The 144,179-nt window shown below is 36.2% G+C and overlaps 1 protein-coding gene across 5 annotated transcripts; it reads left to right on the plus strand.

Moving 5' to 3' along the window:
• The first annotated feature begins 43,805 nt into the window (after window positions 1–43,805).
• GABRG2 (gamma-aminobutyric acid type A receptor subunit gamma2) lies at window positions 43,806–105,012 on the plus strand. 5 transcript variants are annotated; one of them, XM_062002203.1, is made up of 10 exons: window positions 43,806–43,912; window positions 66,914–67,062; window positions 68,628–68,695; window positions 69,611–69,831; window positions 71,050–71,132; window positions 71,652–71,789; window positions 100,374–100,526; window positions 101,300–101,505; window positions 103,306–103,329; window positions 104,737–105,012. In XM_062002203.1, the coding sequence occupies exons 1-10, from the start codon at window positions 43,806–43,808 to the stop codon at window positions 105,010–105,012; spliced, it is 1,425 nt and encodes a 474-aa protein (XP_061858187.1). The 5 variants fall into 5 exon arrangements, with proteins under 5 accessions (XP_061858187.1, XP_061858188.1, XP_061858190.1 ...); XM_062002204.1 differs by lacking the exon at window positions 43,806–43,912 and adding an exon at window positions 84,658–84,679 and having other exon boundaries at window positions 66,909–67,062; window positions 100,342–100,526; XM_062002206.1 differs by lacking the exon at window positions 43,806–43,912 and having other exon boundaries at window positions 66,909–67,062; window positions 100,377–100,526.
• Window positions 105,013–144,179: the final 39,167 nt, after the last annotated feature.

The raw sequence follows: 144,179 nt of genomic DNA on the forward strand, positions 1-144,179 counted from the left end.
ATAAAAAAGTATCTTTCCCTATTCAAACACAACTACATGTAAACATATTTGGGGTTAGATCAGTTAGATTAGAAACTAGGTAGAGCTCAAGTGATTTCAGCATGTTTATGGGATTTTTTTAGAAATCCACAATTCTTTCTTTTTTTTAGAGTAAATTCTATCACAGTTTTATCTGAGCCCAACTGAGGTACTAGGGATGGGTTCGACACTGTGTGAGAGACCCAAATGACCCAGTGAGGTGGCCAATAGTGAGATCTTGAAAGTCACATAAGTGTATTAATCCACAAGCTAAACTCCAGCCATTCGCTTAAGCCCCAAAGCCTCATGTGGTTTGCTGGGAAAACACACATATTATCTGCCTCCCTCAAATTATAAAATACTTCAGTAACATTCACATAGGAGGAAAAAAAATCCCATTTGTGTGCTTTCACCGACTTTAAGAAATCTAAACTCATTTACCTACTGAAGTCCACTCCACTACTGCATACTAAATCGTGACAGGACTGTTACAAGAGAGGCACAAGTGGCATGATGGCACTCATTAGTTAGGACAAGCATGGCTGTTGTCAACATTGCATTTACAACTAATACTGTCCTTTAAAGTTCCTCCAACATATGTAATTATAGAAACACCATTTTTCTATTACTATTAAGGAAGAACCTTGAGAAACAAAACAAAGACCCTGCTGTCAACAGAAAATGTCTCTGCAGCTCTTCACTCCTTGATGTAAAGGCTGGTATTGAAAAATGAAAACAGTAGCCTGGGGGCTGAGAACATCATCTGTCTTCATTAACCACCATCTCCAGTGCTACGGACTCAGAGATAGCCTGAGGGGAAACCAAGTGCCATGGAAAAAATCTCTTCCAAATAAATCAAGTTTTTAAAGAAACAAGTCAAGCACTGAAACAAATGGCAGCCAGCTGCTGGTGTTAAAAAAAGAAATCCTGACTTTACTTTATATATGCACTTTTCAAAGCTTTCCAGCTTGTAATAGGAAGGAAAAAAACCCACCAGCAATAGTAACCTATTATGTCACAAATTACAATTTTTGGGGACAGATATAAAGCTTACTACTCTCATCCTGGACCAGTCAAAACATCCTAGGCATAATCATAGGTGTGTGTGATTAAAGAATTTTAGTATTGCACAGTTTGATGGCTGCTTTCTGTTGATCTGTGTTCCTAGTGAATTTAAACGGTGATGTTTGGTTAGCAAATGTTTCCCCTTAGAAATCTTCTATATTTCAATTGTAGGAGAGCCAAATGAATGTGCAATGCTAGATAATTTCTCAGAGTTCAATAGGACCACCATAACATTCAAATTGGACTTATGCAAAACATGAGAGGGCCTCACTGAAATATTTTTGCCTCAAGCATATATTTTGTTTAGAAATTCTGTGGTTTTTTTCTTCAAAATCTCCAGGTATTGATTTCTGATTAAAAGAACACCCAAAACCTAAGATATAGAGAATCAGTTAGGTTCTCTAGAGGTTAACTATCTACCCTATTAAAGCATTATCCCTGATTTGCATCCTAGGTTTACACAGTTATGTTCTCCCTATATACTTCTAGTTTTCAGTCCCCTAGTTTTCAGGGTTTTTTATACAGTTTCTTAATGTTTGCAGCATGACTATTTCAATCTACCTTCTATTTGCAGAAGTGACTCATAGCTTCCCTAACTCTTTTATCTCAAAAAACTCCCCCCAAAACCATGGAGCTTTTCAATGTATAAAAAGAAGAATCCTCAAAAGTTCTAATAAAATGTGTTGAATGAGATTTAACAGACGAATAAATATTGAAAATATGTTTCAAGATATACTTATTCCATTAAAAAACCCCAGCATTGTTTCTCTTAGATTTATTTTCCCTATTTTTTTTAGTAAAACCCCTTTTCTAGCTGATATAAATCTTGGTATGGTAACCATATCTTTTCCATTTCAATATTAGCTATCTAACCCCATTTAGCTGCCAAATCAAATGCCAGACAATTCTGTCTAATCATGACACCGAGTATATCTTTAGGATTCTTTTATATGAGTTCACTGATCTGTTGTGTTTCAGCTTCAAGTGAGTGTGTGGTTTCCTCACCATGAAAGTCACAGCAAGGATCAGAAAGGTATCTGAGCTACAGCTCCCTCATTTAGAGAGAGGTGTTGGCATGTTGCTCATGATGAAAAATTGTTATTCTTAGAACACGTTCTTCAGTGGCATCCACCAGAAACATGACTTGTCTCTAATAACAAACAGCCATCGTCTCACACTGAGAAGAGTGAGCTGTGCTGAAATAAATAAAGAAATAATGACTAATCCTTATTTTGTGGGGTTTAGCTGACTTGATAGTCACCTCCCTATGACTGTGTTTCAGTGCTCTGCACAGACACACCACCTGCTCCCACACCTAACGTGTGGCTGTGGACATGGTTGCCCACTAGCTCAAACATTGCCTGTTGCAGAATTGTCCCTTAACATTTTCTAATTTTCCAAAAAACCTTCACTGTACTGCAATTGGGTTAGTAACTATCACCATCTTCAGACACTCAGCAAAGACACACCACCCTTGCTGTACTTCTAATTTGTCAGCTCAAAGTATTTGCAACACCAAAACCCAGCAGTTTGTTTTGCTGAATGCAGTCTCGAATTTAATTTTTAAAATAAGTCTGAGAAGCCTCCCTCAGCTTAATGAAATGCAAGCAGGATCTGATAAAAATACAGACTTTGGCAGGGAAAGTAAGGTCTTACTTTGTGGAGGGAAAAAAAAAAAAGTAGTATTTTCTGACATTATGACAAACTGCCAAGGAACAGATGAGCTTTTAAAATACAGTCTTTTTTGGATCATATTCCCCCAAACCAGGAATCTTAGTGTAGCACTCCACAATTAGCTATTGCTATAGTTTGCCAAAAACTTTTGAGAGACGTACTTATCTGTATGTATGCCTCATTCTTTCCTAAGTTTGTTGTTTCTAAAATTAAGGAAGCTGGTCTGAGAAGTAACTAATCTGTCTTGCTAAATCATGTGTGAGCTGCTAACTGACATCAGTATCACAAACAGGTTTGCCCTGGCCAGTGGCATTGCATAGGGACTGTTGGGAGTGCCTGAGAGCAGGGTCAAGGCACAAACAAATATGATTTATTCCAAAATGACATTTCATATTTTAATCTAAGGTTCAGTCATACTTTAAAACCTTGCTTTGCAATTTATAGTTTTCCTTTCTTCTCAGATTGCTTTTAAAAATTCTTCCCAACATCTAAACAAACAGCAAAACAGGATTTTGTATGAACTAGCCCCAAGCTTTGTGCATAATGCTGAGGAGACCAGACATTGCATTACTCTGGCTATACTTGTTCTTCAGTCACGAATTCCTGCTGCATTTATGAAAAACTGGCAGCATCATGATCTGTTTCCAGCCAAGCTGTAGGATGCATGCAGAACTGGCTCTATGTCAGCTAACTTCCTGATACATGTCTGAGCTCTCAAGGCTTAGGAGAAAAGTTCAGCAAGCAAAAAAGCCCATAGTGTTCGACAGAATAGAGCAGGCATGCAAACCTGTCTTTTAGATGGTTACAGTTTCCTCAGGGACTCCAAAGGAGACAGATAGCACTTGCTTTAACCAAGTGACCAACTTAGCAGTTTATCTGTTTCAGACTCATAAGATATAATGGATGGTTATACTGGAAAAGATATGCCTCCTATGTTTTACATCTCACTCTTTCCAAAAAGCTCTCCTTTTCCAAAAGCTTTTAGTACTCTGATCAAAGTCAGTTTTGAGGTCTACACACCTTTTCGGTCATTACGAATTGCTCATTATAAATGATTAAGTCTAGGGACTCTCACCCAGAGCTCTGCCCAAGTTGAGTCTTGGCACAGACACTTTATCATTAAACCACGATAATCTTGTAAAACTCAGCACTGAGTTTTGTGCTATGGGGTAACTGAGATATACATCTCAAAATGTGAAGACAAGACATGCTCATGAAAGCACATCACAAACATTTACAGAATAAAACAACTCCTCACAACTAAAGCAAACCAGAATGACGTGCTACTTGCTCAACTAACATACTGTTAAAGAGTTCCAGCTTTACACTGTCTAAATAAACAGAATCCAAGAGTAGTGTGTGACTAGATGAACAGAAAGCTCAGTGATCTGTACAGGCCTCAGTAAAAAAGTGAAAAATGAGAAGTCAGTAGTCAGTATCAGTCCCTTTATCCCCATTCACTGCACTTTAAACTAGATGGCCTTTTACACTATACACAAAAAACAATAAAACCAAGAAGCTTCACACTATGATTCAAGCAATAAGTTCAGCAGCTTTGCAGTACACTTTCAGTTCTTTATTTCTGTCACTATCTGCTATGAATAGATGCAAAAATATTTAGTGGACAGTTACGTCAAAAATTTCTGTCCAGTACATCCCACATCTAGACAATTTAGACACAAGCAGGATCTCTTTGAAGGGAAGTGGGATGCAAGGGGGAATCATCTGTAAAAGTCACAAAAGTAGAACAAAAATGACATGAAAGTGCAAATCTAGTCACAAGACTAGACTGGTAAACTGCAGACCTGTGAAAAGAGTCATTGATGCAGGCATAGAGTCTTTAAAGGTTTCACTGCATCAAGCCAATGCCACAATTATTTTAAGTAAAAGTGTTTGCATTAATCAATTCATACTTTTTGGACAATCAATCATATTATCTGATCTTTGTTCATATCTCTAAACGAAAGTGTACTGCACTGCCTTTCAGGGACCAAGTCCCCTTCATCTTTTTCTTACAGACATTTCTACTACATTAAATGAGGAAGAAAAGAAGTTGAGTAGGAATCACGTTGAATGAAACACTCTTTCAGCAAAAGGTTTTATCTAAAGTAGTGCAAGATAAAGTTTGTAGCTTTTTTCCTACCACATTAAAAACAGAAACAGCCAGTCTGATTCAGGCCACTATTTACACAATGATACAGTAGTGACATTTAGTCCTTAAATGTTGTTTATTGTCATGCAGGAAGTGATTATACAGCAAACACTTTGTCTTGACATTGCTTGTGGGAATTAGAAGATTTTGCTTGTCTCAGCTCCTTTCCATTTGAGTTCTGTTCCTCCTAGACCAGAAAATCCTAAAGACAGTTTCTCTGCAGTCAGGACTCTAGTTGAGGAAAGACATCAGGAACAAGGGTACACTGGAAAGGATAATTTTATTTACAGGACCTTAGCTGATGTTGGAACAATTAAAGTCATGTTTTCTCATGATTTTGCAGTTCTAAATGCAAAGTCTAGAGTGATGTTTGTTGAAAAATAAAAGGCTTTCTCAGACTATTCTGCAAGGTTCTAAGAATCATTTGTACAAGTGCTTTGAAAGGGGGATAGAACTAATTGATGCTTGATGAAGAGGAAGGTGACAAAGAGAGAACAAAGACAGACTACCAAGTCAAAAGGGCAGACTAGAAAAAGGTCCTTTGTCCAAGTGGAGAATGGAACAGCAAAAAGGAAACTATTCTATTAAAAATTATTTAAAAAACCACATTCTTTCATTTTCATGCTGTTCAGTAGAAGATACAAAGATAGTTGTAGGATGAACTGACAAGTGAGAAGTAGGTGGTAATTATTGATGGAAGTTTGTAATTAGCAAGTCCCATTCTATATGATTAGTTCTGATACGAAAGTAAGTCATCTACTGCTTCGTTCTAGAATTAGTTGAAGTGACCCATTTCAGTACTAGAATTGGACAAGTTAATTGTAGCAAATATTAGTTTAATTCATTCTTTCAAATTAATTTAATAGATGAATTAATTGAACTTCCATCTAAGCTATACAAATTTGCTCATTTTAAATCATTTAGCAAATGGTTTATGTACCATAATTACACTGAATAAAAGGTAAATGTTTAAGTTCACCTAGACATCTTGGACACATTTACTGTATAAACAGAGTGACCCAAGTGTACCCTGCTTCTGTTGGAAGTGGCCTGCTAAAATGACTAGAGAGAAAGCTTATGTGCCTTTCAAATTGAGATAATGAAAATTAAACAAACGAATCTTACTGTAAGTCATTCTCTCCATGAACAGAGCGCCTTTCTCTTTGGGAGATCTAACAAGCTGTAAGGTGCAAAACTTGGATATGCCTGAAACACAACCTTGTTCAGAGCTATAAAAATTATATTTCATGACTATCCTTTACTGCATTTCTAACACAAATTGTGAAGAATGTTTTATCACTGCTTCTCAAAGACCCAGAATTGTGGATGTTGAAAAGCCATGTACTGATGGAATGGTGCAACCTGCCTGGTCTGGATTTAGTCCTTCCTTCACCCTGTCCTCTGATTTGTTTATTGAAATAGTAGACAATTATAGAGGCAACCAGGCTCTCATACACTGCTGTAGCTCAGTCAGTTCTCTGGATTTCAAAGGAAAGTGAAAATAGAATTGGGCCTACTGTGTTTTAGCTGAAAATCACCAGCTGTCTTCAAGCTCTGACGTTAGCAACATACGCCATTTTTATTTATCACAGCCACCCTTCTGGAATATGCAAGAACCAAACACATGTACACATTTCGGCCATGGAATAAAAAAACAACCCATGGAAATAGTTAGTTGACAGATTTGGCTTGAGTTAAATCTGCTTTTTATCTTACATAGTTCTCACTATGCAAATTAGATAGTGATTATCTAAATAATGATATACATCATAGGACTACAAAAGGGGTGGAGGATCTCAATATAAAGCCTTACACATTTCTTTTGACAGCCTTCATCAGAGAGACATCAGGTATGAGCAGCTTTGTGAGGATGTCCATCTGTTAAAATATGCCCTCAGAGATTATCACAGCTGGATGTGAAACGGCAGTCCCCAGGGAGCTCTTATTTACACCTGTGATTGAAGTGCCCAGCAGTTACATTGTGATAGAAAACTGCTTTTGCCATAGCTGCCATCTGTTTCTTTGCCAAGTATAGTTCCCTTGATTCCAATAGCCCCTAAACCTTACTATACTTCTTTTGTACACAATATGAGTCTTTAGTCACAGTTTGTAGAAATCACTTAATGATAATTCATTAGATTACAGTAACTATTTATTTTAATAAGCTGTGGCTATTTCAAATTTGTTTCAAGGTGACTTTCTTTCTTTTCATATAGAGCAAAGAAACAGAATACAAACCTAACAGTTTCTCCCTGTCAACCTGCTACAGGCTGCTCTACCAAGACAGCCCATTCTTTTATTGGTGACAGCTCAAATTAAAACATGTTCATCTGTTTGTTGAGAACATTTTGTCATCTTAGATTAAGATTCTGTTTTGTCATCCTTACCCAGATCAGTGAGTTGAGACATGCATTCAGCTGAAGAGGCGAAATAGGACTGGAATCTATAGAACAAGAATCCATAAGACTTTATTATAAGCCAAATATTGAATTTAGCCTAGCCATCTTTTCATTGTCTAAGTGCTCACTGCATACAGATTTGACTTTGCAAAAAGAGTAGCTTTGCACTTAAGTAATTGCATGCTAATGTAGTTGGAAAGAGGATGCATTTGTGATCAGTTTAGTATGTCACTCAGTCTTTCCATCATGATACTCACTCAAAGAAAAATTGCATCAGCTTTTGCACGCACCTGAAAGGCATTACAACACCTTTTTTTTCCTCCAGCTATCCAAGTATGGATTTCATTCTATATAATCCTTTGCAGAAGAAATCTGTACCTTTCTGAAACATTTCAAAGTCCATTCAAATTAGTAAACACAGTAACAAATGCAGAGAAATTTCCCCATATCCCCTTTCCACTGTTCTTTAATTTCCTTACTCTCTTTCTCTTAGCTCCATTAGGAGGAGCTCTTGCAGTATTTGGCCTAGATGGGATTCTAGTTTATCTAGTAACTAATCATTACCCAGTAGAAAGGGACATAATCATCTTTAAAAGTCAGAGGGAATACATTGCAAGAGGTGTGACTTCAACAATATAGTTTTCCTTAAGATTATTCACAGACAATAGTTTGACTAATCAAAAACCCACAAAAAGAGATTGCTGCTTATATTATTGTGTTTCAGGGCATATGAACATCTTCAGACATTCTCATAACATACTAGTCTTAAAGAATCATCATATATATATGTGTGTGTGTATATATATATATGGGAACATAAAGAAATGCTACTTTATGAAATATAGGCAGAATCATTCACAAGCTAGATCCTTTGTGTGACCACAGGGGAAATTATCTTCACAAAACAGTAATGACCCTTCCTGGTATTGCAACAAATACTATGCTATTACATGGTCCAATCTGTTTGCTAACTCTAATTTATTCCTTGATGGCATCAAATTGTCAAAGTTCAATGGCAAACAATATTTAGAGGGTTCTGAGATCCAGCTCTTACCAAGCAAAGTATAGGAACCCAAGTGTGAAGTCTAATTCCTGCACACAGTAACCACAGCACATGGGATCACTTCACACTGTATGTAATAAGACAACATTCAGTACCAGAACTGACTGTTTCAATATTACTGATTTCAGTAAACTATTAAGTAATGGGTACTGCTACCCAGCATGTCTTCTTGGTTTTAGTTGACTCAAAATCTGATACTTCATGAGGAGTAAAACCCTCCTAAAATGTTAAGCTTCAGAGCATCTGCTGCAAGTTGCTTCAGATGCTCTACTCTAAATCAAAGGACAGAAACTAGAAGCCTCAAGTTCCTTTAATACTCAACTGAGTTATGTAAATCAGTGCTATTAAATGACTTAAGTTACCTAAGGAAGGAAGCACGTGTGAACCTCCTCTTGAGTCTAAACTACCAAATCACAAGCCAAAAAGTTATTTAATAAATTTAATGTTTTTAAATAATTTTCATAAATATTTCAGCTTTGGCAGTGGTTATGTTCAAAGACATACTTATCTCCATGGTGGTTCTCTTTATGTAAACTCCTCTTGACAGTCATGCACCATTAGCTTTTTCAGGAAAATTACATTCACTGTTCTATTTGGAGAAAAACTGGATACAGTGTATACTAAACCTGTCCAGTCTGATGAAAATGTCTAATAAGATGACATTTCAGCTAGTGCTTGGGTTTTCAGACTTCCTCATTTGAAGAAGCTTACATAAAAAGTTTGTCAGAACAAGGATCAATAGGTAAGGAAAAACAGTGTGAAAAAAATGTTTTCCAGTTCTAGAAGCTGATATAAATTTAACTTCAAGTTTTCAGTTTTCTTTCTTCTAAAGATGATACTGTATCTAAGCCTGTAGAAAATTTTCAAGGCAATAGTTTAATTTCAGTCTCAGGATCAGAATTCTCTTTCTACATCATAGATACTGAAACACAAACCTGAGCTAGATTAGCAGAATGTTGACTAAGTGGAGAAAATTGCAGGTGAAATTTGATTTAGCAGTTCAGTAGCCTTAATGTGTGTGCTTTCCATAGTTATATCCAATTCATTTGCACAACCCAACTTTCTTTTTGGCTTCTAGAGGAAAGAAATCCTAACATCATTCTTACCTTTCCCTGATTGCAAAAGTGTAATTTGATAAATAATCGACAACTTATAAATGGACAAATACCTCACAGGCTCCTGGGCTAGACACGTTGTTCTTAGAAATTATTTGCCTACAAATCGTAAAATATCCCCTTGGGACACAGAAATCCTCAGTGTGCAATACAGCAAGGTCTACTGTCTGTTAATTCTTGCCAACACTCCTTCCACACCACCTCAAATCATGCCTCACACTGTTCCTGGGAAATAACTACAGGCTAAGAAGGAAAAATTAGATCAAGTATCTTCTCGGCACTTTTCACCCTCTTCAGCTCCTACCATCTGCTGTATTTTACTAAATCTCCACCAATTTCACAAATTTCAATGATTTAATCAGAAAAATAAAATGTGGTGGAGGGCAAAATGTGTGTCAACAGCTTGTCACGATTTCTGATGATGTTGTTCTTTTTTCTCTTAGATATATTGGTACACAGTAAGTTGTGAGACTTCAATAGATATCCTTTTCAAGAGGCATTTTAAACCCATTTCTTTGTCTTCTACAGACTAAAGGTGAAGTGACATTTACAGCAAGGAAATCCTAAAAACCAAGTATCTCATACTGAAAATTTCATTCCAAAGACAAGAACATTCACATTTTATCTGAAATATCTATAATCAATCCTGAAAAAATATCTATAAAAAGTTCTTAAATCAAGAAAAGTAAACTTTTTTTAAAGAGCTTAAGTTATTAGGCCAGTAAGGACAAATAAGGAATGAATTCAATTCTAGCCTTCCTACTAAATTAATCTACTCTTGCTGGTTCACAGCAAATTTTAAATGAAGTTCTAACATAAGGTTTTGTTGTCCAATGTATATCAGTAACAACAACATTAATTTCTTTCAAATTATAGAATCATAGAATGGTAAGGGTTGGAAGGGACCTTTAGAGATCATCTAGTCCAATCTCCCTGCAGAAGCAGGTTCACGGAGATCAGGTAGCATAGGATGTCCCATTCACTTTAAAAACTCCAAATACATTGCCTAAACAGAAATTATTCATGTAATTCAATCATCTGGATATCATTTCTTGCACAACAAGTTCTGAAGAATGTAAATTGCCCAGGTGCTATTTTTTTTCCTTGACTCAGTACTACTCCTTTGAAAGTCCTGGGTAATTTGATTGCTAGATAATATTTTTCAGAGCCATCATTTTCATTAATTAAATAAATATTTCACAAAGATAAGTCTAATGAGAGACTGTATCTTGTGAGACAAGTTAAAAGGATAGCCCTTTCATTTCTGTAATCAGAGATCTTCTCTAATGAGATTTATATACAGTAGATGTGGTGCCATTATCAAACATCAAGTGCTATGGAAGTTAAAGGTCCAGTCACAGAACCATTAGAATAATTATCATGTTTTGGTTTATCAAAGAGCTTCCAAAAGCAAGAGGACAGTGATACACTGCTGCTTCTTGACAATGAAAAGCTTTTACCAGATAATGCTCTAATGTAGTACCCCAAGAACCTCCAGGGAGTCTTATAATTAATCAGTGTCTTGGAAGCTTATTGGAGATATTAGGAGAATTCAAAGCAAAGGTGAAGGCAGTGAGATATGATCTTTTAAAAATTAGTTCAAAATATTTCAACAGTTTTGAGTCTGAAACTCTTGAAGACCAACAGTGGGATGACATTACTCTGCAAGTTCATCAGTAGTCATGGCATTTTAGGAAACCACCCTTGTGTTCTTGTTAGTCATTTTGCAAAGTAAATTGAGGATGGTTAGCCATCAGATTTTTCACTACAAGAGTTTTCATACCTTTCAGTTGATTTGGTAAAATTATAAAATGAACATTTGACAGATAAATCTGTCTCCAAGTATGAAAGAACTTGAGTTTAGACAGAGGCGTGATTTCCAACAAGTGATCTACCTGAAGAAGTAATTCTGCAAAAGCAATCACATCATGAGGTTCAACAAGGACAAGTGCAGAGTCCTGAATCTGGGAAGGAACAACTGCCTGCACCAGGACAGGCTGGGGGTTGAACTGCTGAAGAGCAGCTCTGCAGAGAGAGACCTGGGAGTCCTGATTGATAATAAGCTAAATATGAGCCAGCAATGTGCCCTCGTGGCCAACGAGGCCAATGGCAGTCTGGGATGCATCAAGAAGAGTGTGGCCAGCAGGTCGAGGGAGGTTCTTCTCCCTTTCTACTCTGCCCTGGTGAGGCCTCATCTGGAGTCCTGTGTCCAGTTCAGGGCTCCTCAGCTCAAGAGGGACAGAGAACTGCTGGAGAGAGTCCAGAGCAGGGCCACCAAGATGATCAGGGGAATGAAGCATCTTTCATATGAGGAAAGGCTGCAGGAACTGGGGCTGTTTAGTCTAGAGAAGAGGAGACTGATGGGGGATCTTATTAACATTGATAAATATCTAAAGAGTGGGTGTCAGGAGGCTGGGACATCCCTTTTCTTTATAGTAGCTAGTAACAGGACAAGGGGTAATGGGATGAAGCTGGAACACAAAAAGTTCCACTTAAACATAAGAAAAAACTATTTCACTGTTGAGGTGAGGGAGCCCTGGCACAGGCTGCCCAGAGGAGGCTCCTTCCTTGGAGGTCTTCAAGACTTGCCTGGATATGTTCCTTTGTGACTTGATCTAGGTGACCCTGCTTTTGGATGGGGGGTTGAACTAGATGATCTCTAAAGGTCTCTTCCAACCCCTACCATTCTATGATTCTATGAAGGTAACGATAGAAGTGCACCAGTAATTTGTATTCATATAATTTATTACTGAAAGATTCCCCTCCCAAGACAATGATAGTGATAAATACAGCACTTGTTCACTTCAACATGTAGATTAGAGGCTGACATCACAGTGCAGGAAGTGTGACTGATGTCTTTGTTCTGACTGACAGATTATGGGAAAGGTGACTGAAAAGTGAAAACAGAGACAAGTAGCTTTTATTTGGTGAAACTGGGAAGAAAATGATGATCAAGAAAGGTACAAGGTAATGAAAGTAATTTGTGAGGCAAATTACTTTTTACAGTGCTTCTCTGGATGATTCAACTAAGTGCTTTAGACCAAAGAAAAAATAGATTACAGCAACCAGATGACAGAGGAAGAGCAGAGAAGAAACCTACTGAATGCACAGATAAGATAAGGCTATCTTATATATATCTTTTTGTGATAACCAACATAACCTAGATACAAAGGGCTAGATACAAGTCTGAACAAAAAAAGCAATGCACAGGAGAAAAATGACAACTGTAGTCTCTCAGAATGGAGATAGCAAAAGGAAAATCATGTATGTTTTTGTCTAAAGAGATGAGTTCATCTGTGAGGATAAGTCAGAAAAACATGTCATGATTTTACACTAAGCAGGTGGAATCATGTCACACTGTTATTCTAGAGGTGGGCTGAAATGTTTGTGCTTGCAAATAGGAACCTCCAGAAATCTGGCATGAAACTTGAAAAATAAAATAGAAAAGATCTGGGGAAATAAGAAAAAGGTGCTAAGGAAATGAATGACAGCAGACTGAAAGCCAAGAGAAGATGACAATGACAAATAACACAATAAGTTATCACAAGGAAACAGAATTAAATAAAAGTTTTATTCTGTCACACTCCTATACTAATCCAATAGGATGCTTACTTTTGCTGACTATAAGAGAAGTTGCTTCCCACTAACTAGCTTACCTTTTTAATGCTCTTGGTAATTACTGAATGACACTAATTCCTTGTGAAGTGGGATGTGTAAAAATCTAATCAAAGGCTTTGATTGGAAGTTTTTTTGTATTACCAAAAATCTAACACTTTTAAAGTTAACAGGGATGTAAAAGGTATCCCTGTGGCACTGGCAGCATTGATATTTATTCTGGTAGACATATTAAGCTACTCACATCTATATAAATTGACCAGACTGAAACCTTCAAAACAACTGAAAAAATATTTCATTAATCATAAACATTTATAAGAAATAACTGATCTAGGTGAACCTGCTTCTGCAGGGGGGTGAACTAGGTGATCTCTGGAGGTCCCTTCCAACCATACCATTCAATGATTCTATCAGGTGTTTGTGAAAAACAAGAGAAGGGACGCTGCCCATGGGATGTTCATTGCAAATGAAGTTGTAAGGGCTTGCAGTGGTAGGCCAGGTCTGCAAAAAAAACACCCCAAAGGTTTAAAAATCTGTAATTCCATGATGCTGGCCAGCTTCTACAAGCAGTAGGTTTAAAACACAACAGAAAGTGAATTGGCCTGTTAAAAAAACACTGAAGAGTTCAGTAATGACTATATGCATCCAGAGAAAGAACGAATTATGGCACAAGCAGAAAGTAGTCAAAAAGGAAAACAGACACAGATCTACAAAATATGAAGACCACCATGATTAAATCATGTTGTTTTCTATTGTGTCCTTTTCCCCCCCCAGATTCTTTTAAAAGGATTGTCTGTTTGTTCTGTACAGTCAATAATTTTTAATTTCTTAACTATTAAAGCTATGATGAAGATACCATGTACTTATCAGAAATTAAAAACAGAAAAATGATTTTAAAGCAGTTAGTAGAAATAAGCCATTTTATTTACATGAATACAGAAAAAGGCCTAAGATTTTATCAACTATTCCTATGACTATTTGCAATTGGAATACTCCAGTTCTGTTTGTTTTCAAATATCATTTCCATAGATGCATTATTAAATTCTGAAGTTTCTTTTTTCTCTCTTGCCAAGTTACAAGCCACTTGGATACAGCATTTCCTTCACATGGAATTTAATTATTGTAGCCTTGCTGAGTAATTCTGCTGTTGGACAGCCTGATAACAATTTTAAAGATTTAAATATTCATGAGGTCTCAGAAACCCCTGGTAATATGGATATTATCATCTCCACTTTACAGATGACTAAACAAAAGCAGAAGTAGCTCACTGTTTTATTAAAGCTAACCAATGAATTCAAATCAGAACTAAACCTTAACTCAGTGATCTTAATCCCACACCTCCACTATCAACCACCCTTCCAGGAAATGCCTAACAGTAATGCAGGTCAACATATTTTGGAGTGCTGTTTCATGCACTGGAATGCAATCTCATACACATCCTTCAAACATTCTACTTCAGTGTTTGTTGCAATTAAAAGTTAGACCATTAAACATATCTTGGTGAGATACATGCTCTCAATTAAGCTATACTTGAAAGTGAGTGCAAGAATAGGAATGGGAGCAGAAAGGGTGTTGATTTAAACGGAAGTTTCATCCTTGGTGTTTACATATATAGTGACAGCAAAATTACTGAGTGACTTCCATGTTCATAGCTTCAGGGTAGACAGTATAACAGAAACAGTGCTTGTGCTAGACAGTTGCTATACAGATATTAGAGTTCAAGTGATTCCTAAAGCAACTGCAGATCTACTTTTTTTCTGTATTTATTTTAATTAGAGGAAAATAGATTTACGATATAATACATTTTCCAAGAGTCAGGAAAGGTTAATAAAACTACAAACCACTGTTCCTGTGGTCAGATCATAATATATTTCAAACCACAGTAAATCTGTCACCTAAGAAATTCAGAAGTAACGTTTCCCTTTTTGGCCCTTGTCTCACAAGAGCAAGAAACATTAAGTTTTCAAATACACTTTTGAGTTCCTCCATACAAATTCTGAAAAGCAAGAAAAGTCATGGTAAATTAGAGATAGTAACCTAAAAGAAATTAGAGATATTTGAAACAGCATTCAGGGACATTTTTCATGGATCTTAAGCAGATGAAACAAGGCTGATTTAGCTTTATATTAGGTTTCACCATAAAAACACATTAAGACATATACCAAGATAACAAGCACAGAATTACCTCTGAAAGCATGTAATGAAGTTGTTTAATTTATTAAAGGTGAGAATACACTTATGACTTCTATTAATTTAATCATTACATTTTTTCCCTGCCTGTAATAGCAGCCTCAAGGAAATATTTTTTCATATAATTTTAAATTGATAATATAGTTTTCCAAAGGGCAGATATTAACTACCTTCCATATTCTGTCTATATTTAAAAACAAAACAAGAGAATCCCTTTTGCCACAAAGGACACAAAATAAATTCATAAGAACTTTTAAGAGCTACAGTCAAACTTAACATAGAACATTTAACATAGAACTGATTGGTTTAAACTATCTGTATGTTCTTCAACTAATACCTGAACTATAATGTCCATACACTTCCTGAATGTATATTGTATCAGGTTTTTTAAAATGCAAGTATACTGCTGTAATGACCATTTCTGGCCAACAGACCGACTGCTGCTCAAGTATCTCTGAGTAGCCTCAGATCCATAAAAAAGTGTTACTTGCTCCCACTGTGCTAGTTCCTCAAAATAACAATTCAAAAAGCTACTAATACTGTACTTTGCAAACTAATGCCAAAGAAATAGTAATTCTGCTGCTCTGTTTTTCCAGAGCTACTACTAAACTTTTTTTCACTAAAAAGTCACAGTAAAATCACCAATTCTCTTCAGAAAGAAAATCAAAGACAGAATTTTGAGACATCAGGGAAGATTAACAAATCACTTTCTGAATAAAGCACATGAATATAGCTGCATTCTATATGAAAGAAGAATAGACCTGAACACTACCTAAAGAGTAATAAAATACTAGTAAAACACACCAACAAAAACTTTTTCCACTACACTCTTACCAAGAAATATCATAGAACGACAAGTGAACTCTGAAAACTTGCTTTCTTTTAACAACCTTTAGCCAAGTTCCCCAAAGCCCCACATTCCATTGACAGCACTTACATTGCTCTTCATCCTCTTCACAACAAAACCCAGATGTTCATTTACTAATCAAACTGTGGTGGAACCAGTCTTTTATAGACTGATAATTTACCAAAGTGTCTACACATGAGCACAGTTTTTTTCACTGAGGACAGACAACCAATTACAGACATGATCTCCTGATTACAGACTACAACTTAGCAGCCAACCTCTGTGTTTCCCACAAATGTTTCTATTAACCAGAACTCTACAGAAATTAGTTCCATTGCAAATGTCCAAAGGCTGAATTTTAAAGGTATTTAGGAGTCTAAACACAGACATCTGTGATATATTTAGTGTGCTTTCCCTTACCTGCTACATCATCAATTAAGTTATCAGCAAAATCAAGGACTGATGTGTAGCTAACTGCAAACAAGTTATACTAATGAAAGGTCCTTTTCAAGACCTTAGAATCATATTTATTTTACAGCAACCTTATCACCCAACAAGAAGAAGCAGATACTCTGTGACCTGAAAAATTCAATTAATGAGACATTGAAAGGAAAGCAATAGTTACTATATAAGTGAAAAGGTGGCAATTTCTTGTTTTTTCCTCTTGGTGAATTTTGGTTTGAATCCAATTATCCCTATCACCTCTACTAATAGGTTGTCTATGGAACTTTGTTTTCCTTCTTTAATCATATCCATGTTCTAGACATTGAAAAGAATCTCTGTTGGTCTAATTCAAGCTAGCTTTAAATGTAGGAAAAAAGAATCCTACTGATTTCATCACAGGTTTCTTATCACTTATAACACTACAGTGCTTGGCTTGCAGTATTTTTGGGGGGTGAAGTACACATTGAGAAAAGTCAAATTATTCACCGCCAAAGTCAAAATCTATGTCTTCTCTGATTTAAGGTGGAATACCCTTTCAGTGGACTCAGATGCATAAGAGTCCACTCTAAGAAAGTTATGCCCAATGTATTTGTGTCCAGAATAAGGTTTCTTCCTTCTATATTTCTAGCATTATAATAATAACTAAACAATGAAGTTGCCCCATGCTGTTCCTGATTGAAATCAAAAATGAATTGAAATTTTGCTACAAGCTAGAACATAAGATAAACAAATAAACATAAGGAAATATTTCCCAGTTCAGGTGAGGGAGCACTGGAACAGGCTGCCCAGATGGGGTGTGGAGTCTTCTTCTCTGGAGGCATTCGTTTTGAATGAGTTCCTGTGTGATCTACTCTAAGTGGTCCTGCTGTGACAGGGGGGTTGGACTAGCTGATCCTTTGAGGTCCATTCCAACCCTTAAGATTTTGTGATACTGTGGTTTTAGACTTTAAAGAATAAATTTTCAATAGAAAATATTTACTTCCTGTAATACTTAATCATTACCCCTCCTTGAAGTTTTTTTAAATTTAAATGGTATGTCTTATATCTAATCTTTAATCATAAAAATGGTTAAAGACTTGACTGTTACTCAACTTTATTGAACTTTTCCCTATATTTAGGTCACTTCCATGTTAAGTGGCAGAAAAGAGGTTTGGTTTTTTTCCGACACAAGACTTGTAATTAAGTTCAGTGAATAATTTAATCCAAAGTATCCTAGTGTAGGGCTTAACCAAGATCTCTTATAAATATGTGCTATATAGTTACTAATATTTGTAACTTTTAGTCTATATATTATAAGAATTATTTGGAAAAGAGAAAAATTCCAAAGCACAGTCACTGGACAAAAACAATTCATCAGGAAGTGACCTTTAACATCTAGTGACAATCCCTCCTCAAAGGAAGCTAAACTTCAATTTAAAAGTTATAGAAAAATGGATTAACATTCAAAGAGTTGTCTCATTGCATGCATGGCTTTCTTCTACCAAGAACGAGTTTAGCCAAAGGAATGAATAAATCAGGCAGACACAGAAATCAAAATAATCTTTTGAATGTCTATTATTTAACCCTGTGGAATGCTCTCTCGTCAAGGTCACCTAACTGTTGTATATCATTGCTGAAGGGAAACATTAATTAAAGTCACTGATGATGAATACTGCGTCTTTAGATGTTAATAACTGAAACTAAATGCTTGTTAGATTTTCCACAAGTCAATCACAGCTTTAAATTAAATATCACACTAAATACCCCAAACTGGCACACAGTGCTTTACTAAGACCGGTACTAGAATACAAATTCATCAGAATGGTAGATTAATACATCATTCTGAGTAGAAATTGTTCACTTATTTTTCTCTCTTCATTTGGATAACTATATTTTTCCCTTTTATATGACAGATTTATCAGCATTACTGTTTCCCATTAAACACAAATCTAATGAATGGTACGTCTCTGTTACCCTTGGGCACAATACTGCCCTGTGAGTTGTGATACTGCTACAGAGCACCATACAGTTTCCATTTATGCCCCCTGCCCTTAGAAAAATTGATTTTAGAGCCAGTACATATTTTCCTCTTATGTCTTTTTGTTACAGTCAAGGCTGTTGGACTCTTCTACTGCTTACTCCTTTTTTGCTAAGATATGAGACATTCAATGGAATTTGCCTAATTCAACTATTCCCCTTTTCGTTCCATACTCTACTAAGGTAAGTACAGGATTTAATTTTCTAGAGGATAAGCAGCTTCCTTGTACTTAACTGCCATATGTGCAAGCCCAACAACAGTATCAGGGAGTGACAATGACGATAAACCAAGCAACATGCTCTAACATGAATAAAATCACCAGACCTGAAACCTACAAAGATTTAGAGGTTGCATCTATTCCCCACTAATAACATGTAGTGTCTTTCTCTCGCACTACACCTGCTTCTTTAGACTTCAGAGGAAAAGGCTAGCAGTTAGGTTATTAGATGATGTATTGAGAAACCTGATTTCAGTTACATTCTCTGATGCTGACTTCCTGGTGAATGAAGGCAAGACATTGGTCCCAAATACCTAGTATTAATTTTCCAGCTCCTATAGACTCCAATAGATTTATAGACTATACTATCGTAGTGAATATGGAACAAAGCTTTAAAATGTCCTGGTTTTTTCTTCTGATAGGCAGTACATCCCATCTACACATGCAATTTACTAGAGTACTGGAGCCCCAGTGAATATTGCAAGTGGTAATTTTCCCAGTTCGTTGGGTTTTTTCCATGTTATGTTAGTACCTGAAATCTAAACTAAAATCTTAATCCCAAATCCCAAACAGTGAAAGACAGATCCTGCCTTAACTAGGAATTATCATGCCCTGAAATGCTTTTAGTAAACTTTCAGAGCTTTAAGTGCCTCAAGTTCTTAGATTTCCTAAGTAACTTCCTGTGCATCACTGTTCATTTAGGTTATTATGCAATTAAAGAAAAATAGGGTCTATTTCTAATTCCCCTTCCTCCCTAGTCCTAAATACTAGCTCTAAATCATTCAAGTTCACCTTCTCCATTAAGTGCCTCGTCTCTTGGCTATTCAGTCTCTCTTGTTATTTCTTTTTGTTTATATTATCCTGATGATATCATTTCAGTCTTTAGAAAAAGAAGTATCATTTACCTAATGGTAACAAAGAGCAAATGGTTAAGAGGAATTATCTGCAATTTAAAAAACAGAGTCATCAATTACCTAATTTGCCTGCCTTATACATCACCTCCCAGGTTTAAACAAGGTCAAAGATCATGACTGCAGTACAGCTGGGCAAGTACTGAGGCAACAACCGCACTGTGAGACTGAGAACAGCTATACAGGATATGATGAAATTATACTTTCTGTAGGCTGGACTTGTTTCAGAGCATTCTGAAAATGTTTTTTAAATTCTGTTTCAAAACCCCTAGTTCAAGAAAATCTCAACTAGAAAAACTATTTCAATTTTCAACTACTTAGACTTTCCAAACTTTCCATCTTTTACTACACCACTGTATCAGAACTCTGCTGTCTGTGGCAAGTCTGCTTGTCTCATACTTCTTAGAAATTAAAAAAACTCTACTTTTTCAACAGCAAGAGCTGAGAAATTTAAGAAAAAAAGGGGAAAATGAAGTGAAGTAAAAATAAGGTCAGTTTTAAGAGCCTTTCTTCCCTTCATTCTTCACTTGTATCCCTGTTTGAGATAATACTGTAAGTGTCATTGCACAGAAGCCTATTTTCCTCAGCGAACTGCAAACTTCTGATCTTGTCAATGTTGATTTTTGTACCAGCTGGACCCAGCTCAACTCTTTTCTTACTCTCAGCTAAAGGTCTCCTAACAACTCAGAACTGGAAAGTCATTGTGCATTCATCATCTCCTGTCTTCCCATCTATGAGAAGCTCAAATTAACCTCATGAATTCCTGCCCAAGGACAGAGCAAAACAACAAGGATATGTCAAACCTCTTCATTTACTCTCTCATTGCATAGGAAGACAGATCCTAAGACAGAAAGACCTCAGATTGTTCATAAACAGAAATTTGATAGAAATGAATGAATGTGATTTTCAATAAATTACCTAAGCCCTCAGATAGGTCACTGATCATCTGGCCCCTGGCAACATAATAACTCATGAAGCTACTTCTGTGAAGCCATGGATTGAAATATTACATTCTTTCTCTTTTACTTTTAACAGATTCATGAAGCTGAACAGCTTACAAATTCCGTCACAACAAATGTAATAATGACTCCTATCCTCTTCACCGTCTTATATCCATTTTTTCAATAGTACTTTTCAGCAATCCACAGTGACATGTTGTAGGTGGGCTAGTAGCTCAGAATAACTTTTACATATCTCCTGATTTCATGAGGCTTTTGAAATAGAAGTCTGTAGGAAGGAAAACCCTGTGCTGATACATTACTTGCAGGTCATGATGTATATGCCCCTGTATAATTGCAAGATGATAATGTTAACAGTGCTAAAATTAGAGATAACATTTAGAAAAAAAGAAAATCTGCATAAGAGTTTCAGCAGTTTCAGCTTTCCAGAATATCATGTGCTTGGCAGTTGATACCAAGAATATAGCAGATAATTTTAAACATAATCTAAAATTGAATTTGAGCTACAAAAAGAACAATCAAGTAACATACTGCTGCAGACATTTGAACAATAATACTATGCTCCCAGCCAACAGAACATCAATTTTAATATGTATATATTTATTTAATTTTTAAATTAACTGATGAAGTTAGATATTGACTAGACAGTTTTGAAGACACAGACTTAATAAAGCACTTAGAACTGATAGATATTTTCTTTGATGAGTATGACAGTACTTGTCGTTTTGGAAATTCCTTCTATGATTTTTGGAGTTTTGTAAGAGCTTATGAAAAATCAAATAATCTTTAAGGAAAAAAGCAACAAAGGTTAAGTAAGCAACAGAAAACAAAATGTCCTGTAATTGAAATGCATAAACACAAGTGAAGCTGTGCAGACTAATAGATTATTTAAGTTTATGTAATGTAAAAGAAAAAACTGATTTGAATACATTGCTTCTTTTCTTACATTCATCAATTTATAGCATTTTATACCCCACTCAATTCTTAATCAGGCTGGCTGAATTGCTCTCTAGTGAGCAAGACTTTAACCTAGTAAAGCTTCAATTCTCCCCTACTGTACTTCTGGGCTAGGAGGGTTTCACTCATACACTGCTGGTCCTTTGTCTGCCTGCTTGACAGTTTGACTACTGCCTCTTAATGCCCAAGCGTTTGATTCATTTTCCCTGAAAGAGGCACAGTCTGATACTTTATTGGCTCTTTGGCCAGCACCAGCAGATACTGGGAATTATCACTGCTGTCATGATGACAGTGGTCTTTGTAAATGTTCATGTAAAATGTGGTTGCTATGTTAGATATCTAGAAAAGGGGTCACAAATAATATCATAGTCAAACTTCTACTAGACCAAACAAGGCCAGAATGTTACTCCACATGTTCCACTGTGTTTTTTTCTTTTTAGTAGGAAGTAGGCTATTATTTCAATATAAATACTGAATGACAGAAATAAACCTAAATTCACAAGTGTTGCAAATGTTTTTGCTACAGGTACAAACACTTAGGATTTAGAGTTCTGAAAATCTAGTTCAAACAGCTTCCTAGCATTTTCATAGGTAGGTTACTCTCACATGATAGCAATCAGTTATCAAACTGACTTGAGGATTCGAAACAAATTCCTGGTATGAAACCAGAAATTCTAGCCTTTCCAGTGAAGCACAAAATAAAACTACAGAACAGGAATATAATGCTCAAAGATCATAGAATGTATACAGATGAACCTATGAGTGTGGTTCCCTGCTAAAAAAATATGTCTGGTTTCCTTCCATCTATGATTAAGTCTCACCTGTCAAAATAATTAATAGAATCAATGACTGTAGCAGCTAAAGCCCTTTTTTTGCAGAAAGTAAAATTCAGCACTTGTGCACCAAAGGAAAGCAAATAAATCCGTGCTTGAAAAGTCCTTCATAAACCGAGTTGCTGCCATTTCTAAACATACCTGTTATGAGGCTTAAGAGACCATATATTTTGTGTTTAATGAAAACTAGTTATGCAATGATTTATTTAAGATGTCACCATATCAAACAATTCTTAAGTTTTCTTAATATCTTCAATCACATTGAACAAAAAGGGTAACAAAACAGATGTTTCTTACACTGAATGGCATTTAGGTATAGTGTGACTAACACTTGAGTGGGAGGCCTAAATGAAAAGAATAACGCTTCCAATTAAAAATTGAGATACCACATGATGTCACAATGATGGCTGGCTACTCCAAAAGAAGCCAATAAGACCAACTGAATCAACTTATTCACCTTCCTTTTCTTCCCATTTTGATAGTAAAAATATTCACACTTATTGTCAGAATTATCTCTGGGAGCAAAATAATTCCTCACTATCAAATAAAAACCACAAAGATACTCTACAAGTGATGGAAACATTTAAGAAGATAAAGAAAGAAGTAAAACTCCGGGTCAATTTTCTTACACCTGGCATAGAGTTGCCAAGTACAGAACTTCTGTCATTATGGCTTGATTTATATTCTTCACAGAAAACAGAAAACTACGTGCTTGTTGTGACGAACAGCTCATTTAATCATCAAGATTACTTGTAAGTGTCACTTAATAATGCTCCCAAACTGATAGAGGAAATGATGATTTGATTATAAGTGGCAAATCTGCATACAGTAACTCCTGTGATGATGTCATAGTTTTATTAAGAGGATCCAGCTTGATTTTGAGTTGAAGAGAGAGCCATTATGACTCTATGCACAAGAGGAAAAGCAAATTATTGACTAAGATTTATCTAGCACTCCGAAAACTAATCTGATTTAAATTCTTATTAGTTAATTTATTTGTATTACAAGAGCGCTCACAGCTGAGAACAGATCTGGCACATGTAGTTCATGGATACATCAAGAACTGGTTATTTCTTCTGAGACCTTACAATATACATTGACAAAAAATAAAGACAAACACGTTGAGATGCCCTTATGCAGTGAAAGGAATGGAACCTAAGTGTTAAACAATGCTGGATAAATCACAGTTGCAAACATCTCTTCTGTTGATTTTTTTGTTTGGTTTGGTTTGATTTTATTCTTCCCTGAAGACAGGAGAGGTCTTTCCTGTTCATTTGGCAGTTTGTGAATCTGTAACTCCTCTTTGCCTTTGCCATTGCTTCAAGTATTTCATAATTTTGTAAAAAAGGAAACAGATGAAGTTTTTACTAATTTTTTTACTAATTTTACTAATTCAAATGTTCTTTTCTGTTAGATAGCTGAACTGAAAGCATGACTTATAGATACAGTTTTAGTCATAAAAGCTGTACAAAAGGCACATTCCATTCATCGCTGCAAAAAGTGAACAAATTCAAAACTGTAGAAGTATCATCTGCAAGCAGGATAAACAGGAAAAAACTACAATGTAAATGATTTAATATGAATGTTTAATATTGACTCACATGTTCCTTTGTATTCATTGTGAATGTTTCCCGTTAATAGTGATTTAATGTCTTATAAAGTATATTGATGACTAGAACTCTTACCAATAGTTTGGTTTTCTTTTTGAAGCATTTGACTTGTCATGAAAATTGCTGTGGCCAATTTCTATTCCCAATGCACATCAACTACAAGCTTATTTGTGTTAGTAAAATTTTTTAAATGTGATTCACGCAGGGTACTTTGAGATGTTTTGAAACTTTCTATTCTTACCCTCCTGCACAATATCAGCTATTTGCATCATAATTTCTAATGGAACTCATGTGAGAAGAGTAAGTAATGATGGGGAAAATCATTGCTTAGCCCCATTATACTAGCCCAAAAAGAAAATCCCTTGCAGTTAATTCATGTGTCGCTTGTTCTCATTACTGAATTTTATTCTCAAAATAGTGAACTTATTTTTAATAAAACTGAAATAACACCAAGGGAAAATAAAAAAAGATGACAGTGAAAATGCAGGTAGGACTTCAAAACGAACCAGAGAAGCAAAACATTACCAGTGTTATGCTATCGATATCCAAGAATATGCAAAGACTCAGTACATTACACTCATTTTTCTTGCTCGTAGTAGACAACCAAATCATACAGAGCTATGCATATTTACTGACATTGTGTTTACAAACCCTTTAACCCATGACAAATATATGTATGATTTGACTCAGTGTAAGTGTAGAAGAGAAGAAATTCCTGACTGTAGCAGTTACTTAGTATATATGCACAGAGTAAAAAGCTTGAAAAGTTTCCAGAAACACACAAATAGAAAATAATCAGTACAGAAAACACTTATGGCATGTTTTTTACCTATGTTTATTTCACGAGGTTTCTTGAAATATGTGCTCTGTCAACTTCATTAAAATTAAAGAACAGAGTATATGGTTCCTAAATTATAAGACAATTTATAAAAGATCATTGGATATTGGTTTTATATCATGATATGAATAAGTCACTCAAGTAGCAAGATACAACTACAATCACTAAAGCAATTTAGATAGTTCTGTATGGATGATAACTGACCATTTAAAGGCCTTTTTTCACTCAGGCCCACCTTTAGGTTCAGTAATATAATTGTAGTCTCTTCATTTTGCCTTGTTTCTTGTATTTCAACAAGAGTTTCTTTCCCGCTGATAGAATTAATATATATTGATTTCTTGGAAGAAGTTTACAGGAACATTTCTATCAAAACTATTTATATTGTTATTTACAGGTATTGTTATTTACAGTTGGTTGGGAAAATTATCAATTGAGTGTTGATTTTTTTCCTCTCTATCAGTAGCTTAAATAAGAATTATTTTCTAGCAATATACAATTCTTCTCCCTGGACATGTAATTTACAGTACTGCAGCCTTCTAGGAGGTGAGCAACTGTGCGTAAAAGAATAAATATATACATTTGTCTTAATTATGATAGATTTCTCCTTCTGTCCAAAAAGCTCCAGACACAAAAATAATACCCACTTTGGCTGAGTATAGGCAGTAAGTTATGTACTTTTGAAGGTTCATTTCCTGAGGTCTTTCTTCGTATTATACCTCTGATGCAACAATAATCACCCCAGATTTAAGGGCATGCTTGATTTTTTTGTGGATAGCTACTTTTTTTTTACAGTTTTCTGCCTGTTTTTTAAACAACAGAACACCTACTGGAAGGTTTAGGAATAAATTTAGAATTTATTGCTGGAATACAATCCAGTAAGGCTAGAAAATCACTGAGTGCACGTGGAAGTATAGCTCTATACACTGAAATTATCAGCAGTACTCCGTCAGCCAGAGGCAAGTAGGTCAATGAAATTGTCTACAAGAAAGATTATGAAGACTGTGAAAGACATCTAAAAGCTGGTTGAAAAGCTGAAAAATCCTTCCATCGTGGTGTTAAAGCTTATGAACACCAGAGGTTCAGCAGAAGTGAGGATCTGACTACAGTTTGGTCTTCTGATCTGAGTACAGCACAGTTGTAGTTTATGTACTTTAATTCTTAATTTATCTATTAAATGAACCAATGAACTATATTTTGTCTTGATCAAACCCTTATGTCTGTCTTTTCTCTCTTATCAATGTTTGCTTACAGTATTAAACAAATATTGCTGGCATAAATGGAAGTAAATCCAGAAGAAACAATTTTTGAGGTGTTTTTTTTCTGGTATAGAACGAACTTCTAAAAGTAGAGAGAGTTTCTTTAATGATGAGCCTCATTCACAGCACTGTATAAACTCATGTTAAGAAATTATGTAATTTAATTACACATTATCTATTTGAAAACACTTCTTTGAAGATATAGAATGTGATATTAAACATAATTACAAAAATAAGATATAAAATGACATAAATAAATCATTTATGCATTCATTCTCATTGCACAGATCAACATGACCCACCATAGCTTCTCACAAAACTTTGATTCCAATGACATTTTGACTAGTATATTGTAAATGACATTCTTTGAATGGTAAAGACATTAAAAGGAAAAAGAAAATGGCTATTTATATTGTAAGGGAGCATTACTCTCTTCAAAGCTGTGAATATAATCAAATGATCTGATTTTCCATATGGAATAGGCACAGTCATAAAGAAGTTTATGACTATATTGTGAACAGCTGCTCAGGTCTTATCTAATCAGAAAGATGCATTGTAGCCAAACTAAATGGCTCAGTGAAACGTGTTTAATACTTGTATTAAAAATTGCTTTAGACAGAAATAGAGAGATAACATGTCTTACATGACTAAGTAAGAAAAGTTTTTTAGCTAATAAATTAGTGAGGAATCTATGAATTCAATATTAAATTTTAGAATATAAAGATGTAACTCACATTGTGTTTTGGGCCTTAATGGATTCACTAAAATGCCCAATCTTTTGTAGCTAAATGCATTTAGAAAATCCTTTTCATTTCACACTTTTCTTCATCCTCTGTTCTTATTTATATCTTCAGTGTGTTGGTCCAGATTCAGAAAAGCATTCAAGGACCTAAAGGGAACTTTCAGTTTAGGCATTGGCATTTATATATTGGTTTGTGACTTTTTGACACCAGTTTTTCAGCTTCTGTGTGACCTTGCTGAGGCCGATGCTGCCAGTGAGTGACTCCTAATGCTCCTGGTTCTGCTTTTACCCCAGTATCTCTTTTGAACATGCTGATCAGTTCTGTATATAGTCTTCCTGAACACTTCAGTGTGTGTACTTTGACAAATTTCAGAAAGGGCTGATTTTTCCATTAAACTCAGCATGCCTCCATTTTACATGAAAGAAAAAGTTATAAAACATTAATTTTTTACAGGTTCAAGGCCCTCTTCTGCTTAAATAAATTCAAATCTACACTGCATATTCCCAAAGGGCATTTTCTAACCTAAAAGTGAAGGACTTCACAATACTTCTCTGTTTTGGTTTGCAACTGTCTGAGGCATGATATAATGTCTAACCACTATCTCAGACCATTTTTGGAATCATTGCATCTCTGGTACCACTCTCTCCATTTTAATCATGACCTATATTCTTTAAACTTAGATGTTTAACTGTATTTCAGTATGAAGCCAGTGAAAAATTAACAATCACCTGAGGATCTGTTCAGTTTCCACTTTACATAATGACACTCAAAACCCCCTTTTGTCTAGACTCAGACACCATGTTGAATAACCTTTCATTGTGCAAAGTACGTGAGTGAGTCTGCTGTTTTCCTTTTTAAACAATAAAATAAGAAGTGCTGCCTGAATTTAACTGGAAGTTTCTTGGCAATGTTACAAAATTTTGAGTAGTAACTGAGCTCCTAAATAGATATTGGTGAAATCAAGCATGAAGTGTGGTAGACAGCTTCAAGCCAAAAACTGGAGACACTTTTCTTTCCTTTGCAAACAGTGTTGCAGAGTGTCTCTGATGGATATTGCTGTGAATGTAATTTGCAAATGACTTGTGCAGATCTGATCAAGTAAACTAATAAATAGTTTCTTTCAAATGAATGCAAAAGCCTTAGAAAGCCTCAAAGGTTGGATAGTCATAATTCTTTTGATATCCTTGCAACTGCAGTTTAACTAATTAACCAGTTTCATATTGAAATTGGTACTATTTAGCAGTGTCACTTTTAGTTTTCATCTCCATACGAGGCAGAGAGAATAACTACCATTTATTAAAGCTATCTACTTATTTCATTACTGTAAATAAGCTTGGATAAGAGCGGATCAACAGAACATTTCTACTGTTTAAAAGGTTGCTATTTACCTTTAAAGTTTCCCTCCTACCACTTTATGTAATATCTAAAAATGCAAACTTTGGCCATCTGTTCTTATTCCTATTTCTAGCACACTTCTTCCTTTTTTTTTTTCTGTTTGGTCTCCCTAGTTTAACTCATTTTAGTAGTACTGGAGCTCATTCCGTGACATTTGGCTACAGGGAAAATCCATGTTTATTTCCATACAATTTAATAGATCCAATGAAAAAATGAATATGCAAGTCCTGGAAATAGCAAGACTTTTGAAAGAGAGAGCTGTGAAAAAAAAAATCTCTCTACTTACAAATACAGAATCAGAGAGCGTCTGTAATGAATGTTATGACACAGAACAAGTATAATTAGCCTCTACATACTATAAAGGAATATACAAGAATGCTCAGATCAACAGAGTAAAGAAAATATGGTTTAAATACATTTAAAAAAATGAATGGAGACAGAGCTAGAACTGTGTGAAGTTTTACAGGTTAATAGTTTATTCACTGCCAAAAGGAGAACAAAAGGGATGAGAAATATTTGCATATATGGATGGCATTTCAAGCCAAAAAAATAGAAGAAATTTCTATTTCAATATTTTGCTTTCTGTGATGGTGAGAAGGACAGGAATGAGTGACAAAAATCATGGCCTCAACTTGTCTGCCTTTAATTTGGTATTGTGATGCCAGCAGCTTAAGCAAATTGCTGTCCATACCTTGAAGCAGTGCAAAAGAACCATAGTTGGGAACCTGATCTGACAGAATACATCTGAAAATTCAGTTTAACCATCCATAAGCAAAATGGAAGGAAGTAACTAAGCAAACATGTTCTGTGTGAACAACTCTGGGTCATTTTGCAGTCATTTCTCTGTTTAAAAGAGCCTAATTTGTTTTTTTTCCCCAGGATTTCCTTTCACAGATGCTGCAAAGATATTTTTTCTTTCTGCAGGATTGTGACTGCAATGTCCATTAGGGAGGATTATTTTGAGAAATAATCTGCCCATCTGTTGTGTCTGCCTGGAAAAAACTGTCCACATATTCCATCACCACAGTGAAGCAGCAGCTTGAAATGAACACCTAGGAAATGCAACTGCCTGGAGTAGACTTAAAGAACAAGGTTTAACTGAAAGTAAGAATGGTCTACATTAAGACAGAAAATTATACTCATAAAAACAAGGAGTGCATCTATTAATGCACTGCAACTTGTGGCATAAATCCCTTCATATCGCAACTTCTGCCTGCAAGAAATGCCATTTTTTGTTCCCCTGTCTGGTAAAGCCTTAATGGAGAAGAGTGGGAACTGGCAGCATAGAGGCACAGCAGTACTTTTTCTCACCCTTCAATGAGAAATTGTCCAAGAAATGGGGTAGCTCTGTATTTCCCTGCCTGCGTACTTCAAAGCCAAACTCTGGGCAGTAGAGTCAGTTTGTATCCATTTCATGGAAAGAAATGTCATATGTAAAAAAGCATTTCAGCATCAGTAGGACAATCTGCTCTAAAGCAAGTTAAAAGTTCTGGTTTTTTTATTTCCCATATCTCCACTAAGATCTGTGCAACTTTGGATTTTAATCTAAACTTGTGAGCTTTTCCACACCCTTCTGTGTTTTTCTTAGTATCTCTTTCATAAACCCTGATAAATAATGCAAATAAATAATCATGTTGCTGGTGGTTATGCACACATGCTACTTCAGAGGCAGAAATAGTTGTTTCTGTTATTCCTCAATATTTCTCTGAGATGATATAAAACTTAGTTAAGAAGCTTCTCTGAAAAAAACTCAACCATTTCATTTCCTTTTGAATTCTAGTTTAGATAATGGTGCAGGTGCTTATTGTTAAACACTCAGATGTGAAAGAAGCAGGTTATCCATTTTTTTCCTGGATTCACTCTGACATCACTGTTCTTGATACCAGTTGACAAAGATGAAAGTGTACAGTCCAGTAATTCCTTGGCTTATTCTTTGGAAAAAGTATGAAAAATTAAATCAATATTTTCTAAACAAAAAAGATCAAAAGGAAAATAAATGTTTACAGCTTCTGAGCCACTGTTCTAAAGAAAGAGGAGTGTGAAACATTAAACTCAATTAAAAAGTGCTTGAAAGCCCCTTTCTAATGGTTTCTTGCAGTATCAATTCACCAGTGGATTCGCTACAGTGTCAGAAAGTCCACTTCATTTTCATGGGGATAAATGTTTGGATTCTCACATTTTAATTTTTACTTGGTTCTGTGTATCCAACAGTGAAAGTATTTACAGAGGTATTCAAAATGAAGCCTTCTCCTAGTGGTTTAATAATATTTTACTTGTTTTGGTTTATATTTTATTAATATATGAACATTAATTTTAGTCTATGCCTCTGCAATAATAGCATACACATCTCAAGGCCTTCAGATATCAAATTAGGCAATTCTTCCTAATCACGATTATCATATCATCAGTTGTAATAATAACAGCATTTTTTAATCATTACCATTACTAATAATAATCAGCATCCTAACCTGACTAGATTTTATAGTGTTTTGCATGTTTAAATTTATGTTAACTTATTTTTTTTCATTATTTTTGCTTAAAAATGTAGTTTAACTTACTGAAATTCTAACGGAGCTGTGTTGAAGCAGGAACTCATTAGTTGTAACAATCCCTCTGATGTTGTCTTCACTGTAAGAGAACTGGCAAACTAAACTAACCTCCTCCTTTGAAAATCATAGAATCACAGAATGGTAGGGGTTGGAAGAGACCTTTAGAGATCATCCAGTCCAACTCCCCTGCCCGTCTGGATCAGGTCACACAGTAACGTGTCCAGGAAGGTTTTGAACACCTCCAAGGAAGGAGAGTCCACACCCTCCCTGGGCAGCCTGTGCCAGGGCTCCCTCAGAATGAAACAGTTTTTCCCTTATGTTTAAAGGGAACTTTTTGTGTTCCAGTCTTTTCCATTATCCCTTGTCCTATCATAGATACAACAAAAAAAGTGCTGCCCCAACCTCCTGACATCCAGCATTTAGATATTTTTAAATGTCAATAAGATCCCCCCTGCAGTCTCCTCTTCTCCAGACTAAACAGCCCCAGTTCCTGCAGCCTTTCCTCATAAGGAAGATGCTCCAGCCCCTGATCATCTTGCTGGCCCTGGGCTGGCCTCTCTCCAGCAGTTCCCTGTCCCTCTTGAGCTGGGGAGCTCAGAACTGGACACAGGACTCCAGATGAGGCCTCACCAGGGCAGAGTAGAGTGGGACAAGAACCTCTCTTGACCTGCTGGCTACACACTTCTTGATTTCCCTTGGTTAAAAACTTTGTTAGAGAATTGTCTCAATTTAACAGGTAGAACTGTGAAGTTTTTCCTTGTTCAAAAAAGGAAAGAGAGTGGGGAGAACCTCTTTCAACCTGCTAGGCAGTTTTGGTTTGTTGGGTTTTTTTTCCATTAGTTGTACAAAACACCTAGCAAACAAAGAAGGCACCAAAAAGCCCTAAAAAAAAAAGTCCTAGAAAACTACCAGTGATGGCATATTACAATTACCTTATTTTAGAATGACAACGATTCTCAGTGTGGTTTAGCTAGCAGTTTTACATTTTACATCTTCTTGTTAATAAAATTCTATACTAGGAGAGTGGACACACCAAACAAAAGTAAATGACAGCAAACTAGGGCATACTGATAATGTGCTTGAGGACAGAGCTTTCAAAGGGGCTTTAGTAGGCTGAAGGAACAGGCCAACAGGAATACTATGAAATTCAGCAAGAATAAAGTACTGCATATGGGATGGACTAATCCTCCATCAAGGTACGAGCTGGGGATTGACTTTCAGGGAAGCAGGAAGAAAAGATAGTACTATGCCCTGGCAGTGATGAAGGCAAACAGTAAGGATGACGTCATTCACCTTTACCTGGCCCTCATCAGACCACATCTGGAGCATTGTGTCCTTTTTGTAGACCCCAGAAAGTACTGACAAACATGAGTGAGTCCCCAGAGGGCTATGAAAGTGGCTGCACACAGAGCAGTTCCCCAGGACCCCCAGGGAGGTGACTCAGAAGACAGTGCCAGAGAAAAGGGTCATTAATCAAAGCAGGGTAAAAAATAATTCATTGTGAACATAATTAAGGATTGGAATGATTTGCACTGAGAGGTTGTGAAATATCTACACTTGAAGCTTTTCTCGATGTGGCCAGGCAAACCCTGGTTTAAATTCATTGAGTACTGACGCTGCTTTTGAGTAGGAGGCTGAATGAGAGACTTCACACAGCCCCTTCCTGCTGGTCGTCTGATCCTATGAGTACATCCCAACAATGGACCCAAGCCTCAGGTTTCTGCCTGATGATAAGTCACATTTTTCTATGACAGTTTTTTAGAAAGCTTTTGTGTTCTCACTCCCAGTTCTGAGAGCTTTATAGCGCAGGAAAGGCTAAAATACTAAATTCCTACAATTTCTGTACTTCCTGGTACTGCATGACCTCAAAGCAGCTCCTGAAGCCTCATTTCATCTGAGAAAATAAACTGTGCTAGCCAGTTAAGGACAAGTTGTGAATATAAGCCTTCACAGTAGGGGAGATGTTTCTTTTAGTATACACTTGACTTAGTAAGTAGCATATATGGATGACAGGGAGAAGTACATCACTTCATGTTCCCTTGATGAGTCAATGTTTAAAATATACTGGTAAGTTTATGTTTGGGGGCATCAGGATTCTTGAAAACTTCAAAGCATGGAGAAACATTGAAACAGAAATCTCTTAATATAAGTAAAAGATAGGATCTAGTCTGCAAGTAAGATCATCACACAGTCTGCATTTCAGCAGAGAAGGGATGATTCAGATCTCATTTTTTGTTATTATACAGTCCATGTCATTTACAGGTGCAAAACTGGGCACTGTAAGAGAATGATGCTACTCTTTGTTTACAAAATGAACACACAAAAATGACACTCAGACAAATAAACAGGAAAGAGGAATAAAAGCCTTTCAGGTCTCTTTCAGTTCCAGCAATTTGAAGACATTTTCAGTGCAGTTACAGTTTTGAAGTATAAGTAATTCAAGACCAAATAACACAAAAAGCAATAAGGTTCAGCTTTTGTTAGGAATATTTCCCTGAAAGTCTTTCCTTAGCAGTGAAATTTTCATGTCAGAAAACTGAACTTGAGAGATATAGATGAAAAGAGGATATAAACTTTATGTAATGTCCCTGGAAGTAGCTTTTTTCCCCCTTTTCTTTTAATCTTGTAAACAATGCTCCTAAATTCCTATTATGTTTTCTCCATTTCATTTTTAACTCACATGTGTTACCTCTAATGCATTACCTCTAATACATATGGTTTTCTTCCTTACTTTTTTCTCACCTAAATCATGAAAAATGCATCATGGATTTCATTGCCCTTTAACCTACTAAATGGATGAATATCAATACTTACAGATAAAAAGATATGCAGGACACCACCTTTTTACTTTTGTTTTTTAACTGAACAATTCTGTTTCATTTCAGCATATTATTTATATGTACACATAGCACTTATCTATCAGTCACAGAAAGTAAAACTGAAAGGACCTCATATACATATTTGACCACAATAACCTGTTTGAGTGCTCTGGAATACCTACTATAGGAAGTTTTTTCAAATTATCCAAAGATAATCGATCTAAGAGGCTGTGATAAGTCTCTGTCATCCCACAAAACAGAAATACCAGCTATTCCCTTCTTAATTCCACACGTTTGAAAACTTGGCATAATTACTCTCAAATTAAACTGCATTTACTGCGTTTTTTCACTTGTCCTTTGAAACATTTTTCAAGGCTTCTGGCCATTATTTCTTAATGTTCTGAAATTAATCTTATTTTTCAGATCCACTTTTATGTTTTGAAGGTCTAACCCTATTCTCTGACATGCACAACCTCCTCCTGGCTCTGGCTAGGTATCCTTACTGAATACAGTAAGGATATTACTTCTGCTTTCATTCAGATCATTAATTAAGATATTTAGTAGTAAAAATACCTGAAGAATCCTACTCAGCACTCACCTGCATTTTAAAAGCAAAGCATTGAAAATAACTTGGAATACATTTCTAGAACTAGGTCATATATCCCTAGTTTGCTCATGAGAGTATCATGCACAATATCAAAAGTCCAGAGTCAAAATGTGTACTCCTTGCCTGCCAGCATAGGTAGACTGCTATCAGATATTATTTCCAGTGTGTATTAACATTCACAGTTATAAAGCCAACTTTATAACTCAAATGTAGACATAGAAAACAGAGGTCAAATTCCGTATTTACAATTATTTATACTGTTGTGTATCCTTCCACTTGCTTAATAAATATTAAACTTCAGCACAGATTTTTTCTGAGTTTTTTTCTTTCTTAAAAAGACAGAATGGACTCCTTCCTTTCTGTCAGAACAAAAACATTCTTTCTGGCTTACTACTTCCATTAATGTTTTGGAGGAAGATATCCAAATCCATTTGTAATGATTATACAGAACGGTCATAATTTTCTCTTGGCAAGGCTCTGCCTGTAAGTCTTTCACTGTATAGGCTGCAAAGATCTCAGCATTCTGGATGTGTTGCTGATGTAGGCCTTCCTGCTCCACTCAGCCTGCACTTTTAAAAGCATCTTTGTGCCCAAATGTGTTCCTACACAAATGGCAGGAAATTTTTCCTCACATTTACTTGGGGAGGAGACACTGCCTTGCTGATGGAAATAGACTTTGAATATTGCAGTCACAGGAAATAATGACACATCAAAACAGATCTTAACATTATGTAAACCGTCTGAAGGAAATACTGAATCTGCCATGGAAATACAGAGCTTTTTGCTCTGTGTAAGCGAACACTAAGTAAAATGTCAAACCTACATTGTATGTCAAATCAGATTTTCTATACAAAAGATATGACAATCACAGAAAAAGTCAATGAGGCTGGGTCTGACTGAGAGAGTGGCATGCTCTGAATGTTTGCTATAACACAGACCTCAGAGACCAGTGTCTAAAAATACTCACTGATGAACCGAGTCAGGTTTTGTATTTAATCTCACCTTTTTACTTTTAGATCTCACTTTCTTGGTACGGGAGAAAATCAGAAACAGAAAAAATACCTTTACTGAGACAACAGTGATTACAGTTTTGAAAACTGACATCCTGAGGTTGAACAGTTATCAGTCAAGTAATGGCCTGTTCTTGCATTAACAAAACACCCCTGCACCTCCTTGTGCAAAGTAAGACCTGGACTTAGGTTACCATGATGTTACACACAGTAGTTAAACACACTCTTAATTCTCATCAAAGTTTGAGAGACTTGAGCTTTGGTTTTATTGTAAGCATGCACTTCAAGACAGTTTCTGAAAGAAGTAATAACTTTTAAGATGGCTTAGGTCTTTTTTGGGTGCAGAAACAGAGTATCTTGTGTTGATATTACTCATATTGCATTAACATTGAGGAAAGCTAAGAAATGAATGAATCCTGTTTTCCTGGTCCATGAAAATTTTCTTTCTTCATCTGGAATAAATATTGTAGATGTGTACAGCTTAAATGAACAGACTTAGCATCCTCGAGAGTGACTTCTTGTTGTTGTTGTTAGAGCAAATTAGAAACATTCTTACATTTTTAGTTTTCCAAAATCATAAAATATCCCACTCTATAAATAAAACTAAAGGATTGAATAACTCAACCAAAAATGCAGGACTCTGTTCCCAACTTTATTACTCTCATATACCTTAATATAAAATAGAGTGATAGTGAATGCTTTTAATATAACGGCCATTAGCAGTATGAAATAACTGGGTGTTGATGGCTCCCTTTTATACATACAGTGCTTTAGAACATTTAACAAATCATTTACAGAACACATAAATCTGGCCTATTGTGAGTATATGAAAATGAAAATATATTTGCAAGCATATTGGTCCATGAAATGTGCTATTTCTTAAATGATTTCAAGAATATCTGTTTGATTTCATTCCAATTTATTCCCACTCACATATATTCAAGCATCAGAACACAGTTATTGATAAGTGCCCTTTTGTTGTGGAAAAGCAATTTAGATTTTAGGTCATTTAGAGAAAACATCACCAAAGGTATTAGCAAAAGTGATTTTAAGTTGGATTTGTATAAGGCGACTTAACAGTTCAATGGCAAGGATCACTCTGCTACTTGAGACAGGAGAGAAATTGTGTTTGGGTTGTTATAAAGAGACTTGTAAAGAGATTTGAGACAAAATGAAAGATTAAAGGAGACTTTCCTGTTGAATCGTGACGTTCAGAATGGACCCCCTTGCTTTCTACACTCCTTCAGAGAGAAGTCTAGGTGTGACTGTATCCAAACCTATTCTAAGACATGGTCAACAGAGTTTACAGCTAATGGAATTAAAACAGAGTAAAGAGAACCTCTTTAACAATACTTCATAATCAATTAATTATCCAAGTGATTAAATAGTATCTGCTATAATCAACACAATGATTTGATAATGAGGTTCTCACAAAACTTCTAATATAGCTTCTAAATCAAATCATGCACACACATGCATACTGATATAGAGATTAACCTAAGTTTCTCTCCTTTTCACCAATTGTAGAATCAAATAACCTTTAAATTCTGAATCCTTACTCACACTTAATCACACAATAGTAGGGGTTAGAAGAGACCTCTAAAGATTATCTAGTCCAAATCCCTGCTACAGCAGATTCACCTAGATCAGGCTGCACAAAACTCAACTGTAGTTGAGTTATTCTGTTTTCCATGGTCAGCATTTGTCAGTAGATAACAATTAGCCCTTTGTCAGCATTCTACAGGCAGATGGTTTGGAAGTTGAGAGATGATTTGGAAGTTACTTTGAGAGGCATCCCAACTTAAAGGGAGTATCAAGGGTGTAGCCTGCCGTGGTTCTAGAGAGCTCAAAGGGTCTCATATTAAGACCACTATTTATAGGGTCAGAAGATGATTGACTTCATTCAATGATTTTTATTTTGGCCACAGTGCTTGTCATGTAAGTCTTACATCCTCCAGAACGGGCTATGACCCAGACAGCTGAAGTCAGTGGTATGCTTTCGAGGCAGGAGAAGTTCAGATACAATTAGGGAGTACCAATTATTCTAACTCATTGTATTTGCAACTAGACAGCAGAGTACAAGATAGTCTCGACTCACTGAATTGGTAGCTGGGATGTGAGAGTACCAGACCGTCTCAGTTCACCACATGGCTGATTAAGACAAGAACCTGATGTTGGCTGACTCCAACATAGCAATGTGGCCTAGGAAAGGGAGTTTATATCACTACATCTTTCAAAATTTCTTTTCAAACTTCCTTTAATTTCTAATGTGATTTCTGCTTTGGTTTTTGTACATATCGTATTTCTTCCTCTCTTATTGCTAAATGGAGAGCATGTGCAGTTACAAGTTTACTTATGTCATGCAGATACTGAAAGATATCTTCTAAAAGAAGTATGCAAGTAGGCTGAATGACCACTGGTCATAAATATCCTTGAAACAATCACCTAAACTCATCACACCAAAAGTACATATTTTATAAATAGGGTTCTGTGTAAAGATTCTGGCATCATCCCAGAAGTGACAACACTGCCTGTCTGCTGTCCTTCACATTTACTCACAGGAGTGAGAGGAGGATAGCTCCAGCATTTTCTGTTCCCTTTCATTTTAGTGTTTGACTACAGGAGGCAGAGTCTGCCTTCCTAGGATGGTTTCAAAAGCCATAGGTCTTAAACAGATTTAGGACAAGGTATGAGGAGAAAGCTATAGTTTAGACACAAGATTTTGACCTGAGATCTTTGTACAGTATAAACACACTCCAAATACTGTCCATAAGAAACTCTGCTAAAGACATATTAATGTATGAATAAATACCAATACACACCTCCTGAAAGTCGTGCTTTTTTAAAACTTTTGTGGAGCAGTGCTTCTTTTAGACATTATTTTGTTGCTCAGAAATTATCTTAGTATGGTGATTTCTTTACAAAAGAATTCGTTGTAATGGAACTGGGTCCTCTAGGTTATATTACAGGATAAGAAAGCTTTCTCAGGTCAGAGGCAGGGAGATGGAGAACACAGTTTGCTGAAAGAGTTTCATGATAAGAGAATCTCAGATGTTTACAGCACAGAACAGCATTTGTTAAGTCAGTTGCTGTCAGAAGCTTGTAAATCTAAGTACAGTTTGAAAGCTTTGCCAAAAACTTGTTTTCTTTACTGTTTTAACACAAGATCAAAGCATATAAACAAACACAGTAGTTTGGGTTTGTGTTTTGGTTGTTTTTAGGCTACCAGCATTTTTTTTCTTGTAAGTCAGATACTCAGAAAGTGATTTCTTGGACTAGAAGCCTGATGAAAAAGTGTAAATTAAAATATTTCTTTACAAATATTCACTTTGCATAAAAGCCTGAAATCCCACTGTATACATATTTTCTGAGAGAAAATAATAATTCTTTTAAAGATCATTTCCCAAGCAGCACAAGATTGTGTGGGTTTCTTAAAAAATGCAATAAGTTGAATTCTCTAAGAAGTTAGTTTCAGCTTGATAACTTCTTTGAAAGAATTATTCTTTTTGCATTTTAGTCTTGTTTTTCTTTTATTCTGACAGCTCAAGTGAATCATCTTGATTCTAATAAATAGCACTGAAACAATGCTGCTATTTTTCCAGTTAAATATTAAATCTATCTGGAGTCCTACTTTGGCAGCCTAGAACAATTATATTCTACACAATGATATGCAATTTGTCTGACTCCATCCAATATTTACCAGGAAAAAGGAGGAGTCAGTTTCAGTATTAAGAAGTGATTATTTTTTTAGTTATATAATAATAAATAATTAGATTTAAGTTTACATTTACCAATTTAGACAGAACTATATTTGCATACAAGATACAGTATATTTTTTAGCTCATCTACTTAGTACTGATATGAATGTATAAATTCATACGGTCACAATAATGTTCAGTGAGACTTGATTAAAAGAACTTTTTGAAAGGGCCAGATTTCACATCTATTATGAAGTCAATAATTATCTCTAAACTATTATTTTAGTCTAGCACTAAAGAGTGTTGTTTCTATTCAGTCCACCTTCATACCACTTCTTCACAAAACACCTGTATTTTGTGCATATGAATCAAAAGAGAATAAGTCATCTAGGTCATCTAAATGAAATGTCTGCACATAGTCCACTGACTTGGTGGTAGGTTGGCAGTAAGTTGGCAGTTCCTGCTCTAGTAGAGTATTTTTGTATCAGTGAAGTATAATAAAGTAATAAAATCACACACATACCTCCCCCAACCACAAAAACATGAGGCACTTTTCTTCTAGGAATTTTTTACAAAATTCCCTTTGAGTTGTTTCAATGTTTAAATATATATTGATATTGATATATATTGATATTGGTATTGGTATTGGTATTGCTGTTGATATTGCTATTGATATTGATATTGATATTGCTATTGATTTTGATATTGATGGGCAGAAAGTGTATTAGAAGATAGACCACAGGAAAAGTGAGAGGTTGTATCGAGTCCTAGAATTCTATCTAAGAAATGTTTTATATTGAATGCTACTTTCTTCAGGAATTAAGCATTAATATATTTCCCCAGGATTAGAATATTCTAGGAGAATCTTGGAGGAAGCTAAAACATTATTAATGTTACTACTGCTAGAAAATAGATGTTTATATATAGCTTTAAACAAGCTGTTTAAAATATTTATGTAGTTCAAAGGCTTTTGGTTTTTAATAACTAGGAAATTCCATTTCTGGATAGAAATAATTTAAAAAATTTAAAGTAGTTTTTCAAGTATGAAAATATTACTTGATATGAAATTATCAGTCTCCTACATCAATTTAACTACTTGAATATTTCTCTTCTTGCCTTTAAGGAACCATCCTTAATATGACTCATAAAAAAACAGTTAACCTCTTACTCAACTCTTATGCCATTTGAGACTGAAATAAGCATTTTATTTTTGTTGTTTTTTTGTCTAAAGCAACAAAAGGAATTACAGCTGAAACAGAAAGGACTTCCAGAGATGAACATGTGCTAAAATAAACAAATGATAATATTTTTTTGTGGATAACTTGGCAGTATATTGACATGAAAAGAGTCCTTTCAATTACTTTTTCTATCTTTCATAATCTTTTTTCTGTCTCTCACAATACTTTTATTTTTGCTTTTTCTTTTCTTTCACATATAGCTTTTGTCTTTTTTGATAATGTACCATGTGATATTTGATACACAGGAAAAAGTAATTTTAGAGTAAGAAAGAACCATGTTTTCTCTGGGCTTAAAGATACAGATACCTAGGGAAATCAATGGGATAAACAGGCAAGCTGTCTGCCAACATATAGCAAGATACTCTTCCAAATATTCTGATCTGATGCAGAATGCATGGCTTTGGGACAATCCCTTCTATGTTTAATTATTCTTCATAAGATATTTTTTCCATAAAAAACCCAAGTCATTCGTTGGGAAGATACCACTTTTGTGCTCAAGGGCAAATTGCTACGTGGGATTGGTTTATCACACAAAAGGTGTCAGGAAAACATTTCACACCAGGCAGCATCCTCATGTAAATTTGTTCCTTGGCGATAATTTATTATGATGGCATTCTAAAACTTCACTGTCTGATCCAAGCTTGTGGGCACAAAAAGCAGAACTCTGTGCTTCAAAGACATCATGTGTTCAAATAAAAACCAGCCTATTAGATTTTTTGTTTTCTGTAGCAGTTACATCTGCTACAGATAAACTTTTTCTTTATTCCCAGCAAAGGTTATTGTGATGACTAGAGATTATAATATTGAAAGTCCTTAAGCATAACACCTGCTTTTACTTCCTCTTCCTTCAAGTCAAAGATGCAAAGAACTGCAAGGATGACTTTGCATTTGAAATTAATTACAGCCAAATGTCCTACTGCTTGATTACTGGTGGATAAGCTTTATGTATTGTAGTCAAGTATTTTGATATGGAATTGACGTCAGGTCTGATATCTACTATGAATATATCAGAAAGTACCTGAAAAGCCTGGATTGGCTTTTGTGTGGTCCATTGACTGTATTAGGCTGAAGATCCCACTACCTAAGTTGGTGTCAGATCAGCTGCACACATCTGAAAATAAAATGAGACAGATCTGAGATGAAAAAATGATCATAAAATGATGATGCAAGTTTAAATATACAGAACGATGTACACAATCTTCAGTACATGCTTGTCTATCAAAAACCAGTGATATCCAATGAACAACGTGAATAGAAGATACAGCCAATAAAATACCTACAGGAATAATATTATCAATGGGCTCTGTACATCTTAATGAATTCTAGGCAGTCAAGGATTAGTATTGCAGTATCTACTTCCTTTTGACATACTCTATGTGATGAGAAATCTGGAAAAAACCCTCTTTTAACACCAAGTTTTTTACTGTTGCAGCCCCCTTGCCTCTCTGAAAATAATAAGGACATGAACCTCTGGAGTGACACTGCATATAGTGGTAAAAAGTCCAGGAACTATTTTCAGACAAGAAGGATGTGAAACATTTTGCTACAGAACAAATTTCAGTAAATTAAGTGCAGTGTACAGCTCATATTCCCTCTTACAGCATAGTTGCTTTAGTTAAGACAATAGCTATTTACACAGTTCATATTCTTATCTAGCAACAATTTTGATTCCCTCACCAAGTATACACAGCATTGTTAATCTTCAAAGGAATGTTTCATAAGTAATGAGAGAGATTACAGCAATAAAATGACAAAAGTATCATTTTCCCAGGTAATGATTTGAATGGTTTATAATATATATTTTTAAGATATATATATATACCTCTATATATAGATAGAAATAGATAGGTAGATAGATAGATAGATAGATAGATAGATAGATAGATATACTGAGAGCCCAGGAGACCATTGGGAATATTTTATATCTCTTAAACTCTGAAGTGACTGTACTTCCCAAGTTGTTGAAAAGAGTTGATTAAGAATCAAACCATTGACTGGAAGAATTAAGAATTAAATAACCTAACTTGTACCTTTGTTTGGAAACACTGATGAAACCACAGCCTTAGATATGGATTCAAACTATCACAGAACTATCCAGGGACAAGATGCATTTCATTCAACTAGTAACACTGATCTGCTTAATACATTTTTCTTTATAAACTAGGACACCACTACTGTAACTATTTATCTCTGATGGATAAATTTCATTCTGCATTTGGACTTTGGGAACTACCACATTGGCACGGATATTGGCAGCTTTGAGCAAGATCCAAGTGTCAGATTTGGTTCAGACTATTCTCAGTCCAGAGGGAAATTTTGCCGCCTTTATTTATTTATTTATTTACAGTTTCTTTATTCCCAATTGATAAACACCATTGGGGAGTCTTGGTGCTGTCTATATTTGCTTTGCTTTTAGGCAGAAAAAATTGGGAAGCCAAAATTTTGATATTGTAGGTCATGGCCCAAGTATCTATTTTAGACTGAGGTGCTCTGACTTTGGGAAATCATCAGATTCCCTGAATTTCTTACTTCACTAGTAGGTGCTAAATTGCCTTTTTAGACAATGGATCTCGGGACTCTGGTTCCAAGATTTGGCAAGGTCCAGTTTATACAGCCAGATAGTGTTTCCCCTCTGGCCAGGAAGCAATTCCTGTGTCTGTGTAGTCTGATTTCATCAGGGGGAGGGGAGATAAAAACCTTGCATATTCCCCCTAATCCTATCACACACTAAAAAACCTCATTCATACCGACTCCACCAATGCTGCTTTCCCCACTTCCTGAGTTACTTAGCAACAACTATCCCTCCCTTTTCCACTCCCCCATCCATCCTTTCATTTTTTTTCCCTTTGCAATCACGATTTCCAGGCTGTTTAGAAAAATGAGGATGCTCAGCAGCATAGGGCAAGCTTTTCCTTCCAGCCTCCCTTTTTATGCCTGCCAAATCCTTCTCGCCTCCAAAATGAAAATCCAGGCTGCCTGCATATGTGTAATCAAAGGTTAAAAAGCACCCTGGCTGACACCACGCATGTGTTAATCTGTGCTGCAGCAGAGTGCATCATTTCCACTTTGACCTCAGAGTTAATCTGCATTCAGGCAGAAGCTCCATTGCTTTATTCTTTCTTTTTTTTTTTCTTTTGCCTCGTTTACTCTTTCTGTTGCTTTATTGGATTTTGTTGCATGTGTGTGAGTGGTTCTTTAAATGTGTGCATGTGTATGTGTTTCTTCTTCCCTTGACTGCTTTTATTCCTTGAGTGTCTGTGGTGGTGGGGTTTTTTTTTTTCCTTTTCTCCCAATTATATTATTCCCCTAGATCTGGAAGCTGCTGCCTGCTGCCTGAGCTGACGTTTTCTGATTATATCTGCAAAGGGCTTGTGCAGATCTAATTTCTGTCCCCCTGCATATTAATTCCTGCAGCTGGGTGCAATGTATCTTCCCACTGACGGGACCTGGTAGGGAGAAGGGGAGAGCCACTACCAAAAAAAAAAATTAAAGAAGGGGACGGATCCATCTGCAACCAAGAGGGAAGGGGAAAAAACTGGGGGGGTGGGGGGGGGGAAGAAAAAGAGATGATTCCTCCAAATCCAACAAGCCTGGGGAGCACTGCATTCTTGAATCCTGCATTTTCTCTCAAAATGATGGTGTGGGCACTTCTGTTCCTCTCTCTCATCCAGTGGTAAGATGTGCTTTCTTATTCTGTTTGTTGGGGGGGGTGGGGGGGGGTGGGGGGGAGGGTTGGGGGGGTGAAGAATCTGTTTGCAAATTTGTCGAGCTGTGGTGAGAATGCCGGAGGTTTGGATAGTGGCATTACATTCATCTATCTCCTAGCAGCTGAGATGTTAGAATGTTTTATTTCTCTTGCAATTGTTGTGGCTCTAAAATGCACAGGGAGGGTAAGCGGCGGGTGTGTATGATGGTGGTACATGCCAGGGCTTGCTTACAATTTGATGCCATGTTAATGAAGCCTTTTATCTCTGAATTATTGTTTGCTACAGTGCAAGGAGTTATAATACAGCTGTGTTTTGTGAGCAGAACGTGGGTGCATTTAGGCTTGTTTTCACCTAAGCAGCCACATCATGGCTGTGCCTGGGCTATGGGCTCTGAAGAGCCGTACGGCTGTTCGGTAAGGAGCCAGTGGAAGGGTTTAGGAGCAAGGACAGAGCTGCATCTCTCGGCACAGCCCTCCAAAGGCAGGCAGAGAGGTGCTGCCTGCATTTCCCAGTCACTGAAACGCTTTTAATGCTGATGGAACAAGCAGTGGGATGAATAGTGCTCGCTGATCATCTGAGATGACTTTTAACAATATTTACCCCCACCATGACACACGTACTCTTTGAAGACAACCTGTGCATGCTACATATGTCTATTGGATGCATAAATGTAAAGAAGTGAAAATCCTAACAGCAGAGGAAGAAGGAGTTTAGATGTGGATGAGTAGAAAGTGGAGGGAGGGAGGAAGTATTGCTGCAGTGCCAAGCATTACGCTGAACCAGACATTCTTGCAAAAATTTGTGGACTGTGCATTTAACAGGTTAGAGGAGAAAGTGGCACTGCATTGCAAAGTGCCTGGCCTCTCAGGTGGTAATAGACTTTTCTTCACAGCTGCATAAGCCATATTGTCACTGGTACATTACAGAAGTTAGTGTCCACTCTTGTTTTTACTACTGATGTATTCATACAGGTTCCTCATTCAAATTTACCTTCTGCCTTCTCCCCTCCTTTTACCTGGACACTGTCATTGTAAAAAGTGGGCTCTTTCTCTTTGCTTTTCTATTTGTTTGTTTAGGAAAAATCAGGCTTTGTAGCTGCAGTGGGGGGATTTTAGCTGTAAGCAAAATAAAAGGCCAAAATTATTGACCACAGAAATTAAAAGTTGCTGGGATTTACGGTAACTTTCTTCAACAACAAAAAAGATTTCATGAAGAATTTCTATGAAAAGAAACTTAAAAGGGTTGAAAATGGAAATAAAGTGACATAAAACTTGGTCAACCTACCACGAAGGACACTTTAATACTGAGAATAAGACAGGTGCAAGGTGTCTCTGATTCTTATAGAATTAGTTATGATTACTGTGTGAATACAGCAATGGAAAATGAGCTTTTACAACACTTCAGGAATACAGGGTGTCAGATTATTTTAACATAAAAACTTCCACTAAAATAATCCCAGATATTTATTTTAACACACTTCCTTCTTTTCACTCATCTTTCACAATAACATAGCCTGAGAGGAATTTTGCCAACATTATTTCATAAGCTTTAGAAGAAGCTCTTCATAATGCAAACTGAAGTTTTATTTCAGCAAAAGGTTCTGTTTTCTGTTCCTAGCCATCTGATAGCCAAGATGGTTTCCTCTGACAGCTTCCTGACCTCATCATTTTAAAGAATAAATACTAGACAGAGAAACAATATAAAAAAAGCCACAAGTAAAAGGGAAAACTATCCTTAGTCCCTTATGAAAATAATTTAAATGAGCCAACCTGCAAATATGATTTTAATTCTAATAAACAGCACACTTCTCCTGTTGTGGAAGAAAGCTTTATTATTAGTTTTGGAAACTCATGGAGTAAGACAGAGTTACAAAAGTTAAACTTACATACCATTTATTTATAGTCAAGATGAAAGTTTTTCGATGTTAAAAACTCTTCAAGTACCTTAGAAGGAGGGGAATACTATTATATTATGTGTGGCTTGCCTTGGACACTGAAATTCTGAAAGGCCCATGCAACAGAACGCTAATGTATGTGCTCCATGTTATGCATATGAAGAAATGTGCTGACATCAATCAGAATAAACACAAAAATTTAAGTATTTTCAGAACCTGATCATAGCAATTCAACACATAAAAATAGATTACTAATATTTTGTACAAGTGTTTCCCCTATTAATACAAAAAATCACTATATAGATAAATTAATTGTTGTGCAATTGTTGATATTTAGAACATTAGGGAAAGAAGAGAGGTCCTGCTCTGGCAGAGGGATTGGACTAGATGATCTTTCCAGGTCCCTTCCAACCCTTAAGATTCTGTGAAAGTTAAGACATCATTCAGGCATTAGTGAAAGTGGCTAAAATTCTGGCTTTGACTTCAGCAAACCACAGTTTGAATGAATTCAGAACAAATGTCATATTACAGTGTTGCAATATTTTACCTTTACAATAAATTTATGTATTAGCTTTATGACATTCACAGACCACAACTGTACACACTGAACTACAGGAAATGCTGCCTTCCAATTTGTTTCTTGACATTCCTAACTGTCCTGCAAACTTCTTGCATAAAGTGCCTACATCATCTTACCAGTCAGACCAGTGTAACAGCACTGTGCAGTCTATCATACTGACTGAAGCTGTGTTTCAGCAAAAAGGAGTCAAACCAAACTCCAAATGTGTGAAAATTGTGCATCAAAATCTTGGGGTTTAGAAACACTTCAAAAAATGTTAAAAAAGAAAAAGTTTCACATTTGCACACCTCAACATGGAGTTTAATTGGAAGTAATGGTTTGATTACACTCATTGCATATATAGGTAATGAACATTACATGTAATAGAGCTCATTCACCATTTAAAGCTATACTCTGCACACTATTTATATATAAACTAATTAGTTATTTTTGCATAGTCTTTAGCTTTAACAATTTGTCAGCAAAAATCACATGAACACATAAAATCACATGAGCTCAAAGCAATGTCCAGATGTGAAAAGTTGGACACTAGCTACTTCTATTTTTTCACTTGTTAGGGCCCAAGTCATGCCATGGCAATGTTTCTATCCTGCAGCTAGATGCCTAAAACTAAAAAAAAATCAAGATTGATCAGAAAAAAAGCATAAATAATCATTTTTAGCACCAAAATAGTTTGGGGGGTGTGTGCTAATATGTATGCTTTTAGTAGTAAATTACTGAACACAGGAGTAAATAAAACTGTTTTGTTCTTGCAAAGCACTAGCAGTGTAAGCTGGGTTCTTGCACTGTTTGATAAGTGATATAAAACAGATTAAAAGGGGCATGAATATACCTGAGTTTAACAGTCACTTAGAATTACTGTGAAGTTTGCTAACATCAGCTTGGTATTAATCCTGCAGCTGTAGTTATTTATATAACTTTCACGTAGTCTATAGCACTACTGTTAAGTCAGAGGTCCCACTGAAGTCACTCGGAGCATCAGTAGAATAAGACGTCTCACAGCCAGAGACAATTTTTCAACTAACAAGGAATGATCCCTTTTTAAAGAAGTGCCATGACAGAAGATGTGAATCTAGTTGCTCAAGACTTTCTCCTTGTCTATGATACTATGAAACTGAATATCTAGTTGCTGACTGGCCTATATACCACATTGTTTGAGCAGAGCTGAAGCTGTATGGGCAAAGGATCTGCCCTGTACTTAAAGATTTCAGGGGTAGCAAGAAGAGAGAGACTGTCTTTGAGCTTTTCATAGCCATGCTGCATTCCTGGCTGCTCTCAGCTGTAATGCTGGGATACAAACTTGGAACAACTTATTATTGTAATAAAAAACTGCTGAACCCACTGATCTAAAGTAGATTCGAACAATTTAAGTAAAATTCTCAGTATCTCATTATCAATAACTTCATGAGGTAAAAGACATTACAGAGACTGTTTCCCTACTGGCAAGTTTATAATGATTTGGAGAGGTAGATTAAGACCTCTAACTAATTTCTGGTTTAGTGAGCATACCTCCTGCATGCCAAAACTCATGTATTCCGAAATAATGAATATGCAAAGTGATGTTAGGAAGTCTTTGAGAAAGTTTGTATGCTTGAAAAGGTGAGAATCAGATTTTGTTAATAAAAATTCTAGAAACTAACTGCAGTAAAAATAATTTAGGAAATGATTCTATTATTTTAAGGTAGTATTTCCCATATAAGTCACATTACATGTTTTCTTCATGGCCATCTGAACTACACTTTTGTGTCTTAAGTTTAAATTGTTCTAGATTAGTGCTGGTATCTTGTTGATTTAGATTTTGGTCATATTGCTTTCCTCTTTATGCTGCATTTTCTTTGTTGGCACATATTAAGATATTCTGTAGTAGTTGCATAAAAATTTAAACAGGAGGAAGACTCTGATAGGGAGTGAGCAGATGAAGTGAAGAGCAAATGCTTGGTCAAAGGAAATTCGTTTTCTCAGTCCCAGTATAATCCAATTAAATTAAACAGGTTTGTTAGAAGTAGGAGGTAAGCAAGCTGAAGGTGTCCACTAGATGTGTACAGTACCCTTTAATCAATTTGTTGGGCACTTAGCTATGTTATCATTTCCACAGCACCATGGTCAAGTGATGTTTGGAGCTCTGCTGGCAGTTGGGACTCTTACTGCTGACTAGTAAGACTAAAGTAAGACCAGTAAGACTAATGGGACTAAAAACATTAACTAGGAAAGGGTATTTAAAGCAAGTAATTCTTCCCTCTCTTTTAGATTCTGTGTAATGACCACTACTTTCTCCATGTTCTCAATTGTGAATTGAAAGCACAAATTATTAAAGGATTAGATATGCGACCTGAGCTAGGTGAATCTGCTTCTGCAGGGGGGTTGGACTAGATGATCTCTAAAGGTCCCTTCCAACCCCTACCATTCTATAATTATGACTCTATGTTTAGATTGAGGTGAGCAATAAAAATTATAGGAAGGTTTGGGATTTTTTCATATTCTGCCTCTTGTGTCTGCTTAGAGTATATTTGTACTGATCAGTATAGTACCATGCAGAAGACATTCAAGTAAGTTCCAAAGCAGAGGCACTTTTAAGGCCAATACCTCTGACAGGGACTGTCCTGCAATGTGGTGATGCACTAGCTCCTTTGAAGTTAGCTCAGTACCCTGTAGCCTTTCCCTTTTAACGTTTAGCCACTCTAGATATAAAGGTCCTATATGTTCCTAGATATAAAGATTTTATTCATGTGATAACTTTATTTTCAACAATCAGCAGAATACCTTGAGTGTACTGTGGTTCTCTGCCTCATTGGTACAGTCTGAATTGCTACTTTACAAACTACAGTACCTGCAACCCCACTCAGTCATACAGAGAGGGGCAGAAAAAGTGAGAATGGCAGTGAAGAATTCAGTCCTAGCTAGGTGCTTGCTTAATATGAACATGGGCTTTTAGAAAATAAAACACATTGAAAAAAAGATTGACATAGGGATGTCAGAACTGAAGGTTTTCTTTAATTTTCACGCTTCATAGCCTAGTACTTTGTAAATTGACACTTATTGGAATATAAATTTCCTCTAACAGAGATGGTAAGGTTTGATTCTCCATCTTCCCAGTTAGGCCTGCTAAGACATCAACACTCTATCCTACATCTAATGCTGAAAATCTCAGCAATTTTAGGAATCTCCTCACATAGTAGGCCTAGTTTTATCCTCTCAGTAATCCCTGACCCACTGAAGTCAGACTGTTGCTGAAGGAAAAGCCAGGACCTACATGATATAAATTCTTACAGGTAGTTATGTGTTTAAAAGTAAGAACTAGGGAATAACCCAAAGTTAAATTATAACTCTGTAAGAATCTTCAAGAAGTGTTTCTTACACTGCATAATGCTCTCACTTTTTGCAGAAAGCTCTCAACCCACATCCCAGCTAAATGATTTACAATACCTCTAAAAACTTTTTTTCTTCATTCTTCTCTTTTATTCTGCATAGAAGATCAGCATAAACTTTACAGTCCAGTTCAGCCCAGAGACTGTAATGCAAATTGACCATTAGTGGCACACAGGTCTTGTTCTGGCCCTCTGGACATAATGGAATTTCTCCATTCAAGAACAGAGCTTGTTTTCTATGAATGGAAGTTCTGAACAAGAGACTTTGTGGCAGTAAAAGAGAAAGAGACATGTTTATTTATCTATTTTTAGAAAATGTGACAACTGATGATAGAAATAGATGTCCAGGTAACTTCACTGGAAGTAGAAGTATACTTCTGGGTTCAAAGGTGGAGGCGTCTACTTAGAGCAAGAACCCTTCGTGACGTGATGAATAAAAGACTGCAGAAAGCACCATGAAAGAGCCATAAATCACAGAAAAAAAGAGTCCATCAGCACAGTCAGATAGCTCTCATTATTAGGTAAGGAGCAGCCTATTTCATAGAATGCAGTGTCCATTCTAAATACACTGATTTTTTAGATATTAGACTCAATATAATGAGTGATTTCTGATTACTGAAAACTTAATATTCATTACATGCTTCTTTTTGATGCTGGGTTCTGGACGAAACTGTCAGGATGTTATTACAAAGCACACGATGAGAGTCTGAATTCACCTCCTGTGTACACCTATGGAAGTGTTATTTTCTTTACAGGCATTTTATTTAGGTGTCTCTGAGGAGCTCTGGTGCAGTATGCATGAGCTTTGTTGTCATTTGAATTGGGTTCAGTTTTCTGTTTGTGATGTTGAGAAATAACTTACCTGTTTGATTCTTCCAATTAAAAAGAAGCCAGAAGATGGAGATAACAGTATTTATCTTTGGAAATAAGAAACTATTACTTGCTTTTAAATTTCTTACATGAAGTAGTCAGAAATTCATTTATATCAGAATGTGTAATCATCTCCTTCAATGTGAGAAATTTACATAAAACTATCTCCTTTTTTTTCATCCACATGAAAAAAGAGTGGGAAGAGAGAGATAGTGGGCACATATTTTCACAAGTCCCAGCACCTGCCAACTGGCTGAGACAAACCGAGGTAAAAGAGGGGCGAAGGTGGTAGGTTGAAGAAAGCTATTGAGAGAACATTACAGGATTACATTTAGTGTGATTCTGGGTTATTTGTATAGTTGTGACAGGAAATTAATATGCCAGTCTTGTCAGACTGAATATTGGGTATTCAGTCTGACACACGGTTGATATTCTTATTTATATAACTTGGAAATATTTTTAACACAACTACTGTTGAAAAAAAGGAGGTTTTGATACTGCTGAAAACAACCAGTGACTGCATAAGCAGAAGAGAAAAGCAGCAAACACCTTCCCATGTAAATGACTACCTCAGCTGCATAATGTTTTTTCATGTGACATACTAAGTAACATGGAAGAAGTTGGCCTATGGAAGCATTACTTGTTTCCTCTTATATAAAGGACATAGAGTACTCAATGATATTATCTCTGACTGCCTGAAAACTTACAAAAATGGTTTTACTTCTCATCAGTGAGGTAATGCAAAGCCCACAGGTTTATACAGATTCAAAGTGAAGAATACTTCCAAGTCCATTAACATCAGTGGGAATATTTTGTTACAGGTAACCTCTACTTGCATGTTTCTGGAAGTAGAGAGATTTTTATCAGGAAAGCATCATTATTTTCTTGCCCCAATCTTTTGCTCTTTAGCTTCTTATGCAGACATAACATACAGCTGATGTGACCCAGATTAATCCTTACATTATGATTATTGCAAAGTGATAGAAGTTAATCGAATTTCATTAATTTAGACAAGAATCTCAATGCAACAAATGATTACAATGAAGGGAGAAAAACACTAATGTCTAAGTCAGATTTTCTTGTCTACAGGATCAGTTCTATTTTTTGTGATTTAGTGAAGGACATTTTCACACATATTCAGTAAAGCACAACACAACGTGTAGGCATAGCTGTGAAATCTGGCCATTGTATATGAAACTAAATATTACTCTTTACAAGACAGAACTTTCATCTCTTTGCAGCCATCCAGTAAAGCATTAAAGAGCATTTTCACAAAACCTAAGCCAACATATACAGATTATTACCAGAAACAAAAAATCAATATATGATTAAAAAAACCCTGTTTAAAAAGAATGAAGGACAATAATGAACATTGGGATGGAATGGAACAAGAAAAAAATATCTACTTTTTATGCTTGCATTAGCTCTTTCCAAATCATGCAGGTAGTCATGTATGAAATTGTATTTTTTTCTGAATGTCATCATGGACTTTGGTATGAACCCTTGAGATTAAAAGATACCCTTTTTTTCTGAGTTATTTATCATCTGAAAGCTTTTTGTATGCTCCACGTTCCATAGAAAAAATGCCTATCATTCCATATACTGATGAGAAATGAATCTTAAAGAAGATCTCATGCATACCCAAAATAATCTGAAAAAATTCCCTGGAAAACAGTGGGTGAAATGAGAAAATGAATGTTTTCCTTCAATAGTGATTCAATGTTATATTGTGTAACACAAATAGCATGTTCTGGACATACAAAGCTTTTGTTAATCTGTAGTAAGATATCTTCAGATCTAAACAGAAAGCTGCCTGCTGCAACAGATTGAGGATTATCTGCTGAATTCAATTTTCATTTAATTCCCTTAAATTATTTTTCAAGAGAGAAAGAAAAAGACAGAAGGAGAAAGAATGAGAAAGAGTACAATTAAGAATAATTATTTTTAATGAGGTAATGCTAGGAAGCCTTACTGAATGAATCAATATATTATTCAATATATTATTAAGTGATAATGCACTTATAGGACCTACTGATCCATGTATATGTTTGACAAAGCTGGAGAAAGTGTGTTGCCAAACCAAAATGAATTCTACTCATAATGTCAAGAAGATAAAGAGATCAGATATCTCTTGGCCATTTTGTGTTCATCCTGTGATTGGGCGCTATAGGATATACTCTGCTTTTACTCTCCAAAACCTGACAAAGACACAGAAGACTTTATACTGTAGATTAACACTAAAAAGGCTTCAATCAGGTGTACAGCAGATTCTGCTGCAGGCAAGGCAGAATAATTCATAAAGGAGTCCACAATCATCTTTCCCCTTCTTCTACTCTGAACATCATCTCTGGTTTCTACTTTTATAGCTCTTAGAGCCATTCTTGCAAAATTTAGGCACCGGAACTGCTTCTGAGTACAGAAAAGTAATCAACTGAGCTAAAAAATATCAATAACATAATTCCATATGCTGGTCATTAGCTCATGCTTACTTCTGGTAATGGCCAATACTTTCAAAACAATTGCAAAAACATTGCCCAAATAGGTACCACACCAAAAACAAACGTGGACTCAAACGTCAGTGAATGAAGAATGCCACTAAATAATTGATATATAATTAAAATTAAAGTCAATTTGACCTTCTACAGATGAATCATGGATAAGTCTTAGCGTAGCAATACAGAGAGGAGGGTCTTTTATCTATGAGCTCAGAAAGGTTGTAGACTTACTGTTTATAAGAGGCAGAAGGGAAGGAGATATGGAAGTGAAATATGAAATTATATAGCATTTTTAACATAGTGACAAGAAGCCTATTATTACTTCAAACAGAAAACCACTGCAAGGATTCAGGTAGATGAATTATTACAATCAAATTAACAAAGGAGGCAAATGCAGAGAAAGCTTTTACATGAACTGAAGACAGCCTATGTATATGTTGTGGAAGTTAGAGGCCAGGGAAATGTCACAATCAAATAATAAGTCAAGAAAGCTGGTTTTAGCTCTCAGATATGCAGTAAAAGGAGAGAGAAGCAGAGAAATTAACTCCCTTTGTATAATATGTAACTGGTTGGGGGAGCAGTCATGCTGTAAAATGCCTTGGAAAAGAGGATGAGGTATATAATCCATGTAATAATATCTACACTGTTGTGAACTGTCTTAGCAACTGTACTTAAACACTGAAAAGACACCTTCTGGCTTCTGTATGCATAACTGAAATGATGTGTTTTCCTTCTACAGCCTATGAGGGCTGGGAAACCAAATATGTTTGAGTACTACATTTTTGCTTCATAACATGGTAAAAGAATCAGTATTTTCTTGGGAGGAAAGGATTTGGAAAGGGGGAAGGTTACAAGTAGTAAAACACTTGCAGGACTTTAGAATAAGGTCACAAATCTTGACACTTTTAAATAGGATCAAAATAACTACCTAGTTTCCAAATTGCATGGTATTGAATAAACATACGTGATATTTGTAAGCTCTATGGGACAAGGACAATCAACATTACATCAATAATGCCTTTTAAAATTTTATTTCCCTGGTTTCTAATAGAAATTGTAAAAAAACTCACTAAACTGCTTTAGACAAAGCATGCACTTAAAATGACTTAAAACCTTAATAAAGCTCTAATGCAGCACATGACATTAAAGTTACTACAAATCTTTAGGGCTGAATCCTTAACTTTCAAGTACAGCATACCTAACGAGGCTCTGGACACCATATTTAAGAGGCAATAGTGTGCCACATGAAAGCATTGTTCTCTGCCACTGGTTATTGTGATACAGATCCACAACTGCCTTTTTGATGCCAAAAGGTTGTAAAACTAGGATAGCTCTATTTCACCCAGGTGAGGACAGTACTTCTTTCCTCTCACAACATGCCACCGCTGCCTCTAGAGAGACTTCATCTCTCAGAAATTAAATTAAGCAATTCCAAATTATTTGCTAAATATATCCAACCATTTTAACCACTTTTATAGTCAGTTAATACACTTTAACCACTTAACATCCAATCACTTTTACTCTGGGTGTACTTGTTAATAAGAATTATTTCTATAATGAGTTCCAGAATTTACTATTCAGTCATCTAAGGATTATATGTGTGAAAACAATCTCTACATAGATTTAATTTTAAAAGGGAATAGGTATAATTTTAGCCTTACACATTTCAAAAAGTGGTTTTTACTTTAAGCTTTTAAACAAAATTAATCTTTGGCTAGAAACCACGAATTTTAGCTCACATGGTAACTTTGAAAAAGTTCTGATTCTGTGAAGACTTTTGGAGAGTATTAGAAAATTGTTTGCAGCATTAATTATATAATTTGCTAAGGGAAAAAAAAAGGAAACAGATTATTATTATCTCCCAACTATCTCTTTTAATCTCTATACAACAGATAAACAACAGAGGTGATTAAATGCAATGCAATATATATTCAGATTAAAAAATGAGCAACATTTGTTGTTTGCCACTATTACATGGCTATGCAATGTCCTGAACTCCTCACTAAAACAGTAAGGAAAGGATATAATGAAAAAATGCAGAAGCTTCATAGTCAAATTATGTCCAATCATAAATAGTACATATTTTAAATAGGACTTCTCAGTTTACTTGTAAGAATTCCAAACAGCATGTGAAGAATGTATTTCTTTAACAGAAAGGTCACGTCTGTAATGATGTTCTAGGTCATGTCGACCTGCAAGGTTTTAAGGATTCAAGCCTTCATCCAGGAAAGCACTTTCACTTCTGTTTAAATGTTTACTAACACAGTTTTATGCATGAGGATCAGAATATCAAGCAGTTGGCAGTATGAAAAGCACAATCCTGGAAAATCTGACTGATATAAGCTAAAAATGTGAACATTGCCAGCAAGTGCATCTCAGCTGTGTGCTCTCTTCCAAATTATTTCACTGGTAATGTCTCCTGGAAAACTGTAGGGTTTGGAACAGCACCTGTTCTTTATTTAAAAAATTATTTTGATGTATACTTGCCAAATTATTTTCAGTTTTCTTTGCCAATTCCCCAGAGATTTGGGAGGATAACTTGTATGTAGAAGTTTTGTCTCGGTGGCTTCCAGTGGATCCTTACTACTCTGCTTAAGTTCTTCTGCCTAAGTCTGTAGCTCACAAAAAGATGTTGGAGCTGTAACAAGGGAAATTGAAGAACAATTTATCCATATGTGAAATATGATGTGATTAGTAAAACATAGACTCATAGAATGGTAGGGGTTGGAAGGGACCTTTAGAGATGATCTAGTCCAACCCCCCTGCAGAAGCAGGTTCACTTAGATCAGGTTGCATAGGAACATGTCCAGGTGGACCTCCAAGGAAGGAGACTCCACAACCCCTGTGGGTAGCCTGTTCTACTTCTCCCTCACCCTCACATCTTTATCTTTGCTTAACTTCTCCTCACATTCCATTAATTTCAGGGGTTTGCTCTCTTTCTAAGTTTTCAGGCCCCCTTCCTCACTTGATGATCCCATCTCTCATCTCCTTGAGTCATGAAGACTCTTCCTGTTTTAAAAAGGTTCCTGATTATGCAGTTTGGGTAAGATCAACAATGGACCTATAACATCTCTGAAGCATCATGGTGCCTTCTCTGTACCCAGAGAAAAAAGGGTCTGAAACCATCTGCATTTCGTCAATTAGCATATTCTTAGTTGCCATGATGATTTGTGTGGCTACCCTGAATATCTCCATGGGTCTTGCTTTCATGCTTATAAAGAGTACAGTCTCCATAAATGATGCCACATGCAGCTAGTGCTCCCATCTCCACAGTTGGGAATGGACTAGTTCAAGATGACCTGGTAATGTCTGATGGTAGCAGCTGCTACCATGGTCACACCATGTTAGATGCTCCATAGAGCTCTGAGAATGGGCCAAGGAAACCTGCTGGGGATCTGGACATTGTGGCCTGAATATATGAATGTTTGTTTACATTTGAGACAGTCTCTGCAGCACTTTTAGTGGATCCTTTGATTTAGCCACAGTGTAGAGATGCAGTGAAGAAGAGGAGAAAAAAACCATCCTCTTATATAATCTTTCTGAAGGAAGCATTTTCACCTCTGTATGTCTTTCTGTAGTTTGTATCATTCTCTGTAGGATCTTCTACAGTCTGTTTTATTCCATTGCCAAACATATTTTGAAATCTTTGTTACATGAGAATCCATCTCCCAGACTTTAATGTGGTTTCTGCCCTCCAGGAATTTCAGAAATAAATCGGTAATAGTTGTACCTTATAAACTTGGTTCCCAGTGCTGTTTTTGGAATATGTTTATGGCTACATCTACTGCTATTTCTGACCTTTGCAGCCAGTTCCACACATTAATCAAATCCACTCTTAGCTTCTGCTTGCGCTCAGTTATTGTTCTGATTCTTGCTCTCTTCGAGAATTATGAGGCATCCATCTTTATCACTGAGTACCATCTACTTATAAAATGAGTTTCTGGTAGCTTTCTCTTTTAAAGTCCCTTTCCTTTTACAAAGACAAACTTCTCTGATTGTAATCAGGACAATGACAATTTATAAAATAAAATTCTACTATATTGATGAGAAAGAGTCAAAAAAGGGATGCCAAAGTATTTCTAGAGGAAAAAGAAAAGTCTGGGAGAGATATGTTTCAATGTGTATGAAACAAAAATTGCTCCTGTTTTCCTGGTGTTTTGACTAGCCTTAATAGTCACACTTAAATATAAGGATAGGCTTTGCAGTGATCGTTATGCATAGCCCACTCAAATGTCAAACATTTCAGAGCTAGGTAGAGCATGTTATGTGGCTTACATTATACTTACCAGAGACCGACAGAAAGATCAAAAAGAGAGGAAAAAGACATTGGGTGAATCCATATACAGTTTCCTCTTATACAATAAAGTGACAGAGTCACCATACTATATATGAGTTAGCACCAGTAAAACAATTGGTTGAAACCAGCCAAAACCTGTCAGAAACGGCCAAAACTGGTCAGAATCAGTCAGAACGGGTCGAAACCAATCAAAATAGGCCAAAACTGGTTTTGACCAATCGAAATCGGCTGGAACTGCTCCAAACCTGTCGAAACATGTCGAAACCAATTTTGATTGGTTGGAACCGCTCGAACCCAATCGAAACTGGTTTTGACCAGTGGGAATCGGTTCACACCGGTCTAAACTGGTCGGAACCAGTTGAAACTGGTCAAAACCAGTCAGAACCGTTCAAAACCAATCCAAACTGGTCTAAACCGGTCAAAACCACTTGGCACTGGTTCGAACTGGTCAAAACCAGTTGGAACTAGTCGAAACCCTTTGGAACCATTTCAAACCGGTCGGAACCAGTTCAAACCAGTCGAAACTGGTCAGAACCAGTTCAAACCGATCTAAACTGGTCAGAACCGGTTGGAAACAGTTCAAACTGGTCAAAACCAGTTGGAACCAGTTCAAACCAGTCAAAATCGGTCAGAACTGTTTCAAACCAGTTGGAATCTGTTCAAACTGGTCAAAATCGGTTCAAACCGGTCGGAACTGCTTCAAATTGGTTGAAACCGATCAGAACCAGTTCAAAGTGGTCGAAACCGGTACCGCTGAGGAGTGATCCTGTTCCCCCTTACACAGAGAGGAAGATCTCAGTCCAGCCACGCTTGAGCACTGGCCTGAGCGGTAGGAGTGGGTGCCAGAGAAGGTCCCAGGTAAGCACTGTGCAGGTGCCTGGCCTCCCTCTGAGCAGGTGTGCTCACCGTGCAGGCACATGGTGGGTAGTGAGGACATTGCCACAGCCTTGAACCGAGCTCTTGCAGGTTGTCATACCTTGCACAGAATTTAAGCTTTCACTTGAACCATTTTTTACACACACACAAACAAAAATCTTGATAGGTTGCCAGGGATGGACAAAAGAGCTCTTGAAGGTAGTATATAGTGCTAATCCTGAGGACAACAATCAGTTCTGTTCAGAAAACTGTTGTTTGCTTATTTTAACAGAAGCATCTGACTTCTCTGTACTATCGTCTGGGTAGCTTTGGGTATCATTAACTGTGTGTAAAGAAATTCATCAAGTAAGATATAAACAGCTTAAAAATATAAAGCAATTACTGGCTAACAAAAAAAGAGCAAGCTTCAAACAAACCCCTGGATTAGGTATTAGTGTGGTCTGTGTCCCCTGATTAAAACACCTGAAGTCTGCTGGCCAAACAAGCATCAGGAAAAGGGTGGATCTTCACTGCTACCTCAGTTTTAATAGCTGGTCGTTCACTGGGTCTGTTGGTGTGTGTGACACTGGCAACATGCGGGAGATAACTGAGGGGTTTATTCCCTTTTGGATTTCATAGATTTCCACATTTATATGTTCCCTCTTGAATCCTTGTGCTACTAATAGTCCTCACTTGTCTCACTAACTCTGCCTTTATTTGTAATTTTATTTTTCTTGTCTTTCTCTGGGTTAGATATCCAAGGCATGAGGTTTACATCTTTTTCTATACCCTGGCATTTCTTTTTGAAATTGTGTTACAAAACCAATTGTCACAGTGGAGCACAAACAGGAAAGGAAGATGTAGCAGTTTTGCATCAGTATTTACTTTGGGAGGAACATTTGTGAATTGCAGCATGTAGTCCTGCCATACAGTACTGTCATTGTTAATGACAGGCCATAATCTTTGCACTGAGCTTGCAGGGCCTCAGGACAGATGCTTGACAGGCTTGCTAGGTCTGAACTTTTCTTGACCTGCTCACAGTTTTGTTTTACTTGGTTTATCTGCCATAGCAATTTCACTTATTGACCAGGTGTCTATGGCTAATTTGTTTGACTTTTTGTATGGTACAACCATAGTTTTATATAGGCAATAGTAACAAACAGTGACTCTATGAGGAACGAGTTATTTACATAACTTTGTAGTATTGAGAAATAGAAGCCTATGACAGCAGATGCCTTGAGAAGTCAACATGGGATGCAGCATAGAGGGGTACAGGCATGGGGTGACTTTGCCATGGAATAATCCTGTCAGGGTACATACTATAGCAGAGGGACTAATAATCCTTATCCAGAAGCTAGGATGTTCATATGTCCCACAGAATTAAAGATACCCTGACATGAAGCTGTCCTGGCAAAATCAACCAAGGAAGATCCATCAGAATTCCACAACAAAACCAACATAGATCGTTTCTTCAAAGTAAATTCCAAAGGGGAAATACAGGCACACTTGTTGACAATTTTCCTACTCAGCTGACATAGAGACATTAGCTTGCCACTTACATTCTTAATGTATCACACATCTACCCTGTTATCAGAACTAAATTCCACATCCACCCCTGCACAGTCTGTTTTATGAGCATAAGTGCAAACAGTGTCTTGCATGATATAAGTCGGTTTATGTGGGAACACATGGGTTACTATTGGTTACCATGCATTAAAAATGAAGCTAAATCAGAAGCATTGTCTAAAAAAAAAACAACAAAAGAAAAAACCCCAACAAAAACTACTTTTCATTTTCCCCATTTGCTTACACTCATTTTGTGAATGAGTTAGCTTCATGATGAGTTAATTAAAGACGTGTGTATCAAGCTACTATTTTCTGCTCATTCAGCTCTCTCTTCAAGACACATTTCTATCTAATAAATATTTCTGTAACGATATTTGAATAATCCAAAATGAGCAAGAATTAAGAATATACTGAGAATAAACCTACAATGGTTTTAAATTTATTTTTGATTGGTTCCCTAATCACTCAAGAATTATCTGACCCACTTGGTTTACCAAAGCTATGCACTATAATGTTGCTGATAAGCATGATGGAAGCTTGATTCCCAGTAACATAATGTCATTTCCTGGTTAAGGATTATTTCCTCTTCATAATGAAATGGCTTATCATCATGCCTAGTTTTCACCAAACACAAATAGTAAGGCATATTTATATTCCTATTTATGTAGTAAAAATGGTTTGCATTTACATACAGAGATGATATAACTTGTGTTATCACAGCAAGTACTAGGACACTAGTCCTTTGACTGGAGTAAGCATTCAATGCCCTTCCCCTCCCTCCTAGCCCAATATTGGGAACACCACATTATAGTGCTTTGCTGTGTACTGAGACATAGGAGATGAGAATTAAAACATTTCCTGACAGACTTAATTCTAATGAGGATTTATATTCAGTTTAACTGGAATTTTAGAGCTGATATCTGGAGACAAAAAGGGTATCCTAAATCTAATAAAAAAAAAGCTAGGGATGGTTCCACCTTAAGCAAAAGTGCTGACACTTCTAGCACCTCACATGTTTGTTTTTAAACATTGACAGATAGTGATGTGAAGATGACTACACCATGAATGACTGGTTTTAGAAGTGACTTCCTTATGAGTGAAATTAACATGCTGACAAAATGTAGAAAAAAAGTTGTGCAAGTACTCTGAAAAGCCATGAATATGAGTATTTCATAGGGTATTACACAAAAAGAATCTTTCTTCTTTCCCTCACAACATGACTATGTCAAGTGGCCAAAATACAGCTAATACTGCCAAGTAGCCAAATCTGAAACAAAATTTTCTGGAAACTGTGAACTTAGTATTCCAGGCCCTCTAGATAAAAGCTCCATCCAGGTACCAAAACTGCAGTCTGCAGCACCAGAGCTGTAGGTGGAGGAAGCAGGACAAGAAAACACTTCTGACTGTCATTTCTTATCTCAAATCTCTCAACACAATCTCCATTTGTTTATAGAATTTCTGACAACTGACTGGATCTCACCTTTTTCTTTCTAAGGAAAGTATTATTCTGAGTTTCCATCTCTGATGTGGGAATCAACTTGGGATGAGACTAACATTCACATGTCAGCATTTGCAAACCTGAGAAAAGTGAAGGTTGGCTACTGTGATGAACATTAAGTTGCAAAAGAGAAAAAAAGTACCATTTTTTAATGGTAAAGATAGGAGCATGGTCCTGGGCATAGCCTTAGGATTTAAACAATACAAATGGGAGAGAGAACTCAGCATAAAGCATTGAGAAAATATTTTGTAATTGAGATAGCTTTACTTCAAATGTGATTGGCAGTCAGTAAGAGACAATATAGATACAGTTAGATTTCCCCAATCCCTGCAATCTCCTGCGAATACGCTATTCTCTACACACTTGTATGCTGCATCTGCATTCAGCACCTCTGTATCCACAGTGGGAACTTGGAAGATGTCCTTTCCTCACAGTGACCTTATTATTATCATGAATAATGTATGACCTATAGATTAAGGTAATTTTTTATGCACATCAGAGAATGAATTTAGCTTGACTATTAATTCAGTTAAACAGTGCTGATGGGTAAAATAGCAAGCCTTGTTTCAGTCCTTCACTGGGAGGTAGGAAACACTGGTGCTTTAAGTGGAAGACTGGATGCATGAGTAGTGAGCTCTATATCTTCTAATAACTACTTGGTATAAAAGAGGAAATTGGTCAGACTTTGTGACAAACTTTTTAATACTCCAAATCAGTTGTTGACTATCCAGTACTGCTCCAGGTCTTTTCCTTCAGGCACTTTGTGGCTACTCAGATTCTGCTAATACAGCAATGCAATAGCAGGCAAATTCCAGCAGGGATAATTGACTCTTGTGTGGAATTTCTCAAAAGAACAGTTGGAAACAGTTAAAATTAATTTAGATATTTACAAAAGCCAAAGGACACAGCCACAGTGGGTAAAAATTGGCATCTTAATTAAAGTCACTGGAATTGTAAAGGTTTTGAACAGCTACATATATGACCTCACATCTGAAAGTCGAAAGACTGAGCAGTCATGGCAGGTTTTTGAGGCAGAGAACAGGATCTTTCCCTTTTTACTACTTGAAACAAGTTGTGAAAATCATATTTCTGTGGATGAGGAAATATTTACCTTTTTTCAAACAGATATCGTTTGTGAATTATTGCTCATTGATGAAGATATGTCCAATCTGTTCCTCAGTTTAGACTGAACAATTACTGCTGCTGTCTGTGATTTTAAATAATGTATAGTATCTTTATCAACACATGGTACTGTCTTTCCAGGAAATGCTTTGTATAGTTCTTCTGGTAGTTCTCTGAGAGTGCGTCTTATATATCATGGAAAAGCGAAGATCATCCAAAGTTATGATGCTGACTTTATATTAGCAATATCCTAAAACATGAGAGGTTTGAAATGGATGATCCATCCTTCAGTTTGAATTTTGTACTAATTCATTTAAGCCAAAGGGCTTGAAAGAATAGTAAGGAAAAATCACAAAAGTCTATTAATGTAATTATTTATTAAGTGTTACTAAAGTTATGATTATTTTTACACATACATCAATCTTACTTCCATGGAAATAATAATAATGAAAAAGAATCATACTGAATCTGATTCAAAGAGGAATTGATTCCCAAACTGTAATGTGGATTTCCATGGCTTTGGACTGCTAAGAGAATAGTGTATCAGCATGAAACCTCTGACTAATGGGTTTTGCTGTGTCTTCTGGACAAGGTTCAGAAAAGAAGGTGGAAAATAATTATTTTCCTAACGCATCAGTGATTTCTCAGCAGAGATATCCTCTGGGACTGATTGAACTAATCTTATAGTATTCCAACATATTTTCAGTATAGAAATAATGTCTTTAGTGCTAAGGGGTCTATAAAAGAGGCTATGCCTGTGAAACAGAGCATCTTTTTATTAGTTCTTTAGCTCCTGGTTGGTGAACCCAGCTGTACCTGCTGTAGGTACCTCTGCTCACAGATGTTACACTTGCTTCATAGATGATTAAATGTTGCCCAGATGGTATTGCAAAAAAAACCCCTTTATGGATGACGTGCAGTAGCAAACACCTGGAAAATCCACTCCTGAACATTTAGTTTGTGTAATCTCAATTTGTGCTAAAGTTATGACCTCACCCATGAGCACTTAAAAGAGCTACAGAAATCAATTAACAACTCCTTTAACTCAGAACTAAGATTAGTATGTGTATTTTATAGTGAGGAAAATAAGAACCATTAATTAAAACTCTTTTTAGCCCCTGCCATGGTGAAAACCTAATTGCAGAATGAGGTTTGTATGTAGTTGTAGAGTGAGCTATCAGTGCAGAGATCTTTTCATATTTTATTTAAAAAACTGAAAAAATGACTCAATTTTGTGCCATGACATCTCTCCCCAAATATTCCTGTGGTCTAACTTAATCCCCTTGCTGATATAAATTAATAAATGCTTATAAGCATGCTGTGATTTCTTCCCCTCTTGTACACTTCGTGAAGATATATTTCAAGTAATGTAATCCAAGCAAAGAGCCCCTCTGGTTGTTAGGCACTCTTGTGGTTCTACTATATATTGTTCTATATGTGTAAGTAATTACAATCATCTACCTCATACAGGCTTTGCTGGCAAACTGAGCAAGGATGGGACCTGACGACCTCCAAAAAAACCTTCTAACTCTAATTATAACTTACAAGTTTGGTTTCTGACCCTCTTAACCCATCTCATTTCCAAATAGCAAAACTAGATTTATGTGGACCAGTCTTGCACATATCCTGCAATGGTGTTAATGTCAGAAGTGAGAATATCTCAACCAGATTTTGTATCAGTGTCTGAAACACTAACTTGTTTGCATACCTATATTACTAGATTTTAAATCTTCTAGCAGTCATAAAAATAAAACCAGCTTTCAATATTTCAAAATTGGGATATAATCTGGGCTTTATCAAATTTGTTTTGGACATTGAAAGCACTTGCAAAATTTAGGCCATATAATCAGAAGGACTGATCTGAAAGTCTTAAGGAGATGAAAAGGGCTTTGTCATTCTAACTTTCATTAGCATTAATGGCATTGCACAGCTAAAGCCCTGCTCATCTGGATAGCGATGCAGCTCTGATCGTTCTGGCTACAAAACAGTTTTACACAGACAGGCAGCTAAAAATTGGACACCAATGCTAACTTATGATCCACTTGGAACTCAGATATCTAAGAGCTGGAATTCAACGGCCTTTACCCCTGGGTCCATTGGCTGTGCCCCCTTCCCTCTCCTCATAAACCATTTTCTGAGAAAACAAATAGCTATTTCTTTCTTATAAATAATTACCAAGTTTTAGTAACTGTGGGCTGGTGTTCAATAAGGTTGTTCTAGATTTGAGACAAATTCTAGAGAAATATGTTTTCTTATTGTCTAATCTTGCACTGTCCAGTACATCAGAACCTACCAACCAGCTGTTTGACTTTTGAAGCTTTCTCATCACATCAATATTCAGGAACATGTTGCCTTTCTGAAAGAATGTATTTCATTTGCTTTTTCTTTTCCATTCAGAAAAACTATCCTTTTCAGAGAGTGGATATTTGGTTGGTTATAAAACAGGAGCGTGGCTTTTTCTACATGAAGTTATTTTTTTTCATTCCCTTTACACAGAGTGGAAATATATCATCTAAGTGCCTTCTGTTTGCAAAGACTTTATTTAGAAGGATTTCCTTTCCTCTAGGAGGGAGAACCTTGTTTCAGTTATGTTCCTTTGAATTACAATTAAGTCTTTGAACTGCAGAGAGCTGAATAAACACATTTCCCCCACCAGTTATACTGGCTTGTTTGTCAGTACAAGCAGAATACTATGCAGCACATTGCCAATTAAAAGTCCACTTTTGATTTGATTTTGAGGCTTCTGTAGCCAGAGGAAGGAGGTTGGGTTGCATATTCTTGATCTAGGAAGCTGAAGCTCCCAGATGCCTGTTGCTGGCACAAGTTAGGTTAGGTGGTGCCTGGAGGCCGCAGTGAGTTGTACTTGGTACATGTTATGAAAGCGTAGATTAACCTAGCTTCACTGGCAGTTTCCAAGCTCAATTCAATGCAATGCAAGACTGGCTGTCTCCTGTATGCTATGAATTCCTAGTTGCTACAGCTCTATGCACAGTATCAGGCTGCTTCAAATTTCACTGTACCTTCAGCACCTCCTGGGAAGCAGTTTTACAGAGAGGCATAGATGTACTGTTGCTCTTTCCTGTTAGGCTCTGCCCATGGGGAAGAAGGATGCTAAAGACTCTTTCGTTGTTAAGTTGTATTTGTGCAGTTGGCTTACAGCTCCCAAACGCCCAACACAGGAAAGCCTTCAGGCCATCAACTCTGGGTAGGTATAAGCAGGATACAGCAGGGTAGCACTGCAGGGAGAAATGGGCAAGATAGCAGCTGAGTGAAGATCTGTGTTAGCAGACTGCTCTCTGAGACTCTGGGACTAATCATCCCCTCACAATTGCACCTATGCCCATGGTCATCTGTGTCTGCTTTTAATCTCGTATGCCAAGCGTGAGTTACAGCCCCCAGGAGAATCTGCTTCTCTGTGCTTTTTCTGTACAGACTCTGGCTGAAGCAGGAAAATAATTACATTTTCTGCTTTTGACACATTCATATCTAGACTCTACTCAGTGTCTTAACTCATTTGTAGTATCATTAAGATTCTTCATATCCAGCAGTGTTCAAACTTTGTCAGGATACGAGGGCACTGGCACAATATGCAAAAAACTTACAGTTGCCTAGCACCATTCTCTGGTATTCTGAAAATACCTGCTGACATCATATTCTAAAGTACTTTGTGTGTTCTGCTCCAAACTGGAGGCATGGATTTTAAGAAAACAAAACATCTATTAAGGCTAGTCTACACATTTCTGATTCTTAACTTGCCCTTTTTACTGTGTTAAGCAGGCTGAGCTGTACAAGATCTGCTATCACATTGCTCAGCAGCAGAAAAAAAAAGGCCAGATTTACTTTTTTTCCTCTCTGGGTTCTGGTTAGCAAAAGTGAAAATGAAAACCATTTGCAAAAATTTGTGCTGAACTTTCCAAATGCACAATACTCTCAAGTTCATCAGAGTGGAGAAAAGCTGTATGACAGTTTGTTTGAATGAATTTAATTATTGGTCTTGTCAGTAATGCGTTGCATCAAATTGTCCTCTCAAAGAGAAGTAATGTAACAACATTCTGTACATACTAAGTGATATTTTGGTAGAGAATTGCATAAGCTAAGTTACAATTAGATTTGTTTCATAACAGGTCCCACCTGGGTCAGTGAGAGAAAAAATAGGCATGCCAAAGGTGATAAGCACTGATGTTCCTTCAAATAGACAGTATATGATCTCAGTTGTACTAAGAGAAAATGTTGCTAAAGTGAACTGGAACCTCAACTGTTACATGGCATTTTTACCATGAGTCTCCTTTTATAAAGCAGGCAATTTTGCAATGTTTTGTAAAGACTATTAAAACCTGAATTCTGTGTGCATTTCCTCCAAAGAGGTTGCCTAAAAATTCATGGTTTTCAAGGCCTTCCATTTCTTCATTTTTACTTCTTTAACAGTTCCACCCAGAAGGGAGATGATGATTATGAAGATTACACTTCAAACAAGACTTGGGTTTTGACTCCTAAAGTTCACGAGAGTGATGTCACTCTTATTTTAAATGGCTTGCTAGAAGGATATGACAACAAGTTGAGACCTGACATAGGAGGTACGTTGGTTTTAAACTGCTTTTGATTAAGTGGTGAAGAGAAAGAATTTTTGTACCATATTATGCTACACAGGAAACAGAATCTTCTTCAAAGTAGTCAGGAAAGCAAAACATATGTAGTAAAACATCAGTGGCACTAAATGTAGTCATGATTTTAGAAGCTGGCATAAATTAAGATTGCTAAATCTGTCCTGAGACATCTAATAAAACTGTTGTGATCTGATGAATCAGGCTGCTTGTAATGATGCACCTGCATAGGAAGTTCAGTATTTCACTTTTTGGGAAGGAAAAAGAAAGTTTTTATCTTCTTTGTGCCTCTAAGCGAGGGTGTTACAGAATCACAAATCACAGGCTTATCTCTGATGCACACAGATAGAGCCTGTAAGAGCAGCAGGTCAACATGGACTGATGTGGCACAGGCCCTCACTTGCACAGCAGGGCAAGAATTGACTGAGGAATGGGGCACAGAGGAAGAGGTTCACAAAAGATAACTGTGGTCCAGTAAGGCCCACCTCCCTAGATTTCCTCCACAGCCAACACAAGTATATAGACTGAAGCTTGGATTCATGGACGTGTCATTGGACTAAATCAGCTTTTGCAGAAATCTTCCTCTCCACTGATTACTGAGAGAGCTCAGAGAAAAATCTCTCTGAGGTCCTGCAAGTCAGTTTCAGAAGGCCCCATGTGTGCACAGAACAGGCAGACAACACCTGCATAGAAGAGGATACAGCAGTAATAAGATTATAGAAAAATGCTAAGAGAATTTGTGCATGAGACAGGCAGAGGAAAGCAGAGAGCAGTAAGGTTAATGAAGGAAGCTGTTTTCAACAAGTTTTTAGAGGCTTATAAACTAAGTAATTTTTCACAGTGAGGGATAACATGAATATTTAACCTTTGACATATGTACGTAGTGTGAATTAGCAGAGGAATTTGTCTTATTTTCACAATCCAAGACATGAGAAAAAAAAGGAATGAAACATTCATAAAAGCACCTGGAAAAAACAAACTTACTTAAGTCAAGATATCTAAGAATAATAAATCCACAGTAAAGTAATTTAAAAATAAATTATTCTAACATTTGGTTTTCATTCCAATTTTAGAGCTTTGGGTGCTATTTTTGCTTTGGGCTCATGAAATTGTTACCTACCTTACAGTCATCTCTGCAGGCAACAGCAATCACGTGTCATGTGTCATTGTAATGTAAAACAAGTGATGCAATAAGTTTGCTTTTGTTGATAGTGTTTTGTCAGATGTGTTGCTGTGACCTGACACAAAATATACCTACTCTCAGTCAGATATGACTCACTCTAAGGTAACAACACTGGCTCACTATTTGTTCTCATAGTATAGTGAATTTGTTCTGATAGAATAAATAACACAAGAATTTGTCTCAAAGTGTCTCCATCTAATTTCAAACTGCAGACATTGCTGCAAATGTACATTTATTATATATATACACATTTAAATGTGGGACAACCATAGTCAAACATGAACGGTACTATAATAATCTTTTGCTTGTTGATTTTTACCTTTCCTCACGTTACTGATTCTTGTTTCTCTTACAGTGAAGCCAACAGTAATTCACACTGACATGTATGTAAATAGCATTGGGCCTGTGAATGCTATCAATATGGTAGGTAAATGATTACCAGTTTTCCTACAGTGTTCCTTTTGTTACAAAGCCTCTGTAATTTTTGACATTACAAAGCTCCCATTAGTTATAATGTTGTGCTAGACATATATTAAAATTCTCATTATTATTATGGATGTGAAGACTATATGAGCTATGAAATCTCTACCATATAGGGAAAAATAGCTCTAAGATGAAAAAATATGTACTTATAAGTTTTAACATATTCTCACCCTTTTATGTGCTCTATATCCAAGTACTTTGTGCAAGTCAACTGCTTAAAACTGAGCTTCCAGATTGGTACAAAATAGTGAAAATCATTCTCTAGTGATGTTACCACTCCTGCCACCAAGAGTTGAAAAATTAAAAGCCTAGATCCTCTCAACTCTTTCCAAAATTCCTTGGAAAAATATGGTTATAGCTTCATACAAGTTGGGGAAAGTGGTTTATCCTTAGCACAATGCCTACTTTATTTTTGTAGTCTTCATTAGAAGAAAGAAATCTCCTAAAACTCTCTTTGCAGCCTCCAGCTGCCCAGTGGTGCCAGGGAAAATGAGGCATCACCACTTCTGATGTTAACCGAGGGGCACAGGCCATTAAGGCAGACAAGTCGGGTCAAATTTTCCTGTCCTTGATCCAAGAGGATAACTAATTCTCTGACATGATCAGTCATGGGTTGAGGTGTGGGGACAGAATTAGAAAGGTGTACACACCACTCAACTGCAGTTTCACCCGTCAGTAGGAAAACAATAGAGTAAATTGTTTTTAAACAATAATCTTTGATAAACGATGTCCTCAAAGTCAGGTCTGGTATCATCTCGTGTAGTACACTTCATATGAAATTAAGAAAAGCATATCAGGAGTTATGTGAAATGCTGAGTGCTATGTTTTCATCAGTATTTCTGGTTAACACAACAGGAATATACAATTGATATATTTTTCGCCCAAACGTGGTATGACAGACGTCTGAAGTTCAACAGCACTATAAAAGTGCTCAGATTAAACAGCAACATGGTTGGGAAGATCTGGATACCAGACACATTTTTCCGAAATTCCAAGAAAGCTGATGCTCACTGGATAACAACACCTAACAGGATGCTCAGGATCTGGAATGATGGCAGAGTGCTGTACACATTGAGGTATTTAAACTTGGCTTTAAATGCAGTTCCTCTAGGGAGAGACAAAAAGAAAGGTCATAGAATCAAAGGTCCTGTGAATTCAGGTCCTTTGACATTCACCTGAAGGAAAAAGCACTGTTTTTTTCCTATTTACTTATGCATACAACTCTGAAAAGGGAAATATTTAAGAGATACACTTGCATGCAATTTATTTTATATTGACTCAGTAAAGAGTTTTATGTATTCCTATAAATTGTACTGTCATGCTTCACAGTAGTCATGTTCCAGCTCACAGATTTGCTCATTTGGACACCCAGGAATCAACAAAGATAAGAAATTTACAGTTTTCCTAGAGACTCATGGAATAAATAAACATCATTCTGGGGGGGGAATTCTTTTTCCCTATCCCACCCCACCTTCTCCCTCCTTTCCAAGTATCATGCAGCTCGTGGCAGGGCTGGGGTTATGCATAGGCTAGCAACAATGAAGGGATTGAATGAAAAAGGGCAGAGTTTTTAGCAGGCATATCAGGGGATACATCTCATCTAATCCTGGAATTCTGAAAGTACATGTCTCTCCCTGATCTATAGCACCTACATCACCTGAGTTATCAGGGAGGCTCTCCTGATATTCTGTGGAAAGAGACATCTTTTGGTACATTCTTCTGATTTAAACATCTTATTTTGTAATTAAATGAAGTATATCCTCAGAGTGCCTTTCCACTAGTGATAAAGGTAGCATATAGATGGCTTCCTTGAAAGCAGATATCTAAATTTGGACTTTCATCCATCATTTTTGAAATAGAACTTTTGTCATATAAAATACATTTCCCTGGTGCATTATGGCATGTTTTGACACAGACATTTGTCACTGTTCATGAGATGACCTGTATATCTACTTATGGATTTGCCAGTCATGAGTAATGCTGCCATTTCAAATGCAGAGGAACAGAATACCTTATTCTATTACACAATCTAGAAAGTAGATGATCAGGGCCTATGAAATCAAAAAAGAAACACTGCTTATCAGTAACTATGATGTCTTCCTATGCTTGGAACATTCAAATGAATACATACATATAAATAGTTTAATTTTGCTTTCCATATGCATATATCATACATCTGCATTTTAGACAGTCAGGTTCAATATTAGTAAGAATCTCATTTTTCTTGTCATGATGTAGCTTTCAGAACAAACTTCTCAAGTGCATTTTGTATATCCTGATCTCTTTCTCCTCAGGCTGACAATTGATGCTGAGTGTCAGCTACAGTTACACAACTTCCCAATGGATGCCCATTCTTGCCCCCTGGAATTTTCAAGCTGTAAGTAAAATGCTTAGAAATATCCCTTTTCTGACCCACACTGAACCATTTATTATAAATTTATATTTACATACACAGAGTCAATAAGGTTTTACTTTCAGTATGAAAGTCTCATGGCCTGATACTTCCTCTCTGTGCATGGGTGTTTTACTATTGCAATATCTGGAGTCAAGAGTTTGACAGTCAAGTTAGGCTATGAATTCCTGGTCCAGCTGCAGACTTTTTGGCCATAATTGAAGGATGGGCAAAATTGCACCCTACTGGGTCCATAGAAGTGGAAAACTCATTTTTTAAACCATTCTCTCAAGTTCCGTTTTATCTTATAATAAATAAAACAGTGTGACATTAAGTCAAAGGCACTACTAAGTAACTTGACAAAAAACATATCTATCATTTACTTGCAATACACTTCTCCAGTTTTTTCCAGAACTAGAAAATAGTATTTTTCCTCCCCCAAGTGCACTAAAATCCTAGCAATGACTATGAAACAAAGCATTCTGTATTTTCCATTGCAATAAGATGGCTACCCAAGAGAAGAGATCATTTACCAATGGAAGCGCAGCTCAGTGGAGGTGGGGGACACCAGGTCCTGGAGGCTTTACCAGTTCTCCTTTACAGGATTAAGAAATACAACTGAGGTGGTGAAGACTACTTCAGGTAAGAAAAAGGATCTCTTTACTATCAGATTCATTTAGCATTTTATTAACAGGAAGAAACAAAAAAGGTATCTCTGTTTAGAACTTAGCACTGGTACTTCACTGAACAATTTCAGGGTTTTAAATACCTATGTAACCAGTCAGGCTTTGGAGAACCCACAGGAAGAAAAGTAAGTTGTTGTCTACTGACCATTCTTGTCCTCCAAGAAACACCTAGAACCGTCATGAGAAAGTCACAAGTACAAAGGGTGATTAAGGGAACTTCCTGTGCTGCTTCAGTGTAGAAAACAACATAGATGACTCACTAAAAGAGACTCTGATACTCATTTGAATATTTTACAGTCCCCTTCCAAATTCCAGAAGCAGTAAGTAGGCCTGCACAAAACCAAAATTCAGACTCCTGACCTCTTTACTACAGCAGCTCCAAGTTTATTTTGTTCCTTTAAAAAGGGCACATTGGACTCTTATTAAAGAGAACAGCCTTACAAATCAGTCTCAGATGATTTTCCTGCTTATTTCTGTCTCCTTAGAAACAAGTAATGAAATTTAAAATGATGAATGAGTAAGTACACATTGTTTAATAAAATAGCAATTTAACTCTACTAACTAAACAGGAAAATACATTCTTCTAGACATATATATTATTTTACCTCTCAGTAGAAAAAAAATCAGTTACTATGAGAAAGGATGTAAAGAGGAATTGCATGTTAATATTCTTTTATGTGTATGACATCCCCTGTCTGATTACTTTCAAAAAGAACACTGAAATCAAAACAGTTCTATACAGGTTGCTTTGATTTTTATGGTATTTTATTGTTGTGACAAATATATTGTTTTAAATTCAGACATCTCATTTAATTTCATTTCATTGCTAAAATTGCTGTTATAGTCCAAAGGAGAGTGAGATATGCTAGAGTTGAGAGGAGCCTGCTGTGTATTACATAGAAGTGAAAACAAAGAGGATGAGAATTAATTTCAGTTCCAACTCCTGAACCACTGGACATTAAATGCCAATGACATGCATAGACTTATGAGCAGGGCAAAAATGGAATGAAGCCTCCCAGGTGTAGCCACATTTGCCTTATGGCATCTTCTGCCATTTTAGCTCAGGAAGATATTTAGTCAGCTTTCAAGAAAGCATTTGACCTTTTTCATTTTCCCAGGAAAATAAAAACAAAGGTGCAAAAAAGGACAATAGAGCATCATGTGTGCAAGCTATAGCTGCTAATAACCACCATTATAAATGACGTGGTGGAATTGCTCTCAAAGCAAAAATACAAACAACACATCTCACCTCAGACTGCCTCTACAACAAAGAACAAAAGACAGCAGCGTACCCAAGTGTGGTCTAAGTTCCCATGCTGCCCAGGTTGAGAACTATTTCAGCCTTAATTCAAGTTTCTTTTATTTGCTCTTTTTCTTTCCTTTTCTGCTTGAGCCATCCTCTCATAGATTTTTTTTTTTTGTCCAGAGATAGAGAATAACAAATGCTGTGAGCTTCAGACACAAATCAAAATCACTCTCTAAAGTTCTCCTAATGGGAATACTGGGAAACAAACAGTAAAACAGAGAAAGCAAAAAGATACTTTTCCATGTAAAGAAAATGTATATAGCCATTCAAGACTGTAGTACTCACCTAACTTAGAGTACTAGTATAATGCTGCATCGGTAGCTTTTACTATGACAACAAACATCAGACCTTTTAATTTACTTCACACACACACACAAATGTAATTAGCAGCTAGCATGCACTTTAAAGCAGCAAAGAATCATTCTAGTCATCACCCCTGAAAACTCCTCAGCCTGCTGAGCTGCTTTCAAGGACCTGCTGGGTAGAAAAACCTGGAAGAACCTCCAGTGCATAGATTTCTTCTGCTATAGTTTTATTGGATTGTCATTGCTCTTCTTGTTTTTATGACCACAGACATGCAAGAAAATTGGATTGGATTTTGATCTAGGTGCAATTAGAAGGTGAAAAAAACAAAACAAAACAGGAATTGTCATGAAGCTGTTCTATTTACTACAAATATTCTGCAAAAGCTAGCAGAGACTAAAGAGTGTTCATTGCTTGCCTAAATGTCTTGTTAGCATGCTGTGAGCTACACTAATTCCAATATTCCTCAGCCAGACCCATAATCACTCTCTTACATGCACATATTTTCAACAGTTTCCCCCCCCAAAAAAAGACAAGAAAAATATTTCAATCTTAAAGATTTCTTAGCAAACCACATGAAACTTGAGGAGACAAATGTTTGAATGACCAGCTAGCCAAAGTAAGTCTTGAAAGTTTATGCAACCAATTGCAGGCCTATGTATAATACATTTCAGGTACAAACTAAGGACAGTGCCACTGCCAATGCTTCAGTGGGGATATGAGCTGAGATACACCCGAGGAGGAGATGGAAAGATTAATAGGATGTTGGAAAGAGGACTACAATTATACTTCCAAGAACTCTTCCCTACAGCTACATTTGTATGACAAGAGAAACCAGAGAAACCTGAACACAAGATGGGGGGAATTAGAGAATATGGGTTTGAACGGTTACAGAACACAAGGAGAATAAGAGTAGTGTTAAGGCATCTGAAACTGAAGTAAACTTTCCATATCTGCATTTAATCCATTTCAAAACAAACTTGTTTCCAGCTTCATGCCTCCCAGTGACTAATACATTCTAGTCCCTTGAGAACTATGCTTATTTGGTGTCTGAAGCAGAAAACAGAATCAGAAAGGATGGCTAAGACTTGATCATTACAAACTCAGTTACCTCTCTTCCTGTCATGATGTAGCTGATGGGCTGAGTTATGGGCAGAGGGGGACAAGGATTGTTTGAGTGTAAGCTTCATAAGATCTGATGGACTTGCTGAAGTGACTGAATTTATCTGCTGCTCTTCCTTTGCATGCACTGCAGAAGTATAAGACTAACTGAAAGGGCCAGATGTCAGAGTTCTGTCCCTGATCAGTTTAGAGAATTGAGATAACAACAGAAGAAAAGCACTGGAATATTACAAACCATGCTGTCTGTTTCTCTTCCCTGAAGTGTGTCATCCCGAATTGTCAGTTTGTTTCTCTCCAAACTGAACTAATTTTCTTTGAAAGTCACAGACCAAGCAAAAAGGAATGACTTAGCTGATTGAATCCACTGTCCATTAATAGAAGGGACTGTTAAGAAAAGTTAACTCTTGACCTTCTGCCCTATGAACATTTAATCAAAATGATTAAATAATCTGCACATTTAGTAATATATTATCTGTATATTTTGGGGTTATTTTCATTACAAACTACAGTGTGTAAAGAGCAGCGGTTTAGTTCAGATTATTTGCAATAAAGATCACAATAAGACGTAATATGGTTAGAGTTATATAAACTAATACAGTTGAACTCATGCATTTATAAGCTGAGATGGGTTTACTCTATTATTGAAGTATATCCATAATCAATGCTCAAACATAGAGCATATATCAGTCATTTCTTAAGAAGCTACTATTTCTCTCTGGTGTGACCTTTTTGCTCACAAATTAAGGACTCATCCACTGAATGGTAGTGAGAGATTCCAATAAAAAAGGGATGAACTAATGAAAAAGTCTAGTGAATAAAAATTCACTACCTTCTAAAATTACACAGATACTGCCATAAATGGGCCTTACAAAGAATGCATAAGACTTACAAAATCCTACTTCAAATCTAATGCTGAGGATGTGTAGTAAACCTGTTTGCTTTACTGATATGTTCAGAGTTCTTATATTTATCATGTCCCTAGTTATTTAAGGGTGTGTGATTTATTAGACATATGGCCTATACATAGAATCATAGGATAGTAGGGGCTGGAAGGGACCTTTAAAGATCTTATTGTCCAACCCCCTGCAGAAGCAGCTTTACCTAGATCAGGTTGCACAGGAACATGTCCAGGCAGGTCTTGAAGACCTCCAAGGAAGGAGCCTCCACAACCCCTCTGGGCAGCCTGTGCCAGGGCTCCCTCACTGAAACAGTGAAGTAGTATTTTCTTAAGTGGAACTTTTTGTGTTCCAGCTTCATCCCATTACTCCTTGTCCTGTTGCTAGTCACTAAAGAAAAAAGGGATGTCCCAACCTCCTGACACCCACCCTTTAGATATTTATCAATGTTAATAAGATCTTCCCTCAGTCTCCTCTTCTCCAGACTAAACAGCCCCATTTCCCACAGCCTTTCCTCATATGAAAGATGTTCCATTCCCCTGATCATCTTGGTGGCCCTGCTCTGGACTCTCTCCAGCAGTTCTCTGTCCCTCTTGAGCTGAGGAGCCCAGAACTGGACACAGGACTCCAGATGAGGCCTCACCAGGGCAGAGCAGAGGGGGAGAAGAACCTCCCTTGACCTGCTGGCCACACTCTTCTTGATGTACAAGAAGAAGAAACATAACATGGGAGAAACATAAAACTAGCTGACAAATGTGGCAGAAAGTGGATACATAACATAAAAAGAAGAGTAGTTCATACAATAAGCAGCAATAATAAGGAGCAGAAACCCACAAATGACTGCTCTAGCACAGGATGTATCTTTCCATCTTCCATATTCTCATCTAGTATCACACAATACAATTAAGTTGAATGAATATCTGCTATTTTTCCTTCAAAATCTATTATATATGCAATTTCTAACCTTTTCTATTCACTGTGGATTAAAAAGAAGAAACAAATTATGTGAGAAAATAGTCCACCAGGTCCCTCACTTATGAATCATATCAGCAAATGCTGCTGTTCACTTTTTGGATGTCAAAATGAAAATAATGTAAAACTTAACTAGAATCACATTATAGAACAAAAGATGTCTTTTGCTTACAAAGGACTTTAAGGAAGTTTTTCTAGAGAACTCTCTCAACTCAGATTTGACTAAAGTGGAAGTTGAACTTCTGTCTTTCTGATTGCTCCTGCAATGCAACAAGTGTTACAGAAGTCTAAGATCTGCAAAATATAATGCAGCAAGTGGAATACACTGATCAGGGACATGTTGCACTTTGGGAAGAGGACAATAGAAAAAATCTCAAATTTGTAATTAGTTAGTTTAAAGAGTGAATGTTTGTAGGAAGGAAATAATCAGATGCACAAATAGAAAAAGATTAGTAGTTGTGTAAAAATATTCTGGAGGCTGAAGCAGCCCACCAACACACAAGGATATAGAATGTGATCCTGTTGCAGGGAATCACATTTTCTGGGATGCATTAGTCAGAATCTTGTGTTTAAACTTGGGAGAGAGTCACTGTTTTACTCTGTGAAAAACTCATGTCCAAGTGTTGCTGCATCCATCTCAATTTAAAAACGTTTCACTTTTAAGTGTAGTATTTTAAGAAAGAGGAGTGCAAAAGAGTTAATAAGTGTTTAGAAAGCATCATCTATAGAAATATTTGGAAGTATGAAACTAGACTGGAAGAAACTACAAATAGTGATGAAAGAAGTAAAATAAATATACTGGTTTTAAACCATAACAATAAGCAGCACTGGCACAAACTATTTTGGGAGACTGTAGAAACCCTAAGATCATAGGGGTTATGAAATCATACCTCAGGCCATGAGGAAAGGACTAGTTTGTATCTTGAAATTCTTACCACAAATATGTATCTATGAATTTCATGAAGTTACTAGACAAAATGCATTTCTCCTCCTTATTCCATTGTTTTTGAATATACAAGATACTGTACTATGCAAAACAGCTTGTGATTGTGTAATTATTCAGGACAGATGGAGCTTCTGGTATTCCCAGTTCATTTCTGTGACTGGGTAGTTGCTTTTTTAGACCAGACATTGTCGATTGCTTATTCACAGACCCCATCCTGAATTTTTAATTAGATGCAAAGACATTATAAAATTAATGAATAAAGAGCAATTCCACAAGCTGCACAGGATCCACAAGACTGGTGAGATGGTGTCTGTAAATTTTTGTTCCTTTCTTCCTGCTCTGTTTTACAGAGCTAATGAGAGCTGTGCAGTAGAGACAGTGTATTGCTCAGAACCAATGGTGTCAAATTGGTAATTAAATATTTATTTTACTATGCATCTATTAAGTCACATATTTAGATCTGGGTCTGGTTTCTCTTGTATCAGAAAAATGTGGTCAAGGCTATTATTTGGTGGAAGATGACATATTTGCAGACCTTTATATTTTAATTTCCTACTGTATCATAATGAATTGAACCGTTGGCAGGCATGTGGTCCCCAGAGGTTTCCTAATGCTCAAAAAACCCAAGAGTCTTCTCCCTATGCTTTTCATTAAGTCAAAATACAATATTACAGGCCTACATCATATTTGAAGAGCTATGTTGGGAAATAGGCCTGACATTGAAAAATGAACATAGGTGGATTGCCACTGTGCCTAGAAATCCCTGATAGGCCCATACACAATTCTAGGTTCTAGTATGGGTGGGTTATAGCATTTGGCATTGTCACGGAGATCCCTCTGAGAATTGATAACATTCTCTGTCTGAAGGTTTTGATCTGGAGAACAAGATACTTAATACCTGCATTTTGCAGAAGTTGCAAAAGAACTATTTTTTCTCTTTGCAGAGGAGTAAATGATGACATAAGCTTTAAGTGAGGTCACTGACTTAAACCCAGACTACTAATAAATTGTTCTGTGTTTCTTTATTATTCTCTTTATGGTTTAGAAGGGTGTTTATCTCAATACTCTTGTTATTTGCAAAACTGTATTAAGTTACTTGCTAAAAGAATACTTCCTCTGTAGGACAGTGAAACAATTTAAAAGGAGTAGGCAGACATAAGAGACTGAAAGGCCTGTTGTTTATGGTTACTGTTTCAAAGGAAATCCTCAGTCCTAAGCTAATATCCTTAAAAGAACCCTAAAATGTCTTAATCACTATACCTTAGGTTTCTACTCATAATGTAAGTATTCTTGTCATTTGTCCAGAAAGAGATCATCAGGGAATACTTCTGGGTTTTTTTTTCTTTTCTAATTTGAACTCCTTTTATTTTAAATTACATGAAACATTTTTTAACATGACTGTACCAAACATATCATTATTTGAAATAAAATACAGGAGGATTCCTTCAACTTTCAAATACCACTATTATGAAGGGTTACCGACAACTCTGTGAGCAGGAGTAGGATTTTTGTTATAGTAGTCACAACAGTTTGATGTTGCTGTCAGGAAATAAAACCAGTCTAAGGTAATTACTTCTGCATATCTATTTGGAAGGAAAAAGAATTACAAACATTTATCAAATATGAATGAAAAACTTCTCTCAAATAATCCCGATCCCCATATCTGCTCAGTCATTTATCAAACCATAGGAAATAATGAATGTTTCCTTAGGTTGCAACTGTTGAAAAGCTTGTTCACTGAAATAATTAATCTATGTTTGAGGATCATGTCTTCAACAATTACATGTGTAGTAAAATTCCCTTCTTCCAATACCTGTTGTATACTCCACACTTTATCATCCAAGATGGTGAATTGTGTGGCAAATGAGTATTTATAGATGATTTCACATGATTGCATAAAGGAACTAATTCAGTAAGCAAGGCTTTTTGGTTCATCTCTGTCATGCAAAGATCTATGTACATGTGCTTTTTCAGAACTGAATAATCAGAAAGCCTTAGAAAGATTTATCCTTATACAATCACAACAAGGCAGACAACAAGGACAAGCTGAAGGATTCCTGAGAGGCTGGACAATGAGTTGCAGACAAGAGCGACAGGGCCCTCTCCCAGAATGGCTGGGAAGGGCTCAGAGTCAACTGCATTGGTCTCCTCTGTGCTGTCTGCTTTAGCTGATGGCAGCATCCCAAAATACCTGAGAAAATCTGCACAGTTGCATTCATACTATCTTTATTCATCCAAACCCCTCCTTCTTCCTCATGGACTCTAGTTGTTTTTGAAATCCCTATGGACTCATTTCTGTGTCATCAGAGGAACAGGAAAATCTATGCCACCTTAACAATACAGGCTAAGGAGCAGGGCATTTAACAACCAACATGTCCAACAAGAAAGCCTGGGGACCCAAGCAACACGTATAATTATTAACTAGCTTTGGTCTGTTTTTCTGCCCCATGTTCAGTTATGACCAGAAAGAAAATGATCTTTCCAGTTTATGTGGCAAGTGTAATTGCACTCATGTGAAATATACCTCCCATAATGTTGTTAGCTGCTGTTGTTAGCTCCTTGAAAAGAGCTTGATGGGAAGAAGTGCAAGTCACAGCAGTGGCAATGGAGCTGTGACTGAAGATTGAAGGGCTATCACCACTTCCATCTTAATGCAAAAAAGCACCCAGAGCACAAAGACCCCTTAATGTCATTCTCTCTTTCACACTGAAAGGCTAGATCTTTGTAGTTTAATAGGCAGGAAAAACCCCTCACTCTTCCAGTGAAATCAATGTGTAAAATTTTACAGATTGAAAGAATCTGACTTCTCTATTCAAGTGTATATCTGCATAGCTTCAGGTTTAGCTAGGCATTCGAGCTCACCAGCTTCTAAATAATCATATAAAGAATTGAAAGGCTCTTTGATGATTATTTTTTTTATCTTTTGAAAGGGTTTCAAGATTTTCTTAACATTTCGGTGACAGTGACCCTTTCTTACTCTCAGTTTTTCTTAGACTCAACATCAACTGAGTCACCCCAGTAAAGTGAAATCATCGCTGTCCCTGAAGAGAAGGGTTGTTGGGGCCTCTTTCAACCCACCCCAGTATGACTTCCCAAGTGAACAAAGACTCTAGAGAGTGAAGTTTATTTTTCTGAGTTTGTCTTTCTGAATGTTTGCCAACTCTGAAGGCATGGCTTGCTATAGTTTAAACTGAGCTTTGGAAAGGTCAAGTAAGGATAAAAGGATTAATATACAAGTAATCAGAGGAAAAAGGATAATGTGGGATCTTACAAGCATTTCCACTGAACCTAATGTAGGGTAATTGCAAAGGCACAGATGTCAAAGGCAAGATTTGTTTTGTAACGAATATACTTATGGCTATATAACAGAACAGTGGCTTTAAGAAATATTATGTGTTCATTTAATAGCAAGAAAATAATTATATCTTTTAGGAAATTTAAATTCTTTCAAAATAAAGAAAAAACCATAATTTTGAATGTTTTTTATTTACGATAAAAATCAGCAAATTGAGAGTGATTTTTTTTGTCTTACAGCCTTTCCTGCAAACAGCTAAGCATATACATTTTTGTGATCCCTTTAATACTCCTATGAATATGTTTTCAGAAGTATTGATGACTCTAAGACCTAAAGCATATGGTCATCCTAACTCTCTTTTTGAAATCCTGTTTGGTAATGAAATCATCATATCTCATCCATTGATTGACTTTTACAGAAGCTGTTTCAATATCACAAGAGAAAATCATTGTAATTCCACTCTTTGCAACTGTAGCTAGATCTAATTACAATGAATCACGATGAGAAATCTTTGGTTCAAAATGACGGAACACAACGGCTTAGTAGTTAAAGTAGTTAAATGTATATTCACAGTTATTTTAGCATTAAAATAACTCTGAAAACTAAGCATTTCTTCTAGAAAAGTGAATAAGTGTGTTTAAATCATTGATTTAAATAAATGAATGCTTTAATGTGCTGTTTAAATAATTAAAGTTCAAGCAATCCTATGATAAACTGGAGAGCTCTGGAGCACTTCAGCCTCTCAGCTGTAGTCACAAGCTGATCTCTGTAAGCTGCAAACTGATCAACATAACACTGATGGTCACTCTCCTCAGTGACTCTTCACTTCTAGACCCTTTTAGGGTTCAAAAAATATGTTTGCAGCACAATGATAACTTGTTTCACATATTTTTCCCTGGGTCATATCTTACTCATCATCTTCCCAGTCTTACAGTGGAGAAAAACAAATTCATTTAGGATGTTGAAAAGCCAAGAGATCTTAATGGTCGCAATGTCTATAGTGTAGGGATAGTTCATTTGAAATAAGTTTGGATTTGCCTGGGGCACATATGTGTCCTAAATAATAAACATGCCTCTAAGGCTGTTCTTACACAGTTAAATCCCTTCAGTTTCAAAATGCCATTTCTGACTTCTCAATCTCATGTCATTACATATCATTTTTAGTAACCTACTTATCTAAGATTCTGTTTTGTTGGAGGAGGTTGTCACTGTATTTGAATAGATATAATTGAAAGGCTGAGTGGAAGTAAGACACACAAGTCTGTGTAACAAGAATATCTGAGTCAGGAGGCATTGATAGGAACTAATAATACTCAAATCCAGCCAAATATCTTACGTAAAAAGCAAATGAAACTAATTTTACACTACTAAGTTTAAAGAGACCTTCCCAATGAGGTTTGGTATTTAATTTTTCTATCAAATAGAACAGGTGAAACAAAAAGAAAATAGACTAGGGAGGTAAATGAAAATGTGTCCTCTATGAACAGACTTCTAAAACTCTTTGCATTACCTCGTGATTGTAAGATATTTGACTTATATTTTTAGATGTGACCTACAATTCCATAAGACTCTCTTATAATGTTGACAACACATTCTTAGAGAAATATGGTAATATAATGTTAAGCACAGAAGTAATGTTCAAATGTTTGTCATCATTTTATGTTTCACAACCATAAAGTCCCCTACTTTTAATGTCAAAACAAATTCTTAATTGTAAATAGCACGTGTTTTAACATTGCCATTTTAAATAAGGCATAATCGTCCTCATTTTGATGTACGTTATAGAAGCTATAAATATGCCACTTATCTCAAAAAGTGATACAGTCTATTAAGTGAGTTCTTTGCTCCTCTGTAGAAGACTGAATAATTAAGGCTAAAGAGCTGCAGGATAAAATTAATGTAATAACACTTTCTTGTTTCATGTCCTATATAAGAGAATTTTAAAATATTTTTCAAGATTTAATGCATAAAGTACCACAACACCCTTTGTGTGTCTCAATGCTAGTGACTAGAAAAGATCAGGAAACTAATCAGGAAATCATTATTTCTTCTTTCCTGTATTTACTTCCAAAAATTGAGAAAACTGCCAACCAAAACTTTTGCAAAAACTATTGCAAATTATGTGTTCTTGATGATTGTAGCTCAATTTCTTCTATTTAATCTTGAGGATTCAACTTTAAAGAGGATGTTGAGTCTTACTATGTAGGAAACAATTAGTCACACAAGGTTGCTTCTCTTCTGTGAGTATATTGGTCAAAAAAATCCCAAACAACTCTCTTCTCTTCTCCCTTTCTCCAAAAATTCTAAAATGAGTTCACACCCTGTCCACTCAAGTTATAGACAGCAATAACTATTTGTCCTTACTGAAATACACAGCAATTTCTTATTTTCTGCTGTTATCCAGTAACATTTATTTAAAAACAAAACAAATGTAAATACTTCCAAGCATCCTTGTAGTTCACCAGAATTTCTATTTTATAGCACTGTGGTAAACTACCAGGCTGGAATAGAGCTGTTAGATTGCTTCAGTGGTAAAATCACAAAGTAAAACAGCAATGTCTTGGAACTGCATATCTTCACTTTGGTTGTACAAGCACAGCAGCAATAACCAGGGCAATTCATGACAGCATACTGTCACTGGCTATGTTTGTTCTGAGTGCTAAGGATTTGAGCTGTGAAATAAAGAGTCCTTGAATAACTCTTACTATTTGTTGCCATCCTGGGAAAAGCAAGAATATTACTGAATAGGAAAGAAAAAATAATTTTCTTTCTCCTATTATTTTTTATATTTTGGTATAACTGGATTTAGCAATACTGCAGAAAAAAGGAGACAATTTTCAAGTATAAGTATAGGAAACCTATAACATGCTTCAGTACTGAGAGCCACTATCTCTGTTGCCAACAAAAGCCAAGGATTTCATCGGGATAATTTATTACCAGCAAACAGTGGAAATATTAAAAGTCCATTATGGCTCTGTAAGTCAGAGAATCAAAATTAAAGAGGAAAAGATCAACCCTGTGAATACTGGAGAGTATGAACTGCTTCATTTTACATGCCAAGTGCAAATCCCCCAGAGAGGAAAGACACCACAGTATCCTTCCACAGAGGGTATGGCAATTTGTATCATAGTCTCGACAACCGTGGTAGCATTATTTCAGGGCTTTGTAATGACTAAGGCTGTTGATGCTGAATTGCCTACCAGCCAGCTGATCTAGGATAACCCAACTGGCATATTATTAGATGCAGTAGCACCCATTCTGTGCAGGAGGATGAATCATTTTATATTTGCAGTAGTTACCACTGCTGAGGTTATGTTCTGAAGCAAGTCAATGTAAAAGTAACTGCAAACAGACATTTCCCTATCAAGTTTGCCAGCTTTGGTGACCACCTCTTCATCAGGTACTTTTACAATCAAACTTATCCTCTAAACCTTCTTGTGCTGATGAGGCTGATGGGTTCAGAACAAAAAAAAATCCTCTACCTCTTATGTCTTTCTGTCTGATCCACCTTATTCCCAGTGTCACATCCTTAAAAGTTTATATTGGGTTTTTATTTCCTGGTGGGATAAGAGATTTTCTCTAAGGAGAATTAAATAAGAAATAATGAATAGTTCTGTGAGCAGAAGGGCTGGTTTCTTATAAATTTGCATCTCATGGCAGAATTCCCTACTATCTAATGAGAATGTAAATGACAATTAAAGCTTTTTCAGCAGCTTTTTCCTCACAGGTGTTCTTCACATCATTTCTCTGGAGTCTAACAAGAACCAAATTTATGCCTTAACCTTTCCTGGGAGGAAGAGTGTACAGAGCAGTTGATGTGGAAAGCAATAGGGTAGCACTATATATATTTGGGGACTGAAGAACGGTAATTATTTTATACACACTTCAGGTAAACAGTTTGGATTTGATGTCTGGAATTAAAGAGATAATAATTGTAGAAGATATACTGAACTTTTGTATGAAAGATTCTCTAGCAGACTTGAGAACAAAAACTTCATGTAGAAATGTTCTTATTTGATTCTAGCATTCCCAAAAATTAGGAAATTCAGCCCAAGCTAAAGTTCTTCAAATACAGAGCCCAAACTTCAGTCCAGGTTAATTAAATGAGGGAGCATTAAACTCCTGTACTAGTCAAAGCCAAAGATAAATGTATAACCGTTAACATGCCTATCTGAATGCAGTGCCACAAGTGTTACCCATGCACAAAACTTAAAATGCCATTTAAAACTAGATTTAAAGAAAACAGTTGACTTTCAGAAAAGCGCAATGAGGAATATTATTTTTGATATGGCAAAGCTGTAATTCTACAATTCACTTTTTTGAGCAGGAGTCAAACTCTTTTTTTCTTCTAATTTCAATGATGTTGGAATTTTAATCCCAGATCAGAGTTGCTAGCTCATGGTAATACAACTAAACAACAACTAAATTGTTTCACATTGAGATCTGCTTGGAGAACTTTGTTTACAGCTGTGTTCATATTTTCAAACATCCATTTTGCTTAAAAGTGTTCACAGAGAGTTGTTAGGATCAAGAAACACGGAGGAAACAACATCAGTAAACCATGTATTTTTCAAAAACTACCATCAGTCATCTTCTTTTGAACTTATTCTACCTCTAGAAATAATAAAATGCTTAAAATTCATCTGACTGGGAACTATTGGGATGCAATTTGAGAACGCTGCTGTCATTTCCATGGTAAAAATTTAAAGTCATGACAAGAAAACCAAAGCTCCCGACTTCTCTTTTTCACTCTACTGAAGTATTTTAAATGCTCACTTGGCTCTGGCTACTTTTTCTCTCCCACCTGCCGTATGTGCATATGAATGGCAAAGTGCTTGCTAGGGAATGAGGCCAGCAGAGCTGAACCAGACGTGAGGCTTGCTGCTAGGCACAGAGCCTTGGAGGAGGAGTGCTGCATTTGCCTGGTGGGAATGTTGGTTTCTTGAAGGAAACTGGATGGCATTTCCAAATCCACATGCCTTCCAGGAAACTCATGAGCCCCTTCAAAGCAAATATTGTTTTGTTGCTTGTAAGAAATTATTGCTTGCAATTTTATTGCTTGCCTCTTGGCAAGCCTCTCATGCCATCTGAGGTAATATCATGACTGATTTTATCTTATAGAGTATCTCTATAACAAGCTATACCCATAAGATACAGATGACCACTGCATCATTTCTGCATTTAACCTATCATCTCAAACCCTAAGTCTTTTGTGAAAGCAACCTCCACAGAAAGATAAATGCAAAACATACTGGATGACTCTTTAGAGCATATTGACCATTCCTGGTGCCTACAATCAGCTGCAGCCTTATCTCTCTGTGAAGTTACATATGCAGCAGTAGAACTTCTAAAAAACATTGTAGGAGACCTTACAGAGATACATACAGCCTCCAGTGACTTAATTTTACATCACAAACGTGTAGGGTACACTCCAATATACACAGTAAAGCTCAATCCACAGTTCTCTCACCACAGTTCTGCCTGTATCCCACACAATGTTTCAGATCTGGAGTTGCCAGTCCATTTTTAAAAGCTTTCCAGGGCAGGACAGTTGTAAATGTTAAAAGAGACGAGTCTTAAAAGGTATAACTTGTGGGATTCATAGTGTTAAGACCTCTTTTTAAAGAAAAGATTAAGAGGTTGCACTTCCTGCCAGGAAAACGTACAATGTGATGGCATTCACATCACAATGTGGAATGGAGACTCCCAGGGGAAACTGTTTTGTGTTCTCCTGAATGTCTATTTACAAAATAAATAGTTCTTCAAAGGTCTCCTCTTGAAAAGGGCAAGCCCTTTAAATACCTTGTAGGATTTGGACTAGGGTGATTATATACATCTAGAAGCTTTACCTTTATTCCCTGTGAAGCTGGTAACTGATGGTATCTGTAGCCTTTAAAGAGTTTTTTTACATCCTAAGCTTGATCTGTTTGACTTCAAATGGCAACACTGGTTATAAATTATTCATGATTCATAGCTGTCTCTTCTGAGACATGATCTTCAAACTAAGCATCCTCTTCATCTCTATCCTTCCCTTCAGGCCCCTTGAATGCAGGCTTGTGGCCTGACTTACTCTTCCTGTTGGCATAAAGTATAATTTTAGAACATCATCTCATTGTTTGCCATGTTTCAGTTTCTCTCTCTCTCTCACTCTGACACCTTTGATTTTAACTCTACATTTATTTACTATTTTAACCATAGCCTAGTTCCCTCTGCTTCGATGTCTTTATTTTGTCTTGTTCACTGATTTTAAAAATAATTTTCCCCCCGTCTAATAGATGAAGAGATTCTGGATTTTTACTTACTCCACTGAATTTGCTTTCTACCTGATGTCAATAATATCCTTCTAGGAGGCTCAAGAGGTTAAAAGTACACACCCAAACACATTTGCCATCTGCCTTCTTAACATGCAAATAACTCTTCTATTAGAGATAGTTTTTTCATCTCATTTCCTTACCAATCACACCTTAGGCTATTTTGCAATGCCTACTTTCACCAGTGGATGTTTCTGCTGCTTCATGTTAGCTGTGATTGTGAATAAGATTAACTTGCACATTGCTGAAGGTTTGCACCTGGCTTCTGCAAGCCCAAAGTATCAGAAGCCTTTTGGAATTTGCACACAGAGCAAGCATTGTCCTGAGGCAAACCAACAGCAGGAGAGTGAGGATACTGTTTATTTCTCAAATATTAGTTTGAAATAGCCTTTTTTAGAGGGATTTCTTAAACTGGAAAACAAATACATTTGCAATATCTTTATTTTAAATCATTCTAAATAGCTACAAAATGTCACAAATGTGATTCAGAATATCATTTTTTAGTAGACATGAACTCTGGAGCACTTTTCCAGGTAATTTGGCAATCTCTGAGTTACTCTGAAAGAAGTGAACCTAAATACAGATAGAGATTCTTCTTATGAAAATCATTCTAAGCTTTTGTGTGTAGGTTTTATGATATCTTTAAAGCTTTTTAAAAGTAATGTATGTATGACTAATACTGTCACGAAGTGATATGTAACATATGTGTCTTCCTGCCATATACATTATATAAATGAATGATCTTTTCATGGCAAACCTCTCAGTTCAAGGCAAATGCTAACTCTAGAGCTCTGAATCCTTGCAATCACCAACTATCTTGAAGTAAATGCATATTTTCCTGAAATGGGCACATTAAGGGGAGTAAGATGCTCCAATGTTGCCACTGGCATGTACTGCAGGAGCAAAGTACAGCTCATGTGGGAGAGAATGCACTTGTGTGAGACAGCACATCCTGCTCAGAAAGCAGGTAGGCAACAGATACAAAATCATTGAGACAGAGAAGTCTGTTCTTCCTATGCCTTGAACAGATCATGCAAGACAGACCTCTGTAATAGCCAAATATAGCATATTTTTCAGGATTCCTATACTTAGACAAGAAAACTGATTTCTTTAGAGTCACAGTCATTCTCTTAGGTTAAAAGGTGCTCTTACAACCAGTCCAAACTCAGTGTACTCTGCTATAGAGGAATCATACAAGCCAAAATTCTAGTTAGGACCTCTGAAACAAGCTTAAATACATATATGCAGACATGCAGAAATTGTCAAAACAGAAAAGTTCTTCAGAAGGACCAAACTCTGAGCATGGACTAACCATTGGTTCTTTTAATTCCTGGTTTTATTTGTGAGTCAAGTGCAACTGAACTCAATTTACAAGTAGAAGTTAAATGTAACTATCTTGGCTTAAATCTAGGCAGTTACCTATTAGTAATTAGAGGAAAAGAAGTACTTTGTGGTGCTTCTTTGCACTATGATGCCTACATTGGCATTGTCTAGTATCAAAAAACAGAATAATAATCACAAACAGGTTTGTTAGTGGATTTTTTTGACTGAGAAAAATTATGTAAGTATAAATATAAATAAGTCTTACATAATTACATTATTTTTTTCAACAGTTGTCATTAAGTATTTCCACCAAGACTTAGAGCAGTATCTGCCCAAAGTTGTTGAAGCACAGTGTGCACGTTTCAAAGAACCTCCAAGCAAGGCAAGATGGGGTGAGAGAAAATAAATAGCTCTACAGCTGTTCAATGAGAGAGCTGTGACTAGACCTGAGATATCCTGCCTACTGATTCAGTGTCCTAATCAATAATCCATACTGTTTCTTTGAGATATTTTTGGTCTACTCTGTTTGACAACAAGCCAATTTACTTTTTACTATGTATCTTCGTTGGGTTCTCATGCTCATTCATCTTTTATTACTGAGCTGCCCTAGCTCTCTGAGTTTGGTAGCTGATGACATTTGGTAGCTGATCATACTGAGCTCTAAAGAAAGTTGAGTTTGATCTCTACTACTATTGCTCCTTCATATTTTTCCCTCCAGGATTTCATACCTGAGTGAGTTTTAGTCTTTTTTTTTTCTCCTTACTTAGATTAGATTCCTGGGGATTTTAAACTAAATGTTCACTAAGGAAATCTTCCAAAATATTTCAATGAAGCAAAAAAAGAGATGAAATTGAAGTCCTTTAAAAAATAGTGCTGGAAGTCCAGCAATAAAGCTTGTTGTATTCTTCCCGGCATCCCTTACGTTCTTTGTTTATGGCACCGTCTTTACAGTAATCTCGCTGTGCATCCAGTGGAAGCAAAATGCTGATGTTTGAGTGGTATATTTCTTCTGCTGGGGGGTTCAGACAGAATGAATCTGTGAAACCTGTGACTCCCCTGCAGAATATTGCCTCCATGCAGTCATGCCTTCTCTCCTCTGGAGAAGAAGTAGAAGGAAACATCAAGTTTTATTGCTGCCTTAGGTTATGCAATACTGTCTTCTGGCTCTGAAAATAACTGGAAACATCAAGATCAAAGATTAAATGTACCGTATCCTCAAATTCCTCTTCTCTCAGAACGAAAGGCTTTCAGGGGAATTCCAGAGTGACCTTTGCCACGCATGACACTTTACAAAGATGTAAAAGCAAATCTTAGAAACGGTATTTTATGAACTGCATCAGTTCAGCAATCATCAGTTTAGCAATCAGGATATGCCCAATGTTCATTAATCAGTAATTCTGCTGTTATGTATACCAAAAATATTGGATACTCTCTTTTCTTCTATTGTAGTGTTCGCCAAATAGCCCTGTGTTTAATTTTCAGCTGCTTCTGAAATGGGAGGAAGCTTACAGTAGCATACCCAGATGGACTGTGGGTCTTTTGTGCAGCCTTTATGGGAGCAGTTCTGCCCAAAGACTCCTCCACTGACCACAAACAGAGCACTGATGTCTAATATCAGATTAGCTGAGATAACATCATTGAAGAGACTAAGTTCACCTAGGATCTGCTCCTTTCGGGAGTTACCTGTCCCTTTTGATCAACCATTAGTTTTTAACTTTGCTGTTTCAGGTACTTAATTTTAGCAGTTTTTCATCTAGGCTTCACAGTGACACATATAACTTCATCCACATTTTTACATCTTACACTTAGTGCCCCAGGAGTTGCCCACAACTCCCTTTTCATACAAATCCTTTGCACAGCTGTCTAGGAAGTCCAAATAGGCAGAGTCACGATATAGTAAAAATGTTGTGCTTATACCACCCCTGGAAAACAAAACCAGCCACCATTTTGTGCTGTTTTTCTTGATGCAAACTGCTGAAAATTTCAATAAGATAAAATCATACTGTTTCATAATCTTGATAGTGTACCTGTGGTGTGGTGTACTTCATGCTTTGAAGTACGGAAACAAACCCATTATTTCTATCTGTCCCTGTATTTAAGAGCAGGCAAGGCTGGATGTTGATAGGAATTGCATAGACCATCTGAGTACTTTGAAACAAATGAAACATAATAAAACATATTTCTTATGATTAATGTTTGCACCAGATTTCTGGCACTTTACATATTTCAAAACTTTTATAATTACAACGATAAGAGCCCAAACATTCAAAAATTAATCAAATCATTGCTTTAAATATGCACAGAGCTCCTAACTGTAGGTGCATAATTTTTTGGAAACAGGTGCTTTTCCTTAGGTATTCAGATAACAACCAGACATCCAAATGAGTCAAGGGCACAGGATGTCTGACTGTGTCAGCCACAGTAAGATTTCTAACAGAACAGCACCCCAACTTGTATGGCCTGGAAATTGTGGTGCTCTCTCATATTACTTGAGATTTCTGTCATGCTCACATTTTCTTTGTTCCAATTTTCTATCACAGTAAGTCAAACATGTTATTTAGAAACCTAACCACTCCTAACCATTTAGAGATGAGATGCTGACTTTTCATCCTTGGTTGGTGCTTTCTAGGTGAAAGGGGAGCGAGAAAGGGAGTAGAAGGTTCCATAATCTGCAGATTATTTACACATTGGAGCATAATGGTTCATTCACAGCAGTTGCAACCTATTAAATCATGCTGCTGTCACATCTAAACACTAATCCTGCACACTAAAAATCCTCCTGTGATTGCTAATGACAGTGTAGTAGCTTAGCTGCCCTCAGTAATTGCAAACAAAGTATCTTTTTTGTTTGTAATGTCAAAAAATCAGGGGGAATAAGAAATATATCATGTTCATTTTCCCTTCAAACTTCTAGGATTCGCAGATGGAACCTTAGAAACACAGCTAAGTTTACCTTCAATTCCTCAATACATTTCCCACATACTGACATTTTTTCAGCAACAAAAAATTCTTAGGGTGAATCTTGTCTCTATGAATTCAAGAGAAGGTGGGAAAAACAGTAATAGATTTTAATTACTGTCTAGTTTCATTACATTCCTTCCTCCTATAATTAGAAACTAATGAGAAGTGGAACACATTCTGTCAAATGAACTGAGAAAAAAGCATTTCAAGTGGAATGAGTGGCCAAGGACCAAACAAAATCCAGAACTGTCAGGCAGAAAGTCGTGTCATACATAAAGAAATTTCATTTGCTTGGAAGGCTGTAATGATTCATCTCATTTTGCAGGAGTTTCATCATCTGGGGTTGTCTTTTCACACAAACATAAACTAATTCCAATTCTCTTCTCCCTGCTCCCATAAAAAATCCAGGTATTTGATGTCAGATACATTCACACACAGACATGTACATTACATTTTAAAAACTAGAATATCCTATGCCCTCTGCTCTGCTCTGCAATGTAGTTAGGATTCATCCTTTGGCATGTAAATTGAAAACCAGACTGACAGCTATCTGAATCCCAGAGATAATCTGATACAAATGGACTATACTGCAAGCTTTGTCAAACTCCTAATATTGTTTTACCTCATTACATAATCAAGCTGTAATCAGGGCTTAGAAATGGATATTTAGAATTGGGGTGAAATCACTTAGTACAGATGCTGTGCTGTATCAGCAATGACCACAAATTGCCCCATTCTTTATGTAACATTCAGGCAGGGTGAGTATCAACACCCAAGTAGAGGATGGTACCACTTCCAGGTGCTTCAAGTCTGTTGCAAGCAAATATCTACAATACCATGTAAGATCTTTCTTTTTCTACCCTAAAGGCTAAACATTTACTGTATTTCATTTCACATCATGACTTGTCTATGAAAAAATGGTGGTATTTTGCTGCTAAACCTGAGGGAAAGAGATTGTTGAGCATTTTTGAGAAGGAAGACAAATATTTTTTATATCTTATGCAGTCTAAAAATGAATCAGTGAAAGAATAAAGAATTGTGAAGGACAGATACAATGAAAAGGACATTTGTCAAAGGATGAGATAATAAGAAGGTCTCCTGGCCAGATATCTAGGGGACAATGTTCTTTCTGATTTTGCATTTATCTTCAGACTTTTAATTTCTGGTTGTGGACACCACAAAATGACATAAATATCATCTTATTATCAGCACTGTGATCAAATTTCTGTCCTGCCTTTATGAAAATTCATTCATGTGCCCAGCGATCAAATACTTCAGCCAAAATTATTTTCCTGTGATATATGTAAAAACATATTGCAGTGGAGGAGCTAATATAATCTCTTCATGAGATGACTAATTTTAAAAGTACTGTTTCCTTAGTACAGGACAGACTTAAGAACTTTTTGATTTGTTGGAAAAAGGAAAAAAAAACCCCATCAAAAATAGGTCACTTCAGGTTTTATACAAGAGAATAATCTGAACAGATTAAATCTGATTCCTGACAGAAAACTATGCTTAAAAAACACTTTGTTTTCTTCTCATACTGCTGTAACAGTGTAAGACATCTCACTGAAACACATTTTCAGGCTGACTCAGTACCCTCACCAAGACAGTAAATACCAGACGAATTCCAAATATAGACCCTGTCAAGGAGAGAAAAGAGATGGAGACAAAAGCCAAATGAAAATGCATCAGGACAAATACACCCATCTCAAACTATTTACATGATTTTTCATTCTAGATTAGAGCTGCATTGTACAATGTAGTCCCACAGTCTGACACTGGCCTAATTTACGAGAACAGGTCTGACTCGGATCTCTCATTCTCCTCTTTTCCTGCCTTTCCTGGGACAGTAAATTGCATGTTTTTACATTTTATTTCTCCCTCTGAGGCAGTTTTTGGGTAATCCTGCTACTCTCCAGTGTGCCAGAAGTGCACACAATGTGAATGAAGCTTCCTGGTTTACAAGCAATGCCCCACAAACTGTCAACTAATGATTATAACTACAGAATATCTGCATTAAAAAGACACTGAGACTGACTTTTTTTAAAGAAAAAGGATTAATTTAAGATCCTTTTGATTTTGCTTGGATTTGGGTACATAGCTGCAACTCAAATACATAAGGCACTGAACTAATATACAGCAAGATGCAATAATACCACCTCCAGAAAATAACAGATGTTTTTTACATATTCTAGAAATCTGAATATTGCAGATCTAGTCAAGAAACCTTTGGGCATGGAATCATCTTTTTTTATCTGTGGGTACATCATGAACCAAACTGATCAACAAACTGGAAACAAATTTCCTATTAAAATACTATTTACGTGTTCATCAAACAATGGCGCCAGCTCTGGTTTCTGCCTAACAAAATATGAAACTCTTGGCCATGTGAACAGTAAAAACTAGATAGAGAACAAAGATGTCTATATTAGTTATTTATGAGCAAAAGAAGATAAATTCTGCTTCCACAGTTGTCCTTCATAATAACTTATGCAGTTCACCTTCATTACATGTAGCACAAAGGTGATGTTACTTTGGTAATGTTTCCATGATACAAGAGTTGGCTTAGTTCTTGAAGTGCTCTTCTGCTAACAGCACCATAGAAATCCGTTATGTCATTTGGCTGTTTATATAAACACTCGATGGGGAGGAAAATTAGAAATTTTTCAGATTCAGTTTTCCACAGGCAGACTTGCAAGCTTTTCTCATTTCTATTCTGAGGTGATAGTGCCCTCCTGTGGCACGATTTCATTTCTTTTACTTGTTTTTTTTCTCTATGTCTACTCTGTCCAGAAAGATGAACTTGACAGGGTTTCTCATAGACAAACAAGTCAGGTATGTGCTTGTTTATGTGAGTTAATATTGAGAAAAAGGTTATTTTTGTTTCTATATTTTTCATATGGTTCATAAAAAAAGCTTCTTTTAAAAGTTCTTGCTCTTTCCTTTATGGTTTTTGTATAAAACTAGAAGAGAAAATCCCGTTGGAAATGTGGACAGCTGGTGAATGTCCGGGTCTTTGCGAACCATGTGGCTGTATGTCAGTGCAGCCAATTGCACTAACAAAATAGCGCCTATTAGTTACCATATAAAGTGTCACCAACATAAACCCTAGTTGCTAAGTCATTTGATCAATCATTAAAGAACAAATGATAGCCAAAGATTTTGAAGAGTCTGGCTTTTACACTACTCTTCTGTCTTTTTTTCCCTTGGCAGTTTCACAAGTCCATCCAGTAAAAGTTCATGTTTCAAAAAGATATAATAAAGATAATTGACAGGAAAATTCTAACAACTATTAACTACTCATCAATATTTTCCTATATATTGTATTTTATTTATTTATTATAAATGTTATCAGAATTACTGAAACACATAGATTTTCATACTTCTAAACACCAACAAAAAATATTTAAGGAAAGTAAATACTCAAGGAAAATCCTGTTTTCTCGCTGGGGCTGAACACATGCAGTTCCTGGGGGGAAATGAGTTCCATGATGAAGATTCCTGACATCAGTATGAAATGAGGAGCTCATGTGCTTTCAGCACAAAGAAGTTCTATATATTTTAGGTAGTGAACTGTATAAAGTTTGAGAAGAACAGAGTCATCTCTACCATCTATTTTTCCTGTGCCTTTCAGAGAGGTGCATAGCTTTGTACAAAACAGAGAAAGAACAACACTAGTCAGAAAGAAGTCTTTTTATAAACTCAAAAAACTTCTTTCTGTGGACATCTGTCTGTGCACATATTCATTGTTTCAAAAACTTAGTTTTCACAGAAATGACATGTAAAAAACCTCGCCCTTCACCGACTAATAGAAACAGTGAATTTTTTTCTCCTCTCCAAAACTACCTGTGAGAATGAACTGAAATGAATACAAATGACTTGACTAGCTGGCCATCATATAATTTTTGAAGCTCTTCTGTAGTTCTTTTATAAATTAAATCTAACTGTGTTTTCAACAACAGAAAGCAGAATGTTATAATAGTATGAGGCACTCAGTTACCTAAACTATAATTAAGACACCAATCTCCTGTGATGTTAGAAAGCTGCTCTTTTCTCTAGCATTTGTACTAGATTCCAAATCACTTCTGAGTACAAATTAGAGGCTTGTTTCCCCGGTATCTTACACTTTGCACAGTCACTTAAACATGACTAAAGTGAGTAGTAATGGGTACAATTTCCTATTCACTTAGCACAGGTATAAATGCTTCCACAACCAGAAAGCAATGAAGGCTCACACCCGCTGTGCTGATTACACCAGTTAAGTGCAGTGTATGTTTCCATTGACTATGCTTCCTGACACAACTAACTCCTTCTATTGAACTTTTGGGATTTAGGCCAGGTCTGTATGCACAGCTAGTTCAAGTCAGGAATTCACTTCCCCTATTGTTTAACAGAGCCAGAATCCTGGTATTCAAATCACTGTGTTACATGAGTGTACTGAAGGAAGAACTTCCCAGTTTCCAGAGGTTGCACACACTGCTTTGAGTCTGTGTAAATTAAGACAGCATGGGACATGTAATGGTCACAAAGAAAATCTTTTGTAAGGCCTTACTAAGGTCATGATCTCTGGCTATTGATGGTATGCATCTCCTTTTCAAAATACCTCCTACTCTAGAAGTCACTTAAAGCCCATGCACGTTCTCTGAGTGCAGCACAGATTATTGCTACAGAGAGAAATCTTCAACTTCCCATTCAGAGTAGCAGTATGAATGTGCTACAGCTCAAGACAGAACCCTGCCCTGTGTCTCAATCTTCCAAACGTACTTGGCAGGAATATGTATTTAGTGCAAAACATGACACAAGTGTTTGTACATGAGGATATATATGACCTGGACAGCATTTTCCAAGGGATTGCATTCTGGTTTCAATATATGTCACTGAAGAAACTGATTAACTGGTTATTAGACCTTCAGATGAAAAATACTATATCTATCTAGATGTAAAAATCTAGATGAACATAAAGGAATGGGAGAAATACTTATTCATATATACATTCAATATGTTCATACACAGAGGGAGAGAGACCAGGTTTAGATATATTAAGGAAGACTTATTATGCTCTTCAATGTAACGAGATTATTTTATTCCAGGAAAATGTTATATTTCTTTACAAATTGAAAATTATCTAGATATTATTTTCTAGACATATGTAATAGCTATATATATACACCTCAGAATGGGCAGCAAGACTGTAAGATCTCTGGTGAAAAGTTAAGTAATTCAAAATCTTCTAATTAGAGTGGCAAATGTTAAGTACTTAAGTATGTTGTGTTACAAAAATACTGCCAGGTTGCATTATCAGTCATTTCTAGAAAAATCCAAAAGTATATTAGCCCTCCAAAGAGCAATCTGGCAGCCTGAGAAGTCTTTTTGCTGCAGTAGACCATACTGGTTAAATAAGAAACAGAACTTGGGGAAACAATAAAGTAATAATGAAAAGATTATCAGTTTACCAAGTGGGGCTAATGAATGACACTGTGCTAAGGATCAAGTCTGGCCATTTTTTACTGAAAGAGTGTCGCAGTTTAACAGTTTCATGCAGACATCACACCAGGAGTGAAAAATCACCTCAGGCAAAGACATCATCTGAAAATAACCAGGAGTATTTTATCTGGTCCCGGCTGAAGAACAGAGAAATCCCTGAATAGAGAAAACAAATGTGGATAAAAACAGGCCTGGGACAAGATTCTATTGCTAAAGGTGTGATTAAAGCACAGTACTGTCAAGTTCACATCCCACTTGAAGACTTAATGCATTTTACATTTTGGATATACGTGTTATGACAATGGATACTAGGTCCTAAACTGCACATCTTTGGTCTTGCATTACTTTCTGTGCTGTCTATGTTTCTTATTCAAAATCTCAGAAGGCCTGCTGTTATGTCATTCCAATATCACTTAGATAAACCAGGCAATACCAACAAGATGCTTCTCTGGAGCATCCCACTGCTTTGTCTTGTTTTCCTCAATGCTTTTTTTTCCACAATTGTTCCTATTATTTCAAGGCTAGAGGAGATATTCAATACAGTACAGGATTATTAGCTTGCCTTGTCTTGGCATTTCCTAGCTTATATTTTGTTATATCCATTCTTACCTTGAAAAAAGGTCATCAGTACATCCCACTTCCCAAAATCCCAACAAAGTAAGGTAAGAAATAAACAAAACACCTCTCTGTGGTACTAATACCACTCCTTTCTTCAGTAAGATTCTCTGAATCTATTCCACCACACAACAGTGTCTGCAGCACCAGTAGGCCAGTAGACTGTATTAGGAGCTGATTCAGTGTTTCCTATGGATAGATTTCTGGAGTGGTTTTTTTTTACACATATACCCACTGTGAAAGTCTTTGCACAAAGAGAGGTGTGCAGTAACATTTGTGAATGTTGAACAGAACCTTCTAGGAAGTTCTAGAATAACATCTTTTAACTTTTTGGAACATGTGTACAGACATGCTACTTCTACACATAATTGGTTAAGACAATCAGTATTTAAAAACTAAAAGGGGCAGAGGGAATTTTGTTCTATTAGGTACAAGAGATATGAAACATTTCCACCTGGAGTGTCTCTAGTTTGTGTAGCAGATGCTCTGTGACAGGACATTGCTGTTACTCTATGGAAATGGATTGTCCTCTGAAGTGCATCTGTGAGTATTCAATGTTCCACTACTGCTGAATGAACCAAGGCTTTTACAAGTTGCTTAACATTTTAAAAGTGCTTATGCATTAAATTCTCAAAAAAAAATTAACTCTATTTTAAAAGAATGGATAAACTACCATAAAACATTATTTTAATAGCCTACTGTATAAAGTACACTTGTTATATCTGGGAAAAAACCCAAACCAGATTCCATGGTGAACAGATGATCACCACCAAGCCTTCTACCAAAAACATGATAAAGAATGTGTGTAGAAGAGCTTTATAACATGGAAGGACTGAGCCTCCTCTCTCTATGTACATTAATACACATATATATACACTCATTTTTATCCACATCATCATTTGGCTTTGCTTGCATATGCTGTTATTGAACAAGGATAATGCATGAAGTCCTTGCAGTACGCTGTAGTTAAGGTCATCTGGACTTATCTCTTTTCTCAGCACAGGTTGTGAGTTTGGGATTTGAACTTAACACCTATAAGAAAGTGCTGTACTAGATTCTGATATTTTCTGTTCTTTTAAATAAAACACTCTACAAGGCAAGTGCTAGAACCATCAAAACAGTTGGGCAAAAAGACCTGAGTTCAGGACAAAAAATATGGACAAAATAGTTATTTAGGACATGATACAGCTGTTCTGCTAAGAGTATATCTAGCAGTTGCAGCTTCAGAAAAAGAAGCAACATGAGAAAGAAAAGATCTGATGTTTTATTTTCAATTATTTGTAATTATTGGTACCTTTTTATGTTCTCATCTGTGTTTGGTTTTATTTTTCACCTCCTCTGGTAATATTTTGTCTCATTAAAGTAATATAGCACTAAGCATGAAAACAGCCTTCTCTTCAAAACTGTTTGCAAAGGAGGAATACAGATACTGCTTAAAGGAACTATTATCATAGTATAGCAGGAAAAAAACTCCAACCCTAACAACCCTATTTTGAAATACCAATGCTATTAATAACATATATAAAGGTGAATGAATCAAAAAGTTAATTCTCCAAATTGACAAAATAATCACTTCTCAGGAAGGTTAATACACGATCTAGAGACATGAAGAATGCGTCATACTGTAATTTTATGGCTTCAGTTTTACGGTTTTCTTAATCAGTGGCAGTTTTGGGGGGTTGTTTGGGATTTTCTTCTGGGTTGTTTGTTGTGTGGTTTTTTGGTATATGAAGGACACACATATATAATGCAAACTTATCTGTGAATTAAGTGAATAATCCAATTGTAGTTATTAAAACTGGTTGCTTGTATTCAGCCCTTGTAAACCACACATATATAATTTGGTTTTTAAGTCTTTAGTTTATTTCTGACATAATATAATTAAATTCAAATAGTTAATCCCCAAGATAGGGACATTCACATTGAAAAAAATAACAAAGCAGCAGACACCAGCTGAAAAATGATCTCTGAAGTTTCTTCTGTCACCAGGTTCAAAGGGATTATTCTGGGGGAAATTGAAATTTTAATTATGCCTGAAAACAGAGAACTCAATGTTACCTAAAGGTACCGATCTAAGCAGAATACACGTTAGCCACAGAGTCTCTTTGATAACACTAGCAAATTGCCTCACTTCAAATTTGCAAATCCTGTTCTGTTTCAGTTTGAGACTTCTCTGGACTGCACTTCACTGAATTGCAATGAAGTCTTTTGTAGCCTGGGGTTCTGTAGTTCTTTTGCAATCAAGATTTCCCAGGGGTGCTGTAATCTGAAGTAAAGATGAGAACTAGGGGGTTTTTTGTTGAGAAAAAACACATCAAAACCAGAAGCTTTGCTGTATTCCTGAATCCATATGGAATTTACTTAATAGTTTGAGAGGGGAGAAAAAATGAAAAAAGAATCACAAATCTATTGAATGGGAATGATGTGTTATGTACAACAAAGTAACGCGTAGCCTCCCTCCTAACACTGAGGAGATGTGAGTTCCAATTCTTTTAGAGGAGATAATACAACAGGAGATATGCAGGCCAATAAAAAATTATTGACACTGCCTAGCCCTGAAGAACAGTTGAGAAGGTGAATAAATTAGAAAGTATATCTGAAATCATCCATTATTTGAAAGCAGAGCTGAGAGTATGCTAACAGAGACAGCATGGCAACCAGAGATTTGCTGGACCACCATCACTCCCTCAGTTGCTGTAACAGGACTACACCAGGCATTTACAGTTAATAACTTGGGTATAAAGACACCTGCCACCCTATGCAAGGGAGATAAACTTGTACTTCAGGGTTTAAGGGTAAAGTACTAAGTGAAACTGCAAGACTGTGTATTTCCATAGTGTGGAAAATCTACCAGTTCTTGAGCTATACCAATGCTGGAGAAGAGGTATGCATGCATTTACCATTGACCCCAGATACAGAAGAGGAAAACCCTAACTATTACATAAAATAATACATTAAAAACCCAGCACAGGATTTCTACTTCAGTATGCTTTTGTTTTGCAGGAGACTATGTAGTCATGTCTGTTTTCTTTAACCTGAGCAGAAGAATGGGCTATTTCACTATTCAGACCTATATTCCCTGCACACTTATTGTTGTGTTGTCCTGGGTCTCTTTCTGGATTAATAAAGATGCAGTTCCAGCCAGAACATCACTGGGTGAGTTGGTTTTTTCTTCCTTCTTTTATTCACACCTTATGATGTTTCACTGACATCTCTGCTGATCACCATTTTGTAAATAGGAGACAAATTTACACCAGCTCTCTCTGTTTAGAGAGATATAGTCAATTCCCAAGGAATAACACAGCCTAAAACATATTTGCATCTCTTCCTTTTTACTAAGTCAGATTTTAACCCTGAGTATTGTAGATTTTCTACAATAAAAACTTATGCATCTTTTCTGACCACAGCAGTATTTTCTATGAACATGAAGAGGATGAGGTACATGGCTAGATTAGAATCAGGGACACATTAGCTTTATCTGCTTTATTTTCATATCATGGTGACTAGCAATACAAATATCATAAATAACAGACAGGAATCAATCAATCAAACAAACAATTCAAGTTCTCTCTAGTTCTATTTAAGTGTCTGAGCACACAAACATTAAAACTAAATTTTACACTTAAAAATAAAGGCCCTCTAGAAGTTAACTACAAAACTAAATTAAATTTCTTAGAATTAAAATCCATCTAATCAAGTGTTCTTCAAGAGCAGAACTTGCACTGACCATGCAAAAATTTTTCATACCCTGAGCTAATCCTCAAAGCTCTCATCGAATCCACATTTCACTCCTGGAATGGGCCGTTTAATATCTTTGCTCTATGTTTGAACTCCAGGCATGCTTCAAAACCAGTCAGAGAAACAGAGTGGCAAAATAAGTTTGTTTCTTGAAGTAACAATATTTCTGTTGTTTTCTATCTATCTGCCAGGTATTACAACTGTCCTGACAATGACCACCCTAAGTACAATTGCTCGTAAATCTCTCCCCAAAGTCTCCTATGTGACAGCAATGGATCTTTTTGTGTCAGTCTGCTTTATTTTTGTTTTCTCTGCATTGGTGGAATATGGAACATTGCACTACTTTGTCAGCAACAGAAAGCCAAGCAAGGATAAAGACAAAAAGAAGAAAAACCCAGTATGTATCTTTTACCAGAAGGGTTTAAAATTCAGTTACGTTTTCTGAGACAGTATTTAAATTCCTCTTTATGCTTGTACTTTCTTTTCAGAGGTTGCTATTACACATATACTTCTTTGTATGAACAGGAATGTGAGCATTCACTTTGAAAATAAGAAGCCTATATATCACAGTTGTCTGGATGCCTGAGAAATTAATTTCTTAGAATAAGGATCCTTTTAACCAAAGTATCCTGCAAATTGCAACTATCACCAAAACCGTTTCTTACGTTCTAGTTAGAGCTCTTGCTGTGACCTTTATGGAAGAAGTGTTAGTTCTTATGTCTTAGCTTTAGCAATATTCTCTGCCATTCACTTATGTCCATATTACTGACATGAAACTGTTTTTCTTATTATTGGGACTACTTTCATATTGAAACCATGGAGTGTGCTTTTTCTAATTTCCCCTTAAGCATCTGTTTCCTTTTCATTGTTTCCTTATCTTCTTTTTCTCGTATTTCTTACCTTCTTTATCTACTTCTCTCCCTCAGAAATTGATTTGGCTAGCAGTTTACAATATTATTTATGGATGCATGCTCCACAGTAATAAAAAATTGTACATAATAGCCACAATAAAAAACATCTGGAAATATCTTCAGAAGGGGGTTGGGAGTTTGCCCAGATAGCAAAAAGGTTTGTTGCTTCTTTTATCCAGGACAGATTTCTCTTTGACTATTGCAACTGAGCTGAAAAGTCTGTTGTCTACAGTCTCTGATATGAAAAGAATTAGTGTAAAATCCTAGAGGGGAAAGTAGCCTAATCATCTCTAAAAACACCCAAATATGCCTGCAAAAAATGTGAAGAACAAGTGTTTTATATTAATAGAGAGTATTCATAATTCCATTGCAAGCATTTAGGAAACTAAGTCATCACCTGGGTTTGCTCTGCTTCTAGGACTTCTGAATATATTCTCTTTTAGTCATATCACACAGAACAAAAAGAATAAAGAAAAATGGTAATCGGAGAACCTTTTGCTACGTATCATTGCTATAATTTCAACTTTAAAAGCTAATGAGACTTTAAAAAATAGATGTACTCTGTATTGGATAAACAGTCAGAAAAACATCTATAAGATTACAGAGAAAGAATTCTCTCCTAACTTTAGGTATGCTAAAGTTGGATTTGATCATAGGCCTCTGTTTTGGTCAAAAGAAAGAGGCACTTCCAAAGGATGATGCGTCCTTACCTGTCCTAGGCTGAAATAAAATGCTCTCTGTGTACATGTGTCTTTCACAGTCAATTAAAGGAGCAAAGATTAACTACCTCAAATTTAGGCATCTCATATCCATAAAAGGGCAAATTACTTGTTCTTTACATTAATTATGTGCAAGCATTTGGGGACAAACAGAACTATAAATGATTGTCTGGATTCTAATCATAGAATCCAAAAAAAATTAGAAGTACAGTGTTCAGGAGCCAGTCCACCAGGAAAAAGGTTTTATAAACTGAATATTCTCTTTCAAAACCATTCAACAGAAGAGATTGGAATCCCCTAGGAATATGAGAAGTTCTAATTGGTGTTTGGTATGTCTTTGACCTAGATGTAGTTAGTGACAAGTCAAAAATGTGAGGAGTTTATATTACAGATACTTGTGTAAAATTGCTATTTTCCCAACTTTTCTATAATTAGTTCTTTTTGACTTACTATGTTTTAGAAACATATTTTTAATTTACATTATTTTTGTCTCTTTCTTTCTTTCTTTCCTTTCTTTAATTTAAATCAAAACCCTCTGAATTCTCTTTTCTGTCTACACAATGAAAGCTTCTTCGGATGTTTTCCTTCAAGGTATAATGTTTTTTGGAATGGAAATTCACTGCATGCGACTGCTGAATTTAACTATTAGAGCTTACATGACAGTGGTGTTTTGTTGAGTTGTTTCCTTTTAATGAGACATCTAAGCATTCTACTCAAGGTAACTCCCTAATTAAGTAGAATGGTTACATATTCCTAAAAAAATTGTAGAGTTGATTCAGCAGCCCAAATACTGATTTCACTATGGTTCTGAAAATCTAAGCTCAAGAGTGACCATTATTGGATTGCATGAATCAAGAGTGTTTAATCTTAAAACACTTGCACTCTTCTCTTTCTCAATTTGTCATGGGATCCAATAGCACCAGCCACATCACCCTTTTAGAACTCAGCTCTGACATAACCTTTTTAACCTTTGTGATTTCATTCCAAATTACAAAATGAAATTCGTTCTGATTTTAACCTGAACAAAATTCACTATCATCAATTACTCAAATACTATTCTTTATGCAAAGTCAGAGTTTTGAAAGGGTTTAAGATGTATATATACCTTTAATACTGTCACTGGATCAACACTCTTAGCAAATTAGAAAATATATCTAGTTATGTTTCACATCTAAAACTTATCTTCATTCAGAAATGCAGAGATTTCATTGAAAAAAGAAATCAAAACCCCCCAAACAAACCATGGGGGAAAAGAAACAACAGAAAACGAAACCCAAGAAATTTACACACTTACGGAATGGAATTGTTATTTTACCCTGTGGACTGTCACCAGGAAACATCAATGGCTGTCATCAAAGCGTTTTCCAAGTCCTTAAATGTGTTTTAATTGCTAAATTAGCTCAAATTGTTCCATATATATATGCATAAAATTTGGATCACGTTGGTGAACATTAGTAGATGGTGAACTGCATATATGCAGACAATTGCAGAGTCTTACAGATATTCTCCTCACCTTATCCAAAAGACCCAGGTTTAGCCTCTTTTCCCTGTCCACATATTTACTCCTGTCTGAACACAAACCAGTCCTATATTAAAATCCTGCATTTCCAATTGATTAAGTTCCTTCCATGTGCAATGTATATATTGTCTTCAGATACCAAGCAGCTATGTAAAATATAGAACACAACAGAAATTCAAAATACCATCAATTACATTCCTGAACGTTTCCTTTAACCTCTAACATTTACTTAGTTTGGCTTTAAAGCTGATTGTCCACAGCTATTAACTTCATATCGATTTGTGCTGCTTTCCTGTAAAGTGTATGATGCAACTGATAATGGTAATGTTAGAACCATTAGAACTCCTCAGCAATTTCCCATGTACCCCAAACAGAATCATCATTCCCATGCTGACCATTAGTCTCTACCTCCCTGTTGGTCTGATGATAATAACAGTCTCTCCTTGCAATCTCTTTCTTTTTCTGCCACTCCACCGTAGGCACCTACAATTGACATCCGACCTCGTTCAGCTACTATTCAAATGAACAATGCTACACACCTCCAAGAAAGGGATGAAGAATATGGGTATGAGTGTCTTGATGGCAAGGACTGTGCCAGTTTTTTTTGCTGCTTTGAGGATTGTCGAACAGGAGCATGGAGGCATGGGAGAATACATATCCGCATTGCCAAAATGGACTCCTACGCCCGTATCTTCTTCCCAACTGCCTTCTGTTTGTTTAACCTGGTCTATTGGGTATCATATCTTTACCTTTAAAAGCAGAAGGAAATCAGTGATATGAGCCTTACTCACTGAATTTCTTAGAGAGATGGTTTCCCAAGTCCACATAAAGTATTTACAATGTGCTTTATAGTGGTCTGAATCCTGTAGTGCCATAACCCAGTAAATATCAATCATAATTTATCCAAAAACTGCCATCGGGTTCTTGTGAATTAAATGTCCATACAACATGCTGACATAATTTGAAATAAAAATAGTACAGACAGGTACCATATAGCTATACCTGGTGGAATAGAGAGAAACGGTGCAGACGGCAAGAGAAGCATGGCAACATCACTTCATAGTTGGTACTGGAATTCCAAACAGGAGTGAGAGACAGAAGAATTCCCAGGTAAAGTGCTGCAGTTTGTCAACACTGACTATGATTATGCTATAGCTTTGTTCTCTGTGGGCTTTTCTTTTTGGAAGAGTCATCTCTCACTTTGAATAGGTATTATTAAGCTAGGAGAGTTAACTTCTACCCACACCAAGATAAAAATAGACCTTTACCTTTGCCATCCCTTTAAGAGCACATGTACAATGCTGTAAATATTTCAATATCTTGTAGTACATAAAGTCTAGTGCATGCATCTTTTGGGAGCCAAAATAAATGAAACAAAGGTACCATAATTTTCTGTCTTTTATTTTGTGTCTCTGGATGTGCTATTGTAATTGAAATGTGGACAATTTTTTTTTTTCCTTTAAAAATTACCCAATTATCCCTTTCCCTCGTGCATGGAAGATCCAAGCAGACAGCACTTTCATGTAAGACATTAGAGAAGCCTTAAGGATTCAAATAAATAACATGTAGACAAATCTGTATGGCCAATATAATAGCTCATAAAGTATATTGTATGTGTCTGCTGCAGTTGTAGCCTTCATTCTCCCTTGACAATGTTGTTATATTTCAATTAAATTTCCAGTAATTACACACTGCAAGTTCAGCTTCCGAATTAAATCCATGTTCTTCTATTGTTCTTTTCCCATGTTTAGCTGTACTTTTTTCCTTATACAAGTCTTTGTAGGGTTTTTTTATTCTTTAATCTGGTCCAGGAAATAGCTTTCATTCTAGACATCATTTTTTACATAAGAGCTACAAGTTCATTTTGAAATGTTAGATTTCGTATTACACACACATATACCATTCTCTGCCCATTCATGTCCTGGATCAGCAATAGCTGTTGTTAGTGCTGCTTTTCACTCCATGAGTACCTTTACTGAAACAAACCTTTACTATGGCTAGCACACAGTTTATAGATAGCCTTTGAAAATAAAAGGGAACAAAGAGTGTCTTGGCTACTAAATCACATGTATGCAGTTTATGTGTATTTAAAACCTTCAGCCCACCTGGGTGAATCTTGAAAACCATTTATCCACTGGTTTTGAGAACCTGTATGATGCTCAATTATGCAACCTTAAGCACATGTAAATATGACTGACCTTTTTTTAATTGTTAAAGATGTAATATGTCAGAGAGGAGGCTTGCAGACTGAAAAGGAAGGTATTTAACTTAGCATTACAGAATTCTAAACAGTAAAAATGGAGGAAAAGTAAAGTTTTCCAACGTTTGTATAGTTTTGGAAATAAAAATGTATAAAAAAGGAATAACTCTTGATCATCAATTGCTCCTTGTCCAATGTATTTCAAAACATTTTAATAAAGGAATTGCACACACCTGTGGACTTTTTCAATAAAACTGCTGCACTCAACTTTAGTTGTCTTTTGCTAGTTTGTTAAAAGCATGCTTCAAGGACTAGGCTGCTAGACTACTTTGGTTCATCAGCTGCCTAAATATAAGTAACTATAAATCTCGTAATCTTCTGCATATATTCATGTTGTAGTCAAATCTCTCACCCACGTAACTTTCAAGGACAGAGACTAAATCTTTAAAAACAATTTAAAAAATCAAATAAAAATAATAATAAACCCCAAATCACTGAACTGGAAGTATGCTAATGAAGAGAGATAACCTTTCTCTATCTACTGAAAGTACAGAGTGTCTCCAGCTTCTGAGTGTCAGTCAGCTTTCACATGGAAATGTGTTTCAGCTGGTGACAGACAGATCACTTTCCCCCACACCCCACAGTGGTCAATGATTTAACAGCTTTTTTTTAGTTCCTTGCAGTTACTGTTATATACTTCAGATTTCAATTTTTAGCTGAATCTTTTCCCTGCAACCAAAGAGGTGTTATATAGATCATTACAAATCTCAGCTCAAACCAGCCCATTAATTCCCTCAGTCCAAGTGCAATACAATTAATATATTTATGGGGTTTTGTCAAGATCTGTGAAATTAAGAATTGGCTGACAGTACTTTACCTTACTTCAGTCATTAGATTACATGTGCCTGTAGAAGCCTGCAGAACCCTCACCTTTGCAAGCTGGCCTTTAATTTCCAACAAGGGAAGAATTTTGTTTAGCTTCATCTACATGGGTGAAGAACCAGATTTTGGTTCTGCTCTGGTAGAAAGTTAGTTATTTGGAAACAGACAGCTAAGTCCAAGATAAGAAGTTAGCAAAATATAACTTCTTCATGGGCTTCTGTAGCTGGATTAAAACCTGTTATTTTAAACTAAGAGATCCAAGGCAGAATCCAACATTAAGTATAGATACAAGAAGAAAAGTATAAAGGAGCCATCTAAATGAAAATTCATTGCAGCCCAGGGGGAAAAGTGACATTTTAAAATGCAAGTGTTGTCTTTCAAACAACATTTCAGTTGGTTTGCAAAGAGAATTTAATTAAATTTTATAAAAAGCTTCACAGATCAGTTTATTATACCCATAACAGATCTATTGTTCCATTTATAAAAATTAAAAGCCATTGCACTTCCCCTCCATATTTAGGAGGATTCTGTAGATGAGAAGATTTAGACTTCCTATTTATACATTACTGTGCTTTTCTTTTTAAAGTCAAGAATTACAGGGCAAAATGGAGGTTACATATTGAAAAGAAAGTTCATGACCTTTAAAAGATCTTGAATAACAGCCATGAACTAAAAGCTTTGCTTACAAGTCAGCAAACCTATTTGAATAATTCATTCCAGAATGTTGAAATAGTTCAGAAAAACATATTAAAAAAGGTTGTCTTTCTTGGAGGGGTGGAACACAATACCATAAGACTGGATAAGATTTTCTTATTTGGACTGTCATAAAATTCATACTGATTATCAAAATAAGAAAAGGGAAATAAGAAATGATGAAAGATTAATATCACTTTAATTCAACCAGTATGAAAAACCTTAGAAATATTGATCTTTCCTCCAGACACGTGTTTTTTGATACAGGCATATTGAAATCTATATCTGATGAGGTTTAATCAGCCATCCCCCTCTTTAGAATTTTTTATATATGCTATAAGCCTAACCATAGATTCAGTCATTCTGCTGTGAGCTTAATTTTGATTTACCTACAGGAAATAAGAAAAAATGCCACCAAAAAACCCCTTCCCCTGGTAAAAAAAAACAAACCAAGTCACCTATCCAGCTAATATATTTACAAAGTGTCTAGAAAACTAGTAGATGAGGCTATAAACTGCTTGATAGTAGAACAAACTTAATAGAGAAGATTTAGAATAGTTGGATACTTTTCTGCATTAAAGAATTCAAAACCACAGCCATGAGATCCACAGAATCACAGAATGGTAGGAGTTGGAAGGGACCTTTAGAGATCATCTAGTTCAACCCCCCTGCAGAAGCGCGTTCACCTAGATCAGGTCACGTGGGAACATGTCCAGGTGGGTCTTGAAGACCTCCAAGGAAGGAGCCTCCACAACCCTTCTGGGCAGCCCCTGCCAGGGCTCCCTCACCTCAACAGTGAAATAGTTCTTTCTTATATTTTAGTGGAACTTTTTGTGTTCCAGCTTCATCCCATCACCCCTTGTACTGTTGCTAGCTACTGTAGAAAAAAGCGATGTCCCAACCTCCTGACACCCACCATTTAGATATTTGCAAATACTAATAAGATCCCCCCCAAGTCTCCTCCAGACTAAACAGCCACAGTTCCCGCAGCCTTTCCTTGTATGAAAGATGTTCCATTGCCCTGATCATCTTGGTGGCCCTGTGATGGACTCTCTCCAGCACTTCCCTGTCCCTCTTTTGGCAATTCCGTAATCTCACAAGTATTTCTTCTTCTCATTCTTGAACTACTTCTATCAGTGCTTTAATCTGTTGTCACAGTGAGATTTCTTGAAGAAAAAGGCATTTTTCTCTTGCTCTTTCCAACTTCTTTTCCCTCACTGAACATTCACCTGAATTTGACAGCTTTCCTGCTAATCTAGCTCTGGATCTTTCCTACATGTATAATACTTCTGTCCCAAAAATGACCACACTCACAGCTTCACCCAAACTTGTGATTCCATTTCAACATCAAAATTTTTTTGCAAGTTGAAAACTGTTAAGAAACTGCAAGTGAAGTTGGAAAGTTCATGGATTCGATACTATGAAGCTAAAAAAATCATATGGCAGACCTATTGATAACTTCAAGCTTGTTTTTATCTTCTTGTGTTCAGGAGAGCTGATACCTGCTCTCATTAAGGCCTAGTCTTTCTACCTGAATAGTAATAGCCCAGAAAGTACCCAGAGTCATACAAAATGAAAACCCTGTCAACATCTAAGTGTGGCATAAATCTCACCAAAGCTGGACCTTCCCCACACAGCAAGTCCACCTACTGGTGTCAAGCAGCTGAGGATGCTGTCTACAGACACTGCAGCTCCTCCAATATCTATAAACACCAAGTAATACTTCATGACCCTTTTTTTGCCGCCCTCCATGGTTCCAGTGGCTTTGCTGGTTTCTTAGAAGTCTTCAGTGGCTCCTTTGGAAAGACACACCCTGGGTGACCCTCGGGAAAGTATCAGTGTCAGAGAAGCACAGATGCAGACTATACAAGGATGAGAGAAGGCAGTCTGCTAAATGGTATAATGTTTGAATGAAAACAAAATATTTGCTCTTCAGTTCAAACATTTAGGATACAGAAGAATACTAGCTAAATAATAAAAAACTCTCAACAAAATGAAACTGCCAAAGCAGCTTAAGAAATGGTCATTTAGTTATGAAGTGGTTTTCTGCCTTTATTTCTATAGATTATTTTGCAAAACCACCACAACAACAACAACAAAAAAAAAGAGGTCAGTACTAAAAGAAACTACAAAGAATATCAAGTACATGTCTAATTTTCATTTATCTGAATAATTTGTTTACTTCTACATTTACTATAGAAACATTTTAAGTTAGACCTTGTTACAAAGGTGAATTAGCATTAGGGAGTTTGACTGTTCTGCCATGTGTTCTGCTCCTCACTATGTTCCATGGAGCATTTGGACAGAGAGGTCCAAACCACCAAAAAGAATGTTGTGTGGGGAGATACATTAGCTCAAATCACAAATGGTTCCAAAACTTGTACAGTAGAAAGCAAAACTGTGTAAATGAAACCACCTTGCAAACTCCTAATACACATGGAGCTATTGTTTCAAACTACACTGTATGATCTGCCATAGTTGATCAGAAGCTTCTCTATTTGAAGAGTCATCCTGTTCTAGTACATTAGTCTGTATTTTAGTAATATAACATTTTTAGGCATTGCAAGCCTTTTCTGTCCTTTGGAGCATTCACTTAAAAGAAAAGGTAGGGCAGTTCCTCCTTCCAGCTGTTGTTGACCTCCTACCCTCTCTCTTGTGTATAAAGAAACAAACTGTTAAGTCCCAAATATATCAGAGTAAAACCAAATACAACTCAAAAAAATTGTGATATTATTTTAACTAAAATGATAGTTTTCTTCCACAATCCTTGAAAAGGCCTTCTCAGCTACTTATGAAGGAAATTAGATCATGCAAAAACGATTCTCATTAAGTGTGCTGCAGATAATGTAAGTAGCTGTGTGTGCCACTATCATATGGTTATTGAATTGTTACTCAGGTGCTGCTGGTGCCTTCTCAGTCACATTTGCTGTTCCAGTGTTCCTACATGAATGCAGTGACATGTTTCGGAGCAGCATGTTAAAAGCGTGATGTGGAAAAAGTAGTATGATTAGAATGGTGGAGCATCAATGATAAACACAAGAATGTATAATTGATTCAATGCTTTTATCTAGTAATGGGTATTTGTAAACTGATGTTGGGGTCTACTCATTTTAAGAATCATCAGGTTTCATTAATTACTCTAAACAACTCTTGTTTAACTTCTGGCTGCTCCTTTTAGTAATGTTATCAGTTGAGACCAAAAATGGCCAAAGCATAAATGACATCATCTCTGTAATATCATATATCAGAGCTACTGTGCAGTGAACAAAAATATAGGATGCCTGCTCAGCAAAATTGAGGTGTTCAGCTCTGCTCAAGACCTCTGAAATCTGAGAAACAATTTTTTGGTGTGTGAATTTGTCCTTTCCAGGGAATTTAAGGATAGAAACATTGATCTTTCTGAAAAGTCTTAAAATTCATCCCAAACCAGAAATAAGATATGCTATGGTATAATTTCCTAGGGGACGACCTGAATACTAATTCACCATGTGAACATACCATTTAGTCTCCAAAGATCGTTTTTCCTATCTGTGCAAAGAAGAATAACCCATAATGCTTGAGCAGTTAATGCAGACACATGGGCTTTGATTATGTAAACAGATAGAAGTTCACATCCCAAGCACATTTGAGAAAATTGTAAAAATTCTTCTGAGGATTTTGACACAAATTTTAAATATCATGTTATTACTACTCCTCCTACCTCCTCTCTCACTCTTCCTGGCACCTAGGCACAGATGGAGCTAGCCCTCAGTACATTTGAATTCACATATGATGCAAAGGAAGAGTACAATGGAGAAGATACTCCTTTTCAAACATGCCTTTATATTACCATGTCTTTGAGGGGAAAAAAAAAGGCCCCTATAGAACTCAAAAGTCATATTTGGGGAACTCTTAAAACAGGAAAAAAAAAATTAATTCTGTAATCAACTTTTCTAGGTAAAGAAAGAGAAAAGTATCGGCAGCTTAGTTCATGTTCTTCATTTGTTTGTTCTGGTTTTGGCTAGGATAGAGGGAATTTTCTTCCTAGTTGCTTGTACCAGGCTGTGTTTTGTGTTTACTGAAGAGAATGTTGGTAACACAGCTGTTTCTGTTATTGCTGAGCAGTGCTTGCACAGTATCGAGGTCTTTTCTGCTTCTCACACTTACCTGCCAGTGAGTACGATGGGAATGCAGAAGAAGCTGGGAGGAAGGATGGCCAGGACAGCTGACCCAAACTAGCCAAAGGGCTATTCCATACCACAAGACATTATGGTATGGAATATGGAGGGGACTTTGTGGGGAGAGATAGATCACCGCTCAGGCATCAGTCAGTAGCTGGCAAGCAACTGCATTGGACATTACTTGATTTTTCTTAGGTTTTGTTTCTCTCAGTTATCATCACCATCATCATTAGAATAAAACATAAAATTTGAATTTATTTGACCTATAACATTGTTCTTATATCAACCTGTGAGCTTTGTTTTCTTTTCCAGTTCTCCTCTCCAATGGCAGGGGAGCACAGAGAAGGAGTGAGAGCAGTTGCATGGTACTTAGCTGCTGGTTAGGGTTAAATCACATTTTCTTAGTAGTAATTTAAGCTAGTAATTTAGAAAACTATTCTTGTTAGACTAAGATTATCAGGGTGAATCTCATCCCTAGATCCCTACATCATTTTGAGTACTAGCAAAATTAAATAATTCTGTACTGTCTGAATAATTTGCCACACTTCCAATAAAAGGACTGACATCCTCATATTGCCTAGAAAATGTGTTCAATGAACATTTTGAAACAGAAAGGGAACGTACTAGTTTTTCAATTTTTGTAGTAAAAATCTTATTAACTTTCAAAGCTCTGTTTAACTCACAGGTAGCAGGCAAAATACTAATCAAAATGCTAATCAAAATCATTCATGCTGTAGTAGAACAGAATGCATTTTATTCTAAACAGCAACAGCCAGTTTCTAAAGATGCTCACCAATTATTATTGGTTCTGAGGAGTAAAAGGCTTTTCAAAGAGTTAAAGTACAAGAGTCCTTTACTTATGAAAAAATGAGAATTTTGAAAATATGAAAGCATGAAAATATTTACATAGGGAATGAAAGTTAAAAAAGTAGGCAAAGTAGAATGAAAATGTGGAAAATAACAGAATCCATAAATTTAAAAACTAACCAGTTACTTTTTAAGAGTTAACACACTTGAAAGTTTACACTCCTCTTTTCACATAATTTGAAATCACAGAATTGTAGAATCTTAAGGGTTGGAAAGGATCTCAAAAGATCATCTAGTCCAATCCCCCTGCCAGAGCAGGATCAACACACTTGAAATGCTGCATTCAACTTCAAACCCTGGTAACTGAAGATTAGGTAAAGACATGAAAAGCCACACTCTTGGCTCAAGTAAATTGTAAAGTGTTATCTTCCTGGTTGCTAAACACAGCTGTGAACTTCTACCTGCAAGCTGTCTATGAGCATTCCCACTCCTTGAATTATGTAGCAGCCTCCCAAGGAAGTTGTTGAAAGTATACAAAAATTCTTTGTTTACATAGCAGATGTCATTCAAATATCTCAGCTTTGTACCAATAAAGAAATCAGTCAACTATATGATTTCCAGAACTGAGTGTGGTAAATATATCACTATTCAAAGACGAGAGCCATTTGAGAGTTCTCTCACACATATCACTGAATACATCCCCATCTGAAGGTAAGTTAGCAGCTGCTCTATAGATCTGTTTTTCTATTTAGTTTTCTCTTGTTCAGAACCACACACCAATTCTTTCTCTAAATATTTCTTTAAACTTTTGTGTTAAATGATCTCATTTGACATGTTCCTTAGTATGCTTAGACAACCAAAATTTAAAGAGAAAAACCAGAACACTAAAATAAAAAGCATCAACTTGGAGAGTTATCACTTAGTCATCTGCGTAAAGTCTGGAATTCATATTTTCACATTTTCTTCAGAGCTTTTATAGAGAAAACACTGACATTTCCTTGTTGTATGTTGTAAAACTGGGGGGAAAATGACCTTTAAACTGCTGAAGGAACTAGTCACCTTCTCCTACATGCTCATTTTTCTAACTAAACTAAGATCCTACACGCTCATCTGTATGACCTTACAGATACCCTGCTGAGATCTACCACACAAGCACATAACTGCAGAACAATGTTGTAACTTGTGTTAGGAAAACTGGCCCCCAGAACTAGAGAATCACCTGTTTGCTGTGACTGGTATTTTGTCAGGGATTTTGCTGACTACATACAAGCTCACAGAAACATATAGATGGCAACAGATATACATGGATGAGCATAAAAAAAGAAACATAGAAGACAGTTACAAGGTTCTTTATAAGTTAATGAGTATTTCTTCTTCTTTTCAAATGGTTTGACACATACATATAGAACTAAATCATCAGTTCAGTGATACAGTCTCTGTCACATTTCCTTTTATAAAGCTAAATATTAAGGGGTATAAAAAGGCCATAGTATTCATTACTGTTTGTCTCATACCTCTGAAGTGTTTACTATACCGCCTAACATAAAAACCACCATTCCTCTTAAGAAAACACCATTCTTCTTAAGTATATCATCTTCTTAAGCAATCTTCAGTTTTATCATACTATGTATTTTGCAGTAAATATTAAAAACAATAAAGTGTTCCATTTTATGAAATTCATAAACTTTACTCACATATTCTTTGTGAAGTATCATGCACCTGGATATGTTCTCAAAGTAGATGAAGCAATGCTTTGCATTTTCAAACTGCCTAATCCCCTTAAGGAGGGAAACACTACGAATGTCACCTCAAGACAGCAGCAGCCCTATTCGTCTCCAGTGATTTTTGGTTTGGAGGTATTTTTTTTTGCATTTTGAGGGATGACAGACAAAGATAAACTGCATTACTCCCTCTTTTTTCAATCTAAAAAGCCCCGTTAATTCATGTTACCAAAACCTATAGCAATCTATAGCTCTATACGTCCAGGCTCTTTCAGTTTAATTACTCTTACAAAACTAATGATATTAATTTCTGTCTGCTAGCAAGCAATTATGATTTTACATGTCAGAATAAAAAAACCCACAGGCAGTGAAAATCCCAAGGTTTAATCTCTATGACCCCATAATGATTAATACAACAATATTTGATAATGATTAGAGAAATTAGGGTTTTTCTGTTTCAGGAAAGAATAGCTAAAACCAGAATCCTCCTCTAAGCAATCATAGCTAATAACACAAACTGTACCTTGAATTAACTTGTACAGGCAACCTGAGCAATTCCTTTTGCTACCATTAGAAATCAGTGAATAGTACTCTACACCTGATTTGGAAATTATTATTCAGAGTTATTCTCCCGAGTTTTCTCATTTTATGCCTATTTGTGGGCAATGATGAGCAGAAAAGATATTTCTGAAAGCTGTTTTCAAGGAGAATAAAAAAGTGAAATGAACGTAGGACCCACTGGACAGTAGAAGAATGACTCGCTTCCTATAGCTTCTAAGAAAAAATGACAAAGGAACCAGGACAGAGTAATTGGAGTAATTCTGGACACCTGCACACAACTTTCCTCCTGGATATAGACTTCATCATCTGTAAGCAAGAAGTGTTTATATTGGTTCACACTGTCAAGCAATTCTAACTATCAAGAGCTTTTCTGACGGTACTGTTCTTGGGGGAAGTGGTAAATGCAACAGCCATTTCTTCAAGCCTCCTCTTGCTTCTCTTTTTCAATTCTTTTGGTTGATTCTTTTTCTCCTGAGTCTATTTTACAGACTCTGGATGAAAGGAAAAGTCAGCTTCAGACATATTTCATCTCCTATAGCTATTAAAATTGTAAGCAATTGATAAGAGATGCCTTTCATGGATTACTTAGGATTCCTTAATGTCTAATAAAAAACCAACTTGCTAGTTTCATAAACTGGAATAAAATAGTCTGGTTTGTTTGAGAAACTATCACAAATTCACTTATATTTACTAGTGCAGAAATCCTCACTTGACTGATACTCTAAGTCAGAAGACTGAAGACCATGTGAGTGCCCATGTGGCTTCCCAATGCACAAAAGTTAGGCTAAAATAAAAGCAAAGCATGTTACTCTTAGCTGAAAAGGAACTTGGTTTCATGAAAAGTTGAACATAAGTCAGATGGGATATAAAGTCACAATAACTAAACATAAACAATACTAATATAAATATAAATTGCCTTTATGTCAGATAACGAGTACAAAATAAGAGCTTCCAATAAGAGCATTTTAAAATGTTGATATGCAGTTCAAATCCAACTGAAGTTGTCCTTGACACATACACTTGCTGTCTGTGTGACACCAAAACGATGAATATTCATTTGTGCTTATAGTTCAGAGTTAGCAATACACTGAAATATAAACATAGCCCCATCCTTCTCACAATATTGAACAGAAATTTACTTATCATCTGTACTGTACAGATTTAATATTTCTAACAGACATGTTGGTTGGTACATTTAATTTCTCTGAAAACTATGGCTTGTTTTCCTTCCTCAGCATCAGTTCAAGTGAGTGTATGGAGACATATACTTTCCAGAGGGATTAGGCACATGAATAACTGTGTCCCTGAACTAGAGTATAACATTTATCAAGCCTAAATTTCAGGTTATGATCAACAGTCCTGGTGCAAAATCCAGTACTTTTATATCTAAATAGACAGAGGAATGCTATCATTACAGAGAAGAGCAAAACAAAGAAAAGATACAAGCAATGTGAAGCCTAAACCAACATGCATGCAAAGTTTATGTCAAAAGATGTAAACTGAACTACAATCCTTTGAGACTCAATCTATGCTTTAATCACAAATCTTTCTATGCCATAAAATAAAAAAATCTCTCCACTTGCCTGTCAGACACTGACAGCATTATAAGAGGATTAAAGATGAAAGGTTTTACAGAGGTTTTTAAACTGCAGATCTTAAAGATTCTTTGCTTGCTTTCTCATGAAGATTTTATATTTGTTCTCACTTTGTATTTCAGTTTTTCTAATCTAAAATGAAAGTTGTTGAGACTGAAATGTATGTTTTGTTCTTTATGCACTGAAAACACAGCAAAGAAAGCTGTCAGTGAAGATCAAACTGTGAAAAACAACAAACTGCTTAGAGTGAGGAAAGAGGTGTGAAGAGGACTATTGCATGAGAAAAATAATAAAAAAGAGCATGCAACCAACCAAGAAAACAAATCAGCTTATTATACAAACATGGAAGTTTTCAGATTAATTAAAAATATGTGAAAAGTCTTGCTATCCTTCAAGGGGAGCAGTTAATATTTTCTGCAAATGCTCCTGAATAGATGAGTGCTTTTTAGTAGATTCTGCAGCCTTGTAATTTTCCCTGAGACTACTCATGGAGTAAAGAATGACACAGTGTGAGTCCTAAAATTATTCATAATGACATCAATTAGGCAGTGCAAGTTCTTTTCTGTTTTCTTGGTATTTCGAAGTCATAGAGCTCTAATAAAGTTCGTGGGAGAGGGAAAAGAGGGTAAGCAAAGCTTTATTGTGCATAAAAGCGTGTTAGGACACTCCATGTCTGAATGTGCAAATCTGGAGAAGTACCTTAAAGTCAATGAATACACTACCTTGTACCTCGACTAATGCACTTCAAAACTATGATGTTAGATCATAATGTTAGATCATAATGTCACAATGCATGGAAACCCAAGACCTCCCACTCCATCACAAGTTATGCTCTTACCAGTCCTGCTGATAGTGCACTTCCACCCTGCATATTTCCTGGGTCAGAACGAATTCATTCCCAGTCTCATGAATAGTAGGAAGCAGATCAGCTTATAGCATATGTTCACCAGTCAAAGTCCCTGATCTGTTTTCTACTCAAAATCACCTTGCAGCTTGAAAGATACAGTGGACATTAGCAATTTCATGCTGGGGCGAAGCAGAACAAAAGCCAACATTTCCTGTTTGTCTATAGTGATTTTAATTGCTTGGTATCCAAGTTGTAGGCCTTGTCAATTGCTTCTCTACAGTATGGCTTGTAGGAAATCTTAGGGATGCTGAGATGGCATGTTTCTTGGCTCTTGTTTTCTTAACACACCATAGCTGTTGTCTGAGACTGGATGGAATGTTTCCTCCTATTTCTTTCACATCTTAGAAAGGACGTTGCACTATAGTATTCATCTGTTTAAAGTGACAACCTCCTAAGTCTTGGAGAAAATCCCACGTGATTTACCACTCTCTCAAATGTCTGCTCCTCCTGCATCATATTTACAGTGATAGTTCCAAAGATCCTCAATATCATACCGTGGTTTTGTTTCACATCTTCCTCTTTTTTTCTATTTCTGCAATTCCCTGAAGCTTTGACATCAGTTTCTAACATTGCACACTTATTTTTTTTTCAGTTTTCTCTTGAACTAAATGTCAACAGGACACAACCATTGCTCCATTGTCTTGTAATTTAACAGTGCTAAATATAGAGTAGTCTGACTCTACATGCCTCTCTACTCCAAGGTCTCTGGCTGAAGTAGAATGCTGAAGCCTCATGCACATAGGAGAACTCCCTAACAGTCTAAGAGATCTAAAGTTCATCTGATGCTAACTTGAATCAAACCAAAAGACTACATATATCTCAAAGTTCTTATCACAGACAGTAATCTGATCTATTACAAGGAACACAGAAATCTGCAAATCTTCTACCTCCCCAGTTTGGAGGATTACTGGATTGTTCTTTTTCTGCTTCTCCTCTTTAAGACTCCAATTCTAGTAGTCATTCAGACTCTAAACTTTTGAGTCATTTAGATATATAAGTGCCCAAGGAAAAATATGAGTAAAAGTAACAGATTTTTCAGGTTATAATGGTTTAGATCCATATTATCAGGAATTAATTAGGCAACTAAATAGCATCAGTTGCCACTGTACATGTAAATTAATAGTTTGATAAATTGATAATTTTTGTGTTAATTTTCAACATTTAGTACCAACAAGAAATTGTTGGGTGTTCTAGCATCAAACTCACACTAAAGCATCCATAATTGCTTATTCTGGCAATCAGGAAACATTCTGCTCAGTATGTAACTTCTCTTTCTTTATTAATCTAAAATTCTGGGTATATTGCAGATTAATTGCTCACTTTGAACTCTTAAATAAGTGGATTCAGTAAATTTATGACAGCTTATTTTTTCTAGCTTTTTCAATCTTGATGTAGGTAACCTTATCTAAAAACCACAACCAAAACACCCACGTACATCTCTTTCCTTAAATAGACATCAAATAAATTATGTGGTGACATTCTAAATGGAACAGTTACCTACAGACATTATGATAACCCCTCTGGTATGTGTGAGTGCTGAATATTTTGTATACACATTTTACCTGCTTCAAAGCTTTAGTGAAGATAAATTAAAAAGTTGATTTCCATTGTCTTCAGCACAAAAATTTCTGACGTTCCTTTTTGAAATTAATGATGCTTTTCTATTTTCTGTATAATTTTCATTTCCTTGAGCCAGAGCAATAGGTCCTCTTTTTTAATCCTCTTGAAATTTTTATCGCAAATTTATTCATGAATTGACTTAGGAAAACCATCTGATCTCATTCATAATCTTTCTGTAGTCCATTCTGCTCTTAAAATCCTCTAATCTTTAATTAAGAGGAAAAAGTATCAGGGATTGATTTAGAGTGAAGTGCAAGACATGGATTTAGTGAGGATTCATAATTCACAGTCTCACAGTAGCAGCATTGACTTACAACAAGATCATAAGGTTACTACTCAAGGATTTCACTCTTCAGTGAGAAAAAGCTTATCCTGGAAAATTCTCCTCTCTGACTGTATCTCTACCTATCTCTAAAAATTTCTTTTTTCCACTGTAGAGACTGTTGAACCATCACACAAGAAACAGGCACTGACAGGCAATGTTAATGTGCTGTGGTAATTCTTACAGAAAGAGTTGAGTCCCTCCAATACAAAAGCGATGGGAAGCTCAGCAACCAGGTGAAAATGCAGGACTAGAAAAAAAAAAAAGATCTTAGAGCTATCATAAGATGAGTCATCACTTCTCGTAAGACTGAACTAACTGTTGGGTTATTTCTTTTACCAAAACTTATGGTTTAGGAAAACATGATTTCTTTTATGTTGATGTCAAAACAAAATTTGCAGAAGGAAAATGGACAGATCTCAGCTTTCCCCCCATACTCCCAATCCCATGAAAGTGTACAGAGGATCTATCACAATTCTTTGGGAGGCTTATTGATGAGAACTTATCAGCAACTATACTCCTGTCAGAAACCTCAGCAAACCAGCATTATACTTAAAAAACAAATTGTAGGGAGTAGCCAGTTCAGCCTTCTTTCTCGAAAATATCCTATTATGTAAGTAAGTACAACTGCACACAATTGTACTATGCTTTTCTTCTTCAACTTCAAACTAAAAGTTATACTAAAAAAAAGGGTTTAACTATATATTGTCCTTAACTCCTATTACATACCAGGCTTTTTGCTGACTCAAGATATGACTGTACAGTATCTCTGATGGCCCAGATTTGGCTCACGTCACGTGAATATTTGAAACTTGAAAGCTACTATCTACTACAAAATAGAACAAAATAATAGTTTAATGAAACAGCTGAATTGCAGAGTCTGGATGTTCAGCTTCTGAAAGATAATGGAGATACATGGCAAGTGCTGCTGCAGGCAAGTTGGCTTTATTCGTATTTGCAGTGAGACTAAATCAGCACTATCGTTAGAGAAAGCAGAACTTAAAAGCACAAGACATTTAATTAACCTTTCATTCCAAAGGACTGATCCTCCATGTCAGAGTTCACTTAAGTTGATCCTATAGAAATTGGCACTGCTACTGTCTGCTCTGAGGATGAATAGCAAACTTCACAGTCCTCACCTTTTGGGAGTAAAAAGTTCAGATACATATAGAAAAGTGGTTTTCAGAAAGCTTTACACCCTGGCTATACTCCAGGAAAATGGTCCTTTGTAATTAACTGTATAAGAATCCATTAGAGAGGGACTGAAAATCACAAGCTACTGGGCTGTCAGTGACCTGGAAAGGACAGAAAAGTATTGACAGGTCTGCTAGTGCCTTGCCTAGATCTCACTACAAAATAGAGCATAGTCAGAAAGACAAGTCACTGCAGTGTTTTTTGGAGACAAAATTGAAATTCTTTTTTCAGATGAAAGCCTAAGACATTGTTCAAGCTAGCTAATTTTGTCTTAACTTTTCATACTTTCTGAGCTCAACAGCTTCTACAGCTTTCAGATTTAAAATTCAGGTCACTAAAATTGACCAAAAGAAATTTTGGGTCAAATGCCCTGTAAAACTTAGGCATTAAAAATTATAACTGATGTAGGATAGAAGAAAGATCTGCTGGAGAAATTATCATTCATAAGCACCATAAAAAAAAAAATCTAGAAGATTTCTGAAAAGTTGCCTTAAACACTTTTGTAATGGAATGGGTGTGAATGAAAAACTATTCGGTTTTTAAAAACAGGCTTTGATTTTGGGGGAAAAAAAAGAAAAAAGAAGTAATAAGGATAACACAAGAAAAAAGTTCTTAAATCCTGGAGGACTGGGTTTGAATCCTGTTACTTTACCCCATGAAGTACAATGGCCTTCCACATAAGCATATGACAAGAGCTTGTAGGACTAAATGGAAGCTCAGCAGAATATATCGAATTAATAAAGACACAGCTTTCCTGTTTGTTTTTCCACAGAACTACTAAAAATAACACAGCAAATCAGTTTTCTAACTTGCTTTTCAGCTTCTCTTTTTATCCATTTTCCCAGAAGCAAATGAAGCAGAGATTTTAAACCAAGTCCTGTGGAGAATATATTTTTTAAAGTTTAATTTTTAGGAGGAAGGCATATTGAGATGCCTCATTTCTCTGCTACTCTGAGTATTTTCAAGTCAAGAATCACTTCTTCTGCTTTCACAAAGAGAAATACTGTGGTATGACACAGAAATTATACTAAATTCAACTCACTGACTAAAGCTCTGATGATTTTACTGGAGCTACCTTCCCAAGAAGTCTAGTTTGCCAATCCTAGACATTCCTAAGAGTTTCCTTGCCCACTTATATCTGCTCCATGTTTGAAATCTCCTAAGAAAACAGCAAATAACTATAAGCCTTCATCTTTTATTACTTTTCCTGACACATGAAAAGATTTTATTCCCTTGAAGGTGACAAACTATACAAGCCAGTCTAATTCTCAAAAGGTACTTTCAAAGAGATTCATTAAAACCAGAAATAAGTAGAAAGAATGTGGCAGCTGTGTAGGAGTAATGGTTGGCAGAAAATACCAATTCTGAAACCTCTCTAAGAGAATGCATTAAGTAAAGCAAGAAGTGAATTCTAGAAAGAGGTGTTGGTGCTCAAACAATTTTTTTTTACATTATCTGTTAGACTTCCATTCTCTTCCATGTCTGCCAGCTTTTTGTTCCTCTGTGTGCTTGGACCTATTTTTTAAACTCCTTGTCAGGCATTTAGCTGCTTTGATGTGCCTGGCTTGTTTTCAGTTCAGACAACTCCAGAGAGATGTATTTTCCCAAGCTGTTGCACCTCATTATCACAAAAGATAGCTTTTTGCTAGCCCACTCATACATCTTCCCACATAGCACCAAGATGACCATCGTTGGTACAGTACACATAGAGTATATATAGAGAGAGTTGCCAACTTCAGAGCAGTGTTTGCACTAAAATTCATTTACTAGCACACAGACATATCAGGAAGAAAGTCTCAGCATTTTTACTCCCATTGCCTCATCATCACTACCCCTTTGAGAGAAAGAGGGTCTTTGGAAATACTGATCGTCTCTTTCAAGACATCTATATTTTGATACAATATAAAACCTATTCAGTGGTATGCATTTGAAAGCTTTACATGTCTGAACAAATAAGTACTTTAATAATTCTTTCTGTGAAGTTATCCTTAGATATTAGACTGCTCCACTGACAGATATCCAACCTGTGTTAAAGTTTCAGAAACATGCCTCCTTTAAGTTACAGAGAAAGATTTTTATTGTTTTGATAAAGAAGAAAGTAAAACAAAGTAAGAAAATGTCCCAATGTCTTTCCCCTCATTGAGCTGACCAGGACAATGAAAGAATTCCTTTAAGTAACACAATCTGTTCTCCTGCCCCAGAGCAGTCTCAGCCATGCCTAGCTGTGTACTTCCAAGAAATTTTCATCTAATCTGCACTTAAAGGTTGGCAGTGATGGCAAGTCCAAAGATATTGCATTTCTACACTTGATTTTTTTGGTCTTAAAAAAATTTATCTTGTCAATTCTGAAACTCTTCTTCTATATTTTAAGGTCATAACTCCTTATGACTTTGGCGAAATTGTCAACTTTATCTTTAGGCTTGAAAAATCTCTAATCCTGAATTTAATCACTCACAATTGGTAACTGTAACGCTTTTAGTTTTTTATTTTCTTGAGGTCTAATGTCCTCCCAGATCTTTGCACTTGCTCTGTGTCTTCCTGAGATGGACAAGAGCTAAATGTGGATATAGACCTCCAACTGAGAGACTGACAGCTAGCTGTAACACAGGCTGCTTGGAAACAGAGAAGACAAACTCTTTTTCTATCTCTAATTACAAGTCAAATTCAAATCCTTTCTCAGAGCTTCAAGCATGAGGATAGAGAAAATGAATAGAAGTAGTAGGAAGGAAAGGATAAGGAAATGAGAAGGAAAAGGCTACTTTCCTAACTACTGAGAGCAGATCAGTGGCTTCTGCTTGTCAACTTTCTTATCAAGAATAAAGGCATGATCACGGGCAGAAAATTGCTGGCTGTCTCTCCTCCCTAACTGGATCTAGTGCCTAACAATGGCAAAAAAACCCAATTGTTAGCAGCCACCTCAGCTGAAGGTGGGCTTTGAAGTCTTATTGCAAATTTGAATTTGATATTTGTTATTTCCTACTGAACAAGACTAGTTAGCCAACATTTAGGTTGAAAATTCTTATTTATTTTGTAGAGAGCTGTTATGAACTATAGTCAGTATCCTTTTCCTCTTCTCAGTCTCAAGACACCTGTGATTTCCTTTACCAATTGAAAGCTTTGATTCCATCCCTTAGCAATTCTGAGTCCATGAATCTCATTTGGAACAGTTATCACAAGTGCTTCATGTTCAAATTACGTATGAGTTGTTAATAAACTAAGTAATGCAAAATCATATTAAAAATTTCTGATTAGGTGCTTCACATAAATAACCAATACTGCTTAAAGTCAGAGTGTTCTCTCTTCTGCAAATTACATTTCAATTGCAAATGTGGGCTTTGGACTTAACATTTAAATCTAGTGAGTATACATTAAGTAAGTTTTTTATCTTGAATGCTAGAGAAAAGTTGACAGAAGAAAAAAAGAAGCAGCATTAAAAATATGAGAAAGTTTTCCGAGTTTTGTTTCTCTTTCAAGGTTAGTTCCCAGTTCTTCAGAAACTCAAAGTGGTTAAAATCTAACAGTTTCTTCCTTAACGTTTAGTTAGCCTAGTGAGAGGGCTAGGATGACTCTCTCTCAGGTCCTAATGTCTTGAATCTCCTTACAGGAACTGCAGTTAGGTGTTGGGTCAAAGTTCTGAGCATCTTCTCTTAACAGTGAAGCAGGGAGTATTGTGGCAAGTTCTCAGTCACTAACACTCAGTCACTGCCTTCAGTACTGACGCAGGTCTGCCACTGATGACTTCTGGTCCTGAGGTAGATAAAAGTAACGCCAAAGAGTTATTATGTTGTCTCTGGAAAATGCCCTGTGTCAAGCAATTTCCAGGGGAGAATGCCATTAAATCAAAGAAATTGAGATAGTTTTTAATAATGAAGTATAAATATTTCTAGCAAGCAGTTACCTAATACTCTCCGGTGCCCCTTCACTTCAGTTTTTGGTTATGAAAACGCATATCAATATATTTGGGAAGTCAAATCAAGCTGAATCCCCAGTCACTCTGTCACTATACAAACTCCTGTTCCATTACATGAGAGATTAAGATAGTTTACAGAGACCTTCCTCCTAGAAATCTGTCTAAACGTGAACAGTATCAACAGTATTAACAAGGTGCTGAGTTTAGCAGCTCAGAGCAGCATCAGATATCTTGTATTATTAGAAGTCACATCATGATTAGAATAATTATCTTTTGAATCTACTGTTTCACATTCTTCACCTTTCATTCTGTATTAGAGCAAATTCTTCCTTCCCACTCCCTGCTTCTTTACCTCCAGCCCAATGGCAAAGATGAGTTCTTCACTCTTGCCTAATATCATATTTTTTCTTGATGTATTAACATGGGAAAGGACACCTCTGGACCCTTCTCTAGAGAGTGGTGCCATTAATGGACTGCAGAAGTTTCCCGCCCTGGGTCTCTGAACAATTTAAGAACATTTCTTTTACTTTGGGAGGACATATATGACAAAATGAAAGAGAACACCTGCCTTCTCTACAGATCAAGCTTAAGTTACTGCAATGCAAAAGGAAAATAAAGCATTTATAATATATATATCATGGGCATTGGAATAAAAGTCAAGTAGATTCTATCAGTAGTACTACATTCAGCTAAGGTACTAAGAAAAAAACAACCAATAAGGAAAACAAAAAGAGGAGCTTCCCATTTCTAAAGAACTACTATTGTACTAATGCAGCTTTAGCAGTTAAGAATGTATTTTACTAAAATCAAGATAGTAACATCAGTATAATCCTTATTCTCAGACAGAACTACATTATTATAACATGTCATATGATTTATATCTTGTCTTTCTCTTCTTATTCATAGCTGCTGGGGTTTTTTACACTTCCACTGTAGTAGTGCAGCAGCCTCCCATTAAAATGATTTACTTTTTAATGTTTTCTTGCCTATACATGCTCATGGTTCTGATACCTATCTCAGCTTGCAGCAGCACCATGGCATTACCTCTAAATCATAAAATTACTTGTTTCTCCTACAGATATGATGTATATTACTAAAAGATTCCAAGCCCTCAATCACAGTACTCTCTTTAGGATGTAGTTTGGCGGTTTTTGGTTGGTTTTTTGTGTCATTTTTTCTGTCAGGAACTTGCTTTCACTTGGAGTCCATCTGTACAGCAGCCCCATAACTTTCTAACTGCACATCATCATGTTCTGTCCATTTTTTATCTTCCCTTGGACAAATTTTTCCTTATACTTTGTAAATTATTAATCAGGAAAAGTCATAAAACGATGAAGGAATTATTTTCCATGTACTTTAGAATAAATCTTAAACAGTGTGCTATGGAAATACTAGACTTGCCTGCCACTGCTACTAATATCTATTATGAAAAGGATATAGCCAACCTATTCATTCACCACCAAATACTCTGAAATGAAGTCAGTAAGTTGATAAATCTCTTTGTATCTAAGAAGGGGTCCTGATAGAGCAGCATTAGAATAAACCTTAGAAAAATCACAAAATTTACAGTCAAGAAATATTTTATGACAACATTATACTTTTTTGGCATGTCTAGGTGTTATAATCCTCTGTTCTCTGAAAGTAAGTTACAGTTAAATACGTTTGGGCTAGTGTGAAAAAACTTTCTAGGAAAATACCTCTAAATATTATCTGCAGAACCCACAACCTTTAGCTACAAGATAGAGAATGCAAAAACTTTAGACATAAAAATATTATCCTGACATTTCTCTTGGATCCGATCAATCCATAATACTGAATGTATTTTCATGTACTGTCTCCCATGTAATAAATATTAGTATAGAAAACTTACCATGGATTAGTACTTCTTAAATGTAAGAAGATTTTGTTCAAATCTACTTTAAGTTCTACATTCACATCAAGACTCTTTGGATATTCTCTATGTATGTGTGTTTACTTCTGAGTTGCTTTATCACAATGTAGCCCAGGTGATCCAATAAACCAATATCCCTTTGCTCATAATTCTGTATTTTCCCTGTGTTATTTGAGAAAATAATATTAGAAAGCAGTTGCATTTTACTTTTGTCATTATAGTCTATAAAACTTCGTATTTCCTCAGTACTGTCACTTCTAGCTCATCACTTCAACTGGTGTTTCTTCGTTTCTCACTGCTTTGGTGAACATTGGGAAGAATCTTTGCTGAATACTAGGAAAAAGAACACTTCTTTCCAAGCACATATTAATATGTAATGAATGCTGCTTTAACACCTAGCAGAGGTTGACTCTATTTGTAGGAAAGTTCTACTTTTCCTTTCTTTTTCCTCGGCCTCTTACTCAGCTGCAGCTTGTCCACCAATTACAAATGATGATTTTCCTCTTAGCTTTAGTTCAGTCTGTTCCATAACAGACCAGCAAGTCAGACTGTAATAACAAGTAAAAGGAAATATTCTTCATATCACTAACCAGGAACAGACAAACAACTCTTCTGTCGCACATGGAAATATCATGTTTGTAAATTAGATAGGTATAATTCAAATGCCAGAACTCTCTTTCATCTTATGAATCACAAGCCTTAAATATGGCATTTTGCTGAATCCCTGTGGTGCCATTCTTTCCTAAAAAAATAAATACATAAGAAAAAGCTGTTCAAGTACAGATTTACCTTATGTTGGGAAGAGCCAATGTTGATTTTAAATGTTAACTGATTGACAAAGCTGACATGTAAGTTAAATTCTTCTAATTTTCATTATTCTCTATAAATTTCCATAGTTTGCACTTTAGCCAACTGAAGAAGTTTACAGAGCTTTGTATTCTTGTGAATAAAAATGTCAGAAATACCTAACAACAATAAATTTTTTACAATTTGTGACATTTTCTGCAAAGCTGTATTCAGAAGTTTTAAAATAGCATCAAAACATCCTGAGTTTACATGGATATTGAATAAATCTACAAAAAATAGGTATTGACTAATACTAAAACCTCTTCAACCTTTGAGGAAACAGACCCCTCTGAATGACAGCTCTTACAAACAAATATCATTCTGTTGCTAAGTCCTTGAAGGTGTTTTTGACCATTTTAGGAAGAGGCTACATAAAAAGCAGAGAGTGAGGCAGAAAGGATGTAACTTCCACAAGGCAACAGCAATCTTACTGATTCCAGGTGATAGCCTGATTCTCACCTTGGTAGACTATTTAGTCACATAAGGGTATTTCTGGACTGCTATGAAATTGCATCGTCTCCAAAGCATTCTTTGTGAAGATGTGTGATTTGTTCCATTTTATGCTTTTTATTTGACATAATTTACTTAGTAAAACCTTTGAATAACTAGTCAAATACACAGTCTTGAAGGGTTTTTTAAAAATGAATCTATTTGTAGTGTTTAAAAAATGCAATATCAAATCCAACAGCATTTCTTGTTTTCTTTAGATGGTGCATAACAGAAAACAGCTCTGTTGCCATCCCAGTGGGACTATTAAAGAACATGTAATTGCTACACCTATCAGAATAACACATTATGTGGTATTTTAACATGTCTCTTATTTGATCTGTTTCTACAAGAAATATTCAAGAACTTACAGGAGGCCCATGACCTCTTCTATATGACGAGATCTTAGCCTTTAGAATTTTTCCCAGTCTTAAAACGTTTCTGTCTTTAAACTCATCCTCTTACGTGTTCCAAATGAAAAAAAGGTCATTGTGATCTACACTTACAAGACTGCTAGGCTACACCTGAGAGGATTCTGATTTTAGATATCTACATTTAGTACAGTGGAATTCTGTCTGAGTAGATCTCACTCCCAAACATTGCACCACAGCTTGTGTGCTCTCTCTTGTGTGCCATTCAGAATGGCATCATAGCTCTCCTAGTCATTGCCAGCTAAAGTCAATGTAATAGCACTTTTTTGTGCTGAGGACCCCTAGAAAGACCTTCACAATGTAGCTACATGCATAATGGTCATGATTTAACTTCTGACTATTAGCCAAGACCCAAACAATTGCTTGCTCACTCACCCTGCAGCAGGATGGGAGGGGCACAATTGGAAGTGTAAAACTAAAAAAACTTGAAGACTGAAATAGACACAGTTTAATAGGTAAAGCAAAAGCCATGTGTGCAAGCAGAAAGAAATTTATCGACTACATCCCATGGGCAGGCAGGTGTTCAACCATCTCCAGGAAAGCAGGGCTCTGTCACTCATAATGGTTACTTGGGAAGACAAACACTGTAAGTCTGAATGTGCCCTCACTTCCTTCCCCAGCTTTTATTGTTCAGCATGATTTGAAATGGCATGGAATAGCCCCCTTTTTTTTTGGGGAAGGGACAGCCGTTCTGGCTATGTCCTGTCCCAATTCATCATGCATTCCCAACCCACCTACTATTGGAGTGGGATGAGAAGCAGAGAAGGCCTTATGCTGTGTAAGCACTGCTCAGAAATAATGAAAACATCCTTGTTTTATCAACACCGTTTCCAGCACAAATCCAAACTTAGTCCCCTACCAGCTACTGGGAAGAAAACTGACTCTATCTCAGACAAAGACAATACAATAATCCACACTATTTTTGATCCATAAGGGATAGTGGTGCAGAACACAGTTTCAGCTAACACCATTCACTAAGAGAAGAGTATCCTATGCTTCCTTACACTTTTTCTGAGAGTCCATAACAAAGCCAGTGTGATTATGAACAGATAGTATCTGGACATGCTAGATGAATTTTATGGGTTACAAAATATCTCATGATTTAACAGTATGCAAATTAGCTGCAGCTCTCATATCAGAGATGGCCTGAGTTGGAATATCTGGGTGTTCATTACTCGTAGAAACAGTCACTTACAAGTCCTTTTATAAGGGGTAGGGCATGCAAATTGACATACAGATGCATCAGTCACAGGAAATCGATTTGATGATGCTTCTGCAGGGAGGTTGGACTAGATCTTTAAAGGTCCCTCCCAATCCTACCATTCTATGATTCTATGTTTTTCTGCTATCTAAACTACTTGGGGCAAATGAACTAGAGGCTGTGGTTTCCTAGGAAAAACCTGGTCTCCAACAAGGCTACCAATTTCAAGAGTGTTATAAAACATGTTCAAATGTCTCTTTGCACTTCTAGTCTTAAAGCTCTCTGTAAAAAGTATCTTCTTAATCTGTATTTGTACTGATAAGGAAGGAAATTCTGGAATCAACACTCCTTGATACTGATCTTGTAGTTTTACACCTCTATTAATTACACTAGAATAACCTAAGAGGTAATGTACATTACAATCTGTGAGAACATCTGTACACCACCATTTAAAACCCATCTGGAAGCCAAAGCAACATAGATAAGCGCAATAAATTTCAAATTAGAGAGAAACTATTACAAAGCTTGCTGACCTTCACAGTCATAAATCCTGTTTGGTCAGGAACATGCTTATTTGGCAATATATCTGTCACTTGAAAACTCTGCTGTGCAGATTGAGGCCATTTATATCTGTAAATATTTTTTTAGAATTTTACTGTAGACAAATGTAAGATAATCCCATCTCTAAAATAAAATGCAGCTCCTCTTTGTAACAGAGTAAAGATCTGTATAGACCATAGAGTGGTAGGGTTGGAAGGGACCTTTAGAGATCATCTAGTCCGACCCCCCTGCAGAAGCACTTAAAACTAAGTCGCTAGCAGAACTCCTATCACTACCACATAACACGTAACTTTTCTTCCTCAGCTGTCTTACAGTGGTGTAGTTTTCTTTTTAACATTGTAAGCTTTGAAGTTTTGGGGTGTTTTGGATGTTTTAAAACTTCTGTGAACAATAAAAGCTTCAGTCAGTTTTCTAGCACCCTACAGTAAGACAACTTAAAAGATGATGTTTATATTTTTTAGTTTAGCTTATACATGTTTAGCTTAAACAGATGGAATGGAGTTGGTCTAAATATATGCCTTATGCAGTGCTCCTAGGCCATCACAGTGGAAAAACACTGTAAGAATTACTTGTAAGACTCATCTGTGTTATAAATAGCTTCAATTCAAATATTTCACAATCAAATAAAAATATTAGTGTGCAAATTTACCTAGAAATAATTTTCTTGTGTGCTAGTATGAAGTACCAAAGAAATTTATTTTAACTTGATATTTTTAAAAGCCTTTCACTAAATCTGGAGACCAATGCTACAAGTCAGCACTTTTTGATTTGACTGCAGATCTAAGTTCTCATTTTCTCAGTAATGGGATTGAACTCGTCACAATAAAAATGTCTCCTTGGTGCTTGCAGTCGTTTGCCTGCTAAGAAAAATATTTCTTGTAGTAAACTTGTGTCCAAGATGATTACTAAAGAGGAAATGTTTAATAAAAATCTTGAAGCCCTGCTGCTCATCACATTTCACCTACAATTAAAAAAACATGTTTAAAACTGATAGATGCTTTAGAATGTTTTGATGCACAGTTATTTTTCTTATCTACCGGTATAAAGCTCAATTATCTAGAAGGCATGTACAAACAAGGCTGCACACTTGCAGCTGTGAGACTTCTTACAAGTTAAAGTTATTTCATAACATGCACAGGAGACCATAGATAACGTGCTCAAATATAATGCTGTTTGTAACAGGAGAGTACATTTCTTACCCGTGCATTTTATATACCATTTATATTTTCAAATGTACTTGCTGCTGTCAAGGTTGCGCTTCATATTTGACTGAGTCATTAGTCATTCCAATCTGCACTCCTACTTATTTGCAAGGCAGAGTTCACCTTGTCTCAGTCAAGAATTTCCAGAAAAAAAACATCTCTACCATCAAATGATAGAAATTAGGTATATTAAATACACAATTGACGTATTAATTGGGAATCCAGCTTCACACAGACATAGAACCATAGAATGGTAGGGTTGGAAGGGACCTTTAGAGATCATCCAGTCCAACCCCCCTCCAGAAGCAGGTTCACCTAGATCAGGTCGCATAGGAACATGTCAAGGCAGGTCCTGAAACCTCCAAGGAAGGAGACTCCACAACCGCTCTGGGCAGCCTGTGCCAGGGCTCCATCAACCTCACAGTAAAATAGTTTTTTCTTATATTTAAATGGAACTTTTTGTGTTCCAGCTTCATCCCATTACCCCTTGTCCTGTTGCTAACTACTATAGAAAAAAGGGACGCCCCAATCTCCTGACACTCACCCTTTAGATATTTGAAAATATGAATAAGATTCCCCCCTCAGTCTTCTCTTTTCTAGACTAAACAGTCCCAGTTCCTGCAGCCTTTCCTTGTATGAAAGATGCTCCATTCCCCTGATCATCTTGGTGTCCCTGTGCTGGACTGTCTCCAGCAGTTCTCTGTCCCTCTTGAGCTGAGGAGTCCAGAACTGGACACAGGACTCCAGATGAGGCCTCACCAGGGCAGAGTAGAGGGGGAGAAGAACCTCCCTTGACCTGCTGGCCACACTATTCTTAATGGATGGACAAGTGAATCATAGTACACAGTATTCCTTAAAAGAAAACCAAAACAAAAAGCTCTAAAACCCCAATAAAACCCAAGACATTACAAATTGTGGGCCTGGGGAAATAGCTGGTTTTATAAAATGCCTATTCCTCACCCTAAGTGTGCTCTTTGCATACTTCCAGGTTTGTATCCAAAGCAACGTTGATTACTTAATCATTGTATTCAGTAATATCAATCCCCTCCTGGTCAGTCCTCACACACAACCAGAGACCTTAATTCCAACAAATGACTTCACCAAGCATGTAGAATTAACAGTGACCTTTCCATGCCTACCTGAATTGTGTCTTTATGTGAGCTTTCTTGTACTTTTACCATGAAAAAGCAAAACAAATAAAGAACATAGGCAACATAGAAACTAATTAATACTGGAAACTGGAGACAGCAGTCTGTCTTATAATAAGGATTTTAGGCACCTCATTTCTTTTAATGCACTTACTCTCCTTTGCCAGCTTAATGAGTATTGGCAGGTAGATATGGAGTACACCTGGTACAGGTACACCTGAAGCAGCACTCTGTGGGAGCCAGTAAGCACTCATTTTGCAGTCGTTGCATCAAACAGTTAAGAAATATTTGCAATCAAGCACTAAGAGCAAATCAAGTTCGTAACTTCAGATCATCTTCAAAAGAGAAAATCTAGTTGATTTTCAAAAAACTAAGATACTTTTAGAAAACTTAATCCCAAACCCACTCTCTTGCAGAAGCTACTGAAGCTTAAAATGTATTGCAGGCTCTTCAAAGAACCTCCAGCGATAACAAGCTAATGCTGTAGAGTTAAGTCACTAGCACTCCACTGCATCTGAAAAGGAGAATTTGTTTGGGAGCAACCACAGACAAGTGAGTTGAAAGATCAACTTTTGAATTTGTTGAGATGAAGGGAATTGTCACAGACTATTACAGTGCTTCCTTGAAAAACAAGCTGTAGGCTCCTACATAGAAGAGAAGGTGTTCAGAAGTTCTTATATCAATTTTTCCTCAGTTGAGTGAGAAACTGTACAAAAAGGTCATAAACTGTGAACACGGTGAGGTTGTTAACGTCCTGAATTAAATAGCCAGTTGAAAAGGTCAAGGTTAGAGTGAAAGAAGAGTAACGAATATGTACGGAAGGTTGGCCTTATAGGAAAGAAGGTATGGCTTAAAAATCCTAGCTATCCTTCCTCTGTTGCCCATTCTTATGGCCATCCAGAATTACTCAAGACACCAAACCGTATTTTTCAAATACACAGTGGAGAAATGAAGTTTCACGGATGCTTCAGTGCATCTCAAGAGTGCAGACTGAGCTGCCTGTGATTTAACTTTGCAATCCAAACTAAAGTAAAAAATGCATAGCACAGGTATGCTCTGAAAGAATGATGCTAGAATACTATAGCTAAGAAAGAATATATCATTAATTACTTAGTAATATCTTATAGTGTGTTGTGCGGTGAGTAAATTTAAACGCTTGCTACCCTATTACTCATTTAGGGAAATTTTCATGGCACTAAATTTTATCTTTATTAAAGATTGTAAGATGTTTTCAAACACATATTGATTGAAATACTCTTAAGACAGTGAATTTCAAAGTAGAATGAACCTTAGATTAGCAGGTGCTGGTATGTGATCTCAGATTGCTACTTAAACACTTATTCTAATATGACCACTTTCAGGAGCTGAATTTTTGCAGTGAATATGAACTATGTATAGATGCACAGCTAGATTTGCCAGTTTAAGAGGCAGGAATCAGCAGGGGGTAAATACAGCAACAGTAATAGCAGCAGTAACCAAAATAAATATTAGAAGAAGTGCCATTCTGTTAAAGCAATTGAAGAACCATGCCATAACCCTCAAAAAAAAAAGCTACTGTGTTCTATGGGAATGCAGAGGTCCTCGAGCAAAGGCAATATTGGAATCCAAACTGAAAACAAACACATTTCCTGATAGTCGTTACATTGTGTTAAAAACTCTGGCCCTGCAAACTGTTACCAGGATCTGTAGTGCTCACCCTATATATGACCTTGGTTTTATGTACACTTTTTTAGTGCCCCTGTTTTGCCTTCAGGATGCAAAAAACTTCTACCTATAGTTGAGTCTGCAAGGCAGTGTTTCAGTGAAGCATTGTTCACTCCTTACCCTTTATTCGTGTCTACACAGTAACTCTTTTCCTCAACAGTTCACTGGAAACTTAGGACATACTCAGTATATCAATTACCAGGCTCAAAATCTATTGAAAAGTGCAACAAAGATTGCACTAGGGTTATTTATAACTATGAAGTGAACATAAGAAGTGCTTTAGTTTGGTTTTCTTTTTAATCTGGTGAAAAAATGAAACTTGAGTAACTGGCAATCTTCTTTCTTAAAAAAAAACCCAAACAATCTGTGTATAACACATTTTGCACATTCACAAAGGTTTTTGAACCATTACCCTGTCATGGAGATACTATATGTGCTTTTGAGCAAGCACAAGCTGATAGCTAAAACTTCTGCACGATTTCTGCCTTCTCGTGCTTTCAAAGCTTCAAAAAGAAGCCGGCACTCCCTACCTTCCTAATGCCATACCCTGGATGTTGAAGTAAGAATTATTGTGTCGACTTAGACAGATAACTTTACATCTCCTTTATAAGCACAATTCACCAAGTTGTTTAGACAGATAAATAAATGACCTTTTTAGTCGGTAAAGAATTTTAAGCTAAAATATAGGAAAACCACACTCAAGATCAAAAACTCCCAAATACGGGAAATATATCAGTAAAACAAACAGCTGTAACAAGCAAGTTTCTCTTGTGCAAGAAAGTTTAACTGTGCATGAACACTGAAGTAGCTCTGTAGGACAGCTGCATTTCTGTGTACACCATTAACAGTTATTTTCCTTGTGGAGTTCAAATGAACGATTATGTCACTTAAATGTAAGAGTAAATCACCAAATTTGACAGATTCTTGTCAAACCAGATCATATATTGAATTTTTAATATATTGAATTATTAAAGAGCTCCTGCATTATTCTCTCCTATCTTCCCTCCTTCAAGCCTGAAGTGTTCTTTCAGGTATACTTATGTTCTAAAAAGTCTACTTTCACTTCTTCCCAGGGCTCCACACAGGTTTTTTGATCACATCCTGCAGACAGACAGCTGAAGAAGCAGGATGTAGATTCATAATGGTTACAAGCAGACAGTCACACAACTATAGAAATCACATCTAAGCGATACCGTGAACTTCACTATTCAAATCCTGCTGGTAGAGCTGGATCAAGAGTTCTCAGCAGTGCCTTGCTGCTGCCAGGAGAATCAGTGAGCAGTGCCCATTGCTCCTGATGCCACATGGGAGCAGCTGGGAGAAGCCACCCTACAGCTCTGGGCAGTAACTCTTATATGGGTGGCAAAGTCAGGTGGAAAGCCACTGTTCCCTCTGTACACTGCCAATCTCAACAGTCACTGCTTTTATCCAACCCTTTCTTTTCTTAAAATCTGACACTAGAAGATGAGACAAATGTGTACATTTTGAAAGGTCAGAGAAGTCAGTTTGCAAAGGACTATGCATTCTCCCTGCATGACTAAAGCTGAAAGGTTCGTGTAATATAGAATATATTACAGAAAATAGAATATATTATAGAAATTATTCTATAGAAATTATAGAATATTTTGTCTATTCACTGAAATCCTTAGAAACCATCATTCCTGTTAAATGAGACAACACAGAGTGTGTCTCTACCCTCATGGTAGTATGACTTAACGTTCTCTTGGTTTGTATTTTTTTGTTAGAATTAGGCCACCATTCTTTCCCTTTTCCTTGGATGATTATGCGAGACTTTCCCTAAACTCATATCAGCTTTTGAAAAAAAGATTTACTGTGATAGGAGTTAAACAGGCCAATTTTTTTTCCACTTATTTTCAGCAAATTCCTGCTGTTCCAATATTAAATAAAATTTGGTATTAATGAATTCTGCCTGTAGGTGGCCAATTGCATTTGGTATCACATTTTAAAAGTCACAAGCAAACACGTCTCTCCTTTAACCTCTCACCATCTTTTTCTTCTCTAATTAACATATACGTGATTGCCTCATTATAAAGCAACTATGTAGAGCACTAATTGTTTCTCAGGCTGCTCAATTTCCTACAGCTTTTTGTTGATTCCAAAAACTGAAACACAAAGGTTTCTCTTATTTTTTTACTTTCCCTGCCCCAGAAGAGCTGAAAACTTATATTCTGATAACTCTTCTGGAAGACTGAATGCCAGATTTTGGAAGGCTCTTCAACTATATTCAGTAACACTGAAAGAGAACAGCTGAAGAACTTGCAGCATAGCTGTCTCTTGGCAGTAATCATTTATTCTGGCTGAATGCTAACAGCAATCATTTACTCTAACTGAATGCTAACAATCCTTTCTTGAGCTACGGTGCCATTATCCTTCTACCTACTGCCTGCAGCAAAGTCAATACAGTGCTTCTAAAAATAATAATAATGATAATAAACTTTTTTTAAAAAATTACATGCTGCAAGCTAAAGTTGTACATTTTGAGAGGTCAGGGAATTTAGTATGTGAAGGACTATGTACTCACACACTTCTGCTCTACAGGATCCTGTGCCTGAGTCAATAATCCTGAGTTCAGCTCAGTGGTCTGTGTCACTGACAAACCCCACAGCTTTACATCACTACTTTCTGCAAGTCCCATTCTGCATTAAGACCTGTCTGTGCCATTGCCTTTTGCCACATACTCTGGTTATTGTAGAAAGATTGACTTTCAAAGACAGGACTGCTGTCAGCTGTACCCATCTCTACTGTCTGGATGGTCAGGAAGCAACATTTCAAAGCTTAAAACTATGACAACAATATCAATTTCCTCAGGCCAATTTCAAGTTTTTGAGCAAAAAGTTATCAGAATAAACACATGAACTTCTCATGACTCTGTCCATCCCTCAGAGCATATTCTCCGTTTAAATTATTTATTTCACTATTCATTTTTATTCTGAGATATTTTGGCCAATTCAGGAAATAAAGACATAACTGAAATATCATTCACCAGGAAGATTCAAATTAAAGCCTTTCTATAGAAAGAATTAAACAGACCAATGAAGTAACAAAGAAATCCTTTCACTTGAGAAGTATTTTATATAACTGGTGAAGAAGTAGTTTACTGAATTTCCAGCCTGAGGCACAGGTGCTCTAGTGCAGGTATAACACATACAACAAGACCACCTATATATCTTGATGCTTTAAGTGACTTTTAACTGACTAACTTAGTTATCCGCTGAAACAGGAGTTTTCTGTCAAAAAACAAGCCATTGTTCTGTGCTCTGCCCCTACCCAAAGCTTAAGCAAAGTTTAGCTTGTGTTGTCCATAACAATTAATCTATTTCTGCTATTGCCAACTACACATCTAATTTACAGTCTGTATTACATGAGAGAAGTATATTTGCTCTTATGTCTTTCAAAAATACAACGTGTTCCACACTGGAGTGGTGAATAGCTCATTGCCTACTTAACCATCCTTGAACACTGATATTTGTCAGCATTCCTGGCAGTCAGGCATGTCCAATTCAGGCCTGTTTAGAAAAGACTTGGAATAACATTAAGCAAATAAATGCAGCACTTCATAAAACACTAATGACTGCCGTAAGCAATTGAAAAATGTTAGTACATAGAAAAAAACAATGGGTTAAAAACGCCTGTAGAGATGCAACACCCGTTTTGCTTGCACACTAAATATGCTTTGGAGATTGATCTTACAATGGTCAATAAAGAAAGAGGTTTGACACGTGGCCAACTTCAGTGAGCCTTTTTCAAGTTCTGTCTGACTGTAAGCCAAGTAGGGAATAGCTTGCAGCATGGATTGGTGCTTACTTGCAGGGTTTTTTCCTACAAAGGTGAGTTACTGGTCAATAACAGGAATAAGAGGTTCAGTCATGGATTAAGATCAATAGACTTGATGGCATATACTGATTTGAGAAGAAATAATGGTATTTTCTCTCTCTTTTTGCTAAGTTAAAGACGTAACTTTTGTTAAACTACAGCTTGATTAGGAGTATCAGTTTAAAATCAGTTTCCTGGGAACAGAAAAAAAGAGAATCAGAAAAAAACAACCACACGAGGTTACTGCAAACAATAGCAACAGAGCATTACTAGCAGTATGTCAAATTTTGTTGATGACCCATATTACACATAGAATATGCAGTAGATGTGTAACTCCTTCTTAATTGACTTTACAATCTAAATTAAACAGACAATGGAGCTAAGACTTGTAAGGGAGTAACTGAAAATTCCCAAGTGAGTCTAACTGATACAATCAAATGAACACTAAGGCTGCTCAGTATCTAATATGAATTGGTGGAGTATGCAAAAGAAAGGTTCTCTCAGGTGGAAAAGAGAATAAAGAAGAAAAAATTCCCAGTGACTTCATTTAAGATCAATCAGTTCTGTCAAAATCCATACAAGATACAGATATACTGTGAGGCAAGAGACCTGCCAAGTAGAAAAAAATATTAGGGAGAAATAAAATGAGTAAAGTAGCTGGTAACACATTCAAATGTGTTTTTCTATGTAAGCAACAAAATGGTGACCGGCCTGTGACAGCTGACACTTATTTCATGACAAGTTTCTCACTGTTCCTTATTCCCTAGTGGTTAAAAAACATATGGCATGATGAACCACTACAAGAAAAGTAACTGCCTTTCATTGGTTATAGCATTTCACCTGAAATGGAGTTATGTATTTGTATAAAGAGGGTAAGGTTTTGACGTGGAGATCCTGTTCTCTACTTCAAGTTTTTGAATTGGAAAAGGGAGTTCTACTCAACTTACATTTGAAACAATGAGAAATGCACCTTTGCTTTTAAATTCGGGTATCACCTTTACTTCTTCTCTTTTATTTTTCTAAGCATAAGTTGTGCCAAGACTCAAAATAGACAAGTTGAAAACACATTTTAGAGAGTTTAGACTGTATCAAAATTCAGTAAGAGAGTCACTAGAATCAGGACCCTTTTCTCAAAAGCAGGTGGTGGTGTTCTTTTGTGTCTGACAGCATTATCATCAGAAGTACTCCACGCCATAAAGTTGTGTAATACCTTTATGAATTCAGGCACCCTTCTCTATGCTTCCTATTATAAATTCTTTAAAAACATGAGTCATTTCCTCATCAATATTCATTTGTCAAGCACAGTGTCCTATTTAGTACCTTTTCTCTGGTAACTAAGGATCCAAATGGTCAGTAGGTGAGAAAGAGATATGGTGAGTTGATAAACTGGGTCCTGTCCAGTTCATATGCGTATCACCAGGCTGACAGGCTACATTTCATACAGGCTTGTTTTTTTTTTTCCTTAGGTCTTTATGTTTATTTACCATGAAACTCATTCAGCACACATTCAAATTAATAAGCATGACTTTGTCAAGGTCAGTAGGTTTCAGACTATGGTCTAAATGCTCAACGTGTTACTGTTTTCGCTATTATAATCACAGCTTAAACAGAAGCTCAGCATTTCAGACACTTGAGTCACGACCAATTTCATTCCCCTCAAGGGTGGAATGAAATTCCTTCTCCTGATGGCTAACACTGATGTACTGACTCATTCTGTACCTTTGTCATGCCTATTTTTTTTTCCTCCTTAAAAACATTAACTGAATGTGAATACTGTTCAGGTGGAGAATTTTAAGTCCAAGAAAGTTCTCCTGAAGCTACAAATCCCTTTTTTTGGTGGATTTTTCTTCTGCTGTAATTTGTTGTACTTGCATTTACGGTTTAAACTAAAGTCACTAAGTACTTGGAGCTGTTTGATTCATACAGCCTATTTCTACAGTAATATCTTAACTTACCAACTGCTCTGGTTGCTAATACAATAACGGTTTTGCCTAACAAAGACAAAATTTCAGCCAGTGTTTCTTGTCTGTGGCAATCAGTTGCAGTACCGTGTCCTCTGCTGCATAAACACCCTCCCCAGGGTATAATAATTTACATTAGTGTCATTTTTTGGTATTACTTGTAGTTACTTTCCCCTTACTGAAATACTTGTATTTCACATTTTCAAGTGCTTTGCAACACAAGTATGCTTTCTTGGTATTACAAACACTAAATGTTCAGTACAAAGTATTTCTAACTTAGGTTTATTTGATTTGTCACCCAGCTGATAGCTAGCTACTATAAATCCTTTCAAACCAGGTATGGTATCTTGCTGTATTAATTACTTTTACAACCCATGCAAGATCATTCAGTTTCTTTCTGGTTAGCTTCTGGGATCACAGGCAAGCATATTGCTAGCTTCATTTAATTTCTGACTCAACATCCATGTTAACACTAAAACTCACATATTTCAGTGGTACAGAATATTGTAAATCTGTAACTGATTAGAATTTATAAGAGGGAGTTGGAATTTTTTGCAAGAAATAAGGGAGGTTGGGGCTTTTAGTTTGTTCAGGGTTTATTTTTGGGTTTGTGTTTTGGTTTTGTTTAAAAAAAAATGATGGAGGAAAGTAAAGGAAAATCAAATAAAAAGGGTGACAAAACATTATCCAGTGCAGTACAGAATCTATATGAGCAGCTGGAGAGCAAGAAGAATTAGAGATGGAGAACAGTATATTCAGTACTGTAGAAGAGAGAAAGCTGAGCAATAATCTTGTCAACCTTAATGCAAAATTCCTCACACAGTAGCTATTGTACCATAGAGAGCTCCTCAAAGAAGGGCTTCTGTAGCTTCTTATATTGCAAGGAGAATTTAAAAATCATTATGTAACTCATATTAAGTACAAAGTAGAATCCTATGATTTTTTTTTCCACGTAGAAGTAACGGACATATGGAAAGAAATTAAGAAATTGCTTACAGAATAGCATAAATAGATAAAATTAGGATATGCATAACAAGTGCCAGACACTCAGCAACCAGTAAGCAGTGTAGATCCATGAAAGAAAACTAAACTACATTTACATCAGTGGAAGACCACCACTGAAATATTAATTTTTAAAAGCTACACTGGAAATAGAGGGAAAAAAAAAACCGCAGCTAACCACTACTCTTTCTAGAAAATAAATCCATTTTGCCCTCATTTCCCTACTTTAATGCTAACAGTTGTCTGAATATGTAAGTTAATGAGTAGTATCCTCTCTGAATATCTGATAGTATGTAGGCATAAGGGTCCACAATCCCTGTGCAAAACCATACTAAGTGGTAAGGAATGTTCTAACCGCCACTCCCCTCAAAAAGCCCAACTAAACCATGGAATGATATCATTTCCTCTGCCTGCAAGCCAAAAAAAATTGTTCTTGCTTTCATGAAAAACACTGTTCTGAAACTCAGAGAAAAGTAAAATCTATGCTTTGTGAAATTTACTCTCCATTTTGTATGGAAGCAACTTCTCTCCATCATACCATTTTCTTTCTGCTTCTACTCACAGGTCTCCTTGGAATTAATAAATGTTACCTACCAAAAGTGTGTCTCAATTTCACTCCAGCTATTCTGAGTGAGAAACATGGCATTCCAGATTTTAATAATTTTTTGTCACATCAAATTTACATCCACAAAAATTTTGCAAAACATGATGCAAATATTCTATCTTCAGAAAGTCTGGGAAGGTTCTGCAGCATGCCTCTGGCAATAATTTTTTCTTTGTTCAGACACATTTTAGTTCATGAAACGTATTTGGAGTCAACATTTCTTAAAAAAGTTTGTTGAAAAGAGTATTTATTTCTCAGTATCTCCCCAGAACTATATCTCCCTCTAATTTATTTTAGATAAATTAGCTCAGCATAAGTCTGTGGCCTCTCCGAAGTTTCCTTCAAGTTTTGTAACAGAGAGATGGAGAGGTGTCGTAAAATTGTAATATTTTACTGGTAATGTTTAGCTTCACACTTTATGACTGACTGCCTCTAAGATATTTACTGCTGTTCAAAACTGAAACCTTTCCTTCTTACGCATATTTTGTTTGCTCACTTCTGCTTGGGGCAAACATATTATTTTAGTGAAAACACACAGACATCAGAGGGGTAATTGCCTAAGTGTTATTCAGGCAGCAGAAACTTAAAATGTGGAACCCATAGCACTGTAATAAGTTACTGCTGGAGCAGAGTGAAAAGGGCAGGTAGCTTGAGGGCAGGGACACAAAGTAGAAGAGAATGTACAGTTACTTGTAAATGCAAGGAAACATGCAGTCCAAAAAAATAAATAAATGTCAAAGACAAAGTTACAGTGGCCTGAACTTATTATTACATGTTCTTGAAATAGGTAAGGCTAGAAGGCATATGCTAATACAGTGCAGTGCAAATCACATGCTAAGGCCAGAATGCGTCATTGCTATCACAAAGGATTAGATGCTTAGACTTTTAAGTGTATGGTCCTGTAAGCACTGGAACAAAAAACTCTGATTTTCAATCATCTCATGACTGTCTTTTCAAAACTGAATTGTTCTAATAATGCAGGGGGAGTGCAGTCCTGATTACACGTCAAGAGTCAATGCACTGTGAAAAACCCAGTCATGGCAGTTTTGATCACTGTTCATGTCAAGATTTATTAGTCAGTGCTTCTCAAGCTTCATTGTTTTACTGTTGTTTTAGTACAGATATTTACAAAAAACTTCCATCTTTAAGACCTCTTATACTCAGATGCAATTGCTGGTTACTCCACAAAGTCTCTGTGATATGGATGATATAAATATACATGATACAAAGCATATCAGCATTACTTGCTTCAGAAGCAAGAGTAAAATGATTCTGAACCGTGAGCAGATAACAAAGCTCTGAGTGCTCTCCTCACTGTAAATGACTGAATCCTATAAACCACTGCTAAATTTATTACTCTTTAATGGACAACTTCCTTACCTATGAAAGAGCTGACAAGCTTCATTTTTGATGAGGATAATACCTAAAGTTTCATTTTGGACCTTATCAGTGCACACTTCACAGATCATTTTTCTAGTGACATAGTTGATTTTCCCATAATTATTTTTATGCTAATTGTGATAGATATCACCTTGAATATCTTATTATAAAACTACTGAATCATTTTTTCAAAAAGCAATAATTACAAATTTATAGATCTATAAGTAATTAATTCTAATTTCATTTCAGGATCAAAGACTCCCCCAGCAGAAGTCATAACAGTTAATGAACATACTTATTTTCATCAGATCATATTCCCACTTATAGTCTGTAAGCTTGGTGATAGCTGCCATCACTACAATCCTGCCTATACTGATATGAAAACGTACCAGCAATTAAGTTTTCTAACTTAATTTTACTCACCCTCTGAATATTCATATTTCTCTTTGAATTCTATCATTTTTCTTTAAAGCTGTTACAATTGATTCTGCTCCTGTCATGTTTATCACAACACATCAGATTCCAGAGGAAGAGTTTTTGATAACTATCAAGAGATTGTATTTTCATTGCTCATTTTACAGTCCAAATATATTACCACTTATGGCTGTCCAGTTGAAATGAAAACAGATGAGGGAGAAGAACTTCTAGTTTGTGTCTCTTCATGTCCAGTTTCAGAGCGATAAAGCAAATCTACTTCAGCACAGTTTAATAAATTAAGCATCTTCTAATGACTCAGATCTCCTATTTACAACCTCAATGCCATAAATTCACTTTTTTTTTTTTGTTTTGAAAAGATTAAAATTAAACTTTCTTTAAAAAAAGGAAAAGTGGATAATTTTTTGGGGCAACTTAGGCACTAGTTAAAGTATGACAAATCCTCACACTTCTGATTTTTGGAGGACATGGTAATCAGCATAATAAAAAGCAGAAGCATTAAGAGTGTAGGTCTGCAAACAGAGACTGTTGTTTACATGTTTGGCTCAACCTTTCCAGATTGATCAATAACAGATTCATTAAAAGCTAAAGATTTATCTCTAAAGGAGCTAGACTTCATTCTGAAGAAATCATTGTAATACCACTTAAGTCATAAAAGGCATTT

This window comes from Colius striatus, chromosome 9 (assembly GCF_028858725.1).
Source record: "Colius striatus isolate bColStr4 chromosome 9, bColStr4.1.hap1, whole genome shotgun sequence".
Classification (NCBI taxonomy): domain Eukaryota; kingdom Metazoa; phylum Chordata; class Aves; order Coliiformes; family Coliidae; genus Colius; species Colius striatus.

Bases quoted from the DNA above. Each gene is read 5' to 3' on its own strand.
- GABRG2 (XM_062002203.1), top strand. From the start codon at position 43,806: ATGATTCCTCCAAATCCAACAAGCCTGGGGAGCACTGCATTCTTGAAT. The intron at 67,063-68,627 runs GTACGTTGGTTT...TTTCTCTTACAG, and splicing joins GTTGAGACCTGACATAGGAG to TGAAGCCAACAGTAATTCAC. The intron at 71,133-71,651 runs GTAAGTAAAATG...CATTGCAATAAG, and splicing joins CCCCCTGGAATTTTCAAGCT to ATGGCTACCCAAGAGAAGAG.